The sequence below is a fragment of the Phacochoerus africanus genome, chromosome 9 (assembly GCF_016906955.1).
Source record: "Phacochoerus africanus isolate WHEZ1 chromosome 9, ROS_Pafr_v1, whole genome shotgun sequence".
NCBI classification, from domain to species: Eukaryota; Metazoa; Chordata; class Mammalia; order Artiodactyla; family Suidae; genus Phacochoerus; species Phacochoerus africanus.
The window spans coordinates 115832737-115969333 of NC_062552.1; the positions used below are offsets into that span (position 1 = coordinate 115832737).

Genomic DNA, 136597 nt, shown 5'->3' on the forward strand with positions numbered 1-136597 from the left:
TGATCCGAGCCATGTCTGACCTACACCACGGCTCACGGCAAGGCCGGATCTTTCAACACCAGATCCTTTAACCCACTGAGTGGGGCCGAGAATCGAACCTGCATCCTCATGGATACTAGTCGAGTTCTTAACCCTCTGAGCCATGATGGGAGCTCCTAATATTTTTTTTTTCTTTTTGTGTTCTAAACTTTGAACTCTGATAACCACGTGACCTATCTAACCAGTGTAGAAATGCTTCTACGAGTGGACGCAATAATGATCCCTTTGAACTGGAAACCAAGACTGCTGTGTAGCCATTTTCAGTTCAGGGTGTATTAGGAAAACAGGCAAAAGAGAGGATAATCAATCTTGCTGAGGAAAACAGAGATGCTATAACATAATGAGGACCACAATTAACTGGGTGGATCCTAAACCACAAATTTCTACTGCCAAGGATAACCACAGATAAAGACGAATGGAAACTAACTTACAGAGTAACAGGTATCTATTACTGCCTAAGGGCAGGTTTACCAAACGCTCAGATCCTCCAGGAATGAAGACATTTTGTTCTTCCGGGCAAGAGATCCTAATCAGGTGAGAAGCTCTTTAAAGGCAAGGGAGCACAGGAAACGTGGGGCGGAAAGATAGATCTAAAGTCAGCTTTGATATTCGTTTTTTGTTTTTGTTTTTGTTTTGTGTTTTTAGGGCCACACCCGTGGCATACAGAGGTTCCCAAGTTAGGGGCCCAATCAGAGCGGTAGCTGCCAGCCTACACCACAGTCACAGCAACGCCAGATCCAAGGCCTGTGTGTGAACTACACCACTGCTTACAGGAACACCAGATCCTCAATCCACTGAGCGAGGCCAGGGATCGAACCTACGTCCTCATGGATGCTAGTCAGATTAATTTCTGCTGAGCCACAAAGGGAACTCAACCTTTAATATTTGTTACAGAAACAAGGGTCACACATTGGGGGATGGTGGGACGCACTGGGGGTTTGGGATGGAAATGCTATAAAATTTGGGTGTGATGATTGTTGTATATCTATAAATGTAATAAAATTCTTTAAGTAATTAAAAAAAAAGAAACAAGGGTCACTTTTCTTGTCTTTTGCCAAAGTGTAATAATTACCATCATTTCCTTCTTTTTAATAAGAAATTAAGAGAAATTGATAGTACCTGGAGATTCTGCACTCCAAGAACAGTGGTTCTATGATCTTACCTCTGAACGCCATCATTAGCTATGACTTTGGATTGTCTTTTTGGGGGGGGAACAGGTGGTTGCATGTAGAATGAATTGTCTTATCAGGAGCATCTTTGAACACACAGGAAAATAGATACCATGCATGGCGTGCACCTACATGCTCAAAAGGCCAAAAGGTGATGTGTACAGACCACAGGATAGAGTCTTAGGTTCAATAACTTTCCCAAGGTCACACAGCTAAGGTGGTGATGGAGCTAGATAAACACCAGGCTGCAAGATGTTAAAAGCAGGAGCAACTAAGTGTGGGTTACATGGGAGCCCTCTGTACTCCCATCACAACTTCTCTGTAAATCTTAAACTATTCTAAAAAAAAGTTTATTAAAAAAAGAAGCACAGGTCATTAGACTCTGGAGCTTACATTTTTGACTTCAGTGCCATGTTTTATCTCCAGTGCCCTGGCCCAAGTTATGCTCTGAGGGATTGACAAACTCCTGTTTCCTAGCCCCCCAGAATGGTTCTCATTCCTTCTCATGGTCAAGAACAAGATGCCATAACAGAGTTTTGCCTTGATTATATGACTTTCTGCAGTATCCTTCCAAGAAATTCCACCCCCACTTTTTTGGGCTGTGCCTGCGGCATGTGGAAGTTCCAGGCCAGCGATCAAACCCATGCCACAGCAGAGAACCAAGCTATTGCAGTGACAATGCAGATCCTTAACCTGCTGTGCCACAAGGGAAGTCCTAAATTCCCTTTTCATTATAATCAGACAGAATCATGTTCTATTACTTGTAACTTAACAACAGCTTAATACTGAGCGTTTTCACAGAGCGAGGCACTGTTCTATTTACTTTACATGGTGTTAATTAATACATTTGACCTTCACGACAGCCCTATCAGGTATTAAGAGTATCCCTGGGAGTTCCCGTCGTGACGCAGTGGTTAACGAATCCGACTAGGAAGCATGAGGTTGCAGGTTCGGTCCCTGGCCTTGCTCAGTGGGTTAACGATCCGGCGTTGCCTTGAGCTGTGGTGTAGGTTGCAGACGCGGCTCGGATCCCGCGTTGCTGTGGCTCTGGCGTAGGCCGGTGGCTATAGCTCCGATTCGACCCCTAGCCTGGGAACCTCCATATGCCGCAGAAGCAGCCCAAAGTAATAGCAAAAAAAAAAAAAAAAAAAAAAAGAGTATTCCTAGCTTACTGGTGAAAACCCTCAGGCAAAAAGAAGTTAAGTAACATGCTCAGGTCACACATTTAGGAAATAGAAAATTTTGGATGTTTGGCTCCTGTGTGTGATCATTGGATTTACCTTGCCCACTCTCCCCTCAAAAGAACTTCCATGATACACAGGAATGGCCATGGATTACAGCTCTCAGAACCCAGCTCTTCTGGACTGGACCCTAGCTTCTCCCTGTGCTGTGAGAGCAGCCTGCAGCTCCTCCTGAGCTTTTCCAGCACAGGGTAACTGTCTGATCTCCTGCCACCTGCTGATTACTTGGGAACAGGTGCTCTGAGAGCACACAGAGGTGCCTCCTATGGAATTCTGCAGGTTGCAGGTAGGTTTGTACACCAATACCTCGCCCAGACCCCACGTTCTTCCAACCCTGTGGTGCGGTCACATTTTCTTCTCTTTAAGTGCTACCCTCTGGTTTCAAAGTTGTCTCAAGAACCCCAGGTAGCTTCATCTTTAATTCCCACGAGGCTCTGAAAGCACTCGTGGAGTTGTGCCTCCTTTAGTACTTAATTGCCCCGGCCGGACAGCATTTGGCTCATATTCCACGCTGAGAAGTGCAAAGCTCAGCAGGGGCTGCAGTCAATAAAAGCTGAAAAATACAGAAAACCCATTCCACGCAGAGATGGTGATCATTTTGTATTTTTCTGAAAACCTCACGGAAAATCCTCTACGTAAGTGTTGACATAAGAAATGGTCTATGTATACTTCAAAAATAAGAACAATTCAATGGTATTTTATCTAGTTTTTACATTAACAGTGAAATACAGTTTTCTAGGAATTGTCTAAGGAAACTAGGAAATAAAGAGAAAATGATGGCAATCATTTGTTCACTATTCAGCTTTTCATCTCTGACCAGCTAGGTGGCACTGACACCTAAGTTCACACTGTCTGTTTTAGACAGTTGTTGGTATGGGTGGCTGTTATGTATTTGGAACATAAATGCTATAAAAATTAATCCCCCCAGCACGACAGCTGCTGCAACAGCAATAAGTGTGTGTCCAGGAAATGGCAGAGGTGCTTCATCGACATAAATCTGCAACAGAAAAAGCAAATTCTTTGAGCTTTCTGAACCCAGCAATTCAAAAGGCCAAACTTAATGTGATTCCCACAGTGGTGGAGACGCTATTACTCTTTTAGTAAAATTCTGTCCAGACCGAGATATTTAGCATCCACAGAGCTTAGAAATAGTCTCCTGACAATCCGACAGGTAACAATGTGCACGTGATACATAGGGAATAAGAATTCTATTTCTTACCCTCTGCCTTTATCTTGTGTCTTTAATGGCAGAGGTGGGCAGATAGACCACTCACATGATGGGCAAATCTTCTGTGTTGGGTTACAGAGGGATGGGCCATGTACTGTGGGGATGTGGTTCGGAAGTGCCTAGCTGCTTAGGGGAATCAGGGAACGTGCATCCTGAGCTGATCTTGAAGAATAAGAGAAGGGAAGAAGGTACATTCAAGGTAGAGGGAATAAGCCCACGCTCTTACAAACTAGCATCTCTTTAGAAAATCCTCTGATCAAGGCCTGACACTGGGAAATTTCTGCATATTCAAAATGTTTCCTCTGCCTGAATGGATAGTTAATAACAGCAAGTTCCTAGAGAAGAGACAGGATTGTTCATAGAGAGGCACAGAGTCATTTTTCTCTCTGAGACTAGAGGCAAGGATGGGTACCACTTATGTTCACAGCAGCAGTGGGGGCACACGGAGAGTAAGATGGTTTGAGCTTATGGTTTCCCTGTGAAGCAGGGAGCAAGGCAATCCTTTAAGGTAGGAGAAAGCAGAGATGAATGGAAATAGGACAACGGGAATGTGGAGACATGCCAGAATAAGATCGAGGGTCGATAAGCTGCCTTAGGGTATAACTCAAGTTAGAAGTATCATCACCCTGCCAGTGGCCCAAGGATGTGTCTGTTCTTGAGGAAACAGTCCCTTAAACTATCATGTCCCTTACAATTTCTCTGAGTCATTCCTTCTATTCCACTTTCAATATGGTTATTGTGAGTTTTATCACCTCACTTTATATAAATAAGCTCCTGTAATAGCTTCCTTTTCATGAAGTCAATCATGTCGACATAATAACACAGATGAATCTTTGGAAAACACCAGTCTGTCTATAAAACACTTGAGAGAGAGAGCGAGAGAGAGTGAGAGAGAGAGAGAGAGAGAGAGAGAGAGAAGAGAGCAAGCGATTGCTTTATCTGCAACTAGAAGAATCTTGACTGTAAAGAGCTGGTACCAGAAATAGGATATTGTAAGCAACAGAATTTAAAAGGTGGGTCTGGCCCAGTGGAATGGCAAGCAGTGAGAAACTGTGCTTTTGCCAATCTGGGAAGATAATTATCCTCAAGGCAATGGACCAGCTGGTTTAACTATGTCCTGTTGTACTTGGAGGCCCAGACTATGTGCCCAATGCTATGGGAATTATTAGGGTTTTGATGGGAAAATAGTACCTTCTGAAGGTGATATACTGCTTGTTGTTTTCAGTATGGTGCTACAACGTAACAAAAATCTTTCTTTTAAAGGTGGCCTGTCAAAGCAAGTTGGAAAATTTTTAAGAAAGATCTAGTCTGTTTGTGGCCAATAAGAGAGAAAATTGTGTGCCACATGTACTTTCAAATATGGATTTTCTTTTCTCTGCTAAAATTAGGAAGAGCTGGTGGAAACCATCCATGACAATCATAATCCGATTTTTCTCTCTCTCTGCTCTGCTTCCTCAGTGTTGAATAAATCCTTCCATACTCCCAACAGTCCTTATGTTGGGACTGACTGTAGCTCCTGGGACTGCAAGCTTCCTTGTTCAATGTCGTCAAGAAAGAGCAAATCCACATCCACTGGCCCATGCCACAGTCACAAGCAACGCGGGATCCGAACCTCGTCTGCTACCTGCACTACACTCATGGCAATGCCAGATCCTTAACCCACTGACCGGGGTCAGTGGTTGAACCTGTGTCCTCATGGATACTATGTCAGATTCGTTTCCACTGAACCACGATGGGAATCGTTTTTCAAATTGTTTTTCATTTATATGTAGTGTATTTTCAAATTCAAGGATTCTTTTCTCTGCAATATCCATTTCGCTATTGAGTCCACCCAGCGATTTAAAAATTTTAAGCATTTGTATTTTCAGTTCTAAAATTTCCAACTTTTTTTTATAGTTTCTATTTTTCTATGGAGACTTCCTTCTTTTCCCTTACCATTCATTCCAAAAGTGTTTGCCTTTATCTAGAGCAGACTTCTAAGAGCTGGTTTAAAATATAAGTCTGATAATTCCATTTGCTGTCTTTTGTTCATTGTCTTTTCTCTTCAGAATTGCTTATATTTACTTAATTCTTGGTATGTTGAATAATTTTGGATTGTATCCTGAACATTTAAGATATTATGCTGTGAGACTCTGGGTCTTGCTAACAATTTTCTGGGAAAATGTTGTATTTTTTGTTGGCAGTCAGTCACACTGGTTGAGCTCAGATCACAAAATTAGGCTTTACTTTCTCTGGGCAATGGTGCCAATGTCAGTTCTATTTTCAAAAAAAAGTCTCAGCTCTTCTATTGTGTCTTCCTGGGTCCTTTGCCACTCATGGGTTATTCTGACTTACGTGGTATTTATATGGCAGTTTTATTTTGAAGCTTTTGCTAAGCTTCTTTGGGTGGGTTCTGCTCAGTTCTACATGTACTTGTCCTAGAGCATATTCAGAATTAGGAATCTCCTTCTCCAGTGCTCTTCTTTTAGGGATTTCTCCCACATTCTCTACCCCAGGGGCCCTTTTTCCTAGTCCTCTGGGAAGAAGCCTGGGATTCATTAGCATTTTAGCCCCCTGAACTATTGTGCTATTCCATGAAATGGGGGACGACCTTAGGACAAAGAGGTAAGAAAAAAAAGAGAGGAAAAATAATGAGGAATTTTTTCTCAGGCTCCTCACATGACAGGTGCTTCTTTCCCTAGATCCTCTATCTAGTGGGATGGGTTTTCTCTCAGGGTCTTAGGTGACTACTCTGCTGCCATGGCCGCCCACAACTGCAGTTGTGCAGATCCATTACTGAGGCAGGGCCAGGATAGAAAAAGGAAAAAGAGAGAGTGCGAGATTTTGTTTTTGATAATGTAGTCTCAGTATTTGACAATGAGTCAGCCGTTAATCAATTTAATCAAATCCCCTAGAGGCAGCAGATATCATTATATGAATACGCAAAAATGAGTCACTGCACGTCCTAGGGTGATTTCGGGAGACTGAGTTTGGTTTCCAAATCTTTTGGATCGTGAAAGCTTTTGGCATATTTAAGACTCTACTGTTACAATGCAAATGGAAGATAATATGAGGAACTAAAATGTTACAGGCATAGGTCTCTGTGGGGCCATGGGGGGTGGGATCAGAAAACCAAGCTAGATATGGAAGGTGGCGAGGGAACACAAACAAATACAGGCACTTATTAAATTTTTCTCAACATCGATTCGCCCTGCACCCTATCAATAACTTCATCATTGCTGAAAATGCCATCACCCTTCTCCAGGATCCTCCATCTTCAGGCCTTGTCCATTACACATCCTGCCATTGTTTCTCTTCAGTGTCTCTCGGATGGATGCCTGCTGTATTATTTCCCCAGCCATCACCCCACTAGATACCACTGGATATCTGTCCCTTCACTATACCTGAAATTCTTCAACTAAGTTACAAAACGTGACCCCTGGAACGACAGACACTCTGAAGTGAAAGAGCTCAGAGCCCTGCAGAAAAAACACACCAGGCATTAGCAACATTGACACGTAAATTCCTTTGAGTAAAAATATTCACTGGGGCCACTTTTCCGAAGATGCGGCATAGAAAAATTTCAATCTCCTTCCTAAGGTCCTTGGGCATATACTTCATGTATCAAAGTAAAGCTGGAGGGAGAAGGATGAGAGTTTGAAACACAGGAATTCCATAGCTGACATATATTTTTTTGAATGAAGAAACAGAAACACACAACCCAACATGGCCTTGATGAGTACTTTGGGCTAATCCACACAGTCATGGTTTTGCTGTGACCCCTAACTTTTATTGGCTTTCACAACAATTACCTAGATCATCTCAACTTGATATGTTCTTTATGGGCAGCTGGAACCAGAAGATGTGCATCCGTGCATATCCAGGTGAACACTGGGTCCACTTCTCCTCTAACTTTGGAAACACCTTTCCTGTTTCACCTTGATGATCTATTAGTGCTGCCTTTCAGCTCAAAAAAATGATAAGTTACTGTGAAGTTCAACGTTCAGATATCTTTAGAAATAATAGCATCAAGGGAAATGGAGAAAAAATAAACTCTAAATATTTCAAAGATGCTATTTACACCATGCATGGATATTTGTACTTTAAAACTCAAACCAGATATACAGGCTTTATCTAAACTCAAAGCAGGAAAAAGAAAAATGCGGTCAACTTACTTTTACACTTAAGTTGAGGCCTAAAGGATTATACACTGGAGCATGAAGAATCAGTCCTAAGTAGTCTTTCAGTTTTTTCACATTTTCTGGCACAGATTGTTCTAAAATTACACAAAGTATATTTTAGGCACATGTATGCTATTTTCTTATTCTGTATATTGTATGTAAGTTTCTTACATACATTAAGGTACAATGAAAGATTCCACTCCATAACATGGCTAAGTTATTCCATACTTTTAGTTCTCCTTGACTCTGTGGAAAATATATTTAGGGGAAATTAGGCCTGCCATCTTCTTAGGGGCATCGTCAAGAAGGACGAGACCTCTGACCACCTTAAGTCAGGCTGACTTTTCTTTCCCGGCACAGGCTCATGACTAATCCTGACCTGCATATGCTTTAAGTCTTTGGCGATGAGATAATTTCGGGACCACGTTAGTGATTTGTAAATTATTTCCAGTAAAGTAGAAGAGAAATTCCCCAATAAGATCCCTTAAATCTTTTCCAAAAGAAGTAATCAGTGACTCCTGCCTTTTTTATAATTCTTTCTCAAACCAGGTATGTAGCGTGAAGGTTAGGAATTGCAGTGGTGTGATGGTACATGGGATCTAAAGGGAAAAAAAAGCTCTGAATGTCGTAGCATTTGCCAATTTTCAGGGTGTGAATATCCTTTTTAAAAAAATTTAAAAATTGAAGTACAGCTGATTTACAATGTTGTGTTTCTGTTGTACAGCCAAGTAATTTGGACACACACACACACACACACACACTCTCTCTCTCTCTCTTTCTCTCTATATAGAGAGAATGTGTGTGTACATGTATATATGTGTGTGTGTATATATACACACACACACACGCATATATAGTCTTTCTCATATTCCTTTCCATTATGGTTTATAATAGGATATTGAATATAGTTCCCTGTTGCTATACAGTAGGACCTTGTTGTTTACGTATTTTATATGTAGTAGTTTGTATCTGTTAATTCCAAACTCCTAATTTATTCCTCCCTCACCCCTTTTTTCCCTTGGACAACTATAATTTTGTTTTCTGTGAGTCCATTTCTGTTTTGTGAATAAGTTCATTTGTGTCATATTTTATTTTAATTAAATTAATTAATTTTTAGGGCTGCACCTGTGGCATATGGAGGTTCCCAGGCTAGGGGTCGAATCAGAGCCGCAGCTGCTGACCTACACCACAGCCACAGCAACATGGGATCCAAGATGTATCTGCGACCCACACCATGGCTTAAGGCAACATTGGATCCCTAACTCACTGAGAGAGACCAGGGACCAAACCTGCATTCTCATGGATACTAGTTGGGTTCATTTTCCACTAAGCTACAATGGGAACTCCTTATGTCATACTTTAGATTCCACACATAAATGACATCATATTTGTCTTTTTCTTACTTCACTTAGTGCAATAATCTTTAGGTCGATCCCTGATACTACAAATGGCATTATTTCTTTTTTTATGGCTGAGTAGTATTCCATTTGTGTATATACAACATCTTCTTTAGCCATTCATTTGTTGGTGTACAGTTAGCTTGCTTCCAAGTCTTGACTATTGTAAAGAGTGCTCCTATGAACATTGAGGTGCATGTATTTTTTAAATTAATAGTTTTCTCTGGATATGTGCCCAGTAGTGGGATTGCTGGATCAGATGGCAACTCCATTTAAAAATTTTTAAGGAACCTCTGTACTATTTTCCATAGTGACTGTGCCAATTTACATTCCCAATAGCTGTGTAGGAGGGTTCCCTTTTCTCCACACAGAGTGTGAATATCTTCACCATGGCTAATTTCAAGCAACCATTGTTTTAACAACCAGTACTCGAAATGCTTGAGTATTTAAAAATTGATGCTCAAAAACAACAGCCTCTAGCACACCACAGAAAATGGGAATGTTATGTAAAGCAAAATATTTACTAATTTTCTTTGTTGGATTTTTCATTTCAAAAAAAAATGCCTATGTTGGTCAGAGTAAGACTCACTGAATACCAAATATCTAGCTGTTTGGTAACACTTGGAAATTTCCTTTCATTCTATTGACCTATGGATCTATTGATCTATCTACCTATCGATCTTCTTAAAGGTATGCATTCATGAACAAACACAAATGTACAACAAGAGATTGTAAATGTGAGGTAAAATTGAATTGTGCAGACCATTTTTTAGTTCTGCATCTTTCAATTACTTTATCATAAAATAGTTAAGAAACTTTTCTGGTATTAGAAGGAAGATCCTAGAGATAACTTGACAACACCTCTTATATCCTCCTCTATAACATTGCAGAAGCAATGGAAGGAGACACCAGACCAATGTGCAGCTCAAATTCAATCAGCCACATTATGCTGCTAACCTCCTGAGTCCAGGTCAATGGAAGTGATGATAAAATAAGTGTGAGACAACAGAAGTGGAGTGAACAGCAATAGGACAACCAATTCAGCTTCTTTTCCAAAGAACTCCTGGATATTTTTTGTGTAAACAGGTTTTGTAACCCACTTATCTAGGTCATAACAAGAGTACTTATAAGCTATCATAATTGCAGAAGAAAGCAAACCCTACTTAGTTTCCAGTTTTCCCTGTTATTTACTTCAGCCACAGTAACCAGGTATGGTGTTTCCACTGGGATATATCCATCTTCATTGTAAATTTTCAAAGAAATTGGATATTGTGTAACTGGAAACTTAAAACGGGGAACCTAAAATGCAAATTACAAAAATGAATGTAAATTTGGAGACTTCAGTACATGAATGTCTTTTCCTGGTAAAGAATAAATAGATGTAATCCCAAGGATTTGGCTATTCTAAATGAAATGTGTTTCTTAGGGTTTCCTGCCTTCTCAGTGCATGAAAAAAAGAAAAAATCTGTCTTAACAGCAGAATCAATGTGAACTGCAAAAGTAATATGCCAACGTTGTGGAAACAAAACTCATACATTTTACTGGCCTTTTTTTCCCACAGGAATTTGCTATGATAGCATTCAAACTTTTTTGATTAACCCATCTCCCCTAAGGTACTGCATGAGAGGGACCCTGCCCAAATCCCTTTCACCATTCTCCCTGCCAGTCATGATATTTCAGCCACACTCCTTAAACTTAGGTTCTGGAGTTCAAATCTAGCTCCAGCACATATTAATGATGTGCTCTTTGGAAAATTACCAGGCTTCTCTGGGCCTTAAATGAAATGACACAAGTCATGGAGAAGCCTCAGAGCAGTACATGATGGATAGTAAATGCCCAAGAAATATTGGAATTCAGCAAGGGTGGGGTTGTAAAGAATGGCAGAGCAACTCTCATAATGTATTGAATGCTGACCCTGTGTCCAATATTATGTCAAGCAATTGTATCTATATATAAAATTACAGATGTTCCTACTGTACTTTTAATTAGATCTGCTCGAAAATTATACCAAATGCACACAAACATTATCACCGTATGCCTCTGAATGCTTTGAGACTAACAGGAAGCATTTGACACAGAACCCACTCTATTTATTTATTTACTTATTTAGTCTCTTTAGGGTCACACCCATAGCATGTGGAAGTTCCCAGGCTACGGGTTGAATTGGAGCTGTAGCTGCCAGTCTATGCCTCAGCCACAGCAACACTGGATCTTTAAGCCACCAAGCGAGGCCAGGGATCGAACCTGTGTACTCATGGATTCTATCCGGGTTCATTACCACTGAGCCACAACAGGAACGTCTCTCTTATTTTTATTTTTTTAAATGCAGGCATTTATTATAATTATGTATTGTCCTCAAATGATTTTCTAAGTGAGAACAAGAAAGTAGATTTTTCTTTAGCAATGGAAAACACTGTCTTAAAGGGTTTTTTACCCTTTAAGCAAGTATAGCAAAATTTTCTAGATTTACACATTGTCTTATTATAGTGTTTTAAAAAATTGTTATTGGAGTACAGTTGACTTTCAATGTCGTGTTAGTTTCAGGTGTACAGAAAGTAAATCGGTTATACATATATCCATTCTTTCTCAGATTCTTTTCCCATAGAGGTTATTATAGAACACCGGGTAGATTTCCCTGTGCTATACAGGAGGTCCTTGTTAGTTATCTATTTTAGATATAGTACTGTATATATCTTAATCCCAAACTCCTAATTTTCCCTCCCTGCAAGTTTTCCCCTTTGGTAACCATAAATTGGATTTAAAAATCTGAGTCTGTTTGTTTTGTAAATAAGTGGGGTTTTTTTTTTCATCATTTTCTATTAGATTCCACATATAAATGATATCATATGATACTTGTCTTTCTATCAAAAACAATGGTTCAATGCCACGACTAGTTGGCAAAGTCTTAACCCTGTGCGTGCTGTCAGGCCCAAGGGCCTCTTCCATCCTTGTCAAGGGGACTGCTCACCTCTCATTGCAAACAATGCCAGAACCCACTCTCTTAATCAACATATTTTACTGTCTTCTATTTTGCCGCTACTACCTTGAGCTTCAAGTTCTATATTTCCAGAACCTGATACCACATTGGATACTTAAGACTTTTTTTTTTTTCTTTTTACGGCCGCACCTGCGGCATATGCAAGTTCCTGGGCCAGGGGTCGAATTGGAGCTGTAGCTGCCTGGCTATGCCACAGCCATAGCAACACTGGATCCAAGTTGCATCTGTGCCCTGAGCTGTAACTTGTGGCAACACGGGATCCTTAACCCACTGAGCGAGGCCAGGGATCGAACCCACATCCTCACCAACACTATGTCAGGTTTTGAACCCACTGAGCCACAACAGGAACTCCTCAATCAACATTCACCATCATCTAGTGGAGCATTTGACAATTGTTTTCATATAGGCAATGCATATGTGTGTGTGTATACCTTCATAAGAACCTGTGACATGATCAGGTCTGTGCAGGTATTATTCTGTTTAACAGATGGACTTCATTAAAGTGTCTTGGGGCATTTAAATTCAGAACTAAAAAGATCTATGTCATTAAATAAGACATTAATTCTATGTCTTAGCTTTCATGTTTAACCAAAATGCACATTTCAAAATCTTATTAATATGAAAGTACTCTGTCTTCAAGAAATTAAAAATTATCTTACCTTTTCTCTGCAATCTGAGAACCCAACAGCATATGAAAACTTCTGATTATTTGTGCAATTACACTCCTCTCGAGTAGATGCATTAGCACACTGTTTGAATTTACCAGATTTCTGCAAATAGAATTAAAATGGGTTAACATGCTTTTGTGTGTGTGTGGCAAGACTTCTGCAAACTGAGTCAACGCATGATAAATATTTGTTCCCTGAATGAATAAAATCCCCAAAAAGTTAAAAGGGGAAAAATCCATTAAGAATAAAGTATGACATTTCTGAATTTTGTCTTCTAGTTTGATAATCAACCCAAATTTCACTCAGCTGCTTGTCCCTTTACCTCAAGGCAGATTAACATACTCGGGATCCAGAAAGCCTGTCACTCTGAATGCAGCCCATCGGGACCCCCGTCTGTTTGTCGTTCATTTTCACTTGATCACTCTTACTAGAGATTGGTTTATTCCTTTTTTTTCAAAGAGCTAGCTTTGGATTTTGATAATCAGCTCTATTTCCAAAAGCATTATTCTTCCTTCTGCTTTTTTAAAGATCGTCACTCTCTTCCTCATTGCTTCTTTTTTTCTTTTTATTGAGATAAAAATTGCCATTTTAACCATTTTCCACTGTACAATGCAGTGGGGGTCTCAGTACATTCACCATTGTGTTCCATCATCACCACTGCCTAATTTCAGAACACACCAATTTGCTCTTTAGTTGGGTTCACTCAGCTGTTCTAGTCACTCTACTGAGCTCTCTGTTTCACGGTTTACACTTTTAATTTCTGACATTTCTCTGTGTGTGTCTGATGTTGGTCTCCAATTTTTTTTCATGGTTGCACTAGTTCCTTGAATTGTTCGGAAATAATTACTACACTTATTCTAAAATCTGCTCGTGCTTATGATACCGTTTTCAGAGGCATCAGTTTTTTAGTTGTTGAGATTAATGCTTCTTTTTTTTTTTATGGAGGAAGTTTTCGTCAAATGTTTGACATTTTACAGTTGTCTGCTCATCCTGGGAGACTCTAACTGCAAACTATGCATCTGGAATGATGTTCATACATAATTGTCCAGTAAGGGGACCATGTCAGTGTAACAAGAAGTCGTAGTGTTGGGTAAGATGCACTTTCCCCCCAGCTTTTATATTTTGAGGGGATCAGAGGTAGAGTTACATAAATTTTGAGTTGTCTGCCTCACTAGACGATGCTATTTAATTTGTATGAGTTTTGTCAGCCTGTTCTCTCCCATTAAAGATCCACAAAGATGTCACTTTCGCCTTATTCACTGTTGCATCCTCAAAGAATATCTGTGCGGTGTCCGATAACTCTGGAAATGCTGAAAGTAACGTCTGTTGAATGTATAACAGGTGCCCCCCATCACCTGTTATTTACTTCGGTGTAAATTAGATTCATTTCCTATTTAACTCCCAAGAAAACCCAGAAGAAGAAGAAAGAGAAAAAAAAAAAAAACCTAAAGATTTCCATGTAAATATGTTAAACTCATATTTTAAGAGAGGAGGCTGGCTTCAAGTAAAATATCAGAGTTTATCTTTGGGAGAAATTGGAATTGAAGAAGAACTCAATATTTGAGTTGCAAATTGCCTGGAGCAGAGCTTCATACTCCAAAATGCAAGATTCAATAACAAGTCAACCTCGTGCTGTGTGTGGGCGTGTGTATGTGCGTAATCATACGGGTTTAAATATGTATTATTTGTTTGTTCAACAATTTTTTTTTTGTCTTTTTAGGGCCACACTCGTGGCATATGGAGGTTCCCAAGCTAGGGGTCTATTTGGAGCTGCAGCCTCTGGCCTATGCCACAGCCACAGCAACGCCAGATCCGAGCAGTGTCTGTGACCTACACCACAGCTCATGGCAATGCTGGATCCTTAACCCACTGAGCAAGGCCAGGGATGGAATGTACAACCTCACGGTTCCTAGTCGGATTTGTTTCCACTGCACCATGACGGGAACTCCTGTTCAACAATTTTTAAGCACTCCTTATATCTGGCACTTTTCTGGGTACTAAAGATGTAGTAGGGAATAAAATAGATTAAAAAACCCCAATAACCCTACATTATGCAGCTTACCTTCTTATGAAATATAATAAATAAACGGGTAAAATATGTACAACTGTAATAAGTGCAATGAAGCAAAATAAGGCAGGGAAGGGGGTCGGAGTGGGTATCAGTGGAGGTGGGGTTGCAATCCTAAATAGAGTGGGCGAGAAAGGACTTACTGCCGCGGTGACATTTAAGCAAAACCCGAAAGAAAGTGATGGACTGCACCATGCAACATCTGGCAGAAGTGGATTCTAGAAAGGAACTTTTTGAAACCTCAAAAGCCCTGAGGTGGAACTATGTCTTGTATATTTGAAGAACAGCAAGGAGGCCAAGGTGGCCAGAGCAGACTGACCTGGGGAGATCGGGTCAGATGTAAAGTCAAGGCTAAACCACAGAGGACCTTATAAACCATTGTAAAAATTTGGCTTTTCCTCTGAATGAGACGGGAAGATGATGAAGGGTTTTGAGCAAAAAAAACCCAACCATTTTCTGTCTTTGTGTGCACGTATATGTCCATGAGTTGACTGCAATGCCGGCTTGTCCATAGGTATATGCAGGTAGGTGCATTTGTCTGGATTTCCCAGGTATCTATAGGGTTTCCTTGAGAAGCCACCCCATGATGTACTTTTCTTCTGAACCTACTGGTTTCTCTCTATTCTCTCTACCTGGTTCACCCCAACCCCAGAGAGGCGAGTGCGGCTGGGGTTGGGTTTTTTCCTAGGCAGATCCTCAGCAGGAGTTCAAATGAGGCCATGTTACTGCAAACACTCTTCTTTCCTTTTGAACATCATTCCTTCCCCAGGGATGGAGATGTGAGATGGGTCAGAGGCCTTTCTCATTAAAAAACAAAACAAAACAAAACAAAAAAAGCTTTCACCCTTTCTATGCCCTTTGAAATCCAAATGGGAGTCAGGGAGAGGTTAAGGAGAAGGAGTCCATTTCGATTTCTTGGTCCCAAGACCATATTCAGGAATAGCAGTAAGAGAAGAAAGAGATAAAGTCACAGGAGGAAGAAGAGGAGTAGCAGTAGGAGTAACAACAATAACAACAACAAGAACAAGTGATGCTGTATCAGGGTGGATTATGCTAAATGCATCTTCTCATTTAATCCCTGCAGCTCGGACTTTACATCTATAATTTTACTGAATGATTTCTCGAATTCAAATAAATACTAGCTTATTTGCAGGAAAAAATATTTACCTTTGACTTGTGAAATAGATTTCTTGGTATAGGTTGGCTAGGATCTGCATGATAAAAATTATCTGTGAGTGGAATAGCAATTCCCATATTAGAGGGAGGCCTGTAGTTTACCTGAAAATGATTAAACAAAGATAGTGTAAAATTCATTACTATTTACTAAAGTTTTTAATTTAAAAATCTTGATTTTTTTCCAGAAAAACCCTCACAACAAATATTTCACTTTTAGCTTCTGACATTTAAGTAAAGTTCTCTTCCCTCAGCACTCTCTCAACCCAAGGTAATATCACTTGGACCTTGTAAATAGGTGAAAAGCATATTAGCACCTAAAATAGCCATCATAAAGTCAGTGGAATAAGGTTTAAACACCTTATAGAGAGCCTTAGTGACATACTTAATAAATAATTCATCGAGTTTGGTTATTTGTTTCTTGTCACAAAGAAAGTTATAAGTAATGTTAACAAAAATATATATATATATGTGTGTGTGTGTGTGTATATATATATAGCATAAAATGTTGATATTAATAATGATGAGACCAAGTTACCAAGAAAAAAATTATTTTGGGAGGTTTTCACATTTTAGAAATAAACAGTATCACATCTTCAAAAATGACACTCAGACAGAATACTAACTCAGGTAGTTAGTGTAGGAGCATGGGCTCCCATACATTCTTTGATATGGATATTGATTAACCTTTGCAAGGGCTCCAGGGACTAACACCTCCACAGGCCTTGTTTTGTTATAGGAAATGCGCATTCCCCGCAGGCTTTGTTTACTCTAGGGAAATGTGAATCTCCAGCCCACTCCTCAACTGATGAAAAGGAATGAGAAGAATGGTGACTTAATCTAAGGAAAGAAAAGGCCAAAAAAAAACCATAAACCTGTTGGACATTCCCAACCCTAAAAGCCCTATTGGACAAGGACTGATATAGGTAATTGAACAAGGCCAATGGGAGAAAACCACACCTTTCTGGACCCCACGTTGGTACCCCCACATCTTTAAGGAATAAAAACTCCTAAAGAATAATAGAGAAAGGGGGCTCTTCTTCTCCCCACTCCCAGCTGTCCTGGGAGCTATTTGCTTTTCTTTAATAAAGACTTTGCTTGCTTGCTGCCTGTGTGTTCACGAAGTTATTCTTTGGCTACCGTGAAGAAGAACCCAGATTCCGGTATCATCTTTCCAGTATCAACATGAGGATTGAAACATAACTAGAATGTTTTGAGCATTTCAGCAAAAAAATGGTAAGAAAGTGACCAGTCAATCACACAAAATAATATATCACCGGTACCCTTCAAACAATGTGCTTAGGTTTCTTACTGGCAAAACTTTGATCATATTAAAACCCTGACTGTCCACATGAACTCCACTGTTCCAGTCTTCCAATGAAATAAATTCACTAGGGATGTGATGCATAGACTTGAGATAACTACAGCTGCTTTTCAAGGTTGGCACGATTGTTGTAACAAAGCACTCAGTCGACGCTCCCCAGACAATAAATGCCAGTGAAGTTGAACCCTGGAAAAATCCAAGTAAATGCAGATTATTTAAAGTAACTGCTACTGGCTGAATTGTGTCTACTCCAAATTCATATGTTGAAGTCCTGCCCCAGTATCTCAGAAGGTGATTGTCTTGGGAGATAAGGTCTTTAAAGAGGTAATTGAGTTGAGATTATTAGCGTTGGCCCTAGGCCATTAAGATGGGCATCATATAACAAGAGGAAATTTGAACACAGACACACACAGAGGGAAGAACTGGTGAGGACACAGGGAGGAGAGAGCCATCTGCACACCAAGGAGAGAGGCCTTAGAAGAAGCCAACCCTGCCAACACATTGATCTTGGACTTCCAGCCTCTAGAGCTGTGAGAAAATAAATTTCTATTGTTTAAGCCACTCGGTCCATGGAATTTTGCTAAGGCTGTATCCGTTTGTGTTAGCAAATGAATATATTAACTAATAATATTAGTTTGTATTAGCATACTAATACTGTAGCAACTAAAGAATACAGAAAATGAAAAAAAAATAGAAAAAGAATGATAATATAAAATAGAAATAAGAGTCACATAAGTTTGACCACAACAATCAGTTTGAGACTAAATCTTAACAGAAGACAAATTCTTTTCCAGGAGGAAATACATTCCAATCTAATTGACTGTGAGTGACATCTGGAAAGGAGCAAGGATCAAGAAAAACTTATTAAATAAACACCGATATTGAATGTAGTTGGATGTAAATCCAACTTAGATTGGCAAGGCTTCCCTCATTCACTGATGAGCACCTGGACATTTGCTTGGGTAATAAGAATAAAATAATTTCCATTGGTATACCTTTTGAGAAGTTATTCATTTAGCAATTACTGTATTTCACAAAGATATGTTTTTTGGTGGCAATTTATTTACAATAAACCTACTTGAACCAGACCAGTGAAGGAACCCAGGCTGCAATGGTGAAAGCACTGAGTCCTAACCACTAGACCACCAGGCAACTCCCCAGAGCTCACTCTTTAAACCTCTATCACATACAGCCTTTTTATAATGCCCAAAATATTAACAGTGCTTAGTCATCCTTGATAGATAAGATTATACGTATTTTTTTCCTTCTTTTTCTTAACTGTATTCTCAATTTCCTATAATCAATAGTTTTTTTGTTTTGTTTTGTTTTGGTTTTGGTTTTTTTTTTTTTGGTGTTTTTAGGGCTGCACCTGTGGCATAAGGAAATTCCCAGGCTAGGGGCCAAATCAGAACTGACGCTGCTGGCTTATACCATAGCCACAGCAACGCCAGATCTGAGCCAAGTCTGTGACCTACACTGCAGCTCACAGCAACGCCAGATCCTTAACCCACTGAGTGAGGCCAGGGATTGAAGCTACAACCTCATGGATACTAGTTGGGTTCACTCCTGCTGAGCCACGATGGGAATTCCAACAGACATTTTTTTTTCTTTTCTTTTTTTTTTGCTTTTTAGAGCCACATCAATGGCATATGGAGGTTCCCAGGGGAGGGGCCCAATTGAATCTATAGCTGCTGGCCTACACCACAGCCATGGCAACATCAGATCCGCGCCGCGTCTGTGACCTACACCACAGCTCACAGCAATGCTGGATCCTTAACCCACTGAGCGAGGCCAGGGATTGAAGCCACAACCTCAACGTTCCTAGTTGGATTTGTTTCCGCTAGGCCATGCCAGGAATGCCAAGATTTTTTTAAATTAAAGAAAGCCTTACTTGTCGTAAAGTTTTGCTAGCTGCAGAAATTTCCATTAGATAACTATCAGTATCATCAAAATAGCCTTTAGCTTTAACTTCCAACAAATTTGGGTTTCCCACAATTACTTTCAACAGTGGTATTTCAAGGGTTCGAACACCTACGGAAACAAAGACAAGAGTTAACATGAAATCATGAAAATTTCAAGCAATTTCATAATGGTTGGCTGATCAGGATTCTAGGACATCTACAGAATCTATTATGAAGGCTGCGTAACAAGCTACAAATATCGTTAGGGATTTATAGAGAGGTAACTTTAATAGTTCTAAGAAAGATTTCAGTTCGCAGATGTTTTCACAGAACTCTTGCTCCCCTCCCCCATGCCTCAGGCAGGTTTCCACATGCATATAAAGGCCACTTGGATAGGCCCGGTCACACTGAGTTGGACAGCTCAGTGGAGAAACTGAGAAGGTGTGCTCAATTTCAAGAGCTGTCAAGTCAGCTGCTGCCAAGAGAAAAGGCCCAGGCAGATACGCAGTACGTTATCAGGCCAATTTCTGCCTGTAGGCCTCTTGTTTGCAAGCTCTGCACCGGGGAAAATTTAGCGTAAAGAGTGAGGTCAGAAAGACCATGTGATCTAACTGCCATCTCTACCAGTGAGTAAGTCAGAGCTGAGAAGCAGGCAACCACTTGCCTGAAGTCTCAGCCTTAGCGGTTTCCCTTAAGCCAACACCTGGCCAGTGCTTCCAAACTATAACTGGGAATTGCGTTAAAATGCCAATGCTGACTTAGCAGGTCTGAGGAGGGGCCTGAGAGTCCACATTCTGTCCCCTTCACAGCTTCATGGAGGTCTGCGTACTTAAACTCTGTGAAATGCTTACCATAATTAGTTACTTAATACAGCCACCACCTCACATAGTGTGTGGGGAGGGGCCGGGCGGGGGGAACACGTAAATCGACTCTTTCAGCAAATTTCAAGTATACAATACAGTGTTATTAACTATAGCAACCATGCTAAGTGTTATATCCCCAGGACGTATTTCTACTGTACCTGGAAGTTTGTATTCTTGGACTAATACTGGCCTGTTTTCTCCAGCCCCCAGCCCCAGGGAACCAGCATTCTACTCTCTTTGAGTCAGACTTTTGTTCTTCGATTCCACCTAGGACTGGGATCACACACTATTTCTTTTTCTTTTTTTTTCTTTTTTGTCTTTTCTAGGGCCGCACCTGTGGTATGTGGAAGTTCCCAGGCTAGGGGTCCAATCGGAGCTGTAGCTGCCGGCCTACACCACAGCCACAGCAATGCCAGATCCTTAACCCACTGAGCGAAGCCAGGGATTGAACCTGCGACCTCATGGTTCCTAGTTGGATTCATTAACCACTGAGCCACGATGGGAACTCTTTCTATCTAGTTTATTTCACTTATAGTATAAAGTCTTCCAGATTCCTCCATGTTGCTGCAAATTGCAGGATATTCTTTTTAATGGCTGAATGATATTTCATTGTGTGTGTGTGTGTATATATATATATATATATATATATATACACATAGTATAATATATATGGTATACTGTATATATAACATGTATGGTATATTGTATAAGTGTGTCTATCTATACACATATAGATTACTTTTTCTTTATCCAGTCATCTGTTGATGGACACTCACGTTTCCATGTGCTGGCTATTGTGAGCCATGCTACAGTGAAAGTGGGAGTACAGATATTTCTTCAAAATACTGATTTTGGTTCCTTCAGAAAAACACCGAGAAGTGGGATTGCTGGATCATATAGTAGTTCTATCTTTTTTTTTTTTTTTTTTTTTTTTTGTGGCAAACAAAATTTCCCAGGCCAGGGATCAAACCTGATTTGTCACAGTAGTGACAAAACTGAATCCTTAAACAGTAGGCCAACAGGCAACTCCAGTAGTTCCATTTTTAGCTTTTTTTGAGAAATTTCCACTGTTTTTCATTGTGATTGAACCAATTTATACTCCTACCAGCAGCACCCAAAGTCTCCCTTTGCTCCATAACAACAGCACTTATTATCTCTTTTCTTTTTGATAATAACCATTCTAACAGTGTGAGGTGATATCTCACTGTGTTTTGATTCGCGTTTCCCTAATGATTAGTGATGCTGAACACTTTTTCATGTACCCTTTGGTCATCTGTATGTCTTCTTTGGAAAAATGTCTGTTCGGGTCCTTTCCACATTTTGAGTGGGATTATTTGTTTGCTTTGAGTTGCATAAGTTCCTTTTATATTGCAGATGTTAACCCCTTATCAGATATATGGCTTGCAATATTTTCTCCCATTCCATATGTTGCCTCTTCATTTTTTTTTTTTTTGGTTTCCATTACTATGAAAAGCTTTTTTAGTTTGATTCAGTCCTATTTGTTTAGTTTTGCTTTTGTTGCCTTTGCTTTTGGTGTCATATCCAAATAAATAAATAAATAAATAAATAATTGCCAAGACAAATGTCAAGGGGCTTTTCCCTTATGTTTTTCTTTCCAGGAATTTTACGGTTTTAGGTCTTACATTTTAGATGTTTAATCCATTTTGAGTTCGTTTCTTTGGCACATGGCTGTCCAGCTTTCCCAACACTATTTATTAAAAAAAACCTATCCTTTTCTCCATAGGCTCCTTTGTCAAGAATGAGTGGACTGTGTGTGTATGGGTTTATTTCTGGGCTCTCCATTCTGTTCCATTGGTCTATGTGCTGTTTTTATACCTTCACTGTAATGTTTTTATTAATGTAGTTTTGGAATATAGTTTGAAATTTGGAGGTACGATTCCTCCAGCTTTGTTCTTTCCCAAGACAGCTTTGGCTACTCAAGGTCTTTAATGTGATAACAGTACATTAACAGGATGAAAGGTAAAAATTATCTCAGATGCAGAAAAAGCTTTTGACAAAATCCAACATCCATTCATGAATAAAATTCTCAACAAATTATAGAAGGAATTTACTTCAACACAATGTAGGCCATGTATGACAACAAAATGTACATAAAGTTGAAACCATAAAATTAAAATTCTAAAATTACTTGAAAGAAATATGGACAGTTAGCCACTTAATCAATAAGGAAATCTTTTAAGGGTTTTAGAAAGTTTTTCAGAATATTTAGGCCATAATATTGATGGAAATTGAAATAAAATCTCCATCTTTTTTCCAAAGGCTATAGTTTTCATTTTTGTAAGTTGTTATTTGGTTCAGTTTTTCAAATAAGCCCTTTTAAAAAAATAGTATTTGTCCTTTCATTATGCTTCATATATCTTCTTCGAACTCTAAAATTTTTAGGAGTTCCCATCATGGCTCAGTGGCTAATGAATCTGACTAGGAACCATGAGGTTGCAGGTTCAATCCCTGGCCTTGCTCAGTGGGTTAAGGGTCTGGCATTGCCATGAGCTGTGGTGTAGGTCACAGAGGTGGCTCGGATCTGGCTCTGCTGTGGCTCTGGCGTAGGCTGGTGGGTAGATCTCCGATTAGACCCTTAGCCTGGGAACCTCCATATGCCGCGGGAGTGGCCCTAGAAAAGGCAAAAAGACTAAAATAAAATAAAATTTTTACATTTTATATTTTACAATTATGATATTGTAGTGTCTTTGTTTTCTGTTCTTATCATCTCAAGATTAAATTTTCTGTTCCCTATGCTTGTTGACTCTCTCTTATGTTGGATCATTTCCTGACATGGTTTTAAAATGCTTTTTCTCAATTCATGTTCAATGAAGATTGATTTTTCCATGGAATCCCATATTACCTGGCTTACAAAATTTTTCCTATGGAAGGCTTTGTGCTTTTTGATGCTGGGGCGCAGGAATTCTAATTATTTCTCAGCTTAGGATTCTCGTACTTGCTGGATAGTCTCTGGTGTTACACAGTCTTGCAGCATGGATCTTTTCCAGGAAAGTCTTTGAGTCCCATGGAGATGATAATCCCCCATCTGCCTCTTTGGGTTGTTGGGTAGTGTTTCCCTAATCCCCTCTTCACAGCTTGATGGTTCTGGACTTACTTCATGTTCGCAGTTCCAACTTCCTACCACAAGGTGGAAACACCCAAAGCTCTACACCTCCTACCAATGCTTGGACATTGAAAACCATGCCACTGCCTACATGGTCTGTGTCTGAGCCTCACCACCATCCAGGAGCCACATATCAGCTAATTTCTTCAATTTTGAGTTTCTTCATTTCTGGAAACATATTTTCTTCTCTTTCCCTCTTTCCCATCTTTTCCTCCTCATTTTCTAGCTAAGATACTTACTAAAAATTTTGTTTTACTTTTTTCCAGTATGCCACTTCCCTCTTATCTTTAGTAAGTTTGATACTACTTTCATAATAATACTGGAAAAATGGGGAAAAGTATAGAATCATATTTGAAAGTCATTTTTGGCTTAAACACTTGAAATGATTATAACAGTATCGAGGAAATTATAAGGTTTTCTTTTCAGAGGACAGCAAAAATAGACTAAAATCCTGCGCACATTTGGGTTGGTGATTTCACCTCATTTTCCTCACTTGTAAAATAATGATTATTATCAAGCCTTCATTGTAAACATGAAATTTTAAAACATATTAAAAAGTCTTTAAAGGAGTTGCCATTGTGGCTCAGTGGTAATGAACCCAACTAATAAACCATGAGGATGCGAGTTTGACTCCTGGCCTTGCTCAGTGGGTTAAGGATCCTGCATTGCTGTGGCTGTGGTGTAGGTCAGCAGCTACAGCTCTGATCTGGCCCTTAGCCTGTGAACTTCCATGTGCCGCAAATGCGGCCCTAAAAAGCAAAAAAAAAAAAAAAAAAAAAAATTCACTTAATATCGAGCTTCAGAAGCGCTTAATAATTAGACGCTAACACTGTTACTGGTATTAGGCACCAGCTGTTATTACAATGCCACCTACTACGGAAAACAAAGAGAAAGGAAATGAAGAGTATAACTGACATTCAAGAAAAGCAATGACACCTCCTTTGGATGCTTCCCAATAAAACTAAACTTACTTTTTGTATTAGGTATGACCTTAATTTTAAAAGAATGAGATTTCCCCAGGTCAATATATTTCAGGACGTTGAGGGACAGTGAGCCATCTTGTTGCTGAAACCAGTAATTACACGGTTTTGAATATATCTTCCATGTTCGGCCATTCCTTTGCCCAAAGTTGTACAAGAACCAGGAGTCTTTCAGAAAGGTCATATTGTTGGGTACTCTTCCAGGCATAGTAGCAATAGCTAAAGCATTCTCATTATCTAAAATCCTTGTGATCAGGAAGCTGCTGTAACCAGGAATCACCACAGTCTTCTCTATATCTGAATCTTGAAATGAGGAAGTATCACCTGAAGCTAAAACAGGAATGATTGGATATAAAGTAAAATAGCCAAGTCTCTTCAAGCAATACTTGTAGACATAACTGATGCATACAGTATTTGAGTATTTTATTATTTTATTTTATTTTATTTTTTAGGGCTGCACTGGTGGCATAAGGAAATTTCCAGACTAGGGGTCAAATCAGAGCTGCAGCTGTCGGCCTACACCACAGCCACAGCAATGGGGTATCTGAGCCACATCTGCAACCTACACCACAGCTCACAGCAACACTGGCTCCTTAACCCACCGAGCAAGAGCAGGGATTGAATCCATGTACTCATGGATACTAGTTGGATTCATTTCCACTGCACCACAATAGGAACTCCCTCTTTTATTTTATTTTATTTTATTTTATTTTATTTTATTTTATTTTATTTTATTTTATTTATTTTTGCTTTTTAGGGCCGCACCCAAAGCATATTAGGGGTTTCCAGGTTAGGGGTCAAATCAGAGCTACAGCTGCTGGTTTATGCCACAGCAACACCAGATCCGAGCCCTGTCTGCAACCTACACCACAGCTCACAGTAATGCTGGATCCTTAACCCACTGAGCAAGGCCTGGGATCAAACCTGCAACCTCATGGTTCCTAGTTAGATATGTTTCTGCTGCACTGCAATGGAAACTCCTCTCTCATTTATTTTAGTATTCTATTTTTCTGTTCTAACAAAACTAAGGGACAGCAAATTGACTGAGCACATGCTACTTCCTCAGTTGTGTTGGAATGAATTGTTCAATGATTTGGAATGATTTGGGAACTCCCTTTATTTATTTTTGTATTAATGTAGAGTTGATTTACAACATGCCAAAATTAGCTATTTCTATTTTTTTTTCTTCTTCTTCTTTTTGGCTGCACTTGTAGCTCCTGGGCCAGGGATCGAATCTGAGCAACAGCTGCAATGCCAGATCATTAACCCACTGTGCCAGGCTGGGATCAAACCCATGTTGTCTCAGAGACAATGCTGGCTTCTTAACCAGCTGCACCACTTTGAGAACTCCTGAGTTTTTAAAGTATGATTTTAATTTAATTAATTAATTTATTTATATATTTTTGCCATTTCTTGGGCCGCTCCCGCGGCATATGGATGTTCCCAGGCTAGGGGTCTAATTGGAGCTGTAGCTGCCAGCCTACACCAGGGCCACAGCAACGTGGGATCCAAGCCGCGTCTGCGACCTACACCACAGCTCATGGCAATGCCAGATCCTTAACCCACTGAGCAAGGGCAGGGACCGAACCAGCAACCTCATGGTTCCTAGTCGGATTCGTTAACCACTGTGCCACGACGGGAACCCCTAAAGTATGATTTTAACTAGATTTTAGGTAATAATTCAAATTATTTTGTAGAGAGTGTATCACATATATGCCAACCACAACCTATACTTTAACCTTTCCTGTGAAACTAGTTCTATAAAATTTTTGGCAGGGGGAGTTCCCATTGTGGCTCAGCGGTAACGAACCTGACTGGTATCCATGAGGATGGATGTTCAATCCCTGGCCTTGCTCATGGGTTAAGGATCTGGCATTGCTCTGAGTGTGGTGTAGGTTGCAGACATGGCTCAGATCTGGTGTTGCTGTGAGCTATGGTATAGGCTGGTTGCTAAAGCTCTGATTCAACCCCTAGCCTGAGAACTTCCATATGCTGTGGGTATGGCCCTAAAGAGACAAAAAAAAAAACAAACAAACAAAAAAAAACCTCAGCAGAAAAAAAAAAAAATGACCAGAGCCATAGCAACGCCAGATCCAAGCTGCATCTGTGACCTACACCACAACTCATGGCAATGCCGTAGCCTTAACCCATTGAGCAAGGCCAGGGATCGAACCTGCAACCTCACAGTTCCTAGTCAGATTTGTTTCCGCTGGAACTCCTGATAATTTAAATTTAAATGCTTAAAGTTTGAATGCTCTAAAGCACTACATTTTCCCCCCCTAACATTTATGTTTTTGATGTCACAATCTACATATTTTTATTTTGTGTATCTCTTAACTACTTATTATAGTTATTTTTATTACCTTTGTCTCTAACTTTCATATGAGCTGTATAAGTGATTAACTACAATCTTTAAAATATTACTTTGAATTTTACTATATATTTACCTCTATCAATGCAAATTACACTTTCATATGTTTTCCTATTACTGATTAGCTCTCTTTTGTTTCAGCTTAAAGAAATTCCTATAACATTTCTTGTAAGGCCAGTCTAGGATGATAAACTCCTTTAGCTTTTGCTTGTCTGGAAAACTCTCTCTCTCCTTCAATTCTGAATGACAACTTTGTTAGGTAGATATTCTTGGTAGGCAATTTTGTTTCTTTAAGCACTTTATCATGCCGCTCCCTTCTGACCTGCAAAGCTTCTGCTGAAAATCTGCTGATATTCTTATGGAGGTTCTACTGTACCATAAATCAGAAAAGTAATAAGTTGCTTTTCTCTCGCTACTTTTAAGATTCTCTTCTTGTCTACTTTTGACATTAAAAGGATCATACACCGTGATCAAGTGGTATTCCAGGGATGCAAGTATTTTTCACTATCTGCAACTCAATATGATACACCACATAAGCAAATTGAAGAATAAAAACCATAGGATATGCATTTCTCTAATAATTAGTGACGTTGAGCATTTTTTCATGTGCCTGTTGGCCATCTGTATATCTTCTTTGGAGAAATGTCTATTCAGGTCTTTTGCCCATACCTCCTCACACCTGGCAGAATGGCCATCATTAACAAGTCAACAGGAGTTCCGTCGTGGCGCAGTGGTTAATGAATCCGACTAGGAAGCATGAGGTTGCGGGTTTGGTCCCTGCCCTTGCTCAGTGGGTTAACGATCCGGCGTTGCCGTGAGCTGTGGAGTAGGTTGCAGACGCGGCTCGGATCCCGCGTTGCTGTGGCTCTGGTGTAGGCTAGTGGCTACAGCTCCGATTCACCCCCTAGCCTGGGAACCTCCATATGCCGTGGGAGCGGCCCCAAAGAAATAGCAAAAAGACAAAAAAAAAAAAAGTCAACAAATAACAAATGCTGGAGTGGGTGTGGAGAAAAGGGTACCCTCCTACACTGTTTGGGAGGAATGCATAAATTGGCATGATCACTATGGAAAACAGTATAGAGGTACCTCAGAAAACTAAATATAGAACTACCATATGATCCAGCAATTTCACTCTTGGGCATATATCTGACAAAAATTTCCTTGAAAAAGATACATGCACCCCTATATTCATTGCAGCACTATTCACAATAGTCGAGACATGGAAACAACCTAAATGCCCATTGACAGATGAATGAATTAAGAAGATGTGGTAAATATACACAATGGAATACTACACAGCCATAAAAAAGAACAAAGTAATGCCATTTGCAACAATATGGATGGAACTAGAGATTCACCCTAGGTGAGGCAAGTCAGAAAGAGAAAGACAAATACCATATGATATCACTTATATCTGGAATCTAATACATAGCACAAATGAACCTTTCCACAGAAAAGAATATCATGGACATGGGGAAAAGACTTGTGGTTGCCAAGAGGAAGGAGAGGGAGTGGGATGGACTGACAGTCTGGGGTTAATAGATGCAAACTATTGTATTTGGAGTGGATAAGCAATGAGATCCTGATATATAGCACAGGGAACTATATGGTCACCTGTGATGGAACATGATGGAGGATAATGTGAGAAAAATAATATATATGTATCTGCGTGTGTGTGAGACAGAGAGAGAGACTGGGTCACTTTGCTGTATAGGAAATTGACAGAACGCTGTAAACCAACTATAATGGAAAAAATAAAAATTAAAAAAGAAAAAACTCATAGGATTACATCAGTAGATGCAGAAAAAGTTTTTGATAAAATTCAACATCCATTTATGATAAAAACTCTCCAGAAAATGGACACAGAGGAAACATACCTCAACGTAATAAAGGCCATATATGACAAACTCACAGCTAATATCATACTCAATGGTGAAAAGCTGAAAGCAATTCCTCTAAGATCAGGAATCAAGGATGTCCAATCTCATCACTTATATTCAAAACAGTTTTGGAAGTCCTAGCCACAGCAATCAGAGAAGAAAAGGAAATAAAAGGAATCCAAACTGAAGAAGTAAAACTGTCACTGTTTGCAGATGGCATGATACTACACATAAATCCTAAAGATCCTACTGGGAAACTACTGCAGCTCATCAATAAATCCAGTAAATTTGCAGGATACAAAATTAATATATAGAAATCAGTTGCATTTCTATATACCACCAATAACAAAAGATCAGAAAGAGAAATTAAGGAAACAATCCATTTACCATCATATCAAAAAGCATAAAATATCTAGGAATAAACATACCTAAGGAGGCAAAAAATCTATTATAAGGCACTGATGAAAGAAGTTGAAGGTATCATAGATGGAAAGATATACTGTGTTCTTGGATTGGAAGTGTCAATATTATTAAAATGACCACCCTACCCAAAGCAATCTATAGACTCAGTGCAATCCCCATCAAATTACCAATGGCATTTTTCAAAGAATGAGAAAATTTAAAAAAATTTGTGGAAACACAAAATATCCTGAATATCCAAAGCAATCTTGAGAAAGAAAAATGGAGCTGGAGGAATCAGGCTCTCTGACTTCAGACTATACAACAAAGCTACAGTCATCAAAATGGTATGGCACTGGCACAAAAGCAGACATATAAATCAATGGAACAGGATAGAAAACCCAGAAATAAACCCATGCACTTATGGGCAATTAATCTATTACAAAGGAAGCAAGAACATACAATGGACATTTTAATTATAATGTGTCTTTGTGTGGGTCTCTCTGAATTCATCTTATTTTAGAACTCTATAGGATTTCCCTAGGTTAGGGAAGTTTTCAGTCACTACTTCCTCAAATAATTTTCCTGCTCCTTTCTCTTTCTCTCTATTCTCCTTCTAACTGCTCAAATTTATTTTTTCTGGAGGTCTTTCCTGAACTCCAGACTTGTCTTTCTATATATCCACTTTATTTGTCCACTTAGATGGAATAACAAGAACCTTACATTGAATATGATATCTCCCACAATTATTGCAATAGCCTCTTCACTGATTTATCTGCTTTTCCTCTTGCCCTCTCTCCATCACCTGCCCAGTCTATTCTCAACAGAGCAGTGAAGGTGGTCTTGCTAAAATGTAAGTTTAATCATATCACTTTCTGCTTAAAACACTCCAGTGGCTTGCCATTTGCTCAGACTGAAAAACAAACAAACAAACAAACTACAAATCCTTATAATAAACTATGGTAACTTTTTTTTTTCAGGTCCACACCCATGGCATATGGAAATTCCCAGGCTAAGGGTCGAATCATAGCTGCAGTTGCCAGCCTACACCACAGCCACAGAAATGCCAAATCTGAGCTATGTCTATGACCTACACCACAGTTCACCTCAATGCTGAATCCCTATCCCACTGAGTGGGGTCAGGGATCGAACCCATGTCCTCATGGGTACTAGTCAGGTTTGTTACTGCTGAGCCACAAGGGGAACTCCTAACTATGCTAACTTTTGTTATGTATTATCATATAATCCTTTGAAACAGAAACATCCCACATAAGAATGATTCAAAATTATTTCATTATGTAGGGTAAAATCTGCATGGACCTCCCTATCTTCTCTCATGTCTCCTGAGCACTGTTGAAGACAAAATAACATCATAGACATTAATGACAGGTATTACTATTGATGAAATATCAATGAAGTGATAGCCAGATTTTATTATATTAGAAGTAAAGAATTCCTTGAGGAATCTAAGTATATGTAGACATCTGCAGATTATCAATTGGACTCAATTCTGAAATCTACTCTTCTATTAAAAACATGAACACTCTTCCCAAAAGATAATTTTTCATTTTTCCCTGCCATCAGAGATGTATTATTATACTTACATTGTAATTGAAGACTAAGTTTATAGAAGAAATTTCCAGCTTGATTAATGGAAAGGGAACTAGACAAACAAGAGCTTTCATGTACTGCCTCTATTCCAAAAGGGTCTATCATTTCTGCAATAACTGAGGACAAAAATCCTTTAGGGGTGTCATGGTACAATATCTCTCTTATGTAAGCTGTTCCAGTTTTCCTAAAAAAATAAACCAACAAACATCAAGCTACTCAGATAAAACAGTGGCTTAAATGAGCAAGTTTATGAATATATAATTTGTAAATAAAATATACCACAACTGGCTAACAAATGAGTATTTGAGTAACATTTGTTCAACCTCATTAGCACTCAATGAAATGTCATTTACAGCAACGGGATATAATTTTTCAACTACCAATTAGCAAAGATTTTTAAAAGACAGTGTTTAATTATGGTTAGAACTGAGTAGAGATAGGCACTCATCCACTATTAATGGGACAGTCAACCAGTGTAAGATTCCTGGAAAGCAATTTGACATTATGTGCTAAGAGTTCTAACACTAGAGTTCCCCCTGTGGCTTAGTGTGTTAAGAACACAGCATGGGCTCCATGAGGATGTGGTGTGATCCCTGGCCTCCCTCAGTGGGTTAAGAATCCTTAAGCTGAGGCATGGGTCACAGAGGTGGCTCGGATCTGGTGTAGGCTGGCAGCTGCAGTTCCAATTCCATCTCTAGCTTGGGAACTTCCATATGCCATGGGTGTGACCTTGAAAAAAAAAAAAAAGACCTCTGACGTTATTTTTTCCCCCTTCTGATTCCATATGATAGGGCTCTGTCCCAAGGAAATAACTTGGAACACAGGGAGGAAGAAAAGCCTTCTAGACAAAGATGTTCATTACAGCATTATGATAAAAGAGATCAAAAACGCCAAGAATATGGAGTTCCCGCTGTGGTGCAGTAGGTTAAGAGTCCGACTGCAGAAGCTCAGGTCACTGCAGAGGCACGAGTTTGATCCCCAGCCCAGTGCAGTGTGTTCAAGGATCTGGCATTGCCATAGCTGTGGTCTAGGTCAAAGCCCCAGCTCAGATTCACTCCTTGACCTGGGAACTTCCATATGCTGTGGGTGTGGCCATTAAAAAAACCCCCAACAATAGGAAAACTAAGTAAATGGTAATATCTGATCTATTTAGACAAAATGCATCTATTAAAATGCTACTTACAAAGAGTTTTTAATTACATTAGTAAAGTTGTCATATTACAACATCTAAATGAAAGAAGCATGGTGAAAAATGTTGAAATGCATATTGAAAAGGATAAATCAGTAATTCATTAAAGTATAAACAGTTGTGATTTCAACTGTCTTCTTTATATTTGCCTGTTTTTTAGGAAATTTTTGCAATGAGCATTGCTTTATAATCAAGAAAAACAATCTGTGTTTAAAATGTTAAGCTAGGATATCTACACGCAAAAAAATAAATCTGGACAAAGACCTTACATCCTTCACAAAAATTAACTCAGAGTGAATTATACAGATTTAAACATAAAATGCAAAACTCTAAAACTCCTAGAAGAGAACATAGGAGAAATCTAGATGAACCTGGGTATGGTGGTGACTTTTTAGATATAACACTAACAGTACAATCTGTGAAAGAAAAAAATCAACAAGCTATACTTCATTGAAATTAAAAACTTCTGCTCTGTAACAGACATCATCCAGAGAATTGGAAGACAAGCCATGGACTGGTGAAGACATATCTGACAAAGGACTGTTATCTAATATAAACTGTAGGAGAGGAATAAAACCTCTTTTTCCTCTCTCCTCCTTGGTTCTGTGCCTGGGACCCTAGCAATTAAACTAACAGAAGATAGGTTGACAATAGGAAACTAACTGTTTATTAGTGTGTGTCATTCTCATACTGGGAAGAGACATCAGTGATGAGTAACCCAAAATGGTGGTTAGAACCAGGGCTCACCAAGCATCTTAAAAAAGAACAATAGGTAGTGTCTGTTGTGGCACAGAAGAAACAAATCCGACTAGTATCCATGAGGATGTGGATTTGATCCCTGGCCTCGCTCAGTGAGTTGGGGATCTGGTGTTGCTGTGAGCTGTGGTGTAGGTCACAGATGCGGCTCTGATCCCCTGAGTGGCTGTGGCTGTGGCTCTGGCGGCAGCTGCAGCTCTAATTCGATCCCTAGCCTGGGAACTTCCATATGCTGTGGGTGTGACCCTAAAAAGATAATAAATAAATAAATAAATAAATAAATAAATTTGTGGAGAAGTGCTAAGGTTTTTAGGGGTGTGGTAGAGTGTGAAAGAGCAAATATATGAGAGAAACTATTGGAAGATAAATGTTGTTTTTAGTAATGCTTGTTAGGCGGATCCCTCTCAGACCCAGGAATTTCCAAATGGCGCAGGTGTGGCCCTAAAAAGAAAAAGAGTGAGGGAGCTGTGTGTAGAGAAGGGGTACATGGGAGCTCTCTGTACTTTATGCTCAATTTCATTGTGAACCTAAGCTACTCTAAAAAATAATTTTTTTTACCATATTAAAAAAAATTAACTTTGCCTCTGAAGTCACTGACCAATAGCCAGGCAGATTCCCCAATCACCAAAGCTGTCTCCTCACTTCTCCCACCAACAGAGAAGTAAATGAGTCTTTCGTATTCAAGTGTCTAAGATTGACCTTGGGGGCCATCAAACTCCACTCTTCCAGGAGAGGTTAGATGTCACCTTTTTTAAAAAAATTTTATTGGAGTATAGTTGACTTACGATGTTGTATTCGTTTCAGGTTACACTTTGCAAAGTGAACACCGGAAAGTTTTTTTCCCAGATGAGTTATTACAAACTATTGAGTAGATTCCCCTGAGCTATACAGTAGGCTCCCATTAATCATCTATTCTCTACAGTAGTTGTTATTCCCATCCTCCCAATTCCCCCCATCAACAGTTTCCGCTATGGTAACCCTATGGATTGGTTTTAAAATCCATGAGTCTGTTTCTGTTTATAAACAAGCTCCTCTGTATCACTTTTTTTATACATTCCACATATAAGTGATATTGTATGCTATTTATTTCTGTCTTACTTCACTCAGTATGCTCATCTCTAGGTCCATCCATGTTGCTGCAAGTGGCATTATTTCATTCTTTTTATGGTTGAATAATATTCCATTGTATAATACCACATCGTCTTTATCTATTCCTCTGTTGATGGACATTTAGGTTGCTTCCATGTCTTGGCTATTGTAAATAATGCTGCAGTGAACATTGGGGTACATGTATCTTTTCAAATTATGGTTTTCTCTGGATATATGCCCAGGAGGGGGATTGCTGGATCATATGGTAGTTCTATGGAATTTTAAGGAATGCCATCTTGTCCTCCGCAGTGGTTGTACCAATTTACATTCCCACCAACAGTGTAGGAGGGTTGCCTTTTCTCCACACTGTCTCCAGCACTGTTTGTAGACTTTTTGATGATGCCCAGTTTGGCTGGTGTGAAGTGCTACTTTTGATTTGCATTTCTCTAATAAGTAGCAATGTTGAGCATCTTTTCATGTGTGTGTGTGTGTTTTAACCATGTCTTCTTTGGAGAAATGTCTTTTTAGGTCTTCTGCAAATTTTTTGATTGGGTTATATATTTTTTTGATATAAAGCTGCATGAGATATTATATATTTTTAGGAGATTAATTCCTTATAATGCTTGGTTTGCGAATATTTTCTCCATTCTGTGGGTTGTCTTTTTTTCATGGTTTCCTTTGCTGTGCAAAAGTTTTTAAGTTTAATTAGGTCTTGTTGGTTTGTTTTTGTTTTTATTTTCATTACTCTAGAAGGTGGATTAAACAAAATACTGCTATGATTTATGTCATAGAGTGTTCTGCTATGTTTTCCTTTAGGAGTTTTATAGTATCTGGCCTTACATTTAGGTCCTTAGTCCATTTTTTTATACAGTGTTAGAGAGTGTTTTAAGTTCATTCTTTCACATGTAGCTGTCCAGTTTTCCCAGCATCACTTATTGAAGAGACTACCTTTTCTCCTTTGTCGTAGATTAGTTGCCTGGGGTTTATTTCTGAGCTTTCTATCCTGTTCTATTGATCTCTGTTTCTGTTTTTGTGATAATACCATACTGTTTTGATGACCTGTAGCCTTGTAGTATAGTGTGAAATTACAGAGCATGATTCTTCCAGTTACATTTTTCTTTTTCAAGATTGCTTTGGCTATTCAGGGTCTTTTGTGTTTCCATGCAAATTTTAAAATATTTTGTTCCAGTTCTATGAAGAAGGTCTTTGGTAACTTGATAGGGATTGCTTGAATCTGTAGATGGTCTTAGATGGTATAGTCATTTTGACAATATTGATTCTTCCAATCCAAGAGCATAGTATATCTTTCCATCTATTTGTGCCATCTTTGATTACTTTCATCAGTATCTTATAATTTACAGAGTACAGGTCTTTGACTCTTTAGGTAGATGTGGAAGCAACTAAATGTCCTTTGACAGGGGAATGAATAAAGAAGATGTGGTACATATATAAAATGGAATATTACTTCAGCCATGAAAAGAACAGAATAATACTGTTTGCAGCAACATGGGTGGACCTAGAGATTATCATACTAAGTGAAGTAAGTCAGACAGAGAAAGACAAATATATGAGATCACCAATATGTGGAATCTAATAAAAAATGATACAAAAGAACTTATTCACAAAACAGAAATAGACTTAAATGTTTTGAAACCAAATGTAAGGTTACCAAAGGGGAAACATTGGGGGAAGGGATAAATTGGGAAGTTAGGATTGATATATACACACTACTATATATGGAATGGATGAGTAAGAAGGACCTACTGTATAGCACAAGGAAATCTATTCAGTACTCTGTAGTGAATTATATGAGAAAAGAGTCTGAAAAAGAATGGATACATGTATATGTATAACTGACTAACTTTGCTTTCTACCTGAAACTAGCGCAACATTATAAGTCAATGATGTATCAATAAATTTTTTAAAAATTTATCTCTTCTCAGAAAATCCAAAAGAACATGTAGAAAAATACTGGAATTGTCAAAAAAATTTAGCAACTTTGAAAAATGTAAGACTGCTACACAAAAGACATCTGCTTTTGCTTTCGATGCAAAAAGAAGCAACCCAACAAGAAACAAAACAGATAAATCACAGTTACCACTTTCCTTAAGCCATCAGAGAACTAAGGTCACAAGATAACCAACTGACCTGACATCCAGAGGAATAAGCCATTCCAAGAAAAGTCTGAACACAGGAACAGTCTCATTTATGGAAGAGCGTGGGAGGGAGAAATACAGCGCTGGCCACAAAGCAAGCAAGTAAGAAGTAGCTAAAATCATACAACAACAACAACAACAACAAACTGCCAAAGGCCAAGTATGTGCTGGCCTGAGAATTTGGAAATGCTGGGGCACCTTTCCAAAGGGAGTCTGCACCCACTTGCAAGCCCTTTCCTGTGGGCTTCCCTAGAAGCTCAGAAGAAAGACCAGGCAGGGAACAGACCAGAGTGCCCCTGCTGGCAGTGCAGGTGGCAAGGGAGTATGGGGTGAGGTCAATGGGGACGGAGAGGATGGGAGGAAACAGGCATGAAGCCTACTACTCACTTTCCTGAACCTTCTTTCATAAGAAGCAAAAGGCTTAAGCCACAGCGGGTAGGCATTAAACACTTGCACACAGGCCTCAAAAGAGGTGATCCATAGCTGGAGAGGGGGACCTGGAGGGTGCTGGCACTGAAGCCCTGGCTCCCCTCCTCCCTCCTTCACTCCCTCCCTCCTCCTTCTCCCCTATGCAGCAGAAGCTTTAAGCTACTGGGAGAATGGAAGCAAAGCCATCCATCACTGGGGCACAGGTGAAGACACATTATGGATAAGGGAAGGATAAACTAATAACTCTCTACCCTTATGGAGGGTCAGGAGGCTGTCTTGGGTCTAAAGTTCTAGGAGAACAGATAGTTATTTTACTGCAAGATCCAAGAATCTCCACCCAAGATCTAATTGCAGATATAAGGCAGAATTTGGACTGTGAGAAGCAATTTCTTTGAACAGGTTGTTTGCTTTTTTTTTTCTTCTCCTTAACAGAACTTGACAAGCTGAGTCTAACATTGAAAATACAAGAACAAAGGCCAAGAAAAACCAGGAGGGGGTGCTAGGCATACGGATTACCTAGTTAGAGAAATTGAGTCATGTGACCTAAGGAAGACAAAGATAGCAATGACATAGATGGAGACAGACTGACACACATGTGGAACCATAATATATCACAAGCGTGACACTGCAGATGAGGGGGAAAAAAGGGAGGGACTTATTTGCACAACTGGTTAGCCGTATTAAGAAAAGAGAAAGAAATCTGATTCCTACTTCACACGACACATCAACATCAATTCTAGATAGATTAAAAACTTAAAAGCACAAAGCAAAAGATTAAAACTACAAGGCAGAATAGGAGAATAGCTAAATAGAGTGCAGCGTAATCATATATGTCCATACAGATACGTACATCAATATCAAATAATTTTTAAAACATATGGGGTAATATTAACAGCATCAGGTCGTATGAAAAAGGCAGGTCATGGGAAAAGGTATGCATCACTCAGTAAAATATTGGCAAAACGAAACAATATATTTTGGTACATACATATGTTAAAGCTTTACAGCATCATTTAAAAAAAATGCTCACACAAAATTCAAGCTAAAGCTTATTTCTGGGGCAGCATGGTGCTGGAGGCTGGGGAGAGGCAGGGAGAAAAGCTGCCCAGAAGCAATGCTGGAAGGGGGAGGGGCCCCAGCAGAGTGGAAGCCTTGCAGAGGCTGGGAGGGGATGCAGAAAAGTTGTCCCCAGGTGGAAGGGTCACCGCCTTCAAAGGACTCTGGAGGTTTCCATCAGCAGACTCCTTATCCCACCTCCCTCTGATCACCCAAACTCCAGAAGCTACCAGGGAGGGAGGATATGAGTCCAAAAATAATAAGGAGAAACTCTCCTCCCCAAGCTCCAGGCTCTCCAGGCTGGGTCAGGTTCAAACAGAAGTTTCAAAAAACAGACTTAGAGAAGTTCCTGTTGTGGCTCAGTGGGGAATGAATCTAACTAGCATCCATGCATGAGGACGCAGGTTCAATCCCTGGCCTTGCTCAGTGGGTTAAGGATCCAGGGTTGCCGTGAGCTGTGGTGTAGGTCGCAGATGCGGCTTGGCTCCAGTGTTGCTGTGGCTGTGGTGTAGGCCCAGCAGCAACAGCTTTGATTCCACCCCTAGCCTGGGAACCTCCCATGAGGTTCTAAAAAGACCAAATAAATAAATTAATTAATTAAAAAACTTAGATAAGACTTTGAAGTTTCTTAAAACACTGACAGGGATGGAGTCACGTGGTAACTGGCTGACTTAAGAGTGTTTAAGGCCAGGAAAGATTCAGTTACTCTCTAAGAGAAAAGCGATGAGACTTGCCTGATACTTTACCTAGAGGCAGAAAGGAAATAGGTCCACAGGGGGGATCTGAGAAGGAAGGAGGAAAACTAAAGCTATCTAGCTGATTCAGTAAACAGATTACACATAATCAGTCTGGTTACTCACCTCATTAAAAGCCTCAACGGCTTCTCCTTCCCTGAAAATAACATCCACATTCCTCACCGGGACTCAAAAGGCCCCACCTGACCTGGTCTTGAAGGACTTTTCTCCTTGGGTCCTGACACTGAAGTCACTCTGGCTTTTCCTTTGGTGTCTCAAACACACATCAGATCCTTTGGCCTGGGGCCTTTTCCACACAGTTCGCTCAGGCTGGAACCTTTCCCCCACCCCACTCCTTCCTTCAGTCTCATTTTTCTGATCTCATCGTAAGCATCATGGCCTCCTCTGAGAAGCCTTCCAAGATCCTTCAAACAAAGCCTCAGCTCCCAGGAAATCACTCTCTGTTGCAGACTTGGGTCAGCCTGTCATTACACAACTGTCTATGTCCAGTGACAGCCCAAGGCCTGTACAATAGACATATTTCAACCTGGTGGAAGAAGGCCCACTCCTTTGGAGATGGGCGAGTTTCTGGTAATCTGAAACTGTTCCTATTTTGGTTGATATATTTTGGGGGTTGGTTATAGAATTCATATTATCTTTCAAAGAAAAGCTTTTAGGGAGTTCCTGTCGTGGCTCAGTGGTTAACGAATCTGACTAGGAACCATGAGGTTGCAGGTTTGATCCCTGGCCTTGCTCAGTGGGTTAAGGATCCGGCGTTGCCGTGAGCTGTGGTGTAGGCTGCAGATGCAGCTCGGTTCCTGTGTTGCTGTGGCTCTGGCACAGGCCAGTGGCTATAGCTCTGATTAGACCCTTAGCCTGGGAACTCCATATGCCACAGGAGCAGCCCTAGAAAAGGCAAAAAGACAATAAATAAATAAATAAATAAAAATAAAAAAAGCTTTTGGGCCTAAAGGTAGCTTTAAGAGTCATTGGCTCTGGCCAATGTCTCTGAAGTAAGAGTTCTTGGGAACTCTGCATACCCTGACACACAGTCTTTTTGCAGGATGGCCTCTCCGTTAAATGTGCTTGTCTTTAGGATACACACACAACTGCCATGTGAGTGAGCTCCGTGGACCCAGTGCGGCTCAGGGGCTGTTGATACTCAAGATGACAAACACTCCTTTCTTTGTGCTGATATACCTTGCCCCGTGTTTCTAAAACTGCGACTTTGTACCAAGGCACATTGGAGTCCATAGATGTACTTGGCCTTCTGAGATGTCAGAAAGAGACTCTCTTTGACTAAGAAAATTATTCCCAAAAGGTAGGCTCAAAATTTAGAATTTAGACCATCTAAGTAAAAATATGACGTTAATCAGTACCTACCTGGAGTGTATCACTTTTCCAAAGTGAATCTCGTTGAATTTCTTGGTGTAGATACTTCCCTGAGGTTCATTCTCAGGCACATATGCATAAAAGATCATTTCATTTAAGGTGATATGCTGCGGAGCAAGGGCTGTCTCAAAGCCCATGTCAGGAGCCTGGAATATGAAAAAAGAAAAGATTATATTTAAATGTAAAATGTAAAAATGAAACATTGTATTTAAATGTAAACAATTTAATTTTTTTTTTTTTTTTTGCTTTTTAGGGTCACACTCGTGGCCTATGGAAGTTCTCATGCTTGGGGTTGAATCAGAGCTGTAGCCACCAGCCTACAAAACAGTCACTGCCACACAGGATCTGAGCCGTGTCTGCAACCTACACCACAGCTCACAATAATGCTGGATCCTGAACCCACTGAGCGAGGCCAGAGATCGAACCCACGTCCTCATGGATACTAGTCGAATTTGTTTCTGCTGTGCCGCAACGGGAACTCCCAAATGATTTTCTATTTCCATCACGGCAAAGGGTGAATAACAACTTTGCTTCCAGTTTACATAAAAACACAGTTTTGTTTATCAACAGGAGGAGTATTTCAACACATTCTGCCTAAATATCCATGCACGGGCTCAAGGGAACACACATTTTTCTGTTGAGGAGGGAAAGAAATGCCGAGGACAGAAACTCAGTTGACATTTCCTGTGCAGAGGGTTGCAGTGAAGACTCGAGTGTCTTGGCTTGTGTTCAGGGGGAGGAGTCTGCACGTGCACATTCTAGAACTTGGCTCCTATTTGGCGTTTTCTGTAAGGAAGGGGCTAGGAGCACCTCTCATCCACTTGAGAGCTGCTCCCCCAACCTCATCTCAGGCTGGTGACTATGCACAGCTGCAGTCTGAGTCCCCAACGCTAGTGGCACAGTCCCTGCTCACTTCTGCTCCGCAAGGCTTTCCCTTGCCACTGTCAACACCTTTGGCCCAGAATCCAGACCTGAAGTTCTTCCTCTCAACACATCCTTCTCTGATCCTGACCTTGTCCAGCTTGGGAACTTGTATGGGTGAGAAGACAGGTGGGGACCAGTCCCAATGGGGTGTGGGAGTTGACCTTGTGGCTTGTGACATGAGGATGGGGTGGGAGATAATGCAGGCTGGTTGGGGGCACAGCCATCGGATAGTGCCTTCAAGATCCATTTTCTGTCATGGCTTTTCCCCTGGTCTCAAATTTGGGAGCCCACCGAGAAGGGGAGAAAGTGGGAAACAGATGCCAGGAGAATACATGTGGGACTGAACAGATGGCTTAAGGACTCTTGAAAATGATTGTCAATGCTTTCAGAATTGTGCACGACAGTCTAGCCTGGGAGCGGCAAGAACATCCCATAAGAACAACATACAAGTCCAGGGAAAGGCAGCACAGTGACTAAAGAACAGGCCCTGGAACCTGCTGCCTGATTCCATTAACTAGTGGTCTGTGTGATTTGGGGTGAATTATTTAGCCTTCCTGTGCCTCACTTTCCTTATAGGTAAAATGAAGATAAATAACTGCTATAAAGATTAAGTGCTCAGGACATTGCTTGGCCTGTTGTCAGAGACACAGAAGGTCTAGGGGTTATTTGCATCCAGAGAGGATGCATGTAGTTTGTTTTGAGAGAAGGAGGTGATCATATGGAGCATGATCTCCTTGAAATCACTCACCTTGGGTATAAAAACCCCTATTGGCTTCATTTTTATTTATATGGCTGCACCTGCGGCACATGGAAGTTCCTGGGCCAGGAGTGGAATTGAAGCTGCAGCCTTTGGCCTATGCCACAGCCATGGCAACACTGGATCTGAGCTGCATCTGATACCTATGCCACAGCTTGCAGCAATGCTGGATCCTTAACCAACAGAGCAAGGCCAGGGATTGAACCTGCATCCTCATGGAAACTATGTTGGTTCTTAACCCTGTGAGCCACAGTGGGAAGTTCCCATCATTGGCTTTTCATTTTAATAATAATTTAACCTTTCACATGAAAAAACTAAGACATTTTCTTTCTTTCTTCTTTCTTTCTTTTCTTTCTTTCTTTCTTTCTTTCTTTCTTTCTTTCTTTCTTTCTTTCTTTCTTTCTTTTCTTCTTCTTTTCTTTCTTCTTCTTCCTTCTTCTCTTCTTTCCTTCCTTCCTGTCCTTCCTTCCTCTTCCTTCCTTCCTTCCTTCCTTCCTTCCTTCCCTTCCTTCCTTCCTTCCTTCCTTTCCTTTCCTTTCTTGCTTGGCTTGCTTGGTTGCTTGCTTGCTTTTTAGGGCTACATCTGCAGCATATGGACGTTCCCAGGCTAGGGGATGAATTGGGAGCTGTGGCTTCTGGCCTAAGCCATAGTCACAGCAATGCAAGATCTTTAACTCACTGAGCGGGGCCAGGAATCAAACCCACATCCTCATGGATACTTAGTCGGGTTCAGAACTCACTGAGCCCGACTCACAATGGGAAATCCAAGACATTTCCCAACACTTGTGAAGTTAGTGAAGCAAATTGAGGTAACTGCTATTTTGGTTAGTGCTACACTCCTGATCATGTGGCTTGATTTTAAGTCTATGCAGATTCACACAACAGAATGGCAAACAAATACACCGGGAGTCATGTGATGGCATCTTATTGTCCCTAAAAAGCTCCACTTTACTGTCTACAAATATCTCAGACAGACAGGGAAGTTATAACATCATCTTCTGGACCACAGTCTTGGCCTGGTAATTTCTATTAACACTAGAGTCATCTTTCATTCTAATTCTTTTAAGCCAAAGGGCGGGTTTTATTAAATCCCACTTTAAAAAAAATCTGTCCAATTCTTTGCTGATGTATTGATGAGAATTAATTATCACAATTTTGTGTCCTATAATGAGTTCATAGGTATATGTACCTTCACAAATGGCACATTATCCATTGAAATTATTAGGAAAATCTAATTATGATATCATTTGTGAAGTAGATGATGACTTCTTTCTCTGTTAGCATTAGAAAAGGGAGAAGCAAGGGGACAGGGTTAATAGGAAAGAAGAAAGGTAAAACAGTGGGGAAAAAAAGATCTCATGTTTCTTAAAGGTCAATCTTGAGAGGTGGAGTGTCAAACCCACCATGAGCTTGGGTTGGATCTAACTTAGCATATCTGGTGGATTGCTGTGAAGACACTTACATGAAAATATCCTGGGAGCTCCATTGTGGCTCAGCAGAAATGAACCCAACGAGTATCCATGAGGATACAGGTTTGATCCCTGGCCTTGCTCAGTGGGTTAAGGATCCAGCATCGCCACTAGCTGTGGCGTGGTTTACAGACATGGCTTGAATCTGGTGTTGCTGTGGCTGTAGTGTAGGCCACCAGCTGCAGCTCTGATTTGACCCTGAGCCTGGGAATTTCCATATGCCACAGCTGTGGCCCTAAAGAGAAAAAATAAATAAATAAATAAATAAATAAATAAATAAATAAATATTTTTTAAAAAGCAAAAGCAAAAGAAAAGATCCTGGGGAGAGTTAAATCTATATAACCCTGTATGAGACCTGACAGATTTTGGAGATCTTCCCTTATATATGGAGGTTTTCCCTTTAGTTAAGTAGAGCAAAGAGCATAAATAAGAGTTTGTCACAAGGAAAATATTTTCCCATTTTCCCATATCTCTGTATATAGAATATGGCATCTTTTCTTAAAACAAGGCAAATTGTTTTAATGCATGGTATCACTGACCTGTCCAAAAATACCTTTAGAATTTCCAAAGGCACCAAATGACCCACTAGCTTCAAAATGATCTGGAGTCAGTTTATGTATGAATCCCATGTGGTCATAGTATAATGTGAAAATCTGATCAGAGATGGATCCGATTTCAGTATATCTTCCTAATCCTATTAGGAAAGAAACAGTCTCTCAATAGTGATATTATACAATTAGAGAACTTTTAAACTATATATTACAAAAACTTCATTTAAACTAAGAGGTAGGGCAGTGGAATATGACTCAGCTATAAAAAAGAATGAAATAAGGCCATTTGTAGCAACATGGGTGGACCTAGAGATTATCATACTCAGTGAAGTAAATCAGGTAGAGAAAGCCAAATATCATAGGATATCACTTATATGCAGAACCTAAAAAATGATACAAATGAACTTTTTACAAGACAGAAATAGACTCACAGATACAGAAAAAAAAAAAACTTATGGTTACCAAAGGAGAAAGAGGGAGGGATAAATTAGGAGTTTGAGATTAAAATATACATACTACTATATACATAAAATAGACAAGTAACAGGACCCACTGTAGAGCACAAGGAACTATACTCAATATCTTGTAATAACCTATAGTGGAAAAGACTCTAAAAAAGAATATACATAAAATGAATCACTTTGTCGTACACCCAAAACTACCACAACATTGTACATCAACTATATTTCAATAAAAAATTTAAAAACTAAACTAAGAGGTGAGAGAAGGGCTCTGAGGTTCCAGAATTAGCAAAATACATGCTGGTCTTTGGTGAGTCTCTGGAAAGTCTTTTTCAGGCTCCATTTCAGTTGCAGAACCTGTTTGCTGACATAGGTGAAGGACAGACAGAGCGAGGAGACGTTTATGAATTCTAGACAAAAAAACGTTAGCTCCTCCTAGCAGTGGTTCTCTTCCTAATATTGAAATCAGACTCCTGAATAGGCAGAAGGCAGTGAGAAAATAACCCTCCAGAAGGCACGGGGAATTATCAGAAGAGACCCCTGGGTCATTAGTTAGACTAGGATTAATATGTTAAACCAAATTTGGTGTCTTGCATTTCTCTTGTATCTTAGGCCACTTCTCACCGCTAGACAAACCTATCTCCTCCATCCATCCATCCATCCATCCATCCATCCATTCATCCATCCATCCACCCATCCATCCATCGATTTATTTGAGGAACTTAGCTCATGCAATTATGGAGGCTGAGAAGTGCTATGTGATCTGTTGTCTATAAGATGGAGAATCAAAGGCCTAAGACCAGGGGAGCTGAAGGTGGAGTTCCCAATGAGATCCCAAAGGCCTGAGAACTGGGGCGGGGGTGGGGGGTATTGATATAATCCCAGTTCCAGGACAGGAGACAACCAGAGTCCCAGGTCAAGCAGGCTAGTAGGAAGCAAAAAGGATGAATTCCTCTTTCTTCCACCTTTTCATTCTACTGAGGCCTCAAGGGACTGGATGATGCTCACCCACCCTGGGAAGGGCCGTCTACTTTACTGAGTCCATGGATTCAAACGCTAACCTCATCCAAAACACCTTCTCAGACACACTCAGAAATGTTTTATTTGGACACCCCCTTGGCCCAGTCAAGTGGAAATATAAAAGTAACCATTAGAATTGCTAAGATCCAATATGCCATATTTCATCTATACATGTAAGATACACTTTTTCACATTTTTACACCTAGGAAATGAAGATGTTTTATAATTGATGTGTCTTACAACCATTGTCCACTAGGTGACAGTAACACCATAGTTGTCAATCGGTTACACATGCATGTACTTTGTCTCCACTCTATATTGTCATCACTTGGAGTTTCCTGAAACACTAGTATGATACATGTTGAGGTTTTGTTTTGTTTTGTTTTGTTTTTCGTTTTGGCCACATCCATGGCATGTGGAAGTTCCCAGGCCAGGGATCAAACCCTCACCACAGTTGACCAGATCCTTAAACCTCTGTGCCATCCAGGAACTTCCAATACGTACTGAGTTTTAATGTTGCTTAAAATGCCTTAAAATATTACATTATAATTTGGCATTGAGACAAAATTACTGTAGGTGTAACAAGAGAGGAAAATAAATCAGGGCGTATGTATCGCTGGAAGCACTGCCACAAAGCCACATTTTCTTGCAGAACAACCACAAAGCATTTTATAGGACCTAAGGAAGGAAGAAAACCACAAGCACAAATTGCACTATGTTTTACTACTGAGAAAAATGTGAAATGTTTGTCTTATCACACAGCAAGCTGGGGAAATAATGTCAGTGTTATCCAGGCATCACCGCAACCACTGTTAAAACACCATGTCGAAGTTCAAATGCAAGAGTTTTTCTTTCTTTGTGTTAATAGAATAAAGCGCATTTTACAATCAATGAGTCTCAGGTCTGATGAAATATAGTGTTTACAACATTCTTCTGTTGGTTTTACACTTCGGCAACAGTTGAGTTCGCTCCAAATTCTTAGGTAATATTCTTTTTTTTTTTTGATTTTTGTCTTTTCTAGGGATACACCCATGGCATATGGACCTTCCCAGGCTAGGGGTCTAACTGGAGCTGTAACTGCCAGACTGCACCACAGCCACAGCAATGCTAGATCCCAGCCGAGTCTGTGACCTACACCACAGCTCACAGCAACGCCGGATCTTTGGCCCACCCAGCGAGGCCAGGGATTGAACCCGCAAACTCAAGGTTCCTGGGTGGATTTGTTAACCACTGAGCCACGATGGGAACTCCAGAATTCTTGGGGAATATTCTTTACAAGAATATGTGACATTCATTGTTGCAGCAGAAAAGTCCAGTGCTGACTTGATTTTGTTATGCCTTTAAAATGATTCACATTTTCTAGCTCAAATAATTCAGAAGTGTTTTTGCTTCCATTATTGGTTTTTATTTAGTTTAAAAAATTGACCTCCTTGCAGTCACTATGCAAAACAGTATGGGGGGGGGGTTCCTCAAAAAACTGAAACAACATCAACAAAACTAACTAAAAATAGAACTACCACATGATCCAGCAATTCTATTCCTGGATATATATCCAGAAAAAAAGAAAACACTAAATCAAAAAGATACATGCCCCCAAAGTTCGTAGCATTATTTATAATAGCCAAAATACAGAAGCAACCCAAATGCCCATCTACAGACAAATGGATAAAGAGAAAGGATTCTATATACAACAGAATATTACTCAGCCATAAAGAAGAATGAAATTCTGCCATTTATGGCAATGTCGATGGACTTAGAGAATACAATGCTTAGTGAAATAAATCAGAGAAAGACAAATACTGTATGACAACACTTACATGTGAATCTAAAAAATAATACAAATGAATGTATATGCAAAACAGAAGCAGACTCACAGATACTAAAAACAAACTAATGGTTACCAAAGGCGAGAGGGAATAGGAGAAAGGCAATTCTCCTTAATAATCCAATAATCCAATCTCTTATAGGATTAAGAGATACAAACTACTAGGTATAAAACAGATAAGCAATAAGGATATATTGTATAGCTCAAGAAATTATAACCATTATCTTGTAATAAATTATTTTAATGGAGTATAAGCTGTGAAAATACTGAATCACTATGCTGTACCTCTGAAACATAATATAAATCAACTATACTTTGATAAAGATTTTTTAAAAATTAACATCTTATTATCAATTTTGGTTTCCTTTATTCATCCATTCATTTATATTAGAGCTACGACGTGCCAGTAAGTGTAGAGAAAACAGAGAAACACAGAGCCACAACTTCTGTTCATCACTGGAAATTCCTATAATTTTCAGTTTCTCAATCTTCAACATTTATATTTGTCATTTTTTATTCCTTCTACTCATTTATTAATTCTCCATGTTTCCACAGTTTATACCTATAACTTATCATTGTTTATAATTTATATCACCAGTTTAGTTTAGTTTTCTTAGGTGTTAACAATTATTTTTACTGTTTCCGAAGTAATCTTGCTTAGTCTGTTTTGATGTTTGCTTCATATTATGTGCTATTTATTTTTTATTGGCCCCTTCCTCCAGATCTATTCCCAGACTTTCTCTTCCCTGTTCAGTACACTGAAAGGCTGACTCCTGTGAATTGTAATACTTGTGCTGTTTCCAGCTGGCTTCTGTTTGGGTTTGGCCAACAAATGGCATTAACACGAGATAAGAACAAGGGAAGGAGAAATCAATCTCTCTCTCTCTACCTGCATTACTCCTTTAGCCAAAGGAACTGTATGGCCTTCTTCCATTGCTAGTCTCTGAATATTTTAATATTTCTCTTGGTCCCTCTAACTAGTCCACCATTCTACAAATAGGCTCTACAGGGGACACATTTGAGTGGGATTATGTTTCCTGCCAGTATGATTACTGGTACAGTATTTTTGCCAGCACTGTCCCTAGAAAACAGAATATCAAGGCAGGATTCTGAAACTGAGCTGCTCATCTATATTTTTTGTCTTTTTTTTGGGGGGGGGGCACACCCATAGCATGTGTAAATTCCCAGGCTAAGGGTAGAAGTGGAGATGCAGCTGCTGGCCTCCACCACAGCCACAGCCACGCCAGAACTTAACCCACTGAGTGAGGCCAGGGATCGAACCCGCGTCCTCATGGATACTAGTCGGCTGAGCCACAGTGAGAACTCCTGCTCACCTACTTGATGCATGCAGAGATGGCTTCTGCTAGATATTGTGACACTGGCAATCCATACCAAGCGAGGGCAACAATTCCTCCAAGCTAATAGCATGGGATGGAGGAGGCCTATGGAGAGCAAGACTTTAGGTGACCAGATGGGGTGGCTTTCTTTGATTACTATAACAATCGTGGTTTTTACAAAGATTATGGAGTAGGATGATTTATGGATGTATTTGGGAGCTTACCAAAAAAAAAGTATGACTTTGAATATCCAACCTAGGGCTAGAGCAGAGAACCTGAGAGCTGTATGTGGAAAAAGAATGTAACCTCACATCACACACAAAATTAGAAATTGTACATAGATCTAGGCAAGAAATCTGAAACAATTAATCTAGAAGAAAACAGGAGGATATCTGCATAAGTTTGGGATAGGCAAAGATTTCTTGAACAGGATATAAGAAGCACTAATCAAAAAGGATTGAGAAACTGAACTTTTAAAAATAAAAATTTGATTCATCAAAATAGACCATGAAGTGGATAAAAATAATCCACCTGTTGGGAAAAGATGTTACCAAGTCATATTTCCAAGTGGACTAAATGGACTAAAAAGGACTCCTATCCATAATACATTAAAACTCACAGAAAAAGTCAATCCAATGGAGTTCCCGCCGTGGCTCAGTGGTTAATGAATCTGACTAGCATCCATGAGGTTGCAGGTTCGATCCCTGGCCTCGTTCAGTGGGTTAAGGATCCAGCATTGCCATGAGCTGTGGTGTAGGTCACAGACATGGCTTGGATCCCACATTGCTGTGGCTCTGGCATAGGCCAGCAGCTACAGCTCCGATTCGACTTCTAGCCTGGGAACCTCCATATGCTGTGGGAGTGGCCCTAGAAAAGGCAAAAAGACCAAAAAAACAAAAACAAAAACAAAACAAACAAACAAAAAAAAAGGAAAAAAAGAAAAAGTCAACCCAATAAAAAAAACATGATTAAAAAGACTCAAAGAGATAATTCACAAGCAAGATATTAAAATTGGTCAATGAACACATGAAAATGTGCTCAACATTATTACTCACACAAACTAAATCTTCAAGGAGATACCAGTAGATTCTCACCATAATGGCTTACTATTTAAAAGACTAACAATCCCAAGTGTTGGCCGGAAGAGATAACAACTGACATTCCTCCTTTTATTCCTGGTGAGACTCCAAATCTCATTTTCTACATAATTTAGGAGACCAGTGCTTTTGAAAGAATTGCTAGTTTATGTTTGGGGGAACACAATGTATAATGACATAATTTTTCGACAACAGTTGAAACAACAATAGCTGGAGACTTCAACACCTCACTCGCAGTTATAGGTAGAACACCAGACAGAAGACAGGTAAGCATATCAAGTACTTACACAGTGCAGTAAGCCAACTTGACCTAATAGGCAGATACAGAACATTCTACCCATCAGCAGTACATACACTTCTCAAGTGCATATGGTACCTCTTCCAGGATAGACCATGTGTTATGCCACAAATTAAGTTTCAACAGATTTAAAAAGATAAATATCAAAGTATCTTTTTTGACCACAAGGAGATAAGGTTAAAAATCAATGACAAAGAAAACTGGAAAATTCAAAAAATTGTGAAAACTAAACAAAGCACATTTAAACCCATCAATCCACCAAAGTAGAAATCACAAGGGAAATTGTAAAATATTTAAAAACAAATGAAAATGAAAACACAACATACCAAAATCTATAGGATGAAATGAAAGTAGGGCTAAGGGGGAAGTTTACTGAAATAAATATTTATATTAAAAAATAAGGAAGAAATGAGTAAAGGGAGGCAAAAAGGACAAACTTCTAATTATAAAATAAATAAGTCATGGAGATGTACCAGAATAACTTGGAGATACTGCAAATTTATTTCTAGACCACCACAATAAATACTGTAATAAAGCAAGTCATGTGAATTTTTTGTTTTCCAAGTGTACATTAAAGTCATATTTATGCTAGACTGTTGTCTATTAAAGGTTCAATAGCATTATGTCTTAAAAGCAAAGTACATAACTTGATTTAAATTTTTAGTATTTTATCACTAAAAATGCTAACCATTATCTGACAACAGAGGGTCACCAAAAACCTTTGATTTGTTAAAAAAAAAAAAAAGCAATATCTAGGAAGTGTAATAAAATGAAGCACAATAAAATGACATATGCCTGTAAAGTACAGTATGGTGACTTAATGTTATATATCTGAAAGTTGCTCAAATAAAAATCATAAAAAATAAAAAAATTTAAAAAATTGATTGGTAACAAGTACCTACAGTGTAGCTCCCAGAAATGTATTTGATACTCTGTATTAGCCTGTACGGGAGAAGAATCTGAAAAAGAATGGATATATATGTATGGCTGATTCACTTTGCTATACATCTCAAACTATCCCAACATTGTAAATGACCTACACTCCAATAAATTTATTTTTAAAAAATTAAAAAAGAAAGTTGCTGAGAGAGTAGACCCTAAAATTCCCTTCACAAGAAAAAAAATTTGTAACTATTTATAGTGATGGATGTCAACTAGACTTACTGTGATCATTTCACAATGTACACAAATATTATTTCATTATGTTGTACACCTGAAACTAATATAATGTTATACATCAATTATGCCTCAACTAAAATTAATTAAAACAAAACAAAAACCAAGAGATTTCTCAAATCAACAATTTAATTTTAAAACTTAAGGAACTAGAAAATAAAGAACAAGGTAAACTAAAAGCTAGCAGAAGGAAGGAAGTAATAAAGATTAGGGCAGAGAAAACAGAATAGAGAATAGAAAAACAATAGAGAAAAAGTTGGTTCTTTGAAAAGATCAATAAACCTTTACCTAGATGAAATGAGAAAAAAGAAGTAATTTAGTAATTTGATATTAAAATCAGAAATGAAATTAGGGACATTACTACTACTTCTAGGGAAGTAGAAAGGATTATAAAAGAGTACTATAAACAGCTGTATAACAACAAATTACATAAGCTAGATAACAGGAAAAAATTCCTAGAAACTACAAGACTAAATCATGAAGAAACTAGAAAATCTTCAATAGACCAAAAACTAGTGAGGAGACTGAATTAGTAATAAAAATTACCTCAACAAAGAATGCCCTGGAGCTGATGGCTTTACTGGCGAACTTTACAAAACATTTAAAGAAGTAATACTGATCCTCCTCAAACTTTTCCAAAAAATTGAAAAGGAGGGAACATTTCTGGACTCATTTCATGAGGTCAGTGTTATCCTGATACCAAAGTCAAGGACATCTGCAAAAAAATAAAGCGATAGACCAATATCCTCGATGAATACTGATACAAAAATCCTCAACAAAATACTAACAAACTGAATTCAACTAGCACATTAAAAGGAGTATACACCAGGATTAAGTATGGTTTATTCCTGGAAACCAAAGATAGTTCAATATCTGGAAACTGATCAATGTAATATACTACATTAACAGAATGAAAGGGAAAAAAAGTCACAACACCATCTCAACTGATACAAAACATCTGGCAAAATTCAACATATTTTCATGATAAAAACACTTAATAGACTAGACATAGAAGAAAACTACCTGAACATAATGAAAATCATATGAGGAACCTACAGTGAACATCATACTCAATGGTGAAAGACTTAAAGCTTTTGTCCAAGATCAGGAACAAGGTTAAGGAAGCCCACTCTTATCATTTCTAGTCAATATGGTACTAGAAGTTCTAGCCATAGCAAATAGTCAAAAAAAAAAAAAAAAAAGAAAGAAATAAGAGGGAGTTCCCTTTGCGGCACAGTAGAAATGAATCTGACTAGTATCCCTGAGGATGAGGGTTTGAGCCCTGGCCTTGCTTAGTGGGTTGGGGATCCAGCATTGCTGTGAGCTGTGTGTAGGTCACAGATATGGCTCGGATCCTGCACTGGCATAGGCTGGCAGCTATAGATCCGATCTGACCCCTAGCCTGGGAACTTCCATATGCCACAGGTGTGCCATAAAAAAGCAAAAAAAAAAAAAAAGGCAGGGTCTCCAAGATATATCTATATATCCATGTTTGTAGCAACACCATTCACAACAGCTAAAACATGGAGGCAACTCAAGTGTCTACTGATGGCTAAATGGATAAGCAAACCATTATATATACCATGTAACTGATATTATTCAGCTTTAAAAATAAAGAAAATTCTGGAGTTCCCATCATGGTGCAGTGGTTAACGAATCCAACTAGGAACCATGAGGTTGTGGGTTCGATCCCTGGCCTTGCTCAGTGGGTTAAGGATCCGGCGTTGCCCTGAGCTGTGGTGTAGGTCACAGATGCGGCTCGGATCCCGCGTTGCTGTGGCTCTGGGGTAGGCCAGCGGCTACAGCTCCAATTAGACCCCTAGCCTGGGAACCTCCATGTGCCGCGGGAGCAGCCCAAGAAATGGCAAAAAGAAGAAAAAGAAAGAAAGAAAGAAAGAAAGAAAGAAAGAAAGAAAGAAAGGAAGGAAGGAAGGAAGGAAGGAAGGAAGGAAGGAAGGAAGGAAGGAAGGAAGGAAGGAAGGAAGGAAGGAAGGAAGAAAGGAAGGAAGGAAGGAAGAAAGGAAGGAAGAAAATTCTGACATATGCTACTACAAGGGTGAACCTTGAGGATATTATGCTAACTGAAATAATCTAGTCACAAAAGGACAATACTATGTGATTCTATTTATTTTTTTTAATTAAAATTTTTTTTTGTCTTTTTGTCTTTTTAGGGCTGCACCTATGGCATATGGAGGTTCCCAGGCTAGGGGTCTAAATGGAGCTGTAGCCTCCAGCCTATGCCATAGCCATAGCAAAGGGGATCCAAGCTGCATCTGTGACCTACAGCACAGCTCATGGCAACACCGGATCCTTAACCCACTGAGCGAGGCCAGGGATCAAACCCATGTCCTTATGGATGCTAGTCGAGTTCGTTAACCACTGAGCCATGATAGGAACTCTTATATGATTCCATTTATATCAAGTACCAAGGTAGTCTAAATCATTGAGACAGATAGCAAAATGGGCATTATGAGGGGCTGTGAGGAGAAGGGGAGTGGGGATTTATTGTTTATAGAATGCAGAGTTTCAAGATGAAAAGAGTTATGAAGATGGATGATAGTGACGGTGGCAGAATATTTGTGCATATTTAATACTAATGAACTCTACATTTAAAAATTGTTTAGGGAGTTCCCGTTGTGGCGCAGTGGTTAACGAATCTGACTAGGAGCCATGAGGTTGTGGGTTCCATCCCTGGCCTTGCTTAGTGGGTTAAGGATCTGGCACTGCCACGAGGTGTGGTGTAAGTCGCAGATGCGGCTCTGATCCCTCCTTGCTGTGTCTCTGGCGTAGGCTGGCGGCTACAGCTCCGATTCGATCCCTAGCCTGGGAACCTCCATATGCCGCGGGAGTGGCCCTAGAAAAGGCAAAAAGACTAAATAAATAAATAAATATTGTTTAGATGGTAAATTCTGTTATGTTTATTTTATAACAACAAAAGTTTAAAAAAATCCATCACCCCCATAGGCCTGAGACTTTAGGATTGTGATTAATACAGCAATTCATCTTCTAATCCCTGGCTCACGTTCAGAACTTATACCAATAAAAGTGAATTCCTCACCTGCCTTTGTGGAGTAAACCTTCCCACTTTGGGAAACAAAAGTAATATCCGAAGTATAAAAACTATGATAAACATTCTTTATGATGTCATCATGAAAGTCAGCTAATAATTCAAAAGTGTTGCCACCATCAACTGAAAGCCATACCTAAGGGAATAAAGAGCCACTATGTAAAAGCCAGCAATTACCTATCAGCCTGGTCTTCCTATATGAGAAAAGTCACATAGCATGATTTTTCCCATATTCCCACATCCATCAAACACACACACACGTACCTACTCACCTGCTTAGTCAACCCTCTATTTCCTTCGTAGAATTTGTGTGACAGTACATGTGGCAGTCTTCGGTTCTAGACAGTGTGTACATCATGAATGTACAAAAGAACAAAGTTATTCCATTATCTCCCAACTAGGTCCTCCTTGTTCATAAAAGGATCAAGTGTTGGGTGCCTTTGGATATGGTGGACAGCAATTACCAGTATTGAAATGAGACTTCTGTGCTGAATTCCTTTATTACTTCTAATAAGATTTTTCTTTGTAGAATCTTTAGAGTTCTCCACATTATCACAATTACTACAACTTTTAAAAAATATTAGTATCTGATAGTGCAAATCTTTCCCCCTTATTCTTCCTCAGAAGTGTCTTAGTTACTCTTAGTCTTCTGTTTTTCCATGTATACTTTTTTTTGCATTCCCTAAATTTTTTTTTTACTGAGGTATAATTGACATTATATACTTTAGAGTCAAACTCCACAAAAAAATGATGGGATTTTTATATAGTTGTATTAGATCTACAGATTAAGGAAGAATTGATAAGTCATTTTCTTATCCATAAGCATGTTTATGTCCATGTCTTCATAAAGTTTTTAATGTCCTTCAGTAAAGTTGATAATTTTCTTGGATATCTTTTCTTAGATTTCTTCTTAGGTACTTCACAGTTTTTGTGTGTTTCTGTTTTGTTTTGGCTACTGTAAGCAATGTTTCAAATTATGTTTTCAAATGTATTGTTGATTGTGTGCAGAAATGAAATCGACTTTACCTCCCACCTTGTTTGACTCTTCCGTTTTACTATTTGGTATGTATCTTTTGGATTTTCTTCATGGACAAATATCTTTAAAGAGAGTTTACTTTTAAATATTCATGCCTTTGATTTCTTAATTTTTCTTTGTCATCTTGCATTCCCCACCTGTACACTTTTTTGCTTGTTAACAGTTTCTTGGTAGAACTCCAACTGTAGCTAAATACAACCCCCTGACTGTTCCACTATGTCTATACCCCCACCATTGAAAACATGTAATAATGCTCAACTGGAGCACATGCTGAATTCATGAGTACAAAGCTCAAGCAACCATACTTCATTCTCTCAGTCAGTTCATTTTCCCATCCTCCTAGGCAATTATTTTACTCCTTTCTCTCTTTTCCCAACCTCTCAACATTCCTCCTCCGTCTTCACTCATAAATAATAACTTTGATTTTTGTTGAGAAAATAGAAGACAAATTCCCACAATTTCCATTACCATAGCTACCCACCTACCAGCTTTTGAACCCCCAAGCATTCCTTCCTCCTTTTACTATAGAACACTTATCTGTGCTCCTAAGGCCAACCTTTCCACTGGCTCATAGAGCTCATCTCCTTTCACCTCTTTAGAAATGTCACTTTAGCAATTTCTTCTCTCTCCTCCCTGCATCATCAATTTTTTCCTCTCCACCAAGTAATTCCCAAAGCACATACCATAATCCCTCCTCTTTTTTTTTTTTTCTTGTCTTTTCTAGGGCCACTTTCCGCAGCATATGGAGGTTCCCAGGCTAGGGGTCGAATCGCAGCCGTAGCCACCGGCCTACGCCAGAGCCACAGCAACGCAGGATCTGAGCTGCATCAGCAACCTACACCACAGCTCAGGGCAACGCCGGGTCCTTAACCCACTGAGCAAGGCCAGGGGTGGAACCCACAACCTCATGGTTCCTAGTCGGATTCGTTAACCACTGCGCCACAACGGGAACTCCCCATATCCCTCCTCTTCTTGACATTCTTCCTCCTTCAAACATTTCCCTCCTCTACTTTTCAGCCAAACTTTGCAAAATGCATGTTTGCATTTCCTGTCACTAATTCCTCAGTTCTCTCCTCTCTTCATGAGGCTTTCCACCTCCCCGACCGTCAGAGCGACCCTGCTCTTTACTTGAGGTGTAACCACTCAGCGTAGACCAAGCGAATCATTCACACCCACACTAGAGGGCGAGCTTTCATGGCACACACCTGATTACCATAGGCATACAGAAAATGGCTTCGTGGGTGGAACACCATTCCAACAGGAGAAGAGAATGACGAAGGAAATGAGAAAAGGGGAAATTTTTGTATTAATCTTGGTTTGTTGTTTCTAAAGACCCTCACAGAGGCAGTGGTATTTTTCTAGGAAGAGATAAACAAAGCATGAACAAATCATAAGAATTTTTCCATCAACAGTACTAGAATGTGCTATAATTTTAGAGTTTTCCTGTTACCTGTATTTTGACTAAGTTGGGGACACAACCGTTAACACCATGTAGAATTGGAAGGATTAGTTACTACGGATAGCTTTTTACTTTGCTTCCCCCTACGAGATACATCCATCTTATAGATGTTGCACGTGAAGTTAAGGAGTTTAAATTATTTGTCCAAGGTTTTATAAGAAATGTCCTGGGGAGATGTGTCATAGAGGCATTACTGAACTCGACAGATTCTAACACCCGTGCTCGTAACTATGATGCCAAGTGACTTTTTAAAAGTGTGGATGCCACACTCCAGCTGACCTCACTCCCAATCTGTCAGATGATGGTTTTGAAGGGGATCAGACTATGTACCCTAAGATACGGCACTCTGGTATACCAATTATTTTAAGCTGAAGATATCTGAGGTGCAGCAGATGCAGAAAAAAAGCCTTCCCTTGTCTGACTAAAAGCAGCAGTGTTGGCATATAAGGCTGCCATTAATTCCTCTTCAGAGCAGATCTACTCCCAGAAGGGGCGAATGCGAACGAAAACCTACTCCAAGTCCCTTCTCCAGGGAGTTTTACTGTCCTGAAGGAGGCGGAAAGACCACTCATACTTGTATAAACAAATATTATCACAAACTTTCATATCCCCTTTGTTCTTCTGTAAACACATTATCTCTCCATTTGTTTTCCCTTAAGTGCCTTTCTCACTCAACACCCCCAAACTATTAAGATGGTATATAACCTCCAGCTTTGAACTACCTTTTTGAATTATTCATCACCAACTTTCATCCACATGTATGTATACTGCCACGCATAAATAAACTGTTTTCTTTTCTCCTGTTTATCTGTTCTTTTTTGCCAGCTTAATTTGCAGGGCCCCCTAAACTGAACATTAGAGTGTAAGGAAATATTACTTTTGTCTCCCCTGAAATCATGAGAGTAGGGCTAGTTCCACCTTTTGCTCATTTAAACTAACCATTTTATGAGACTTACATTCATATAGACCAAGCTCAGCTTATATACTCCTGGAGAATAAGCAAGGAAGAATCACTGAACAAACAGGACTATATTTTCTGTTTTCATCAAACTGAATGACAATTAGAGGTAAGAAATCCCCAAAGTATCAAACTATATTATTAACCATAAATAATTTTGCTGTAGCCAATTTTACCAAGTTCTACTGCCAAAGATAACAGGAACTTGGAAATAAGGTTTGCTACGTAAATGTGCATTATTGCAGTGTCAAGGGTAATCACTTCCGGGCTGAGGCCTACCTGGTTCTGGAAGAGGTAGATGCCAGAACTTTGTTCTTGGTCAATAAGAAATGTTATCACAGTTGAAGGGATAGTTTTCATTCTTTTTGAAATGGAAGGTAAGCAAGGTAGCCATTCAAGAAATGGTTCTTTGCTATAAAAACAAGAGCTTGCCTGCACAGAAGAGAAATGAAAAGTCAATGCCGTTTTTGAACTATAAAAGTCCTACTGAGGTCTTGCAGGCTATAAACTAATGAAGCATTGCAGTGTCAGGACTGACCACAAACAATAATGATACATCTTTAATGTCTATGCTTCTCTTCTGGGAGATATGAGTCCAGAAAACATTGCAAACCATCCCTTTCTTGCATGAATTGCTTTTCTGGAGCCACTGTGTGAATCTAGATTCAACACGAGTAGGTAATTACCTTTAAATCCAAGCAGAAGCACAACTGGGAGCAAAGAGTGATTGTTAAGCTTTTTGGTCTGCAGAATGGCCATTTCTTAGATTAATTACAGTTCATTAATGAAGCCATGCACCGTAAAATTTCTTAGCTTTTAAAATATTTAATACCATACCTCACTTAGGGTCCTGTTTCTCTCAAAGGTGATGGTAATATAATCGACTATAAAATATAAAGGTATAGGAATTATAAGCAGCATCTATATTTTTAAATGTATCATTAAGTATGCTCAAATATGATTTTCTTGCACATATAACAGGGTATGCCTATTAGTTTAAATTAATTTTTCCCACCAGTTTTAGGCCATTAACTTATATAAAACAAACATATTTTTAGATTTTATTCTATTTTTATTTCATTTTATCTAATCTACATATGTTATCTATGTCGAAAAAAACACATTAATAGTTCTTTAAAATTTACCTTCAAAATGTTCTCTGTTAGCAAAACATCTTTCATTATACCACAGTTTTCCTTTGATATAGTCAACCTACATAAATAAAAATATCATTCAGGCAATATATAGACTGAAGATACACAATAGAAAAACCTGTTAGAAATTTTCAAGGTTTGATAACTCAGGAATGTGGGACAAATAAAGAGAGAAAAACTGTAAGTCAACAAAATAAAAGGTCATAGAGGAGTGCCCGTTGTGGCTCAGCAGAAATGAATCTGACTAGCATCCATGAGGCTGCAGGTTTGATCCCTTGCCTTGCTCAGTGGGTTAAGGATCCGGCATTGCTGTGAGCTGTGGTGTTGGTCACAGATGTGGTTTGGATCCTGAGTTGCTGTGGCTGTGGTGCAGGCTGGCAGCTGTAGCTCCGATTCGACCCCTAACCTGGCAACCTCCATATGCCATGGGTACAGCCCTAAAAAGACAAAAAAAAAAAGTCATAGAAAGAGGACAGGAAATAAGAATATACTTTTTGAACAAAACACAAAAAAGAAATAAAAAGAAGAGAAATTTCACATGATCAGCATCTGTTAGTAGAACATGTTGTGATCTATGGACCGTCTTTCTGAGGCTACCAGGAGATGTTGGTCTTTCATCACAGTTAAAATGGGCCAATATTTATTCTTCTTCAGCTGAAGGCTTGAGGAATCTTCCCAGAATCCTGATAGCAGCAATAAGCAGTAAGAACAAAGCCACAAAAATATAGCTTTTGAAAAATTGGTCCTAAGAGAGAAGCTTCCAAGAATATGAGGCTGAACATGTGTGTTAGATAAGAATTACATGCAAGAGTTTGAGAGGTCTTTGTTATAGGAAGATTCCCTCAAATTATTGTGGAGCCAAAAGGAAGACCTTCCTACATTTTAAAAGACCAGTAATAAAACCTATGATCTGTGCATTAAAATGTTCTAGAATAGATTGTGTTGATGGATGCTCAACCCTGTGAATACACTAAAGGCCACTGAATTGTACACTTTACATGGGTGAATTTTATGCCATGTAAATTATATTTCAATAAAACTGCTAAACAAAAAAAGCCTTTTAAAAATGGAATGGGAGTTCCCATTGTGGTGCAACGGAAACGAATCCAACTAGCATCCATGAGGATGCAGGTTCCATCCTTGGTCTCACTCAGTGCATCGGGGATCTGGCGTTGCCATGAGCTGTGGTGTAGGCTGGTGGTTATAGCTCCGACTCGACCTCTAGCCTGGGAACTTCATATGCCGCAGGTGCAGCCCTAAAAAGAAAAAAAAGGAATGGACAATAAGTCATTTGAATTTTAATCTAAGGAATTATATTGAATGAACCTTTTGAGGTTTCATACAAATCTTCAGGTTTTCAGGATACCATAATTATCATAATATGTGGGCAATTAATATAGACTTATTCCTTTTTTCTCTTTAGATTACTTCTTCCCTCCCCGCCTCAACCTGGAATAAAACTGGTAATAGTTCAGTGAATATCCTTGGGGGTAATTTAATCCGATCAGGCTGACTTCATTCCAATGATGAACTCATGTCCCAGGCCTGATATAGAGTCACAAAGATGGGTCGGGAATGAACACATGATCCAAGTGAGGTTAACAGCTGGCCCTGAGACTTGCTGGAGCCCCTGGGAAAGACGTACTTTATCCCTGAGGGGATTGCTAAACTGATTGCACATACACCTGGTGGCTACTCTTACTGACAACTGCAGAAAACCCACCGAAAAGGAAGCTAATATAGAGGAAATCAGACCCAAATGTTGAAAAGACAGAGTCCGACAGACATCTGTTTGGCACTAAATCCAGTCCTGTCTGGAAGCCAGGTGCATTCGTCCCTTGAATTCTCTGTTTCACGAGCCAATAACTTTCCCTTCTTTGCACAAATCAGTTTTAGTTTGGTTTCTGTCATTTGCCTTCTGACTATCTGTTTGGGGAGAGAATCAAGTTTTTCGTTTGTTTTGTTTTGAAGGTTTTACTTGGATACATGAAACAGCCTGAGGTTTTTCTTACTAATGCTATTTTTTTCTGACCAGCCCACGGCACGCAGAAGTTCCTAGGCCAGGCATCAAACCTGCTCCACAGCAGTGACCCCAGCCACTGTTGTGACAACACTGGATCCTTAACCCACTGAGCCACAAGGAACTCCTTGTCATGTTATTTAATCACTTCACCTCTAAGAGGTAGATATTGTCATGCCATTTTATTTATTTATTTATTTATTTATTTATTTATTTATTTATTTATTTATTTTTGGTCCTTTTGTCATTTCTTGGGCCGCTCTCGCGGCACATGGAGGTTCCCAGTCTAGGGGTCTAATACGAGCTGTAGCCACCGGCCTACACCAGAGCCACAGCAATGCGGGATCTGAGCCAAGTCTGCAACCTACACCACAGCTCACGGCAACGCCAGATCCCTAACCCACTGAGCAAGGTCAGGAACCGAACCCACAACCTCATGGTTCTTAGTCGGATTCATTAACCACTGAGCCACGATGAGAACTCCTTGTTATGCCATTTTAAAATGAAGAAATTGAGGTCCAGTAAGGTATATGACTGTTCAGAGTTCCATGCTGCATGGCTACTAAGCTCCTGCAAGACTGGACTCCTGTCTGTCTTCATTTATTCACTCATGGATTCAGCAAATATTTACTGAGATGGCCTAACTGCAAGGTACAGTAGTAACAATAGCAAATACAATAGTCCTTGACATGAAATCTACAGTCTGGCAAGGCTACTCGAGGGGGCTCAACAGACAGAATGCAGACAAATGACAGGAACTAGTGTTGAGAGCTCTGAGACTGCACAGGAAAGTCACAGAGGAGTTCTTGAAGAGGAGCAGGAATTCTCGAAGAGAAAGGAAAGGGAGAAGGGGAGGGTGCACCTAAGGTGAAATATCTCCAGCAAAGGATCTGAGGTGGGAGAAACGATGGCTCATTTCTGGGAAGGCGAATGTTTCCTGTGCCTTGGGGTGAGGGGCAGGCTCGACAAGGCTGAAGAAGGTGAGGGAGGCTCTGACTAGGAAAGACTCTGCATGTCTCCCAAGAGCTTGAATCCCATCCTTAAGGAAGTGACCCCAAATCCCTGCTCTTTCCACTAAACACATTTTGGTGGATAATTGACAGATGTTGCCTCTTGTCAAGTTCCCAGTTGAGGGCCTTTCTACCTCCGTCTGACATATTTGTTGAAATCATTTCTTCAAATCATTGGAGTTTCTGCTTATATGCAGTTGGAGAGGCTTATTTTCCCTTCACTCTCCTTTCTCATTCCTGCTTTAAGTTCAACAAGCCCTTGTGCGATCGACAATCAGATTCTGCGTGTGTTTATGGACTTGTTTATGGTCGAGCTCCCTCAGTAGAATGGGAAGCTACATATACATCAGCTTGTCTGGTTCAGGAGGGAATCCTCTCTTGTCTAAACAAATATATGCTAAACACGTATTTGTCTAAACAAATAGATGCTTGTTTCGGCTCAACAAATAGAATGCTAATGGCTGAATAAGTGCATAAGTGAAATGAACAAGTGAATGAATGAATCATCAAGTATTAACTTCTTCAACTACCTGGCTCGACAGCCACGTGCATCCCATTTTGAAGATCCTTCCTTCAACCATTATAAAAGAGGTCTTCCCCAAAGGCAAATCCTTATACTTGTAAGAATAAGCTCACTTTTTCCCCTTTCTTCCCCTGCCACATGACCTCACTGTCTTTGGAACACTTCTGTTTCCCCTCTCCTTCATCCCTACCCAACCCCCCTGATTTTGCTCAGATATTTTAGCTCAAGAGGATGTAGGTTAATAACTTTGTAGATGGTAATAAACAAAAACAAAAAGTCAAAACCCTCTATGCAGGGTAATTTGTGATTGTCTTTTGATATTGCAGAAGCATTCCCTCCTTGATGTGCCAATTCGAGTTCTAGGAATGTATTGCACTGATAGACCTGGATGTGTACGAAGCTGCTAGGCACAAATTATGAATGGCAGCATTGTTTGTAATCCAAAAGCAAAAAAATTAAAAACACCCAAATATCTATCAATAGGAGACAAGTTAGGGAAACTCTAGTTCAGTCCATACAATGGAAGACTTACCTCAAAAAGAAAAAAGAGAGAGAAAGGCAGGCTCAGGTCTGGTGAAAAGGTCAGACAGGTTTTCTGCTGAGCTTAGAGCTTCCATTTCTAGTTCTATTGCTGTTTCTGGCATCCCATTCCTTCGCAGGAGTCTCTGCGTGATAAGCTGTCCTGACTTAGCTAAGAAAATTTCTTTTCTTCGTCCTCATTCTTGAATGATATAGTTTATCTAGGTTTGGGAGTCCCTCTGTTCTTTATAATGTAAATCAGTTTTGCCTACGTGGCTTTCCCAGTTCTCTGCTTGGCATTTCCTCCACTTAACACAGCAAGAAGTCAAGAAAGTCAAAAGCTTCTTTGGCTTCCTGAGAAATAAATGCCTCTGTCCTTTAGACAGGGTGAATGAGCATGTGTGTGTGTGTGTGTGTGTGTGTGTGTGTGTGTGTGTGTGTGTGTGTGTATGCCCACAGGCCTGTATGAGGACAGAATGGAGAGGAGATACAGAAAAAGGCTAGAAATACTCACAATTCCATCATGCTTTCCACACTAAAGTGTGTGTATATGTTGATGAAACTAACTTAGTTGAATCACAAAACTTGACATTGTAGCAGAGAAGGGAGATAAATGATGGAATAAAATCCACTCTTCCCCCCAAAAAGCCAGAATCAGAGCTGTGGAATCAGAGCATGTTAAGTTAGAAAGAGTACCCCTTTCTCCAGGTAGACACAGACCTGCACATGGGGGAGGAGGGGTGTAGATGGGTTGGGGAGTAAAGTGTTAGCCAGACTTCGGCCCCTACTGTCTTTTCAACTGGGTGCCCTTGTGCACAACACACTGAACAACCACAGCAACCCCAGACAGAGGGGGTGGGAGCTGCCTCTGAAATGAAGAGGGCATTTCCTCCTTTGAAACGGAAGGGGAAGGCATTGCTTAATGGTCAGTGGAAATACAGTTTGTAAGTTCACACTGCAAATAACATTACAGTATCAGAGATAATCTATATTATGAATTCTTGTCTTGCTGCTCATCCCTTAGGTCATCAAGGAAACATCTCTTTGGAAATTGAAAGCTTCTTACCCTTTCGAAACCACAAAACTCTGCCCTTGAAAACTAGAAGAAAGAAAAAAAAGAGGAATCTTAATTTTCCCTTGCACATCAGAAGGCATAACAAAACACAGCAATTTCAATTACGCGAAAGGAAATGATTTTTTTTTTTTTTTACATCCTGCAGTTTGGAGTGTTGAACCCTAAAGTCAGCTTCTTAGGTTTTTTACACAGTATCGTGGAGATTTCCCTCTCAGTCTTTTTGCCTTGTTTCACCAATGGATTAATTTATTCATACTCTGACTTAATGCCAGAATGCCTTTGAGATCAAAACGCCACCTTTTAATTATTTATTTATTTATTTATATTTTTATTTTGTTTAGGGCCTCACCCACGGCATATGGAAGTTCCCAGGCTAAGGGTCGAATGAGAGCTGCACCTGCCACATCCTTAACCCACTGAGCGAGGCAAGGGATGGAACCCTCATCCTCATGGATCCTAGTCGGATTCCTTAACCACTGAGCCACGAAGGGAGCTCCCCCTTTTAATGATTTCAATGGAGGAGTTCAGTGCGTAGGAAGAAACCACGTCTACCACCAGCGGGGGTTCAGGAGGCGAGCCTTTCTCCCGCTATTTCCCCCACGGCCACGGCCACTCTGTCTTCTGCCCAGCCCAGTGCAGCCCTGGATCAGGCCCTGAGGAGGCACAGCTCCTGCCTAAGTCCCTGTGCTTTGACCTTAGGTCACTGTTCCTGGTGGTTTCAGCTCTCTTCTTTAGCAACCACATGATAGGCACATGAAAGGCCAGATCTATGAGTTGTTTGAGCAACAGATGATACTTTCTTAGAGATAGTGAGAAAGAAAGAAGGCTGTTAATATTTGTATACCTGAAAAAAGTAATAATAACCATGTATAAGAAATACCTACTTCTCAACCAATGCCATTACCGTTTTGTACACTTCCCCAATCTTTTCTCCTGCTGTTCCTAAGTTGTTGTCGTTACTTTTCCTATTTCTGTTTAGGTAACTTTGAGAGGTATTTATTAACATATTTAAGAATTCATTTCCCCTCTCTTCATCCTAAAACTTACTTTCAATTTGTTACTGTGCAATACTATATTTAGCTTTATGTACCTTAAAGCATTTGGGGAGTATACATAACTATAAATACATACAGAGAGCATTTTCTACATGTACGTATTAGAAACTCCCTAGAAAACTGTACAGCCATAAAACCAGCCCCATTTCCAAATGATACAGTCAACACCATAAGGCAAAGGAAACAGTTACTATATTATACTTTTCCATTTCTCCAGAGGAGGAAGCGTTTCAATTCTAAGATCTATCACACATAACTCAAGTATCCAATATTTCAACTTTATTTCACAGAAGATATTTAAGATTAACCATTAGTTACAGAGCCATTCACCTACCGGTAAGACAGAGGATGATGGATAGCGAAGATCTCCACTTATAAAAAGGCCCAAAGAGGTGAGGATAACTAAAAAATGATTTGCTAGAACCATATCCACCACTGAAAGCTCTGTGTGCTCTGAAGGAAGAAATCACACCACAGGTTCAAAAGTAAGGAAAAAGTGACGTCCTCATGAAGAGTCATCAAGTGCTGATATAAAGGAGATGCTGAAGATGAAGGCACTGTTAGTGGAATTACCTTCTCCAACTTGGGAGTAGATCATGTCTGTCAGGTTATACCACGTGGTATCATTATAATTCCAAAATCCAGAAAAGCTGAGGCCTATGTAAACACCTACCATGGAGAGAAAAGAGAAACAAAGCAAGACAATTTTGCAAAGCGAGTGGCTCACTCCTACGGTGCAGGGTCTTTAGGGGACAGAGCCTGCATCTGCCCCCCTGCCAGCCCATTCCCCACCCCTGTCTCAACTCCCCTTCCTCAGTTTGAATCTCACTTCCCCAAGCATTGGAAAGATAAGAGAACTTTGGGTTACACATGGGAGTTCAGCCAACCATCTAAGTATTAAGGATTTTGTTTTGTATTGAAGGGGATCAGAATATGCCACCAATCCAGAGAGTCCTGTGATCAATCTTGATCTGCCCCAAATATCAAAGACACAGCTGCGAGTGAAAGGGAAAGGCAGTGAGGCAGAGTGTTTGAGGAGTGGAAGAGGTGTGACAAGGTCATTTTGCAGAGTGGGGAAATAAACATTCCAGGGAAGAGAGAGAGGATTTCAGAGTGGCACTGAGTGCCGGATGGAGACTCGAGATCATGAATTTACCGTGAGACCAGCTGGTGGAATTTTAAAGTGAGACCAGTTGGTGTGCAGTTTTTTTCTAGTAATATTTTGCTATTCCAGTGGAGTAGAGGGGGGTTTAATGAGATCTGGGACTGTGCAGGCAAGGAAGAGAAGGGTAAGGAAGTTTCTGACATGTCTGTAAGGAGGGACTATGAAAATTACGGTGAAGAAAGAGAAAAGTAAGAATGCTGGGTAGTGAAAAAAGTGGTGGAGACAAGATATGGGAGTCTCCATGCAATCAGAGAAATGCCAGAGAGTGAGGCCGGGGGTGGAATAGGTGGTTACAGGCAGGGTGTGAGATGCTTATAGTGGTGATTTTGGAAATAGTCACATCGTCAGAGACAGCAAGGTCAAGAAAATGACCATAGACGTAAGCTGGGGGAAAGACGGTTGGAGGAGAGGAAGCCCTGAAAGCATGAGTCATCCATAAGGGTGATGAAATCACCGAAAATAGTGACAAAAAAGAAGGTGGTGAGGAAGGCAGGGTGCAGAGGTTAAACACATCAGTGAGGATGAGTGACGGGAAGGTCATCAAAGGATGGGAACCAAGGAGAGTTAGCAGAGTTCCTGTTGTGGCGCAGCGGAAACGAATCCGACTAGGAACCGAGAGGTTGCCAGTTCGATCCCTGACCTTGCTCAGTGGGTCAAGGATCCAGCATTGCCGTGAGCTGCGGTGTAGGTCGCAGACGTGGCTCAGATCTGGCGTTGCCATGGCTGTGATGTAGGCTGGCAGCTGCATCTGATTCAACCCCTAGCCTGGGAACCTCCACATGCCATGGGTACAGCACTAAAAAGTAAAAAAAAAAAAAAAAAGAGGAAAAGTTCTGAGTTCAAAGGAAGTGGGTATTTTGAGGGAGAAGACAAGAATAATTATTAAGATGTAGCTCTAAGGAATAAGGACAATGACCCCTTGAGACTCAGACTTGTGACATGCGAGAGGGCTGCAGGGAAAAGAATGTTCACTGGGAATAGCCAGAATATTATCATTATTATTTTTATTATTATTATTGCCATTGCTTTTTAGGGTCACGCTCGTGACTTATGGAGGTTCCCAGGCTAGGGGTCTCATGGCTCCGCTGGATCCTTAACCCACTGAGCGAGGCCAGGGATTGAACCCACAACTTCGTGGTTCCTAATTGGATTCGTTTCTGCTGCACCACACTGGTAACTCTGCCAGATTATTCTTTATGGCAAGAAAGTTAAGGGACCAATTAGAGAAACAATTAGTAATATGGGGAGAGTTTGGTGATGACAGACCACAAATTCCAATGAGTGGATTTGGCTGGATGGAGAGGGACAGGAGTTTGGGTGAAATTAAAGAAAGTCCAGAACAGTACGTGGGGTAGAGTGACCATAAGTGACCTGGAGATTTTGGTGGCCAGCTGGGGAAAAGGTGGTTTCACCTAAAAACAAGTGTTCAAACTGCTTCTTCTCTTGGGACATTGAGGTGGTCTCAAGAGCGAGACCCCAAGGAGTTGAGACTGCCCTTTTTCTCCTTGACTCCCAGGTGTGTGGCAGGATGCAGAGATTGGCTCCTTTCCTGTGACTCACACAAGTAAGGCAGGTTTGGACAGAGAGGAGGAGGGGCTCTAGCCTGGCATCCATGAAACAAAGCTGGAAAAGGAGCTGGGTTTCCATTTGGTTGACAGAGAGGAGAAAGAGACACAATTTCTAATTAACCTGATTCAGCACAAGCAGGCATGAAAGCTAGAGATAACTAAGAGCCTGCAAGCCATTAGGAATTCTAAGAACTTTGGGGCAAGGCTATCTGTCCATTCCTATACCAATGCATACTGTTTGAATCTATTACTTTATAAGAAGTCATGGTAGGGCAACCTTTCATTCTTTTTATTCTTCTTTAAAATTATGTCTGTTTTCGTGTTGCTTCAGTCTCCCATGTGAATTTTGGGATTGGCTTGTCAATTTACACACACACACACACACACACACTGCTATTAATTTTTCTTGGACTTGTAGCACATTGATGATAAATTTGGAGAGAATTCACAACCTTACAGTAACAGAAGTTCCTGTGCATGAACATAAAATATATATTTGTCTTTTTTTAACGCTTTCATTAAGGTGTTATAATTTCTACACAACAGGCCTTGCAACTCTTTGACTGTTTGTTTCTAGGTGCCTATTGGTGTTCATTACTTTCTGAATAGGATTTTTAAATTATCATCTTTAATTGGTTTTGGTGGAGTGGTTTTTATATATTGCTATGATGTCCTTTGATGCTGCAGCACTCCTGCATTTTTTCTGATGGTTTGTCTATTGATTCTTTTGTGTTTTTATAGATACACGTATCATCTATGAGTAACAACATTTTGTTTCTTATCTTTTAAATCTTTTGTTTCTTTTTTCCCCTTTGTATTCATTGAATTTGAGGACAAGGAGATCATACTTGATCTAATAAAAACAACTAGAATTAGATGCTTAGTAACTGAAATGTGTAAGGATGCCACTCAGTATTACAGCAGTGATGGAAAAGCCCATACATAACAAAATAATGTGAACCTTTAGAACAACTTTACGTATTTACACACGGCAAGAATGGCAGATGGACTGGAAATGCGATGAATGGTCTTTGGGGGGAAGGAGCATGTTGAGGGAGGGTAGACTGTCAAGGAAATTTGGAGAGACTCTAAAGTCACTAGTAACATGCCAAAAACTCACAGAGAAAAAACAGCTTATCGCTCTAGCAAGTAGACAAGGGGAAGTGACGAAGAATAAACTCTTAGGTGTTTTCAGGTAACATTTTCACTCCCTTATGCCTATGTGTTTAACTCGCACTGCCAGTTAAACATCACTGCTATAAAATACAAAGCACCACCTCCAACTTTGAAAAAAGCCACAAACTTACCATCAAGAGTTGAACCCATAATGAAGCCAAGTAAGGCCACATCATTGGCACAAGGGCATTTCGTCACTTTGAGATCTACCACATGTGGGTATACTTTACTGATGTTGTTTCTTGTCATCATAGTCCCAAGTTTCCACTGAAGAATAGGTTCTGTGTATACACAATGAAATACTACTCAGCCATAAAAAGAATGAAATAATGCCGTTTGCAGCTGCAGGGATGGACCTAGGGATTAGCATACTAAACGAAGTCAGACAAAGACAAATATCGTGGTTATTGCTTATATGCGGAATCTAATTTTTTTAAAACATGATACAAATGAACTCATTTACACAGTGAAACAGACTCGCAAATTTCGAAAACAAATTTATGGTTACCAAAGGGGAGGGAGGGATAAATTAAGAGTCTGGGATTAACATATACATGCTGCTATATGTAAGACAAACAACAAGGACCTACTGTATAGCACAGGGAACCCTGCCCGATATTCTGTAATAACCTATATGGGAAAAGAATCTGAAAAAGAGTGCACATATATATATGTATACTTTAACTGAATCACTTTGCTGTATACCTGACACTAACACAATACTGGAAATCAATATTCCAATAAATTTTTAAAAAATAGGTCACTTCTTATTTTCTAGAGTAAGAGGAATGAGATCTAATTCCCTTGCAGGGGGCCTGGCAAGATCATATTGCAGAAGAGCATGTGGAATGGGAGGTACTGCTTTGAACATCTTCGTCTTTATTTTTTTTTTTTTAGGGGCGCTCCCACGGCATATGGAGGTTCCTAGGCTAGGGGTCGATTCAGAGCTGTAGCCACTGGCCTACGCCAGAGCCACAGCAATGCGGGATCCGAGCTGTATCTGCCACCTACACCACAGCTCATGGCAACGCCGGATCCTTAACCCACTGAGCAAGGCCAGGGATCAAACCTGCAACCTCATGGTTCCTAGTAGGGTTCATTAACCATTGAGCAACCAAGATGAATGGGAGGATTTTGTTCTTCTGAAAAAAATGAGAAAAGAGAATACAAAAAGTAAGCCAGGACAGTTTGACAGAGTACTGCTAAATTTCAAAAATAATCAAAGGACTTTTAAGAAGAGAGATTCATTCACGCGTAGCTGTTTACATTTTGGCAGTGTGACTCTCCTCCATCTCTTCACCAAATTTTCGATAAAATCTGCTGCAAACCAGACTTTATGCGATATATATTTCACTTTGTGCAAAGCGAGAAACTAAGTTTCCATTTAGGTTGACATAGTGTAGCACACAGACCCCACACAAGGGTGGCCAAGAAAGGAAAGAGACACAATTTATAACCAAATTAATTCACTCTGAAATTCAAAGAGATCTGGGGCAAGGCAGCTACCTTTCCAGGACACAGCGTGTGTATACAGACAATTAATGACCAGATCTTAGAAGACAGGGAGATTTGAGCTTACATCTGGGACATTGTAATTCTGTTCTTGATTTATACGGGTCTATTTCCTTCATTTTATCAAAATATATCACATGTATTTGTTTTTTCTCTTACGGATGAACATTTACATTGTTTTTGGTTTTTTTCTGATTACAAATAACGTTGCATTAGATAGACTTGTATGTGTCTCTCGGCATATATGCAGCTTTCAATCTTTGCGTATCAGAATTGCCTAGGAATTTTTTTATGATGGTTTTTATTTTTTTCATTATAGCTGATTTATAGTGTTCTGTCAATTTTCTGTTGCACAGCAAGGGCACCCAGTCACACATACATGTATACATTCTTTTTTCTCACAGTATCATGCTCCATCACAAGTGACCAGACATAGTTCCCAGCGCTACACAGTAGGATCCCATTGCTTATCCATTCCAAAGCCTAGAGTTTGCATCTATTAACCTCATATTCCCTGTCCCTCCTACTCCCTCCCTTCTCCCTTGGCAACCACAAGTCTGACCCCACCTGAAGATGATCAGAGTTTAATCGGTATACGGTGGGGTCAAGAGATCATTACTTTTTTTTTCCCTTCCAGTTCTGTGACATAACTGGCACACAGCATCATATAAGTTTAAGGTGTCCAGCAGAATGATTTGACTTACACACATGATTACCTGCACAATATGTTTAATGAATATTCATCACCTCATATAGATACAAAATAAAGGAAAAGGCAAAAAATAGGATTTACTATCTTAATGAATTTCATAGTTAACATAGAGCAGTGTTAATTCTATCAGTCATGCTGTGCATTACATTCCTAGTCCTGATTTTTCTTATAGCTGGAAGTTTGTACCTTTTAACTACTTTCATCCAGTTCTCTCTTCCCCTACCCTTCCGCCTCTGTTAACAATAAATCTGAACTCTTTGGCTCTGAGTTTGTTTTTCGAAGTATAATTGACCTACAGCATGTTAGTTCCTCAAGCATAACATAGTGATTTGATATTTCTACATATGATGAAATGATCCTCACTATAAGTCTAACATGTCACCATTCAAATATATTACATTATTTTGGACTATGTTCCCCATTTTGTACATTTCATCCCCATGACTCATTAATTTTGCAACTGGAAGTTTGTACCTGTTAATTTCCCTCACCTATTTCACTCATCCCCCTATCCACCTCCATTCTGGCAACCACCTATTTGTTCTCTAGATCTTTGACTTTGTTTCTTTTTTGACCTGTCTGTTCATTTGTTTTGTTTCTTAGATTCCACATATAAGTGAAATCATATAGTATGTGTCTCTCCCTGTCTGACTTATTTTGCCTAGCATAATCCCCTCTAGATTAATCCATGTTTTTGTAAATGGCAAGATTTCGTTCTTTTTCATGGCCGAGTAATATTCCATTGTATATGTATACACCACATCTTCTTTATCCAGTCATCTATTGATGGGCATTTAGTTGCTTCCATTCTTGGCTATTATAAATAAATAAGGCCATAATAAACATAGGGGTGCATATATCTTTTCAGATAGTGTTTTCATTTTCTTTGGAAAAATACCCAGAAGTGGAATTGCTGGAACACATGGTAGCTCCATTTTTAATTTCTTAAGGCATATGGAAGTTCCTGGGCTAGGGGTTGAATTGGAGCTCCAGCTGCCAGCCTACATTACAACCACAGCAACAGGGGATCCGAGCTGCATCTGTGACCTACACTGCAGCTTGCAGCAATGTTGGATTCTTAACCCACTGAGCAAGGCTAGGGATAAACCTGCATCTTCATGGACAGTATATCAGGTTCTTAATCCACTGAGCCACAATGGGAACTCCTATTATCTTTTTATAATATTCATTCTGATAGATGTGAAGTGATATCTCATTGTGGTTTTGATTTATATTTCTCTGATGATTGATGATGTTGTGCATCTTTTCATGTACTTTTTGGTTATCTCTATGTCTTTGGAAAATTTTCTATTCAGGTCCTCTGCTCATTTTTTAAAAGTCAAGGTTTTTCTTTTTATGTTGAATTGTACGAGTTCTTTGTATATTTTGTTTTTATTTATTGTTTTATTATTTTTAATAGTTATATCCCCAATACATTTTTTCTACTGTACAGCATGGTGACCCAGTTATACATACATGTACACATTCTATTTTTGCACATCATGCTCCATCATAAGTGACCAGACATAGTTCCCAGTGCTACACAGCAGGATCTCATTGCTAATCCATTCCAAAGGCTATAGTCTGCATCTATTAACCCCAAGCACCCCATCCATCCCACTCCCTCCCCCTCGGCAACCACAAGTCTATTCTCCAAGTCCACAATTTTCTTTTCTGTGGAAAGGTTCATTTGTGCCTTATATTAGATTCCAGATATAAGTGATATCATATCATATCGTATTTGTCTCTCTCTTTCTGACTTACTTCACTCAGTATAAGAGTCTCTAGTTCCATCCTTGTTGCTGCAAATGGCATTATTTTGTTCTTTTTATGGCTGAGTAGTATTCCACTGTGTATATATACCACATCTTCCTAATCTAATCGTCTGTCGATGGACATTTGGGTTGTTTCCATGATTTTATATTTTGGATATTAACCCCTTAGATATATGATTTGCAAATATCTTCTCCCATTCAGTAGAGTGCCTTTTCATTTTGTGGATAGTTTCCTTCACTGTGTGAAAGCCTTTTAGTTTGATGTATTCCCATTTGTTTTTTTGCTTTTGTTTCCTTGGTGTGAAGAAATAGATCTAAAAAAATATTGGTAAGACTGATGTCAAAAAGTGTACTGCCTATGTTTTTCCTAGGAGTTTTTTAGTTTCAGGTCTTACACTTAAGTCTTTAATCCATTTTGAGTTTATTTTTCTGTATATGGTGTGAAAAAATAGCCTAGTTTGATTATTTTGCCTGTAGCTTTCCAGTTTTCTAAACACCAATTACTGTAGAAACTGTCTTTTCCTCCATTAAATATTCTTGCCTCCTTTGTCATAGATTCACTGGCCATAGAAATGTGGGTTCATTTCTGGGCTCCCTATTCTGTTCCATTGATCTATGTATCTGTTTTTGTGCCAGCACCACACAATTTTGATTATTGTAGCTTTCTAGCACAACTTGAAATCAAGGAACATAACACCTGTAGCTTTGTTATTCTTTCTGAAGGTTGTTTTGGCTATTCAGGTTCTTTTGTGTTTCGATAAAAATTTTTAAATTATTTGTTCTAGTTCTGTGAAAAATGTCATTGGTGTTTTGATAAATATTGCCTTGAGCGGTATGGCCATTTTAACAATGTTAATTCTTGTTTTCTTAACAATTCAGCCAATGATTGGAGCATTTAGTCCATTTACATTTAAAGTAAAATTATTGATAGGTACATGCTTGTTGTCATTTTGTTCATTGTTTTCTGGCATTTTGTTTTTTGGTTTTTGTTTTTTGTTCTTTTCTCTTGTTCTTCTCTTCTTTTGCTCTCTTCCCTTGTGATTGATGACTATCTTTAGTATTATGTTTGCAGTCATTTCTCTCTTTTGTTTACCCATTACAAGTTTTTGGTTTGTGGTTACCATAGAACAACCTATGTACGTGATTATTTACATGCTAAATACATCATTATTTTAAGTTGATGATTTCCTAAGTGGGTCTGCACCAGGCTCCTTTCAACTTCCTGCCTCTGTGTAGGGCAGTGTACACACATTAGGAACAGATTCTCTGTTTCCACACACAACCCCCAGTGGCCTTCAAAGCCCAGCATTCTGGGATCTTGTCTTCTCAGTGCAGGACCTCTGGTCTAGGAAGCTGGATGTGGGGCTTGGAACTCTTGCTCCTTAAGAAGGACACCGCTCCAATTGTTTTAATTCTCCCATTTGTGGGTTGCCTACCTGGGGGTGTTCATCTTGGCTATGCTGTGTCTCTACCCTTCTCACTCGTCTCATTGTGGTTCTTTCTTTATGTGCTTAGTTGTGGAAAATCTTTTCTGCTAGTCTTCTGGTCATTCTTATAGATAATTGCTCTGTAAACAGTTGTAATTTTGGAATGTCTGCAGAAGGAGGTGAGTTCAGGGTCTTCCTACTTCACCGTCTTGGCCCTGAATCATCACTACTTTCCCTTCCTTCCTTCCTGTCTATAGGTCTTCCTTCCTTTCCTTCCTTTCTTCCTTCCCTTTCCTCCCTTTGGCTGCTCCTGCAGCATATGAAAGCTCCTGGAAGTTCCTATGCCATAGCTGCGGCGATGCCAGATCCCTAACCCACCAGGCCCAGGATCAAACCCTTGCCTCTGTAGCAACCTGAGCTGCTGCAGTCAGATCCTTGACCCTCTCACCACAGTGAGAACTCCATCATGACTAGGTTTCTTAAAGCTACCCAGATGATTCTTTCCATAAGATAAAATATTTATTTATTTTTACTCTGCATTCTACATGGCACCATATCAAAGTGGGAGCCAAACAATAAAAGTAAAAATGGGAGGTGAGGATAAATACAAAATCCAAGACTAAGGGATTTTTTCCCTATATTATATAGCACTATAGGTGATCCCAAAATTGGGCTATATATAAGATCACTGAAAAAGAAAAGCCTAGTCAGTCCTATTCTTCAGTGCTCATAAGCTTAAAACAATCAATTTTTTATGAAAAAATACAAATGCTCTAAGACTGAGCAAGAAGTTTTGCTTAGTGATCCTCACAAAGTAGACTGTGAGACAGTAAATAGCATCTTCTAAAACAACTTTATAGACGACGCAAAAACTAACTTTACAGAGCCATTGTTTATGATGACCACCCAATATAGTTACAGAAAAAAAACTTTCCACATTTTTATAGTACACTATGCAGATCTCTATAAATAATTACACATGCATATTTAACTCTATGTCTGCCTCATCAGATTGCCAGCCCCTCAAGGGTCAGGATCATCCTTATTTATTTATCTCTAGCACTTAGCACAGAGTCTAGCAAACAGTAGGCTATATGATTTGTTGAAAGACTATTACAAATTCCACTTTACTTTTATCTACTGGCATTTACCTCGAACCCTATCCAATAGCGTTCCTTCAGTATTATAAATATTTAATCCGTGTTGTAAAGTGATCCTGACTAACCATTCTTCTACAGCTGCAATATCTGTTTGAAAACAAAAGGCAAACAATCAGCAATTTTTTTGTCACATTGGCAAAATTGAAGGCTATATGAACATTACCAACAACAGTGATCTTTCATTTCCCAATCATTCTGATTGCATTTCTATGTTTTCCCATGATTTTCCTACAAATACTTGATCATAAAATAAGAAAAAAGAATTATGAAGTGATCTTATCACCACAGCAATGAATCCAGATAATAAGACTGTAGAGTATAATTTTTCTCTGAAAGTAATCATAGCTTGATAAGAAGCAAATTGTGACACTTCAGGTGAAGTGGTATATTATTTGAAAGTAGACCATGATTAGTTAAAATATATAGTATAAACTCTAGGGCCAACACTTAGAGAAATTGAAATAATAATAAGCCAATAGTTGAGATAAAACAGAATCATAAAAAATAATATGAAGACAGAGAAAGAAAAGTAAAACAGAAGAGATGGGACAGCTAGAAAACAACCTAATAGCAGATTTTAATAAAATCATACTAACAACTACATTAAATGTAAGTAGCCTAAAATACTAATTAAAAGCAGATTTCCAGATTAGATACAAAAATCAAGACTGAACAATATGCTAACTCTAAGAAACCTGCTTTAACTATAAAAACATAAATCAGTTAAAAGTTAAAGAATGTGTGGTCCTGGGTATGCCATGGGCGATGAACTCAGCCTGGGAGCTGCTGCAGCAGTTGCACCCAGGAGCTCTAACCAGGATACTCATGAAGAAGATGCCTGACCCAAACACCTTAGCTGCAAAAGCTCTCATGTCCACCCAGGCCTAGGGTGGATCTGTGCACCACCTTCGGTGGCTGCTGAAGCAGCTTGGTCATGATGCAGATCAAGTGCTATTCATGCTTCTTGTTGTTACCGCTCTCTATCAAGCAGTTCTTGGATTTGGGGAAAGATAATGGTATGAGGAAACGTGATATACTTGTCTACAAAAGGAGCTTCCTGCACAACTGGAGAACACAATGAGAGCAGTCAATCTTCTGATGGATAACTTAAGTGGACTTTAGCATGACTGGTTCAAAGGTGGTATATGCATATCTTTCTTGAACTTTTATTTTTGATTTTTTTTTTTTATGGCCGCCCCTGTGGCACATGGAAGTTCCTAGGCTAAGGGTCAAAGTGGAGCTACAAATGTGGGCCTACACCACAGCAACACTAGATCCAAGCCTCACCTGTGACCCACGGTGTAGCTTGTGGAAACACCAGATTCTCAACCCACTGAGTGAGGCCACGGGTGATATGGACACTATGTCAGGTTCTTAACCCACTGAGCCAAAACAGGAACTCTGTTCTCTTGAACTTTAAAAATACGAAAAAAAGAGCCCTGAGAATCCACAGGTCTTGGAAAATTTTCTACAAGTCTCGACAAAAATCAGAAAAGAAACAATGATGCGGTTCCCATATGGTTACATGAAGTGATTGAATATCAGGGAAAGTATGACTCCATTAGCAGTCATATCGAATATTTTCTGGATTGGTTTTATACCAACTCTAACTCTTCACACATGCATACATATTTTTTTTTCTTTTTATGGCTGCACCTATAGCATATGGAAGTTCCTCGGCCAGGGATTGAATCAGAACTGTGGCTGTGTTCTTTGCCACAGCCATGGCAACATCAGATCTGAACCACATCTGTGACCTACCCCACAACCTGGCGGCAATACCAGATCCTTAACCCACTGAGCAAGGCCAGGGATCGAACCTGCACCCTCACAGAGACAATGCTGGGTCCTTAACCCGCTGGGCCATAATGAGGACTCCCTCACATGCATATTAACAAGCACACACTTCTGTTTCATGATGATATTACTCCTGCTTATCCTAAACCCACAGGAAATACTAGCCCCATTTGTAATGTCATTCACTTAGTGAAAGATGTATATGAAACAGCCAAAGACGGTGTGAATAGCATTAACTGGTAGTTCCGGAGCTGGAAGTTGAAGAGTTTCAAGGCCAAACTGATTCAGGTAGTATCTATGCCTTCACATCTAGTTCACATGCTATTGAAGAACTCAGTGAGAACAACAATAGAACTGCATGAAGAGTTACAGAAAGGAGGGCTATCTGGGTGTTAAACCCCTCTTTACTTTGGGTTAAGAAGATGTATCCATTAGATTAGTGACCAAGGTGATGGTGTCCCATTCTGAAAAATAGCCCCATAGTTATTCCAGTGCTTGAATGTCTGTTTTCTCTATATCAGCTGGACATTTTTCATGAAGTCCTTCCTAAAGCTATTCCAGTTCTTCCATTGAACTAGTAACTTGAGTCATTTTTCATTGTACCTTGTTACAATGTGGTTAGTGCCTGACATAAAAGGCACAGCCTCCCTACGGGTCTTGCAGCTTCATACCCTCCACTTCCTTATTATAGAATCGAGTATCTATAGTCTCTACAGATTCTGAATTTCTTCAGCAAATACCTACTCTTGCTCTTTGTTACCAAGTATCATGCTTGTTCCAGACCATCACATAGGGCCCAAGGTATCTGGAAGTTAAAGACATTAGTTGAGTCGGTCCTTTTTTGTTGTTTTTTTGTCTTTTTAGGGCTGCCACTGCATCATATGGAGGTTCCCAGCCCAGGGGCTGAATCAAAGCTGTAGCCGCTGGCCTACACCACAGCCACAGCAATGCCAGATCCGAGCCACATCTGCGACCTACACCACAGCTCACAGTAACGCCAGATCCTCAACCCACTGAGTGAGGCCAGGGATTGAACCTGCACCCTCATGGATACTAATCAGATTCATTTCTGCTGAGCCACCATGGGAACTCCATTTGAGTCTGTCTTGATCATTCAGTAGGCTGAGGTCCTTCCTCCTTTATATGCACCTCTCCTGCACTCTCTAGCTTCGATTTATGCCTTCCTCCATCTCATTATAGTCTCACTGTGAGGCAGCTGTACTTCTGTATTAGACCTTACTTGTTACTCCACTGATTTTATTTTAAAATTCTTTTATATACTTCTATTCTGTTGATTACTGTATTCTTAAAGTTGTCCTGGGGAAATAAAAGGGGGAAAAGATGAAAAAAATATGTCATGCAAATACTAATCAAAAGAAAGCTGTGCTGGCTATTTCAATACCTGACAAAAGAGATATCAGATCAAGATAATATCAGGAATAAAGAGGGGCAGTACATATGATAAAGGATCAATGTACTAAAAAGTTACCCTAAATGTGTACATGCCTAACAGGGCTTCGACATACATGAATCAAAAGCTGACAAAGCTGAAAAGATAAATAAGCCAATCCACAAGGATAGTTGAATATTTTGACACTCCTCTCTAAGTAGTTGACAAAATCAGTGAGGATATAGAAAATCTGGATAACACTATCAACCAACTGACCAATCAACATTTATAGAACACTCCTGCTAAAAACAACAGCAAAGTAAATATTTTTTTCAAGTGCACATGAAAGATTCACCAAAAAGGCCATAAAAACCTTTATTATACAAACTATCATACAAAATATGTTCTCAGAACAGAATGGAATTAATCTAGAAAAATCAACAATAGAAAGATATCTGGAAAATTCCCAGATATATGGACATTTTACAACACACTTCTAAATAATGACAAGTCATTGGGAATTAGGAAATATTTTGAACTGCAAGAAAATGAAAACATACCAAAATTTATGAGATACAGATAGAGCAGCGCTAAACAGAAATGTGGAGGAGTAAAATATTTACATTAAAAAAAAGAAAGATCTCCAATCAATTATCTAGGGCAGGGACTGAAAGATAGTAACGGTCTTATAAAGTGTCAAATAATAAATATTTGGGGCTTTGTGGGCCATATGGTCTCTGTCTTAACACTTCAACTGCTATGATAGCATGAAAGCAGCTATAGAAAACATAAACACATGAGCATGGCTGTGTTCCAAAAAAAACTTATTTACAAAAACAGGCAGTAGACCAGATTTGGCCTGCAAACTGTAGTTTGCCAACCTCTGATCTAAAGGTTCCCAACTTAAGAAACTAGGGGAAAAAAAAAAAAAAAAAGGAGCAAAGAAACCCAAAGCAAGTAGGATGAAAGAGTGAAATCAATGAAACAAAGAACAGAAAAACAATACTCGTAATCAGTGCAATCAAAAGATGCTTCTTTGAAAGGATCAATAAAATTGATGAACTGCTGCCAGAATACTCACGAAAGAAATAAAGATGCAAATAACTCATGCTAGAGATGAATAGGCCACCTAACTACAGACCCTTTATGGTTAATAAAAGACTGTCACGAAAATTCTCCTGTCATGAATTCAACAATTTAGATGAAATGGACAAGTTCCTTGAAAGACACAAACTGCCAAAAATGCACTTCAAAAAAAAAAAAAAAAAACCTTGCATATATATTCCCATATCTATTAAGAAAATTAAATTTGTAGTTTAAATGCTTCTCCCAAAGAAAACTCCATGCCCAGAAATCTTCAGGTGAATCTTGCCAAACATTCAGCGAAAAAACGATCCCAATTCTAGAAAAATCCTTCCCATAATATAGGAGGGAACTCTGTCCAACTCTTATTATTTCCCTTTTTTAGAAGTGAGCTTTATTTTCAGTGCAATTTAGAGCTAAAAGCCTGCATACTTACTTTGTCCTCTGATCAGGTTTATCTACCAATCAGGATTTCAAAAACCACAACATGCAATCAAACGCCTGTGGGATTCTGGGCAGTGCCCACCTGCGTTTCATTTTGGCAATTAAACCAGGACTGCTTTCAAAGAAGCTGCTGTGCAAAACGCTGTATTTCCTAGAATAAGGTTCATTGTTTTTCTGCCTTAAATTCACCCACTTGAAAAGCAGACTCAGAAAACCAAGCTTTCAGAACTCAGTCCCAATATCACTACATAAATGTCTTTCATTCTAGCAACTGTACAATTAATGGCCACGAAAATTCCTTTATTTAACAGAGGGCTTCAAGACAAGGCAAAATTTCTCATAACACCCTTGTCTGCTCTTGCCACTGTCTTCTGTTGGAATCAGTAATACTTCAGCCTTAAAGTCCTGGGGACCGCCTCAGCTGCCAAGCAGAGCAGGATTCCACTGGGGGGGAATGTGGACAGGGGGCCCCTTGCTGGTCCCAGTACCGCTGTCAAGCCCAGAAAGAATGAACTTGCTCCTTACTCATAAACACCGTCCAATGAGGAGGTTACCATAAAAAGTAGAAGACCAACTTTCTGCCCAGATGCCTGGATTAAAACAATTTCTTATTTTTTTAATTTTTAAAAAATTTTTAAAAAATCTGTATGATTCAACCCAAAAGATGATTATGAAAAAGAAAATCAAGATATAGAAACAAGTTTCTATTGAAAGCTTGATAGAAGATGGATTCCAATGCGATAAAAAAATATCCTCGGTATGCTCTTTGTCTATGGAGAATACAAGGTTATCAGCCTCTTATAAAAGCCCTCCTGAAACTCCCAGTAGACAGCATTTCAAGGCAGAGAGCAAAGTGAAAATGCCTCTGAAAGGAAAACAGTGATGCGTCTGGGAAACCACGTGCATCTTAGCCAACATTTTCCCACCTACCACGAGCTTGGGTATTCTGGTAAGGTCACCGACTTTCCAGTCAAAAACACTCCTGAAGTCCTTGGGAACGAAGGGACGGAGACCCGGCATCTGGGCAGGTGTGTTCCTGGTTCCATATCTGGGACTCAAGAGCCAACAGCAGGATTCTGTCGGACTCATGAAAAGTTCCCCAGGGTAATGAGATTCCGACGTTTCTAAGGCTCAGTAAGAGCATAAGGCTGGTATCACCTGTGCTGGGTTCCCTCTGCTCCTTCCCAAAGCCCTGAGTGCCCTTTCTTTTCAGCTTCAAGTTGAGCACTGCCCCCAGCGGTCATCAGCAGCATCCGGAACAGCTGAGCAACTCAATTTATAAATACAGCATTACCAGACACCAAAAAGAGATAAAGACATTACAAGAAAATAAAACTCCAGGCTGATAACCCCAAGAACGCACTGGCCAAAAGAGTCCAGCAATACCTAAAAAAGAGAATACATCATAATGAAGAGCTGTTAATCCTAGGATTGCAAGGCTGCTTCAGAATTCAAAAATGAATCAGTGGAATTCTCTGTATCAAGGGACAAGGAAGAAAATCCTTATAATCATCTCAACAGAGGCAGAAAGAGCATTTAACAAAATTCAAAACCAATTCATGAACTCAGCAAATTAGGAAGAAAAAAGAATTTCCTTAACCTGATAAAGGTCATCTCCAAAATACCTACAGATAACATCATACCTAATGATGAAAGGCTGAATATTTTCTCCCTAAAGTTGGAAAGAAGGCGGAGATGTCCTTTCTTACTATTCCTACTCAACATTGTACTGGCAGTCCTACCAGTACTATAAGGCCAAAATAAATATTTAAATAAATAAATACATATTAAAATAGAAGAAATAAAATTATCTCTATTTCTAGATGGATGATTATCCATATAGAAAAATCTCAAAAGATTACTAGAACCAATAAGTGAATTTAACAAGGTTGCAAGATATAAGGTCAATCTACAAAAATCATATTATCAATGAACAATTATAAATTAAAATATTAAAAAATAAATTCTTTTTTTTTTCTTTTTAGGGCCGCACCTGTAGCATATGGAAGTTCCCAGGCTAGGGGTGGAATCAGAGCAAGTTGCCGGCCTACGCCACAGCCACAGCAATGTGGGATCTGAGCCGTATCTTCGACCTACACCACAGCTCACAGCAATGCTGGATCCCTGACCCACTGAGTAAGGCCAGGGATCGAACCCACATCCTCGTGGATAATAGTCAGATTTGTTTCTGCTGTGCCACAATGGGAACTCAAAAAAACAACTATTTAAAATAACACCAAACTCATGAAATACTTAGAAATAAATTTTTAAAAGTAAATGAAAGATCTCTATGCTGAAAACCACAAAAGCCTAATGAAATAAATCAAAGGAGCTGTCAATAAATGGAGAGGTATACTATGTCCATGACTGGAAGACTCAATATTGTTAGGATGTCAACTTTCCCTAAACTAACCTATATATTCAATGCAATCCTAAAACAAACAAAAAAATTACAGCAGAATTTTTTTTCAGAACTAAACAAGTTGATCTTAAAATTTACATGCAGCATCAAAAGAACTAAAAGAATGAGAAAAAGGTCAAAGTTGAAGAGTTAGTATTATTAGTTATAAGCTTATTATTTATAAAGCTAAAGTAATCGAGACAGTGTGGTATTGGTTAAGAATACAGAACCTGAAATGCAAATTAATGGAGGCAAAATAGCTTTTACAACAATGGTGCTGTAATAATTGGATATTCATATTCCACCTAAATTAACCTCAATCTATATAACATAAAAATTCACTCAAATTCACTCATAGACATAAAACCTAGAACCATGCACTTCTAGAATTAAATATAGGAGAACTTTTACGAACTTGAGTTAGGCAAAAGTTTCATAGGTATGATGCCAAAAATATACTCCATAAAATAAAAAACTGACAAATTAGACTTCATCAAAATGGAAAACTCTGATCTACAAAGGACATTCTTAAGAGATGAAAAATACAAGCCATAGACTGGGAGAAAATATTTATAAAGCATATATCTGAGAAAGGAGTGGTATCCAGATAACATAATAAACTTGCAAAAGATTTGAATAATTGACCAAATGGCAAATAAGCACACACACACAAAAAGATCTTCAATGCCATTAGCTATTAGGGAAATACAAATTCAAACCATACTTAAATGCCATTATACACCTATTGGAATAGCTAAAATTAAAATCATATATATTAATAATATAAATATACTTTATATTAATATACATATTATATAAATATTCACATTTGTACATGTGCGCCTATATTCAAACACATACACACCCTTAAATATACTAAGGGCTGACGTGGATCCAGATAACCTAGTGGAGATAAGACCCAATGACACAGCTACTTTGGAAAATAGTTTAATTTCTTATAAACTTAACTCTTACCATGTAACACAGTAATCCTATTAGCCAAATGCAACAAAGATTTGTGTTCACAGAAGGATATGTATGAAAATTCCTTTAGTGGCTTTATTCATAATTGCCCAAAAGTGAAAAAACCCAAATGCCCTGCAACAAAGTTAACTGTGTATATCTATACAGTGGAATACTACCCCGTAAGAACATGTAAGAAACTACACCATAGATGTATCTCAAATAAATTATGCCAAGTGAAAGTAGTATACAGCTGCTCAAAAGGCTACATATTTGATAATTCCATTTATATTCCATTGATTCTTCAATAGACAAAATGACAGGAAGAGTAACTGATCTGTGGTTGCTGGGGCCCAGGAGATGGAGAGTTGACTAAAGCTGGAGTAATTTTGTTAGATAATGGAACTGTTCTAAATCACGATTAGTGATTATGCAATTGTATACATCTGCGAAAACTTAAAGAGCTAGGCAGTAAAAAGGGTATATTTTACTCAATGTAAATTATACCTTATTTTAAAGTGAAAAAAAAAAAAAGAACACATGATGAAGCAGAAATCAAGGAGGGACTCTTTTTTACCCACAACAGCTCTACAACTTCAAACTGCCTTCACCACTTTTTAGCGATCACCAAATCTCCATATGGCTCCACAGGCCTCAGTTAAATCATTCAAAAATGGAGATAGTAATAGTACCTAATACATAGTAAGTAACAAAAGAATTAAGACGGGTAACGTGTTTAGAGTTGTGCTGAAAATATAAGAATTTGATACATGCCACCTGTAAATTCTATCACTGTGATGATTATTTTGTGGCTTTTTCTGTTGATGTTATCTAAACTACTCTTCCCAAGACTTTACAGACATAGTGTTCAAATTCATGGCATGGCACCAAATAATACATTAATAGGGAGGAAAAGGTGAATGAGCTAACATGATCTCCTTTCCCCAAACAAGCGCTTCCTTGATTTCTAGTATATTACTAATATTAGACCATCTTCTTTTATCCCATTATGAATTCAAATGTGGAAACCAGTGTGCAAAAAAGGAAAAATCAATATGGATTTACAGAAAATATAGATAAGAGAAAACAGGGTGAAAGTATTCCCTGGGTTCTTGATGGTTCTCCATTTATTACTTCTAGTTCCTTCCTATAACCTGGCTGCATTTTTGTCTTTGGTTTCCATAACAAAAATACATTTAGTCTTTTTCCTTAAGTGAAGTTGAAATGGTTTTTGTTTCTTGTACCTATCTCAATAAACTAACATAACATTTATAATTTTTAAACTATGGGAATGTATCTCGTGCCTGAAGTTCTACTAGCTTAGTCTAATAGCTCAATACTCACAACTTCTAGAATCTGACTTTCTTCCTTTTTCCTTCTGGGCATTTATTTATAGTAGCATACAAACTAGATTGATGCAATTGCACTTAATAGTAGACTTGATGGTAAAATAATATATTACATATTACATTTTAAAATTAATGATTTTATTTCATTAAAATTAATTGGTACCTGAATTTCTCAATATTATAATTTTCAAGTTCTAGAAAATGAATTTAAATAAATGCTATGTATGTCAGAACCATCTATCTATAATTGCCAGATAAAAATACAGGAAGCCCAACTAAATCTGAATTTCAGATGAATCACTACATAGTTTTTAGTAAGTACATATGTCCCCCAAACCACAGGAGACATTAACATGGGAAAACAAATCATTTTTAAAATAATAAATGGTTTTTATTTGATAAATTTGGCAATATAGACCCATGAGTAAAAGAATTCAGATCACTCTTACCTGTATTTTTGGTAATGTTTTCTCTGGGAATATCAATCAACCAGTAAACCCGATCACTGAACTTGAATAAAGAAGACATCAGAAAACAGTGTTTTACAATGTTAATAGCAACACTTGTTTTGGCATAGTCTGCCTTATATTTTAAAAACAAAAATACTCAATGCATATATCATTTATCCAGCAATTTCACTCTTAGGAATTTACACTACATTATCCTCACATTGTGTGAAATGAAATGTGTTCAAAGACATTTTTCCTCATGATTTGTGATGATAGAAGATTGGAAATAACCAGTCACCAGTTATGTATAAGAATATAGCCACAAAATGGAATATTACATAGCCAAGTTCAGATACCACAAAGCTGAAGCTTTACTGGCTTAATGTGTCAGAGGACAGAGCCTGGTGTGAACAGAAAATTTAAGAATTTAAGAGGAAAATCTCAGGAGCAAGGGAAGAGCAGAAATGATGATCTAAGAATTAAATGTAAACTCCTCCCAAATCCCTGAGCAACACACATGCAGGGGAGAACTTCAGAAGACCGTGTTTAAAAAAACAGCAGTGGAAGCTAAAAGAACAAAGCAGAGGTATCAGCTACTGAAGCCATAGGTTAAGACCATTTGCAATTTATACCAAGGCAATGATTTGCCTTTTAGACCACTGGCAAAAACAACAGGAAATTCTCGTAAAAACATAGTGGAATCCAGAGTTGTTATAGCTTATTATCCTCAATGTCCAGTTTCAACCAAAAATGACAAGACAGGAAAAGAAACAGAAACATGTAAGTGATATTCAGGGAAAAAAGATAAACCATAAACTAACTCAGAATCAGTTCAGACACAGAAAAAGAATCTATTACAAATATGTAAGTGGATTTAAAGAAAATATGTTAATGAGGGAATGGATAGGAAATACAGTATTAAAATGAACAATATAACAATAAAATCAAATGGAAACAATGAGTTTGAAAAATATAACTGAAATAAAATATTTACTAGATGGGTGCAATAGATTGGGGAATGGCAAAAGAAAGAATATGTGAAATTAGATATATAACAATTGATATTATCCAATCTGGAAAAGGGGGAAATGATTAAAGAAAAATAAATATAGCTATAAAGATCTGTGAGTAAATATCATGTTTCAAAATGTGCATAACTAGGGTACCAGGCAGGAAAAGAGACAGAGAAAGGAGCAGAGAAGTTTTTTTGGAGAAATAGTGGCTGAGGACTTCCAAATTTGGTAAACTTATAATTTAAGTAGCTCAGAGAACCTCAATCAGGGTAAACACAAAGAGAACATCTTAAAAACACCCAGAGAAACATGAGATATCTGCCCGGAGTTAAGTGAAACATGACACATTACATATACGTTACATTACAAACTAACGGCTGACTTACTCAGAAACAATGGTTTCCAGTGACATATTCAAAATTGTAATGACATATTCAAAATGCTGAAAGTAAAGTCGCTCAGAAACTCTATATCTGACAAAACAATCATTAAAAAATTAAGGTGACCACTAAAAAACTACTAGAATTTATAAATGAATTCAGCAAAGTTTCAGTATATAAGATCAATATACAAAAGTTAATTGTGGAGTTCCTGCAGTAGCACAGCAGGTTAAGGATCTAGTGTTATCTATGCAGTAGTGTGGGTTCAATCCCCAGCCTGGCACAGTGGATCAAGGATCCAGTGTTGCCACAGCTGTGATGTAGGCTACAACTGCGGTTTAGATTTGACCCCTGGCCTGGGAACTTTCATATCCCATAGTGCAGCCAAAAAAAGAAAAAGAAATTAACTCTACTTTTGCAAAGATATCTCTATAAATGTAAGAAAGCAGTTCTCTTTACAACAGCATCAAAAAGAATAAAATATTAGAAATCAACAAAAGAGGTACAAAACTTGTCCTCTAAAATATATGACTGTTGAAAAAAATTAAAGAAAATCCAAAGAAATGGAAAGACACCTCACATTCAAGGACCAGAAGATTGCTAACATGGCAATAGTCCCCAAATTGATTTACAGATCCAATACAATCCCTGTCAGAATCATAGCTGGTTTCTTTGTAAAAATTGAAAAGCTTATCCTAAAATTCATATGGAAACCAGTGAAATGTATAAGGAGACTAGCAGAAATAATCTTGAAAAAAGAAGAAGTTGGAGGGCTCATGCTTCTCAACTTCAAAACTTACTACAAAGCAGCAGTATCAAAACAACATGGTACTGGGAGTTCCCATGTGGCACAGCAAGTTAAGGATCTGGTATGGTTACTGCAGCAGCTGATGGTGCTGCTGTGGCATGGGTTTGATCCCTGGCCTGGGAACTTCCACATGTTATGGGCACATCCAAACAAACAACAAAAAACCAAAACCAAAAACAAAACAACAACAACAAAAACCATGGTACTGGCTTAAGGGCAAGTATATAAATCAATGCAATAGATTTGAGAAGCCAGAAGTAAACCCTCACATTTAGAGTTGATTGATTTTCAACAAAAGTGCCAAAACCATTCATTAGGGGAAGTACTTTCGACAAATGGCGCTAGGATATCCATATGCAAAATAATATCCATATGACCCCCTGGCCCCACCACACACAAAAAATGAACTCAAAACACCTAAATGCACAATTCAAAGCAATGAACATCTTAGAGGAAAATGTAGGGGTAGATCTCCATTATTTTGGATTATGCAATGGTTTCCTACATGTGGCATCAGAAGAATAAGTGACAAAAGAAAAGATTAGATACATTAGATGTCAAAAATTTTTTTGCGTCAAAAGACACTATCATAAAAGTGAAAAATCAACCCATAAAATGGAAGAAAATATGTACAATCATATGTCTGATAAGGGGCTTGAATTGAAAATATATAAAGAATTTTTACCAGTCAAAAATAAAAAGACAATCCAATTTAAAATGGTCAAAGAATTTATATAGATAGCTCCACAAAGAAGATATTCAAGTGGCCAATAAATACATGAAAAGATACTCGACATCATTAATCATCAAGGCAAATACAAATCAAAACATAACGAGATGGCACTTCACATCCACTGGGATGGCTATAACAAAGCAAAACAAAACAAAACCAGATAATAACAAGCCTTGGTGAAAATATGGACATCTGACCGTAATAGACTGATGGTGGGAATGTAAGAGGACAACGACTTTGGAAAATGGTCTGGCAGTTCCTCAAAAACTTAGACGCAGAGTTACCTTATGACCTAGAAATTTGGGTATATTCGTATATATACTATAAATGGTATATACACAAATTGTATACATAACATTTCCTAGGTATATACACAAGAGAAATACAAAAAAGTATTTCCACACACAAGCTTGTACACAAAAGTTCATGGTAGCATTACTCACAATAGCCAAAAAGAGGAAACAACCCAAATGTCCATCAACTGACGAATGGATAAACGATGGTATCAATACGATGGAATATTATTTGGTAATAAAAAGAAATGAAGTACTGATACATACCTAGATGAACCTTAAAAACATCATGCTAACTGAAAGAAGCCAGTCACAAAAGACTATATAGTATATGATTTCATTTACATGAAATGTTCAGAATAAGCAAATCTATAGACACATAAAGTCGATTAGTGGTTGCTTAGGACTAGGAGGTGAAGGGTGGAACAGGGAGTGACTGCCGATGGTATGGACTCTCGTTTGTGGGTGACGAAAGGGTTCTAATATTAGATAGTAGGGATGGTTGCACCTCTATGGATATAAGAAAAATAATTTAATTGTGTGCTTTACTTTAAACAGGGAAATTGTATGGTATTTAAATTACATCTTAGTGAAGCTGTTACGCCCCCCCAAAAAAAGGTGAAATAAAGACATTTTCAAGGAGAAAAACCTCCCAGAGAATTAAGTGCCAGCAGACCTGCACTGTAAAAAATGTTAAAATAATATGGAAGGGATATGACACAAAGTGGCAATTTACACCTACAGAAAAAAATGGAAAGCAGTGGAAATAGTAACTATGTGAATAAACGGTAAATGCTACATATGTCTTTTCTTTTCCTCTTAATTTTTTAACCAATATGACTGTTTAATATAAAAAGTATAACAATGTACTGTTGGGTTTAAACCATATATAGATGTAATACTATCAGACTAAACATTAAAAAAAAATGTGCTATGGAAAAAATTTAAAAATTATTTTTAAAAAATTAAAATTAAATTTAAAGAAAACAATGGAATACTACTCAGCTATAAAAAAGAACAAAATAATGCCATTTGCAGCAACATGGATGGAACCAGAGACTATCATACCATGTGAAGTCAGTCAGAAAGAGAAAGACAAATATCATATGATTTCACTTATATCTGGAATCTAGTACAGGGCACAAATGAACCTTTCCACAGAAAAGAAAATCATGGACATGGAGAACAGACTTATGGTTGCCAAGGGGGGTAGAGTAGGAGGGACTGGGAATTGGGGTTAATAAATGCAAACTATAGCCTTTGGAATGGATAAGCAATGGGATCCTGCCATGTAGCACTGGGAACAATGTCTGGTCACTTGTGATGGAGCATGATAATGTGAGAAAAAAGAATGTATATGTGTATGTGTGACTGGGTCCCCTTGCTGTACAGCAGAAAATTAACAGAACACTGTAAGTCAGCTATAATGGAAAAAATAAAAAATTATAAAAAAATAAATTAAAAAAAAACACGCGCTAAAAGGAAGAGTATTCTTGTTAATAACATTTCACAGAATAAAGTAAAATGCAATTACCAAAGTTAAATTAAAGTGGAAGATGCCTGTATATGTACTATTTATGATTCCCAAGCTGGGAGCAAGTCCTCCTGATGTGAACACGCTTAGAAATTCCCTTGAAGTAAGCTCACTTTCAGACTGGAAAAAACACTGGATTTTCTTTAGAAACAAGAAGAAAAAAAAGTCATGACAATTTGACGGAGAGAAGCATATTTTACAATAATTTCAAAGTAAGGAAAAAAGTGGAGAGAAATATATGAAAAGTAGGTAATGCTATAGATTACTGTCTTTAGTAATTTCAGCCTTTAATCTGGAAAAAATTACTTTGAAAGTCACTTTCAGAACTCAGTAACCTATTATGTTAGTGTCATCATAGATTTCAATCCATTCTGTAATAACATTTTCTGTCATAGAAGTAGTCATAAATTACATTTAATAAACAGAATCAAAGCTACATCCATGTAGAAATTCCTATATTTTAGTAAAATCATTATATTGTATCTAAATTAAAAAGAAGCAAATGTATAAAGCAAAACTCATTTTATTTCATTTTTAGTGACTATTTCCCAGTTTTAAGAAGGTATATGAAAATGTAACAATCACAAATGGTGGGTTTCCCTGAAAACCCATAGAAATAATAAAAGCTTTATTTCATTTAGTTCTCACAGTTGTTAAGATCACTTTGGGCAAGTTACTTATATGAATTTCAGTTTTCCCATCTATAAAACATTCATTCCAAAGGTATTTACTGAGCCTTTTCCATGACTCAGGCAGTGTAATAGATACTGGGAAAACAGAAGTGCATAAAGTAGGCAAAGACCCTGACCTAATAGAACTTATATTCTTAAGGGGATTGGTGGAGAATAAACTCAAACCCTTTTCGTCATATCCCTCCTCTATAATTTATTGCTCTATGTTAAGATGGTATGTAACCTCCAAATTCTAACCACCTTTTTTTTTTGTCTTTTTGCTATTTCTTGGGCCGCTCCTGCGGCATATGGAGGTTCCCAGGCTAGGGGTCTAATCGGAGCTGTGGCCGCCAGCCTACGCCAGAGCCACAGCAACGCAGGATCTGAGCCGCGTCTGCAACCTACACCACAGCTCACGGCAACGCCGGATCATTAACCCACTGAGCAAGGGCAGGGACTGAACCCGAAACCTCATGGTTCCTAGTCGGATTCGTTAACCACTGCGCCACGACGGGAACTCCTAGCCACCCTTTTGAGTTGCTCAGTGCTGAGTTCTCCCATGGGCATGTGCATCACATGTGTAAATAAACTGTTTTTATCTCCTGTTTAATCTCTCTTCTGCCAGTTTATTTTACAGGCTCCAGCCACTGAACCTAAGAGGGCAGGTTCAGGATTCCCCGACAGAACTTATTTTATAGAAGACTAAATGTCATAATGAATACAAAACACTTTGAAAAATGCCTGACACACATAAACACTCTACAAATGTTAGCTGTTATTTCTACTAATACCTCTTCTAGAACGACCACATCACAACTATCCAAAAAGTAGGTTATAATTCCCTTTCAAAGGGACAAAAATGGGGATCAGAGAGGTTGGGTAAACTGCCCTATGGCACACAGACCATATATGGCAGAACCAAATTTTGATCCTGGCTCTGCAGGTCTCTTCCTCTAGAGCCCATTCTTTTCCCATAATATTTAATTAAAAATAGGAAAGACATATTTGACTCAAAGGGCATGCACTTCACAACAGCTGTAAATAAAAAACTAAATATATGTCTGGCACATCAAGAAGAAACTAGAAACTAAGTCAAAGCAGACTTTAGGATAAATGCATTTGTCCTCATGGGGTGTTTGTTTTTGTCATATTTATCATAGATTTTAGACAATCTGTACAAGTTTTAACTTACGTTATTGTTAGCATTTGCTGCATGTCTATCTCAAGTGGTACATTTTACTTTGTTGTGTGTTTAAAAAAAAAACTGCCATTATTTGAATTAAAGGAATTAAATCACTCCTTATCCCAAATGACAACATCAGTGCGGTACTTGTTATAAAAAAGAAAGATTCTTTCTCAAAGTCATGTGAGGTAACATTATTTTTCTAATAGGCTACATCTGTCAAACTTTAAATGGACAAATCAATGCATTAACAATGAAGATCAGAAGTTCTTTCGTGGTGCAGTGGGTTAAGGATCCAGCATTGTTACTGCTATGGCTCAGGTTGCTGCTGTGGTGCAGCTTCAGTCCCTGGCTCATGAACATTCACTGGCTAAAAAACAAAAACAAACAAAACTATGAAGATCATTATAGCCAATCTTTTAAAAGAGGGAAGGAGGCATCTTTGGGGGAAAAAAAACAAAAACAAAAACAAAAACAGCAAACCACCAAGGCTGTTCAATGGCTAAATGAAATATTTTACCTGATCCAAGTGGAAACAAATAGAACGGATAGAAAGGATTATTATTTATATCTAATTTCACCTCCCCAAGTTTGAAAATAGTAGGAAGTATTTGAAAAGAGTACGGTGCTACTGGTTTCACATGTGGACCTAAAAGGAATATGAGAGGGTGTAACAATGCTATTAATGGACCTTACCAAATCATCAGAGAAAAGATACAACTTGATTATTTCATTCTTTTGGGGGAAACCTTGGCTAGCACAAGCAAAGCGATTCTCCATATCACCTAAACAAGGCAAAAAATACATACACATTTTAGGTCTGACGAAGAATTTCCATTAAAAGAACCATATTTTTTAAACTGAGGAAATCTTTTTAAAAGAATAAGAATTATGATTTGTATGTTTTAAATTCGCATTACTCTAGATAAAATTAAAAATTTACACTTTTTTTTTTCATTTTAAAGATACCCTGTCAGGACATTTAAAAGGGAGGTTAGATTGAACACTGAAATAAAATATAAGACATGCTAAGTTATGATACACATTTTCAGAGGAGGCTAAAAACCAGTTCTTAACTCTTAAACTCCTCAACCTTGGTGAACATATAGAAAGAGACAGACATTGGAGACTGGAGAATTAATTGTTCTGATACAGAGTTACTGTTATGAAGGTGACTCCTCTACCAAAAAGAAGGGGTAGTTGGGAAGATCTCACCTCGTTATCTTGATCTAAAGAGAGTGTTGTGTAGAAAGCATAGTGTTGGATCACGTGATTTTATCCATTTTCCAATCTCCTTTTGACTGCCGAATTTAATTCATTACATTTAAAGTAATTACTGATAAGGAGAAACTGACTTCTGTTATTTTGCCCATTTCTGCATTACTGTCTTCTTTCGCATCCAGTTGAATTTTTGTAGTGAAATATGTAAATTCTTTTCATGTATATTCTTAAGCTATCCTTCCTGCATAGCTATTTTCTCAATAATCTCATTACGCACCTTATCGAGAACATGCCTACTCCTCCCCTCCCCAACTCATCCCCATCTTTGCTGTCTAACCACTCCCAATATCTACTCAAATTCCTCACCCCCCACCAGCCACTCATGTGGCCATGCAAATATCATATGGTATCATTGATATGTGGTATAATAAAAAATAATACAAAAGAACTTATTTATAAAACAGAAACAGACTCAAAGATTTCAAAAACAAACTTATGGTTACCAGAGGGGAAAAGGTAGGAGGAGGAATGGATTGGGAGGTTGGGATTGGCATATACACACTATATACAAAACCAATTTATAACAAGGACCTACTATGTAGCTTGGGGAAGTCTATTCAATACTCTGTGATAGCCTATTTGGGGAAAGAATCTGAAAAAGAATGGATGTATACATATATGTATATGTATGGCTGATTTACTTTACTGTACACCTAAAACTAACATAACACCGTAAGTCACCTATAATCTAATAAAATTTATAAGTGAAAAAACAATATGAAAGAACTTATAAAACAGAAACAAACCCACAGATTTTGAAATCAAACGTACTGTTACCAAAGGGGAAACCATGGGGGGAGGGATAAACTAGGGGGATGGGTATCATATATATGCTACTATATATATAAAATAGATAACTAAATAATGACCTACTGTGTGCATGTATGTGTGTGTATATATATATGGATATATATCTGAGATTCGCTTTACTGTATACCTGAAACAAATACAATATTGTAAGTCAACTATATTCCAATAATTTAAAAATAAAATAAAAGAATTCCTGCGGTGGCTCAGTGGAAACAAACCTGACTAGTATCCATAAGGATGCAGGTTCAATCCCTGGCCCCACTGAGTGGGTTAAGGTTCAGGCACTGCTGTGGGCTATGGTGTAGGTCGCAGATGTGGCCCGGATCTGGCATTGCTGCAGTTGTGGCATAGGCCAGCTGCTAGAGCTCTGATTCAACCCCTAGCCTGGGAACTTCCATATGCTGCACCTGCAGCCCTAAAAATAATAATAATAATAAAATAATAAAATAAAATAAAGCAAAAATATACAAATATTGGAGAACCAAGTTTAACACTTTGTGGGTTTTTTTTTTTTTCTTCCTTTACTGATGCAGTGGCAGGACTAAAAGATTGACTCGACAACTGAAGAAATCATCCATGACTGATGTAAATCGATGTAACGGCTATCATGGTCTTCCCTCTGTTGCCCCAGCCTCCCGCCTCTTCCCCCATCAATCCACTGTACATAATGCTGCCATAGTAATCTTCCCAGGTTATAGTTACGACATGTTACTTTCCTACCCAGTCATTTTAAGTGACTTCCTAATGAATATAGACTAAAGCCCAAATTCCTTAGCCTGGCATTCAAATGCTTCTATAATAAAAGCCAGTTTCCTATCTTTCCAAAAATTTTACTTCTATTCCTTTTTTCAAGTCAAACTGAGCTATTTACTGCTTCCCTCACATTCTGTGGTTTCCCACCTCCAAGACTTTTCTCATGACTTACTTTGATGTCTCAGGATACTCTTGCCCATACAGGTGTAGACAAATATTACCTGGTATTACCCCCAAATATTGGGGGACCTATATGGCTTGCTACCTTTCATACAGTGCCTTCTCTGACACTCTAGCCCCTACCCCAGTTGAGACTAAACTCTCTGTTCTCTGAAATCTCATAAATTTGCTGGTGACTCTCCAATCTTACACTCATACTTGTGTAATATTTCTAGCAGACTATAGGAACTGGAACTAGTTCATCCCAGAACTCACCCAAATCTATGACACACCCATGTGTAAAAGAGAACCTGAGTCTCTCTCTCCATCCACTCAGCCAAAAAAAAAAATCTTTTTTTGAGCATCTACTATGTTCTAGTAGATCCAGTTCAGGATACTATAGAATCGACACAATCTGCACAAATGGAGGTGGATTTGTCTTATTCCTTTTACAAAGTTTTCCACCATGAAAGTCCTATTGGCCAATTTAATAATCCATGCATTAATTTCAGAAAATTATCAGTCTACCAGCCTTATAATTTAGTTTACAACTCATATGATGTACAATTATTCATGGAGGAAAAAAATCAAAACGACCTATCCAAATAAGAAAGTTTTTGCAAATGTTACATTCTCCTCAAATTTTAAATACTCTATGACTTATAAGTAATGAAATACTATAACAAAAGCCAAGTCCCAATATTCATAACTTAGTAACAGCAGATTCACAATGATGTTATTAGAAACCTCTGGACCAGAGTACAATAGATAATACCTGGGAAAAATTGGAAGATAAGGTAAAGAAAAAGTACCAACAGAAAAACATTTTAGCTGTTAGTGAGGAAGGGATATAAAGGGGAGCACCTGAAAAGATTTTTTCTATTTTAGAGAATAAGAAAGTCTGAAACTTACCTTTGTTATATGTTATTCCTGATGAAAAATCAAACATGTTCAAAAGTAAAATCATAACATATAAAAATAGCAATTCCATCTGTTGGAGGGAATAAGAATTATATCCATTCAATTACTCTGAACATATTTTTGAGTTCCTTTTGCTATCAACACCTGCATATTAAAGAAATCATCTCTTCCTTTAAATTAAAAATATTTCTCATTACATGACAAAATTGGACAACATAACAGCTAACTAAATTTAATATTTACTCTCTTATTGGTGTTAAAGATATGTATAAATATAATTATTGCAAACTAAAGAGCTGTGGCTCAGGTGTTCTGCAATGTAGGTAACAGTCAGAGAGGCATGATCAACTCTACAGCTGCATAACACACAACCTGACTCAATAAAGACCCTGAGGACCACACCTTGACCTGAGAACATGAATGCACTGCTCTTGGAAGAGACAATCCTCGTGGGCCCTGAGCATTCCTGCACATCCTTGTCATGTGCCAAGAATGCAAGGCCCCGACTGCTCCTTTTCTCAGAGTTGTGTTTGCAGCAAGCAACCCTGAGGGGTGAGGGAGGATCTCCTCTGGACAAGCACAGGCTTGGTTCCATGGTCAATATCCCAAATCCAGCATTGTTCTCCTGTAATGCACACTGCTATGTATCTTAGCAAGCATTGCCCTCCCCCCCAAACTCATACATTGAAGATCCATCAAATGTATATGTTGAAGTCCTAACCCCCCCATACATTAGAATGCACTCCGTTATATTTAGAGACAGGGTCTTTACAGAAGTAATTAAGTTAAAATGAGACCACTAGGTGAGGGGCTCATCGGACTGGTGTCTTTATAAGAAGGGGAAATTTAGACCACGTGCGCTCAGAGGCAAGACAACATGAAGACCCAGGGGGAAGACTACCGTCCACAAGGCAAGGAAAGAGGCCTGGAACAGATCCCCCCTTGTGACTCTCAGAGGGAACCCACTTTGCTAACATCTTGATCTTGAAACCAAGCAGGACCCTATAGGACCCTCTTGTTTATATGAGCCCTTTTGGGGGTCTGTGCCCCACCACCTGACGCTGGAAATAAAAAGGCTTTGCTTCAGATTTCCCCTTCATCTCAAAAGGCTGGCTCAGGAGTTAATGACTGGAACATGTGAACACAGAATAACAAAGAAGGGCTGTTGGGCCAGGAAACCGGTAACGATTTAAACCATAGACTGGCCACACAGCAGTCACAGGACCTCTAGTTCTTCCACGAAAGTCATAGGTAACAGTGCCTGATGCACCTCCCTAAGTTGTTTTTAAGGAAACCAGACTCCCACCAGATGCAAACAGCTGACCCCAAGCATAGAGACCTCAGGCCACTTGGGATCAGAGGGTTGATGATGCTGCCTGTTCAAACAGCACGCTTACCTCACCACCAATCAGAAGAATGTTTCCGGACGGCTCAGGCACTCTGCAACCCACACCTTTAAAACCCTTCCCAGAAAGCCATCGGGGAGTTTGTGTATGTCTTGGCGCCCTGCAATCAACTTGTTGTACTTTCCTTCACCACAACCTCGTATCAGCACATTGGCTTTGCTGTTCACCAGAGGAACAGACCCAAAGCCAGGTTCAGTAACAATCTCGGCTTCTAACCTCCCAAACTGTGAGACAACAAACTTCTGTTGTTTAAACCACTCAGTGTGTGGTGCTTGCTTACAGCAGCCTTAGTCAATGAACACAGCACTCATTATGGACACCTACTCCATGGGACTGGGGTGGATACTGGGGCACCGGGATTAGCATCATGCTGACATTGACTATTGCTTTTGCTGTGAGTGGAAAGCCTGACACTTCTGACCTGGGAGTCATGTCCTCTGCAAGCATCCATGATGCAGTAGCAGACTGACAGTAGCCAGCTGTGGGAAGAGTGCACACCAGATCCTCTGGGGTTCCCGACAACTGCTGAGTAAATTAAATTTAACTGATGGTTTTCCTTCCCAAAGTGCTTGATTCAATACATTTAACTGACAATAGAAAGCTTGAATATTTGTTGGACTTTGCATTCCTTACCTTTATTACACGGTTAGGGGAGAATTGTTTGCTTTTTGTTTGGTTTTTATTTTTGTTTTTTGTCTTGGCTGGGACCACAGCATGCGGAAGTTCCCAGGCTAGAGATCAAAACAAGCCACAGTGGTAACAATGCTGAATCCTTAACCACTAGGCCACCAGGAAACTCCTTGTTTTTTGTTTTTTTTTTAAGTGCATTTTTGGTTTTTTAAGTGCATCTGAGAAAACAACTTATTTTCCTAAGGTAAGAGGAAATAAATTGCCCATCCAAATTACATCAGCATGGTGCTATACTCAATTTATTTTTGGTGTAAGAATGAATTTAACATTAAATGGAGAAGTTCCTAGAGCCAAACTGAATCTAGTGCCCTTACCAGGAAAATCTGGTATTTTTTGCTGAACGTCCAAATTAAATGACATAACACCCTTATCAGAAACTATCAGTCTTCCTCTTCAGTATTATATTCCCAGACCCTGTCTGGATGACCCTTACTGAGTTATCTTCAAAGCTGTTCCAGTTCAGTTCTCTCAAGCAAATATGAGAAGAGCTCTAATTTCATTTGAGGTTTTATTTGTCTTTGACCCAAGGACTAAAAACTTACTTTGAAAGGCTTTTAAATGCTTCCATTAAGAAAAGGAAACCTGGAATTCCTGTTGTGGCTCAGTGGTTAACAAATCCGACTAGAAACCTTGAGGTTTTGGGTTCGATCCTTGGCCTTGCTCAGTGGGTTAAGGATCCGGCGTTGCCGTGAGCTGTGGTGTAGGTCGCAGATGCGGCTTGAATCCTGCACTGCTGTGGCTGTGGCATAGGCCAGCAGCTACAGCTCTGATTAGACCCCTAGCCTGGGAACCTCCATATGCCACGGGTGCCACCCAAGAAAAGGCAAAAAGACAAAAAAAAGAGAGAGAGAGAGAGAGAAGAAACCTAAGAGATCATATTTAAGAGAGAGACAGCCATGGAACCATCTCTGGACTCTTTACAGCTTTGTGTTTATTTCATGTTCTCTTATTCTAATAATTCAGCCCATATATACATATAAAGATGCCACAACATGAAAATATAAGAACTTCTTGAAGATACTAAGTACAGGAGTAGATGTGACCTCTCACCAAAACTGCTCAATGTGCTCACCGTAATTCTGTAACACATGTACATTAGTCTCATTCTTCTCATCTTTCGATGTGACAATTTTTCTCAGTTTGATGCTACCTTTTTTCAGCAATCCTTTCATGGTTAGAGAAAAACCACAGACTTTGGCCTAAGATCAGCTTTGTCCATTGAGACATTTGATCTTTGAAAAGTTACTTAACTTCTTGGAGTTCACTTTCTATTCAGTAAAATAGGGATAACACATCACAGGGTTGTTGGGCGAATTCAAAGAATAATATAGTTAAAACATCCTCTAACAGCTACTTACAGTGAATAAACCTTTGGTAAATATTAGCTCTGAACACATACCTTTACACACTGAAGCAACTTCGTCCTCATCACCCTCTCTTAATCACGTTTAGCAGTCAAATTATCTCCACTTACACCACTCCCATTTAATGCTTATGAGTTTCATGTAACAGTCAGATATAGGTCACCTATCTGGGCATTTTCAATTCTCTGGCACCAAATACACATTGAGACTTGTCCCAAAGGAGGAACCTACCTCCCACTCCATCCTGTTTGCCTGCAGTTTCTCTATCATGGAATAGTGATTACTCTGTAAATTTGTACTGCAGTAGGGTCTTATTTCTTACTGTAATTCCCTCTTAATGGGGTGCCCAAGGAATTCCACTTTTTTAACACTCCCCCAGGCTTTCTTCCATATAGGTAGAGAGAGAAGACCCAAAATTAAGTGCTGAGTTTTCACAGTTTACTGGTTTAGTAGTCCACTCAACTTTGGTAACAGCCAAACAGCTGCTCCCATGTATAGAAGCATGCTTAGAAATTCTAAAGGGCAGGCAGTTAGAATTTCCAATCAACTGCCTCTCAGCGTACCAAAGGTCATTTTCTTTAGAAATCTATGAGATGTGGAGTTTTTCCAAACTTACCATCTTTCACACAACATCCATCCAGGAAGGTTCGGAAACCTACATGTGACTATCTACAAAACACTTCAATCCTCATGGGATTATTTCATGCCTGAGCGAAAACATAGATGCTAAAAGTCACACCAACTACCTTCAGTGAAGTTTAAGGCAATCTGTCAAAGAGAGATTTATAAGCGTGTCCTAAAGGAAGAGTGGGGAAAAAAAAATAGAGAAGCTAAACAAGATAAGTGAATATACAAAGCCCAAAGATAGGAATGAACTATTTAGGCACAGGAATCAATAAGATCAAATGTATGCCAGTCTGTTCTTCATTCTTTTGTACATGTCCTAAGTGGAGTTGATTATACCTGCTCAGACTGCCTTTGACTAGTGAGGTGAGACTGAAATTTTCTGACTTAGCATCCAGACAAGACACAAAGGTCACGGAGGCTAACGAATGATTTTTAAGGGATGATAAAACCTGCTTTACATTTGTGGTTTCTTTCAGAATTCCCTTCGCAGGGCCATGTTGACTCTGTTCAGAGCTTATGGCATGAAAGAAAGCTGGCATCTGGGTGATCTCTTCCTGGAAGAGCTCCTGAAAGAAATACGTTTTTCTTACCTTTTCTGGTGACTTCAAAAAAGACAGTTTCTCGGTAACCTGAAACAATGTGCAGAACTCAACAAAGTATCTCCCTTAATGAAGACTGGCTTCCTCCCCTCTGAGAGTAAGGCTCTTCTTTCAGTCAGTTACTGTGGGATTACACTTTGATACAGTGAAAAACTCCCATAGCAGAGCTTTTACCTGTAACAGTGGAATGAAAACGCTCTTCCTCCTGGAAGACAAGTCAGTCACTAGGCATCTGCTTAGGAGATTTCAGGAAAAGGAAAGGAGCTGATTGGAAGAAAGATGACTTTGATTTTTTTCTGTTATTTTTCTCTGACTATAAAAGTGCTCATTATGCAAATCTTAAAAAATACAAACAGGTATAGGGAAATTAATTACTCATAAACCAATAACCAAATATAACTACTGTTAACATTTTGACCTATACATATAATCTGTTCCCTACACATTTATGTATTTCATGTAGACTCTTTCTATATGTAGCTTCAGTATACAGTATATAGTCTTGGTTATTCTGACTTTTTCTCATGTAATTCAATTTTTTTTCAAAAGTTTTCACAACCACTTAGTAAAATAACTATAATTAGGGAGTCCCTGTCATGGCTCAGTGGGTTAAGGACCTGACATTGACTCTGTGACAATGTGGGTTCAATACCTGGCCTCACTCAGTAAGCAAAGGATTTGGTACTGCCACAAACTGTGACATAGGCCCAAGCTGCTGCTCCAGTTTGACCCCTAGCCCAAGAACTTCCATATGCCACAGGTTGCAGCTGTAATAATAATAATAATAATAATAATAGTAATAATAACTACAATTTATTTAAACATGTTATTCAGCTATTTACAGTGTTTCCTATTATAAACAGCATAGTAGCAAATAATCCAGGACAAAAATATTTCCCTGCATTTAAAAATATCATCTAGAATAAAAATATATTTAAGATTCTTGATACATGTTGGAAATTGCTTTCCAGAAAATCTGGCATTGAGAATTAGATATAATCTATAATACTTTGATAGGTAAAAATGTGTCTCACTAATTTATTTTTAAAAATACTGGTGCAATTGAATATTTAAAATATGCTTGTTAGCCATTTTGTCTTCTATTAAATTATCCAGATATATCCTCCTGACCACTTTCTACTGGAACTTTAGTGTTTTGCTTGTGAAATGGTAAAAGAATCCCTTGCAATATTTACTGTGACTATTAAATCCAATTTGTCACTTAATTTGGTTTACAATGGGCTTTGATGTACAGTAATTCAAATCTGATGCAATCAAATTTATCAGTATTTTCCTTTTCAGTTTGTTTCTATTGCCCTATGGTTTCAAAGTCCACCCCCCCATCCAGAGACATATTTTCTCATCCTTTTTATAAAGTTAAAAAATTTAAAGACTCAAAAGATTCAAAGAATAAAATAACAGGGACATTTGGTCACCCCAGATTAACATTACCCCCAATTAAAAAAAAATTTAGGAGTTCCCGCCGTGGTGCAGCAGAAATGAATCCAACTAGTATCCATGATGATGCAGATCAGGGATAAGAGTCAATTATATTGTAATTTCTGTGTATGGTGACAGATGGTAAACGCACATATCATGGTGATCATTTTGTAACATATAGAAATATTGAATCACTGTGTTGTGCACCTAGAACTAAGATGATGTTGTAAGTCAATTACAGTTCAATTTTTTAAAATATGTAGGTACTAGGGAAAATGCATCAAAATGCTAATGATGGTTCTCTCTGGGGGTGGGTTATGGATGATCGTTGATTTTTACCTTATGCTTTTATGTATTTCTAGTTGTCTGCAATGAACATATATTGCTTGTAAATTTAGAAAGAAAACAATAAATGTCACTATAAAATTTTTTTTAAATAAAAGTTTTAAAAAAGAAAGCACTGAGAAATCAAATTTCATTAAAAGTGAAGTGTTCTGCTTTGTGAAAGGCATTGTCAAGAGACTAAAAACAGAGTGGGAGAAAATATTTCCAAAAGATGTATCTGATAAATACCATTATCTAAAATATATCAAGAACTCTTAAAACTCAATAACAAGAAAACAACCTGATTAAAAAATGGGCCTGGAGTTCCTGTCGTGGCTTAGTGGTTAACCAATCCGACTAGGAACCATGAGGTTGGGGGTTCGATCCCTGGCCTTGCTCAGTGGGTTAAGGATCCAGCGTTGCCATGAGCTGTGGTGTAGATCGCAGACGCGGCTGGCATCCTTTGTTGCTGTGGCTCTGGTATAGGCCGGCAGCTACAGCTCTGATTAGACCCCTAGCCTGGGAACCTCCATATGCTGCGGGAGTGGCCCTAGAAAAGGCAAAAAAAAAAAAAAAAAGCCAAAGATCTTTATAGGCGTCTCATCAAAGAAAATACACAGAGGGAAAATAAACATACGAAAACATGTTCCACATTGGATGTCATCACGGAAATGCAAGACAAAACAACAATGAGATACCATTACACACCTACTAGAATAACTAAAATCTGGAATACTGACAACATCAGTGCTGGCAAGCACATAAAGCAAGAGGAACTCTCATTCATTGCTGGTGGGAATGCAAAATCATACATCCACTGCGAAGAGTTTGGTGGTTTGTTTTTTTTAATAAAACTAAACATACTTTTATCATACGATCCAGCAATTACACTCCTTCATAAGGAGTGTACCCTAAGGAGTTGAAAACTTAATATTTATTTCACGTAAATACCTGCACACAAATGTGTAGAGCAGCTTTATTCATAATTGCCAAAACTTGGAAGCAACCAAGATGTCCTTCAGCTGGTAACTGGACAAATGAACTGTGGTATATCCAGACCACGGAATGTTATTCAGCACTAAAAAGAAATGAGCTTTCACATGGAGAAAACTTAAATGTACTGAAGAGTTTAAAAAAAAAAAAAGCCAATCTGAAAAAGCGAATTACTTTATGATTCCATCTATACAACATACTTGAAAAGGCAAAACATGGAGACAATAAAAATATCAGTCGTTGACAAGAGTTGGGAGGAAGAGGTGAAGAGGCAGAGCACAGAGGATTCTGGCGACAGTGAAAATACCAGAATCATGGATACATGTCATTATACATTTGTCTAAACATATAGAACAAGAGAGATCCCTAAGTCAAATTATGGACTGTGGGTGATGATGACATGTTAATATAAGTTCATCAATTGCAACAAACTGTACTACTCTCATGGAGGATTTTGAAAATAGAGAAGGCTATGCATGAGTCAGGGCAGGAAGTATATGGGAAACTCCTGTACCTTCCTCTCCACTTTGCTGTAAATTTAAAATTGCTCTGAAAAAATCTTCTAAAAAAATTGAAATAAATAAATGAAAGGAAAGAATCATATGGGGGAAAAAGAGACATGGATATTCTTGCTCCTCACCCGAAGGTTTGTCCAAAATAAAAAGTGACGTTTCAAAATGAATACAAATAGCAGGAAATATCCATACAAAACTATTAGAAGATAGAAATGTGAATTAAAACATAAGAATATTCTCCTTACCAAAAACAAAAAACAAACAGAAAAACTATGCAACAGAGATAATTAACAAAACACTGTAGCCTGAATTAAAACGTTAAAACAAGGATTTGCACATTGAAACAAAATTTAACTTAAATAATAAGTTCAAAATAAATCAGACTAGAAACAGAGAAAAAATAGGAATATGCGAAATGAGTTGACTAAATTCAAGAAATGAAAGAAAAAGGCAAAATAATCTCAGAAATTAAAGTTTCAAGGGGTGTGAGGAAAAATAGTATTGATCAGAAATGTAGTAAGGATATAGAGAAAAGGAATGAAAACTATCAAGAGCACAAAATGGAACAAAGAAAATGGTAAAGACATTGGAGAAAAAGTAGTAAATTATAGACAACGAGCAAAGAAAATCTAACATTTTCTCAGAGCAAAAGAAAGACATAAGTATATAGACTGAAAGGAGCCACAGAATGCCAGCACAAAAAAAAAAAGAAAGAAAGAAAGAAAGAAAGAAAGAAAGAAAGAAAGAAAGAAAGAAAGAAAGAAAGAAAGAAGAAAGAAACAGGATCATATCTGGACACTCTCATGAAATTTCAGGACACAGAAATTTCCACTAAAGAGACAAGAATCATACTGGCCTAAGTCCTATCAGCAATACCAGATGATAGAAGAAAATGGACGAAAATCAATCAACATCATACACCACATTAACAAAAGAAAAGTCAAAAATCATATGATCATCTCAATAGACGCAGAAAAAGCATTTGACAAAGTCCAACATCCATTCATGATCAAGACCCTCGCCAAAGTGGTATAGAGGGAACATTCCTGAACATACTCAAAGCCATTTATGATAAACCCACAGCAAATATAACCCTCAATGGGGAAAAACGGAAAGCCTTCTCACTCAAATCTGGAACAAGACAGGGATGCCCACTCTCACCACTGTTCTTCAACATCATTTTGGAAGTCCTAGCCACAGCAATTAGACAAACAAAAGAAATAAAAGGCATCCATATAGGAAGAGAAGAGATAAAACTGTCACTGTATGCAGATGACATGATACTACACATAGAAAGGACTCAACCCAAAAACTACTTGAACTGATTCATAAATTCAGCAAAGTAGCAGGATATAAGATTAACATGCAGAAGTCAGTTGCATTTCTGTATACCAGCAATGAAATATTAGAAAAGGAATACAAAAATACGATACCTTTTAAAATTGCACCTCACAAAATCAAATACCTCAGAATACACCTGACCAAGGAGGTAAAGGACCTATATGCCGAGAACTATAAAACTTTCATCAAAGAAATCAAAGAAGATGGAAAGAAATGGAAAGATATTCCATGTTCCTGGATTGGAAAAATCAATATTGTAAAAATGGCCATACTACCCAAAGCAATCTACAGATTCAATGCAATCCCTATCAAATTACCCATGACATTTTTCACAGAACTAGAACAAACAATCCAAACATTTATATGGAACAACAAAAGACCCAGAATCGCCAAAGCAATCCTGAGAAACAAAAACCAAGCAGGAGGCATAACTCTCCCAGACTTCAAGAAATATTACAAAGCCACAGTCATCAAAACAGTGTGGTACTGGTATCAAAACAGATAGACAGACCAATGGAACCGAATAGAGAATCCGGAAATACACCCTGACACCTATGGTCAATTAATCTTTGACAAGGGAGGCAAGAACATCAAATGGGAAAAAGAAAGTCTATTCAGCAAGCATTGCTGGGAAACCTGGATAGCTGCATGCAAAGCAATGAAACTAGAACACACCCTCACACCATGCACCAAAATACACTCAAAATGGCTGAAAGACTTAAATATAAGACAGGACACCATCAAACTCATAGAAGAAAACATAGGCAAAACACTCTCTGACATCAACATCATGAATATTTTCTCAGGTCAGTCTCCCAAAGCAATAGAAATTAGGGCAAAAATAAACCCATGGGACCTCATCAAACTGAAAAGCTTTTGCACAGCAAAGGAAACCCAAAAGAAAACAAAAAGACAACTTTCAGAATGGGAGAAAATAGTTTCAGATGATGCAACCAACAAGGGCTTAATCTCCAGACTATATAAGCAACTTATACAACCCAACAGCAAAAAAGCCAATCAATCAATGGAAAAATGGGCAAAAGACCTGAATAGACATTTCTTCAAGGAAGATATACAGATGGCCAGCGAACACATGAAAAAATGCTCAACATCGCTGATTATAAGAGAAATGCAAATCAAAACTACCATGAGATATCACCTCACACCAGTCAGAATGGCCATCATTAATAAATCCACAAATAACAAGTGCTGGAGGGGGTGTGGAGAAAAGGGAACCCTCCTGCACTGTTGGTGGGAATGTAAACTGGTACAGCCACTATGGAGAACAGTTTGGAGATACCTTAGAAATCTATACATCGAACTTCCATGTGACCCCGCAATCCCACTCTTGGGCATATATCCGGACAAAACTCTACTTAAAAGAGACACATGCACCCGCATGTTCATTGCAGCACTATTCACAATAGCCAGGACATGGAAACAACCCAAATGTCCATCGACAGATGATTGGATTTGGAAGATGTGGTATATATACACAATGGAATACTCCTCAGCCATAAAAAAGAATGACATAATGCCATTTGCAGCAACATGGACGGAACTAGAGAATCTCATACTAGTGAAATGAGCCAGAAAGACAAAGACAAATACCACATGATATCACTTATAACTGGAATCTAATATCCAGTACAAATGAACATCTCCACAGAAAAGAAAATCATGGACTTGGAGAAAAGACTTGTGGCTGCCTGATGGAAGAGGGAGGGAATGGGAGGGATCGGGAGCTTGGGATTATCAGACACAACTTAGAATAGATTTACAAGGAGATCCTGATGAGTAGCCTTGAGAACTATGTCTAGATACTCATGTTGCAACAGAACAAAGGGTGGGGGAAAAATGTAAATGTAATGTATACATGTAAGGATAACTTGATCCCCTTGCTGTACAGTGGGGAAATAAAATAAAAAAGAAAATGGAGCAATGCCTTCAAGGTCTACAGGAAAAATAAATGATTTTTCAACCTAATGTGCATCAAAAGATGAATGAACAAAGAAGGTGTGATGTGTGTGTATGCAATGGACCATTATTCAGCCACGAGGAGTAAGGATATCCTGCCCCTGGCAACAACTTGGACAGCCTTGAGGACATTATGCTGAGTGAGATCAGTCAGACAGAAAAAGACAAATGCTGTGTGATATCACTTATACGTGGCATCTAAAAAAGCCAAAAACTCATAAAAACAGGGTAAAAAGGTGATTATCAGGGAATCAGGTGAGGGAAGGCATAAGACAGATGTTAAGGGTACAAATTTGCAATAAGTAGTAATAAGTCCTAGAGATCTAGTGCACAGTACAATATTGTATTATGATCATTAAACTTGCTAAGACAGTAGATCTTAATTATTCCAGCCACTTAAAAAATGTTAATTATGTGACATGATGGAGATGCTAATTATCACTGTGATGGCCACCGTATTACTATATATAAATGCATCGACTCAGCATATTGTACACCTTAACTTTATGCAATGTCATGGCAGTTATATTTCAATTAAATTTTTTTTAAAACATCTATTCCATCACTCTTTAAAATAATAATTTTTTACTTTGGGGAATTTCCCCTCTCTCTTTAGTCTGGTGGGACTGCTAAATAAGATCCCAAGTCTTTCCATAGCTGAATGGAATAATTAAGATCTAGTCTCTTAGCAAGCACAAGCATATGCCTCAAGCCAGGACAAACAGGTGCTCCTTTCCTGGACCAGAAATCATGAGCAGAAGGACAAAAAGACTGAAGATGATAGGAGTCCATTCTGGAGGCAGGGTCCAAAGAAGACTGATAAGCACTTTTTGTATACCTCTCTCTGGAGCTGCTTAATCTTTATCTTTTCTAAGTCTGGTTCATCAGGCTTCGAGTCAGTGAGCACCCCCTCATCCTTCAGATAAATACCTTTCTGTTTAAGTTACAAGTGTATTTACACTGTAGTATCTAATTAATACAACCAGGACTCAGGAGTCTATATCCCATGAACTATTCTCAGAAAGTTGCTTAAGGAGATACCCAAGCACAACAAACGACATGGCATCCAGAAAGAATCTGATACAGTCTCAGAAAATAGTGAAAGATGAGTCCTGGGATGACAAGTGGGCAGCACGCCTCAAGTGTAAGCAGTCCCGACTGGAACAGGATGACAGAGGGCTCCTGCTGGGGGGGAAAAAAAGGAAAGAAAGAAACCCCATGCAGTAGGAAGTATGACTGAATAGACAGAAAAACTTGAAGATATTAAAGGTATATTATTCTTTTCTTAACAGCAAAATGAAAGAGGACTAGAAACTATTGAAAAAACAAAATGCTCTATAGTAATGTTCCAAATCGTAACAAAAGATGACACGTCTTAAAGCTGGTGTGCTTTACTTTTCTGGGTTTTTAAAATCAAAATTATATACGCTCGTGGTTTAAAGAGCCAAGTAGTTCTACAATGCTTCTTGCAAATAAACAAACAAAGCCTCAGCAGTTCCTTGCGTCTTCCACCACATTTTCCCCACCCAGAGACAAGTACTTTCAATCTTTTTTTCTTTGGCTTTGCTTTGCTTTGGTTTGAGGCATTATCTGTTGCCTTTCCACTCTGCAAGTGGAGAATTTGGTTTTTTACTCCTCCATTCCCTCAACAGATAGGTACTCTTTGCACTCCTCTATTACCCAACAATCTTTGGGTCTGTTCACCTAGTTTTCCTTCCACTTCTATTTCCCGTCTATTTGTCTTTTTGTTAATTTGCTAACAGTTTTTTTTTTCTCAATTCTGTCTTCCAAAGCCTTCATAATAATTTTTTTTTTCTTTTCGGGGACACACCTGCAGCATATGGAAGTTCCCGGGCAAGAGGTTGAGTAGGACCTGCAGCTGCAGGCCTATGCCACAGCCACGCCAGATCCAAGCTGCATCTGTGACCTATGCTATAGCTTATGGCAATGCTGGATCCTTAACCCACTGAGGGAGGCCAGGGATTGAACCCACATCCTTAGGAACACTGTGCTGGGTTTTTAACCCACAGCGCCACAACAGAAACTCCTATATTAATTTTTTTTTAACAATTTCTATAGTACTTTTATTTTCTTCTAATAATTCTGTTTTATTTTCAGAATGTCCCTTTTCATATACTCTATTCTTATTTATGCAATATTACCTCTTTTCTGAAACTATTAATAACACGGTGGGGTTTTTTTTTAAATCTCTTTGCAGTTTGATTCCTCCAAGTCATTTTTTCTGGTCTCAGTCTTTCAATTTGGAGACTTTTTCCAACATTTTTCAGGATCGTTGGTTGTCTTCTTAGGGTTAAAATCAGGCACTAAGGACCTTATTTGAAGCTCTGGATCCAAGAGAATGGTCTCTCAACTGTGAAAAGGGACAAGAAACAGGAGTATGTTCTAGAGAAGTTGTTTCATTTGGGAACAATCTCAACATTTTCCAGTCTTTTCTCTTTGGCATCTCAAATCTCCCCAGGTCTTCCCATTTCCTTTCTAGAGAACAGGCCTGGCTGCTAGCATTCTAGGGTGTCAGTATGTAGGATTTAAGCATTCCTTTCCCCTTGTTTTCAGTATGGTCCCCTCTTTCTAAAATATGCTTAATTTCCATGAGTCCAGTGACCCTCTGCTCTGCTCTCTCCCAAGAATAAACCTCCAGCCACTGTCTGGGTGGGAAAGGGCAACTGCTAGGCTGCAGAGTATTGAGGAGGATCTAAAAATTTCTTCCATGCATATTCAAACAATCTCACATCTAGCCCCATTTTTCATTTCCACTTCAAGGGTGTTTTGTTGCTACTGAGTCCTAAGCCCTTTGGGGGTTCTGCAATACAAACCCCATTGCTCCCAATCTTTCCCCCATAATAGTTTAGAATTTAGCTTTCTTAGGTCTGCTGATTCATTTACCACTTATCCATCTGCTTTCTAGCATCCTAAAGCTTGTTCCTACGTCACTTTTCCAGTCCTCTCTGTTCCTATGGGTTTATGCCACTTTAGAAATCCCTTTAGTGTCTAATTTGGTAGGAGTGGGAGTAAATATGCATGTTCACAACCTGTAAACAGCAATCCTAAATGTGTCATGAATTTAAACAATTAATGGAGGGTGATAAAAAAGAAATACTTGATTTTGATGCTAGGCACATTTTTTTTTTAAATTTGGATATAATTAACACATTAGTTTTAGGTATATAATATAATTTGATATTTGTGTATACTGTATTATGGAATGATGACCACAATAAGTTTAGTTAACATCCATCTAGAAACATGCTATTGTTCATGGCCTAGAGGAAATGACATCAGACCCATGATATAGGAAATGATTGGTATTTAAACAATCACTGTAGCTGACATAACCTGAGGTGACCTGCAAAGATCCAAGTTTTTGTATAGTCCCCTCTCCCTGAGCGGAGGTAGGACCTGTGATTTGCTTCTAACTCACAGGACACGGCAAAAGTAATGAGATGTTGCTCCTCTGACTTGGTTACATTATATGACAACGGTGATGGGATGTCACTCCTGTGATGATGGCTCATTATTAGGAGGACAGAGCAGGCTGGAAGGATCCTCCTGCTGGCTTTGAAGAAGCAAATAGCCATGCTGGGAGCTGCTTATGGAGAGGGCCACGCAGCAGGGAACTGCAGGGTGGCCTCTGCTAGTGAGAAGCACAGGCCCTCAATTATACAACCAAGAGGAAAGACATTCTGCAGGAATCTGAGCTAAGAAGCAAATTCTTCCCCAGTGGAGCCTCCAGATGAAAATTCAGCCAGCCAACACCTTGATCACAACTCGGTGAGATTCTAAACAGAGAGGCAGCTAACCTGTGTCTGGACTCCTGACCCACGGAACTATGTGGCAACTATGTGTTGTTTTAGGTGACTGAGTCTGCGGTGCTTTGCTACACAGTAATGGAGAACCAGTACAGATCACAAGAACAGTGTCATTGATCTGCAAGTAGAGACAGCTACCCAACCATGCCAGGTTCTCATAACGCTAATTCAACAGGTGAAGAAGGGATGACTGATCCTGACTACCAATGGGAAGCCGGGTTGGTGCTACACAAGGCAAGTGAGCAAGGGTACGTATGGCTTACAGGAGAGTTCCCCAGGGCATCTTTTGGCAGCTTCATGTCCTGTCATTAGTCAATGGAAAACTACAACAACCCAGTTTGGGCAAGACGGCTAACAGGACAGACCCTTCAGAAATGAAAATAGGGTCGCCCCACCAGGCAAAAAACTACAGTTGGCTGAGATGCTTGCTGAGGACAAAGGAAATATGGAATGAGCAGAAGAAGGTTGTTAAAATGCCAGCGATGACCATGTGGCAAATTACAGGAAAAAAAGGTGATAATGGTCATGATTATTTCCCCCTTATTTTAATATGTTTGTGCATATATAATATATATACCCAAATATGTTTGTGACTTTCCCTCTCTCGTCCCCTTATCATCCAGCATGTGTTACTCATAGTGAATTCCATGGCTCAGTGTTTAAGTTACAGGATAGCCAAGGAGAAGAGCGCAGTCACTGAAGGACTTTGTGTCCTCTTCTGGAGGAAAGGTTAGCCTGGCTCAGTTGTGCACAGCAGAATTGTACCATGTGAGGCAGAAATATAACTCTGTTATTGTCTTGATTTGGACATTACGTATGAGTTAAGCAGATGTGTATGAGAGCCAAGTTGACAAGGGGTAGACTGACGGCTCTGCGATGTGTCAGCTTGGCTACATTCCCCAGAATTTTCCTTCTTGCATGTTTCTAGTTAGGCTGGGCTACAGGGGATATTTTTTCAAGAGTTAGAGAACAAACAGAAGGCAATAGCCATTTTGCTGAATCCCTGTACCTTCTCCCAGTTATTCAATCAATCACTAATCTAGGTGCTGCTGAGAAGGGATTTTGCAGGTAGAAAGACCCTAATCAAAATTAATGAAATGGGAGATTACCCTGGATTGACAAGATTTAATCAAAATTCAGAGGCTTCATTCAAGCTTTGGTTTGTGCTCATGGGTTCCAGAATGCTTATGAATTCCCTCTAATTGCCTGCCCTACAGACTCCAGGCTTGCTTGGCCAGCCACTACATTTGCATAAGCCACTTTCTCATAACAAACAAACTAGTGTGTGTGTGCCACACACACACGCACACATATTCATATAATACAGATGACAGACAGACAGACAAATACAGACAGACAGTCTCCTGGTTTTCTTCTTGGGCTGCACTCTGATGCAGTCATAATAATGTAAATGCTACTGACTGGTTTCCATCATTTAAACTGAACTTGTTGAAAAGCATAGGTTGGCAAATCAAGAAAGAGAGGAATTATATTTTTTAAAATTATAAGGGGTCATCATTAGAAGAACACAAAAACTATTAGAAGAGATGCTTCTGAAGAGGGGCTAGAAGTGACTGAAGCCTGAAATGACCGCTTTTCATCATTACTTCTTCAGCACTGCTTTGTTATCACATTTATATATATTCAAACAGAGAAACCTATATATATATATATATATATATATATCTCCCATTATGGCTCAGTGGTAACAAACCCCACTAGTATCCAAGGGGATGCGGGTTCAATCCCTGGCCTTGCTCAGTAGGTTAAGGATCCAGCTTTGGCATGAGCTGTAGCGTAGGTTGCAAATGCGGCTCGGCTCCTGCCTTGCTGTGGCTGGGGTGTAGGCTGGCCCTGCAGCTCCAATTTGACCCCTAGCCTGGGAACTTCCATATGCCGCGGGTGTGGCCTTAAAAAGACCAAAAAAAAAAAAAGAAGAAGAAGAAGAAAGAAGAAGAAACCAGCACATGGACAGCTTTTAAATATGTATGACTGAGTCACTTTGGCTATACAACAGAAATTGACAGAACATTGTAAATCAACTATACTTTAAAAAAAATTTTTTTTTTAAATATACAATCCTCCTTCCTACTGGAGACGATATAGATTAGTAACAAGTAGGGGCCCTGCAGTTAGAATTCCCAGACTTGTATCCTGTGGTCTTCATTAACTGTGTTAACTTTGGAAAGGTTACTTACCCTCAGACCCTCAGTTTCCTTCTCTGAAAAATGGGGATAATAATACTGTTTATCTCACACAGCATGTGTGTGCGTGTTCACACACACGTTGGCTTTTCCTTATAAAGCAGCTTACTATATACCCTGTAGTGTGCTATACTTTTGAACCTAACACTACATCTTCAAGCTTTTTTTCTTACACCTGCCCCATTCCTTTTTAATGGCTGCCTCTTAGTCCCCTTTGTGGATGTACCATAATTTATATAACCAACCTCTTATGGACGGACATGGCAGTGGTTTCCAATCTTGTTCTATTACAAAGAATATTCGCATCCATGTGTAAATATAGCTATAAAATAAATTTCTGGGAATGAAATTGGTGGCTTAAAGGAAAAATGCTTCTAAACTTTTGCTATTATCAAATTGCCCATCACTGCTGATGGAGAAACTAAAGTACACTTTTACCACCAGCCCGTGAGCACCAGTGGCTCCACGCCCTTACCAACCACATGCTGTGATGTCACGGAAAATACCATATTGTCATGGCATCTGCGTTTCTCATAGTATATACTTTGTTTTTCCTGAGGTTTTGCCCATTTTTCTGGAATGTTGATCTTTTCCTTATTGATTTCTAAGCATGCGTTTGTGTTAAGGAAATTAGCCCTTTGTTGTGAGGTGAATTGCAAAAGATTTCTCCCATCTGTCCTTTGTCTTTTGACTTTTTTATGGTGACAGGATTTATTTTTTTGTAGTTAAATACATGCATTTTCTCTTTTATCTTGTGGCCATTTATGGCTTCGTTTTTTCACATCAGTTCTTTGATTCATCTGGAAGTCATTTCGGTATCATCTGTGAAGTAAAGATCCAAACTATTGTATTTTCAAATGGCGACTCAGTTGTCCCAACACCATCTACTGAATAAACCCTCTTTTCTCCACTGTTTTGAAGTAAGGCCTTTATTTAATTGTTGTGTGTATTTTGGATCCGTTTCTGGGTGTTCTGGTCTATTCCTTTGAATTGCTGATGTATTCATGTACCAGCATCTCATTGTTTTCCTTATGGCAGAATAAGTTTTTGTATTTAGTACAGTGAGTGCTTTTTCATCAATCTTTTCTTTTCAGAACCTTTCTGGTAACTGTGACTTCTTCATTATTCCACATGATTTTTTTTTTCCAGTTCCAAACAAAAAACAAAACCCCAAACACTCTAGTCAGATTAATTTAAGGAAAATCAGTATTATGATGGGGCTGAATGTTCCTACCTAAATGTGGCCATACTTTGACATTTCTTTAGAGCTTCCTTTTCTTTTCCATGTGGTTTTACAATTTTCTTCCTATAAATTTTGCATGTTTTGGAGTTCTCATGGTGGCTCAGCGGGTTAAGAATACAACTAGTATCCCCGAGGATGCAGGTTCAGTGCCTGGCCTCACTCAGTGGGTTAAGCATCAGGCATTGCCACAAGCTGTGGTGGAGGTAGAAGACGTGGCTCAGATCTGGCATTGCCTTGGTGCAGGGCAGCAGCTGCAGCTCCAATTCAACCCATGGCCTGGGAACCTTCATATGCCACTGATGCAGCCCTTAAAGACAAAAATTAAAAATAAAAAATTCTGCATGTTTCCTGCCAAGTCTATTCCTTTCTTTTAATCTTTTTCAAACATATGCAATGGGATCATTTCTACCATCACTTTTTCTAACTAGTTGTAGTTGAAGATACTAAGTTCTACTTCCATGCTTTTTGTCTCTATTCCTCACTGAATTATTCTAGCACCTTAGACTCTCAGTTGATTTCAGGGCTCCGGAAATGTTGATATAATCTCCTTTGTCTTAAAAAAAAAGAGTATTGTTTACTCTTTTACTCTTTATTTCTTTTTCTTTTTTTCTCTTTTTCCCTCTTTTTAGGGCTGCACCTGTGACACATGGAAGTTTCTGGGGTAGGTGTCGAATACGCCACAGCCATAGCAATGCAGGATGCAAGCCTCATCTAGGACCTACACCACAGCTCACGGCAACGCCAGATCCTTCACCCACTGAGGCCGGGGATCAAACTCACACTCCTCATGGATATACTATTTGGGTTTTTAACCTGATGAGCTACTGTGGGAACTCCCTGGTTACTCGTTATTTCTGCTTCGGTCTAATTGCAATGGCCAGTACCTTCAGAACAAAGATAATTATGATGACTCAATCCTTATCTCATTTCCGACTTTAATGGGAGCGCTTAGAGTGTTTCTTCATTAAGTATGATGCATCCCACCTTTAGTCTAGAGCAGCTTATGGTTTTTCAATTCTATAGTTGCTAATCTTTTAAGATGATTTGATTTCAATGGGCTCATTTCAGCTCAGGTCATTATACCCTAGCATACTGATTTTAAATCTAGACTCTCAGAGTGGGAAAGGTCTTTGCAGAGAGTGAGCAGCTATGTGGGATGATGGTGGCCTTACAAGATTTCTGAAAGTAGCCATAAGCACACATGACTATAAACTTTGAGAACTGGAAAAAAGAAAAAAGGTATCAGGGTGAAGGAGTGAAACAGAGAATTCTAGTAAAAGAAAAATGGAACCAGCTTTGCCAATGGAGCAACATTCCTTGGATCCTGAGGCTGATATTCAGATCAAAACAAGTTGGCTATTAGGGGAATTACTGGGCAATATATTTCTAGTAATATCTAGAGGGTTTCAGTTTAATCTTCAACTCTTATAAAGAAGAACTGAAAGGAGCTGGAGGAGAGGATGGATTACCTGCAAAAAAGTAAAAAGACAATTCATTTTTATTTAGCGATAAATAAGACCAGAAAGCAAAGGAAAAATTCATTCAAATGCTAAGGAAAATAACTGTCAACCTATAATTGTGTGCTCAGCAAAACTATCCTTCAAGAATAAGAGTAAAATAAAGCCATTTACATATAAAAATAGAGAGCATTTACCATCAAGAGTTCCACACTAAGTACTTCAAGAAAGAAAATGAGCCCAGAAAGATGATCAGAAGTACAGAAGGAATGATGATAAAAAGGGAACTGTGAAAAGAAAAATGTAGTGTTCTTGGATGGAACTAACTCTGCTTTTGAATGAGGAGTCAACTAAAAGGACATTGTTTGACCCATGGAATTGCTGAGAAGGCTCACAGGAGCCAAGACCACAGCCAAATATCACACCATAGAAGAGTCCATGATCACATTTTTTGATTTTGTAACCAAAACACCGAAAGCCTGCAGCTCACTGCACCACCTCCACTGACTGAACACTGGGCACCAGCTCTGAAAATAGGATGTTGCTGAGATTCTCCATGTCCCTGCTTCTTTTCATTGCAAGCTCCAGATGCAAAGTCCATGTGAGTGGCCCTGATGGGTCAAACCCAGGTCACGTGCCTGGACCCAAACCGCAAGGAAGGCTGAGATACCAACTATGTGGCATTTTGGGTTCCCTTTCCCACCAAGGCTCCTGTGTAAGGACTTCCCAAACACAGGAAGAGGGGGTGCTGAGCAACACATCTGACAAGGTCAACTGTGGGCAGAAAGAAAAGGAATCAAATTAGATCATTGTAACAACAACAACAAAAACCCAACAGGATAAAACTAAAACTAAGGCAGCATGTTTTAGTTAAGATTTTTTAAAAGTAACTAAAATTGTAGCGAGTAGAATCAGAGACATGATTCAAACAAAATATTTTATCAGAAAAATCACAGCTGAAGGACCCCTGAAAGTGAAAAACCCCAGGCAGACATCCATAGAGTGGAGAAGTTCCAGGGAACATCCTTCTGCCTGTGCCAAAGTATTATGCCTCCAAGAAAAGCAGGGGTAAATTATCCGTGGGACAGCACCAGCGTCTCAGCCAAGTCACAGATGATCACTCCCATCACCTGACATTGCCTGGCTCAACTCTCAATCCACCTCCCTAAGGTCTTCAAAGAAGACAGTACCCAGGGCTCCCAAGAACACAGGCCCAGAAATACATCAGGATATTGGAAGCCAACAGGGAGCCGGTGATTTGGAATAAGGCAGATGGGTCAGTGGTGGGGTGCACACAAGCAACAGAAACTCAAAGCAGCAAGTCGGAATTCAGGCAAGAGGATGGAAGAATATGGTTATCCAAGACCAAGATTGCTTTAAAAGGTGAGAGGGAGCACAGAACTAAAGGTGGTGAAAAGCAGGTATGGCAGTGCACTGAAGAGTAGGCAGATGCAGTAGAAAAACCTAAGAAATTAACAGACAGCGAGAAAAGCTGGATGTGGGACAAGCGCTGTCATATAACAAACACTGCAAAGTAATAGTGAAATGTCATGTGGTAAGACACTGATATTTTTACAGAGAGAGAGAAAAAACTACTTATGTGGCTGTTTGTGCTAATTTTCAATTTTTTTCATAATCGCTTGATTTATTCATTCAAATATATTCACTAAATATATATAGGCCAAGGAGTTCCCTGGTGGCATAGTGGTTAGGATTTGGCCCTTTCACTGCTGCAGCCTGGGTTCAGTCCCCTGGTCTGGGAACTGAGATCCCATATCAAGCTGCTAGATACTGTGGCCAAAAAAATTATAGGCTGGTATGATATTGACATGCCCTGAATTCGTGGAATAGTCCAGAGAAGGATAAAGATAAAAATTAGTAAATGAGTAAATAAATTAGTAAGAGATCAGGAGTAGAATGGTGCTATGATAGAGAATAGGGAGTAAGGGGATTGCACCATTGAAGGACTGCCTCTTTGAGATGACACCTAAACTACAAAACGAGAAGGAGGCCTCCATGTGGAGAACTGTGTGCCTAAGGGCTTGAGTGGAGAGCGAAGGAGCAGAATGGGAGCTCCTGATGGTTCATTCCCACAAATGACTCAATAGGAATGCAACTGTGATAAAAGATGTGTGTGATGAAAGTACTAGGAGAAACACGAAACCAATCTTCTTGGCATAGTGAGGGCTTTCTAGAATCTCAAATTTTGCATTTTCTTTTCTATATATCATTTTATATATCAATTGGATGACTCTATATAACTGACTACTGTTGAACTTTCCTTACCGTTCCAAGGCTGAATACAAAGAATGATTCACAGTATTCCTTTCTCTTCACATGAACCAAAAGCACCGGACATAGTCTGTCATCTGAATATGTGTTCCTGGTTCCCCTTCATCTCTCTAACCTTTTCACATTGGGAACCTCAGTGCTCAGTCCCCGATAGTCTGTCTGTCTAGACTCATTCCCTTGGCAAGCCTATCCAGGCTTTTAGCTTTAAATATCATGTATGCCAATGACTCCAAGATTTACATTTCCAGTCCAGGCCTTGTTTCTGAACTTCTAACCAGTATCCAGTTGCCCTCTTGAATCACTTTCCAGAGAGCTCCCATTTCAAAGTTAACGTGATCAAAGTAGAGTTTTTCACCCTGTCCTGCTACACCATTCCCAAAAAGCTTCCCTTTCCTACATCTCTATCTCATCACCTACCCGGTCACAAAGTCAAAAACCTGGGAATCACCCACAGTCCTCTCTCTTGTCCTTCCACCCTGTTGGCCGACTTGTCCAGAGGATGTGCCTCCAAAACTGACCTTAACTCTGTCCACTCCTTTCCACTTCTAATACTGTCACCCTACCCAAAGTTCTCAAACAGACTGTTACCTTGGTTTCCTGATTTCACTGTTGCCATTCTAAACCATTCACCATATCAGAGCAACAGTTATTTTTTAAAACCTAAATCAGTAGCTTCCCATAAAATGAGAATTCCCGACCATACCCAAGGAGGTCATTTACTATGATCTTGCCCCTATTGTTTTTTTTTTGGGGGGGGGGATTTCTGGCAGCATCCACAGCACGCAGACGTTCCTGGGCCAGGGATTGAACCCATGCCACAGCAGCTACCCGAATTGCTGCAATGACAACACCAGATCCCTAACCCACTGTGCCCCAAGAAAACTCCACCTGCTTTGTCTTGTACTCCAAATCCCTTTCATACCACCTTCACTCCCTCCCCTCAATCACCATGCTCCAGCCACCCAAATTAGCCCTCTCTCAATTCCTCTCTCACATCAAGCTCTTCCCTGAACTTTCCACATTCTGCTTCCACCTAGAAGGCTCTTCCCCTAGGTCTTCACAAGATTTACTTTCTCTGTCCATATCTCAGGTCTTTTGATCACAATCGTAATCCAAAGTACACAACATTTCCCTTAAATCTTTTTTCTTTGTAGTACTTATGTCAGTTTCAGGCAAATTATACATTACACAGCATGGGTTAAAGACAGACTTTATAAGGGGCAGAGAAAACTTACAGGCAAAAGGCCAGGACTAATGAGAAGAAAAGAAATGGGAAATTCACCCTCTTCTTACAGGAACCATCATACTCCTAGGTCTTGCTTCTAGTAGAAGGACAATGAGCCCCCTGCTATTCTCCCTGTTTATAGAGCCTTGATTTTAGAGGACGGCACGAACTACCTGGTGCCAGGCAGTTTGAGTTTGGCAGCCAGAAGGCTGTTTACTGGAGTTGACTAAGAATGCCAGGTTCCCTTCTAAGCTGCAATCACTTCCATCTTCTATGGGGAAGACAAAGCCACTAGTCCCGTAAGAATTGGGCACAGCCCTTTATACTGGGAGAATAGGAGCCACTGGTTCTCAATGTCCAGGAAACCCAGGATGGGAACTCAAAGTTATTTTCAGACCAAGATCCCCCTACAAAACTAAAAGCTTTATATGAATGCAGGGACAAAATCTCTTTTGTCTCTCCTTGTATTCCTAGCACAGCGCTAGGACATCAATTAGGCACTCAATAAACACTTGTTGAGTAAATGGATGGATGGATAGAAGAGAGGGCAGAAAAAAAAAATAGGGCTGAGTTTAGAAAAATGCAGCCAAGACATGGCAAATTTCTAAGATACTACAAAACAAAAACCACAAACTCTAGCCTTGTAGAACTGATTCCAAGTTATTGAACACTTTCTCAAGTCGAATTTCTGATCAAACTAATTCCACGGAGATTAAGATGAGCCCTAGTGGAGAAGTAGGTCTGGAGTACAGTGGCAAGGGAAACGTGATTCAAGTGCAACTGCAGAGGTGCTGACTACGAGATGAGTCACACTTGGTTGAGCCAATCCAGCACAAGAAAAACTGAGCCTTTGAGTTCCCTGGTGGCTCAGGAGGCTAAAGACCTGGTATTGTCACTGCTGTGGAAAGGGTTCCAATCCTGGCCCTGGAACTTCTGCATGCTGCAAATGCAGCCAAAAAAGAAAAAAGAAAAACCAAACCTTCATATCAGATTGCTTCCTACGCTTCACACAGCCAAAGAGCAGAAATTTAATAAGCTCATATACATGTAGCAGATGATGTCAGCGCTGTACTCCCATCCACTGGGATTCATTAGCCTTTCCGGCACACGGCCTCCTGGAGGGGGGCGCTCACTCTCCGCAGCCAGCACCTGTGTCTCAGTCTGAAGGCTGCTCTTAGGCTGCCAAAGAGCACTTTGCCAGATAGCCTGAATTTCCTGGGAATTTACACCTCCTCTGGGGCCACCCTTAAGGCAGTGGTTCTCAACTGAGAGCAGTTCTGACCTCGAAAGGTCAAAATGTCTAGAGGTGGTTTTTGTGGTCATTAATGGGTAGGGAAGAAGGTTGGGATGCTACTGGCATCTGGCAAGTAGAAGCCAGGGATGCTGCTGGACATCCTACACTGCACAGGACAGATTCCCCACAACAAAGAACTAGCCCCCAAATGCCAACAGTGTCCAGGTCAAGAAACTCCACCTTAAGTGATGACGAGTTGGCAGGGAAGTATAAATCTTCAGTTCCCTTGTACCTGATTTAGATACTTCTGAGATGTAACCTACACTGTCTCCAGAGCTCTCCTCTAAGACTGAACTAAAATTACCTCCTTGGAAGGTTGTCTGCTATTGTATCCTTGTTTGCTTTCCGTCCCTTCCCTGTCCATTTCTCCACGGCCCAACCGACTTTTTCAGAGATTGGGAAAACAATCCGAAACAATATGTACAAGTGGATACGTAAGGATAACCACAACAGATTTTATGTATACCATATGGAGTAGGTTACTAAATGCTTGGCTCTGCCCTAACCAAACCCATGCAGTTGGACGAGCCCATAAACAGAGGGTCAGCGTATGTTAAATCCAAACCGAGAAAGCATGATCCGGTAGGAAAAGAGACTAAGTGAAAAGCTAGGAAACGCAAGGCATCTCTGTGACTAAGGAGTCATGAGATCTTAAGTCTATCACAGCTGCATGGAAAATACAAACTGGGAAATTGCTAAGGCCTTTTCTCGAATGTTTTGTTTCGGCTTAGAATAGTGGTTCTCCACCAGGGAGAAATGCCCTCTAGAGGACATTTGGCAATGTCTGGAGGCATTTTTGGCTGTCACATGTGGGGGCAGGGTGCTACTGGCATCCAGTGAGTAGAGGCCAGAGAAGCTGCTAAACCATCTATAATGTACAGGCAAGTCCTCTCAATGCCCCCCCCCACCGCCCCTGTCCAACCCCCCAACAAAGAATTATCAAGCTCCAGATGTCAAAGTACCAAGCAAGGCTGAGAAACCCTGTCTTGTAAATTATATACTAATTTAAGGCTTTCCTGATGGTTAGAATTTGTTAAACATGGCAATGTGTTATTGGATGAAACTATAGCATGGTCTCTAAATAACCCCTAAAAATAGCACAGACGATAGATGCTTTTCTGTATAAGATTTGGATGGGCTTCTTCAAAACAGATCTTGAAATGTTATGTGGCAGAATAAAGAAGCTAGAGACAGAGAAGAGCTGGGGTCTGAATCTTAGCAAGTTGGACATGGTCCTGAACAATCAATGCTCAGCCATGCATTGGGATTTAAATACTCTGTGAGCACATATCCCTCTCCCTACCGTCACCAAAGAAACCTCCCTCAAGTATCCACTGGATAAAACTTTGGGGGCTCAGTTTTCTCCTCTATACATTTTCCTAGAGTGAAAAAGTTTCCCTAAATCATATGCACATAAGAGTTAGAGACAACTATTTGACAGCTGCCTTATCTGAGTTGATAAAAAATTTAAGTGTACACCATATTTGCTTAAGAATCCGGGTCTATTCATATGACAGGTGGTACAATGCTGCCACACTTAACTTGAACTTCACATTCCTGTGGGTCCAAAGCTCTCACGCCCTTTTTAAACAAAGAGCTGGCAGTAAAATCCAACATACTGTGTAACTGGCCAATGTTCCATATTGCTCAGAAAACTCTACACTCCCAACAGGAAATGTCAGGAATGAAAGGGTTTCTCAGTTTCCTTATCAGATACGTGGTGGTCACAATAGGTAGGCTACAATGAAAACATTCATTCCTGGGTTGTTGATTTCTTTGGTAGAAGGAACACACAATTTTTGAAGTAGGTCTGACATAATGAATTCTTTCTTATCTTGATAATGATATATTGAAATGTGCATCAGAAAAACCTCTAAGGTGCTTAAAAAATTTTTGAACGATGAGCTTCCATCAATTGTAAGGTAGCATGACAGTTGTGATGGAGCCCAAAGTTTTCATTTGGCCCCAGAGATGGCTGGCCTGCACCCTGCCCTTCGCATAATTCTTGTTCACCAGAGTCTTGCTCCTTGCAAGGAGAGGCATATCAATGCCCCCATTAGAAGAGCCTAAATTCCATCTACCAAACAACATCGCAAGGCATTTTGACGGCCTGCTGTTGGTGGCCAAGCCAGTATCTGTTTAACAGAAATGCAGAGTTTTGACTTTTCTGATCCAAGGTCTCAAAGCCAAGTATTTACCTTTGATGATACAACTGGCCATGTTTTAGCAGCAAAGCAAACACTGAAAGCTGTGATTCACACTGCTTATAGTCACTAAAGGAAAAAATTTTAAACTAAATAGCAAAGATTGTTTTTACCCAAATTACCACAACTTTCATCTCATGTGGGCACTGTGTATATCATCGAAGAGAATGGAATTAGCATTTACTGAGATTCAACTCCAAATTTTCCAGTATGTTTAAGCAAAAGGTACTTATTCTTGAAGGGGGAGGGGCAATTTAGAGTACTATTTCAAATGGAGGCTATTTTACTGCCACTTGTGGTATTTAAGAAATAAGAATAAATTTAAAAACTAGGTTTTCTTGGAGTTCCCTTGTGGCACAGTGGGTTAAGAACCCAGAGTTGTCACTGTGGCTTGGGTTGCTGCTGTGGCGTAGGTTCGATCCCTGGGCCAGAACTTACACAGGTGAAAACCAAACTAAATTTTATTTCTTCACGGTTTGACTTGGCAATCTTTGCTTGGTGTAAAAACAACAAAAAGTCAAGGCAAATGACAAGCCAGAGTGAGATATATTTACTGTCCAGTCATGTCAAAACAGCTCCATTTCATTACTCAAAAAGAAGAAATAGAGAAGTGAACGGATGTAATTCAACTAGGTAGATCTCCAATTGGTTCAATATGATTAAATCAATGATCTCTAAAACATGCTTATTCGAGGAACAACTCCTAGTAGCAGGCAGTTGAGCAACATTTCTACCTTGGCTGCTTTAAGAACTTTTCCAGGAGTTCCCATCATGGTTCAGGGGTTAATGAACCCGATTAGTATTTATGAGGATGCGGATTCGATCCCTGGCCTTGCTCATTGGGTTAAAGATAGGTGTTGCCATGAGCTGTGGTGTAGGTCGAAGACGAGGCTCGGATTTGGAGTTGCTGTGGCTGTGGTGTAGGCCAGCAGCTACAGCTCTGATTTGACTCTAGCCTGGGAACCTTCATATGCTGTTGGTACGGCCCAAAAGACAAAAGCCAAAAAAAAAAAAAAAAGAACTTTATCATATAACAAAATGATTATTAAATTTTGATTTATATGAAGACATGGGCTTATTACTTGGATAATATTTGATATCTCAATATTTCCTCTTCTACAACTGAAATGGGCAGTAACTTACAAAATTATTATATATTCTAAAATGATTTGAGCCAATACATGGCATTTAACACATGACCTGGAGATGTAACAAGTACTTGATGTCTGTTGAGTCAAAGATCACTAGACTAGACACTGGGAAACAGGAATTCTTTCTTTTTTTTTTTTTCTCTTTTTGTCTTTTTGCCTTTTCTAGGGCCGCTTCCTGCAGCATATGTAGGGTCCCGGGCTAGGGGTCTAAGCGGAGCTGTAGCCGCTGGCCCACGCCAGAGCCATAGCAACGCTGGATCCGAGCCGCGTCTGCAACCTACACTACAGCTCACGGCAACGCCGGATCCTTAACCCACTGAGCAAGGCCAGGGATCGAACCCACAACCTCATGGTTCCTAGTAAGATTCGCTAACCACTGCACTGCAACAGGAACTCCAAGAAACATGAATTCTTGACACAGCTCTGTCACTAATTAGCTTAAACATCTATGCTCCTACTCTTTTGTTATGTTTATTTTGCCTCTAAGTTTCTAAGATTCTAAGATCAATCAAATGAGCTAAATAGCTATCAACATATTAAAATAGGAATAACAGTTTGGAAATGCACACCTCATGTCAAATGCTATTACTATAAAATAGGATTGAAAGAGGAGGAAGGAAATTGGCCAAGACTTAGTGGTTTTACTGAAAATTCAAAGAGTGATTAAGTGAAGTAAAATGAATGAAATCCTGGGTCACATTAATAGAAGTATAGCAGCCAGACCACAGAAGGGAATAATCTTTTTGCAAGTGCTATGAGCTGGTCAAATCACATACAGGACATTCAGTATAACTGCAAACCAGAAATGCCACAACTTTTCTTTCTTTTTTTGGCTGCACCCATGGTATACGGAAGTTTCTGGGCCAGGGATCAAATCTGAGCCACAGCTGTGACCTACACCACAGCTGTGGCAATGCCAGATCCTACACCCTGTGCCACCACAGAGACAACTCTGGATCCGTAACTATCTATGCCACAGCAGGAACTCCTGCCATTTCTTAATTTTATAAAATAAATTATTTCTAATGTTTCTTCACAAGCAAAAGTTGTATATAGCACTGACAGTATTAATTCAGGCATCCAGAGCCCTAAACTCAAACTTGGGTTAGAGTGAAAAGAGGCAAGGTGTGATGGTGAATTTTATGTGTCTGTGGATGAGATTAACATTTAAATTGGTGGACTTTGGGTAAAGCAAACTGCCCTCCCTAATGTGAGTGGGCTTCAGCCAGTCTGTTGAAGCCTGAGCAGAATGAAAAGACCAAGCCGTCTGAGCAAGAGGGAATTCTCCAGTAGAGTGCCTCAGACCTCATCTGCATCATCAGCTTTTCTGGGACTTCGCCTGCTGGCCTTCGGGCTGGAACTGCACCATCTGCTCTCCTGATCTTGAGCCTGCCTGCCCACACTGCAGATTTTGGATTTCCCAGCCTCCAAAATTGTGTGAGCCAATACCTTACAACTTATATGTGTGTGTATTTTTTAAATTATTGACTATATTAACTATATGATTATAGTTATATATATCTATATAGTTATAATTATTTATTACAATTATACTAATTTATAATAATAAATTATATCTACATATCCTATTGGTTCTGTTTCTCTAGAGAACCTTAAAACAAATTTTCCTGAGAAAATGATTCTAAGCTGAGACACTCATAATATGTAGAAATTAGGTAGGAGAACAGGGAAAGAAAGAGGAAGACACTGACTGAAGTATTTTAAGCCAAGGAAAAGAATGTGAGCATAGCCTCAAAAGATAAGAATGTATATGAGACACTCACATATAAATCGCAAGACCTAAGCTAATGATATCAGGTATAAAGAAGTTTATCAGTTTTCCTTTTATTCTGTAACCTGAAAAAAGGAGAAATAAGCCTTCCCAAGGAACATGGATTTACATATCATCAAATTACTTCTCTTTTTCTCAGGACAGACTATTTCAAGAGACTTCTGACAGGTAATTAATCTCTGTTAGTTACTATTAACTACTGCTATTTAACTTGAGCCAGATTTCATTCAGAAGATATCCAACCATCAATGGTCATTCTGTTACATCAGCTAAGCCCTTTCCCCGCAGCTTTCTCATAGACATGCATATGAGGCAGTATAGAAATACATGCTGAAGAAATTCAGTTAAAAATTTAAATGACTGGCACACAGATGTGATTATAAAACAGGAAAAAAAATACAGAAATACACTTTTCTCTGGAATCCATATATAACTAATACCCTGTACACAGAGCTGATTTGAAAGCTACATTTACTTGGATTAGTTTTAAGTCACTATCTACAGAAGACAAACCACTTCTCATGTGCTTATACTTTTCTTTGGGTGTGGATATTCACTTCTTCAAATGGGCAAGATTACACCTAGAACCAGCTGGCCTGATGACGGTACACGACGTTTTACTCTTGTTTTCTCTCCATGCCTGGAAACTAAGACATTGTAAGTGTTTGTTTCCTCATTATCATCCCACCTCTATGATGAAATTATTTGGAGTCTTCGCAGACACAGTCTTTTCCATAAATGTGAGCTTCTAGGTGTTTTTACAAGTACACTATAGTACCCCTCCTCCCTCCAAAAAATTACTGATGGTTTCTGCAATTGTGACCATATCCAAGAGATAGTAAACAGACAGGTTAATCTCACATTAAGTAAATTGCTTAGTTTAGCTCTAAGGATGTTCAACTTCTCTGGCAAATACCATATATTTGCAAAACGGGTGATGATCACCCTGCCATATTAAGAAGCGATGATAAGCTGCTTCCATCCACAAAAGGGATACAGAGAGCACTGAGGGAAGGCACTTCTTTTCTTAAAATTTAGGTAATGTTACGAACTAATGCTCTCATAACGAAGAAATTCTACTTCTGAAACTTGCAGAAAATAGTGTGACAGTACGGGAAATCTCAGTACGTCTTTAAAACATCATACCAGTATCAAACGACATTTCTTCAGCTCTACACCAAACTTGGGAGGAAAAAGCTGTTTCTCATCATTTTCCTAAGTCAGAAAAATGATAGAACACTGTCACTTTCAGATAAATAAACTAGGATGCCAAGTAGTTGCAAAAGTACACTGCTCACACTTTCTAAGGATCCTACATTAAAAATAGAAATCCTGCTAAGAGTGTGAAGAGCACACAAAACAGACAGCTGTCATATAACAACGATTTCCCTAAACCGTTGGAAAACAGACCATAATTTGGAAACTCTAGGCTTCAGGCATCCAGCTCCCCAAACGACATAGTGCTGGGATGCAGGTTCACAAGAGGAGGAGGAGGATCTCAGTTGTTCTTTCACTAGCGGGAGAGGAATCCTGCACTGATAAATTTCTTTGACCTTTCTTGTGCTGTGAAGCCTCCCCACCAGACACAAAATAAAACCTGTCTAGTTTTCTTAGCCTTTCAATGATAATGCCATATTTTCTTTCCTATCCTCATATAATGCTTAAAACTACCCCAGCGAATGCAATAATAAATGAATCCAGAAAGTTTCTCAAAAAAGAAAACTGTTTTTTAAAAGGAGGAGGTTGTTAACTGTGTCCAATGCTTTGAGCGCTATTGATAGAACAAAAACTACAAACCTAGAGACTTCATTTATATATCACCAAACATATTTATAGATTATTAAAGGGTGGGGGGGGGATTTCTGAAACCGTACTTCAGATGACTGAGTCTGTCTGGAAGACATCATAAAATATGTGGAGACCTCATAAACTAAATGAAAACTTGCCTGGTCAAAGACTAGGTAAATAGGTGGGGGTGATTAGAATAAATTACAGCAAAAGGGAACAATCAAAGAGGCAGAATGAACTGTGTGGACTCCATACTCTCCAGGAGAAAGACACTAAATATGGACAACAGACAGTCAGGATCTTCGGCAGCCTCCTGTCTAGGGCAGGATGTTAAGCCTGGACTATACCTCTGTCTACAAATCAACTCCCCTCTGCTTCGATTTCATGATCTCCAAACAATTTGTCTGGCTGCTAAGCTTCAATTCTATGGGTGCTGTGACACAAAACAGAGGTTGATTTTGAAAGCAGTCATCAATTTTTCTGTCATTGGAAGGGACTCTCCTCCCTTTATAAATTAATAAACTGCTATTATAGTTTCCACATCAGACTTTGTTTGGAAAGTTTCGTTTGCTAAGCCAATTCCCCTCATTTATTAGTGTTCGGAGAGAACAGAAATTGAAGCCTCGAAAACCTGTGGGCCCAGACACTGCACTCTGGGAACTCACTCGTGTGGAGCTGTCGCGTCCTGAGCAGTCGTGGTCTCCCCAGGTTCTCTCCGCCTCCCTTCCCAAACAACAACCAAGTTTACCTACCATCTTAGGGCAAGCAACAGCAATCACACAAGGTTCTAAACAGAGTTATTGCCACTTTTCAAAGGAAGGGTTTGAGGAATTAAATCAATGTTTTCCAAATGGGGCTCAAAGATCCAGATTAATACCTTCCACCATCCTTTCAAAAATATTTTTTAGGAGTTCCTGGTGTGGCTTAGCGAGTTAAGGACCCGATGTTGTCTCTGTGAGGATGTGGATTTGATCCTTGGCCTCATGCTGTGGGTTAAGGATCCGGCTTCAATCTGAACTGTGCTGTAGGTCACAGATACGGCTCAGACCCTGTGTTGTTGTGGCTGTGGTGTAGGCCGGCAGCTGCAGCTCTGATTGGATCCCTAGCCTGGGAACTTCCATATGCCACAGGTGTGGCTATAAAAAGAAAAAAAAATTTTTTTAAGCATTTTTAAACATACCTAGTTTATTTACCTCACTCCTCAGCCATGAAAAATACACGATAATGTTAATAAAAAGGAGTTCCCATGATGGCTGGTACAGGAGAAACGAATCCGACTAGGAACCAAGAGGTTGCAGGTTCGATCCCTGGCCTCGCTCCGTGGGTTAAATTAGGACCCAGCGTTGCCATGAGCTGTGGTGCAGGTTGCAGACGCGGCTTGGATCTGGCGTTGCTGTAGCTCTGGTGTAGGCCAGCAGCCACAGGTCCAATTAGACCCCTAGCCTGGGAACCTCCATATGCCACAGGTGCGGCCCTAAAAGGTCAAAAGACAAATATATACATATATATATACATATATATATATGGAACAAGTACTTGAGAAATTCAAAAGGATAAATCACACTTTAATATGTGAACTGCCCGAAGATAAAACTCCATAGCTTAGGATCAAGCAATGTTTCTTGGATATGACACCAAAGGCACAGCAACAAAAGTGCAAATAGAAAAGCTGAATTTCATAAACCCATAGAATGGGAGGATATATTTTCAAATCATATATCTGATAGGGTATTAACATCCAGAACATTTGGAGAACTCCTAAAACTCAACAACAGTAACAAACCCAGTTGAAACGAGGGCAAAGGATTCAAACAGACATTTCTCCAAAGACATACAAATAGTCAAGAGGGACGTGAAAAGATGCTTAACATCACTAATCATTAGGGGAATGCGAAACAACACTACAGTGAGAAGCTGCCTCCCACAGCCCAGGATGGCTATCATTAGAAAACCAAACGAAACCCAGAAAATTACAAGTGTGGTGAGGATTTGGAGAGGCGAACCTTTGCTGTTCCCGCCCTTTTGGTGGGAATGTAAAATGGTGCAGTGGCTGAGAAAATCATATGGTGGTGTCTTAAACTTAAAATAATTACCATATGATCCAGCAATTCCACTTCTGAGTATGTACACAAAAGAATCCAAAGCAGAGCCTCATATTGTGTATTTGTACACCCATATTTGTAGCAACATTATGCACAATAGCTAAAACATGAAAGCAACCCAAATGTCTATTTTTTGTTGTTGTTTTTGTCTTTTTTAGAGCCGCACCCGTGGCATATGGAGGTTCCCAGGCTAGGGGTCGAATCACAGCCACCAGCCTACGCCACAGCCACAGCCATGCCAGATCCGAGCCACATCTGCGACCTACACCACAGCTCATGGCAATGCTGGATTCTTAACCCACTGAGTGAGGCCAGGGATTGAACCTGCAACCTCATGGCTCCTAGTCGGGTTCATTTCTGCCGCATCAAAACAGGAATTCCCCAAGTGTCTATTTTTGGATGAATGGATAAGCAAAATGTCATATACATGCAGTGGACTATTATTCAGCCTTAGAAAGGAAGGAAATTATGCTACCACATGGATGAACCCTGAGGGCTAAGTGAAATAAACCAGCCACAAAAAGACAAATGCTATATGATTACATGTACATGAGAGACCTAGAACAGTCAAAATCATAGAGACATAGAGTAGAATGGTGGTTGCTGGTGGCTGGGGGAGGGAGGAATGAGGAGTTATTATTCAGTGGATATAAAGTTTGACTTTTGCAAGATGGAAAGAGTTATGGAGATGGTGATGATGGCTGCAGACATAAACTTTAATACTTCTGAACGATATACTTTAAACATGGTTAAGACAGGAAATTTTATGTTATGTCTACCTTGCCACAATTTTAAAAATTGGAAACAAAGCCCACAAAACTACATAGCCCAGGAGTTCTCGTCGTGGATCAGTGGGTTAAGAACCCGACTAGTATCCATGAGGACGGGGGTGCCATCCCCAGCCTCACTCAGTGGGTTAAGGATCTGGCGTTGCCATGAGCTGCAATGTTGGCCGCAGATGCAGCTTGGGATTTGGCATTGCTGGGGCTGTGGCACAGGCTGGCAGCTGCAGCTCTGATTCGACCCCTAGCCTGGAAACTTCCATATGCCACAGGAAAAGAAAAACAAAACAAAATGAAACAAAACAAAACTCTATATAGCCCAGTTACATGCATGAATTTACTATGGCCCACCCGCCTCAATAATTCTATAATAGGTATAACAAAATCACGTAGAGGATTTTTTTTCCCCAAGATTCACAACCTGGGTGCAAATTATTGCCACTATGACTCACTGTTGGTGATGAAGTGTGTCACACCCCCTAAGAAGAAAAAAAAAAAAGTTGACAACTATTATCTTGTTTCATATCATTAAGAAAAAAAAATTTTTTTTTAACTCTCTCAGCTTTCAGGAAGGAATCAGGAATAGGAACCCCTAGAGTATTTATTATTTATCATCTACAGAAACAGAATGCTAGCCACAGTGAGCAGCTCACGCCTGTTAGACCTGTACACTCTAAACCAAAAAACAATGACCTCATTCCAAACTTTTCCCTGTTTTGTTGTTTGTGCAACTTCCTTTGTCCTGGACTAGGAGAGGGAAAACGTTCTCTTTGTTATTTGTCAAGCTTAGTTTTTTCTGGACTGGGAAAAGGGGCAAACTTGACTGCCATCAAATCTGTCATAATGTTTCCACCACTCTTCTAACCCTGTTGGAATCATTTCCGCCCTTACTTTCAAGAAGACAGACGTCGTTGTTCTAATTCTGCAAGATAAAGGACATGTGTTGTGTGCATGGACACACACACACACTTCAAGGCAAATCCCCCCATTTAATGTGACTTCCTTGGTCCTTGATATCACCACTTTCCTGCACAAGCCAACTGTCTTTAGCCCACCCTCTCTTTTGCCTTGCTTCAAAATATTAAAAATATCTTTAAAAAGAAATTTAAAAATTTTAGAAAAGATTCAAATACTTTTTCAATATCCCAGAGAAGAAACTATACTTAGTCAATAATTTATAACATTTTAAGAAAATGTTTCTGATGTCTTTTGCTTTTCCTTCCTTTGTCTTCCAGTCATAAAAGATAGACAATAATTAGCATATGTGACTACACTGAGGCATTTAAGTATGGATACACACACACACACACACAGAAAATAAATGCAGAAAATTGAACATATTTTCTTTTTGGTCTTCTCAGATACTCTAAAAATAATCTCCTACAATACAAAGATGTCCATTGTCTTCTCTGACTAAAGTCAACAAAAACAAAATCATATTTATAACATCAACCTCATCGCTACTATCTTTTAAAGCCAGGAAAACACACACACGCAACCCAGATAAAAACTGATTTGCAAGCATGTTGTTCTTAAAATAACCACAATACTTCCCTCAGTTAAGAATTCTGAGGAGGTTCTTTTCAAATGGTCACTTGATATATGCGTATGTCCTGTTTCAGCTCAGAGCAGTTCAAAGAAAAAAAAAAACCTAGATAACTCATCAATATATTATGAATATGAATATTCGAGGTAAACTAAGACAGGAGGAAATTAAACAGTGACCAGCAGTATGTGGAAGAGTCACAGAAAAGGAAGACCAGGGACAGAGTTTCTCATCTTCTACTTGCTCATTTATTAACTGAAATCCATCATATTTGACTCAGAAATATTGTGTGTTCTGATATGTTCACTGTAATATGAGCTCTATGAGGGCAGAGTTTTGGTTTATTAGGTGTATTCCCAGCACCTAAAATAAGTGGCACAAGATAATTTCCCAATAACTATGTGTAGAATAAACATCCCTATGTTTCAGGTAGGTGGGCATCTATACTAGAGGACGCTTTCAAGTCTTTTCCAGACACAAGAGTCAATTATTTTATTATCATTGGCCAAATCGGTTTTCACCTTTTCTATGAAGAAAGCAAAAATGGAGCCTGAGTTTTGGCAAACAGCAGAGAAAGGGAAGAGGAGGAGGAAGGAGGGAAGAGAGGGATAGTGTAAGAATTTTGTATATGTTTCTCTGAAGGAAATCTGAATTATGACTAGTGCCTTATGTAAAAAAGAAAGAGTACAGGCATCTCACTGAGAGCTCACTATACAACTACTTTATTACGAATAGGAAAACATTACCACCTTCTTTATGCCCAGACTTACAATCTGTGAGGACATGTCCTCATTACTGAGATGTATATGGGGTTAGGCTTACTTATCTTACAGCCTCTTCCCTGAATCCCTTTCTTAAATTCTATCATGAAATGTCCCCTTGGAGTTCCCGTTGTGGCGCAGCAGTTAACGAATCTGACTAGGAACCATGAGGTTGTGGGTTTGATCCCTGGCCTTGCTCAGTGGGTTAAGGATTTGGCGTTGCCATGAGCTGTGGTGTAGGTTGCAGATGCGGCGTGGATGCCGCGTTGCTGTGGCTCTGGCGTAGGCCAGCAGCTGTAGCTCCCATTAGACCCCTAGTTAGGGAACCTCCATATGCCTCGGGAGCGGTCCAAGAAATGGCAAAAAGACAAATAAATAAAATAAATACATAAAATGTCCCCAAAATTCTCATTCAGTGCTTCCAAGATAGGAATCTTCCACTCATCTTCTTTTCTACGGAAGACTTATGAATCCTGTTTAGGTTGGTAAATAACTTAAACAGGTTTTTTACATCTTAACAGGCAATTTTTCAAAGCTGGACACACTCTAAATACCCTTCCTATTTTATACAGAATCAAACTTACCTGGTTCCCTGCCAAAAAAAAAAAAAATGCTTTAAATAATCTAATACAATTTTGTGCTTGGTAATGATACATAGTAAGCTGGTAACATGCAACAATAAGGTAAAATCTGATAAATACTCATCAACCCATGAAATTTAGCATTAATTGCTTTATAAATATGGCTCAGAATTTCAGAAATTAGATTTTTTAGGCAAGTATCCTAGGCTGTAACTCATAGTGTGAGGCTATCATATATCTCTTTTCTATAATTAAGTAATACATCAATGAATTTTAAAAGTAAATGTGCTAATATTGTATAATCCAGCATTATGTCTCTCAACAAGAAGATACTGGCCTTTAACTATCACTTTATTGTACAATAAAACATGACTCAATTTGTTCATTCATTTTTTCTGTTTATTCACTGCTATATCCATAACACCCAAAATACTGCCAGTCAGTTAAATGAATGAATAAACAAATATTTACTATGTATCCATTATGTGCCAGGTACTGTGCTAGCTGGAGGAACTGCAGCAAAAACATGACTCTGTTTTCACAGAAACTGCAGTATAGTAGAGACATTAAACAAAAATTATGCAATTATTTAATCAGCACTATGATGAAAACTATAAAGGAAGATTATATATGAAAATAGGATCTAACATTGCTGAAGATGTAAAAAAAAAAAAAGACTTTTTCTAAGGAATAGAAATTTAAATTAGCACCTAAAAAAGAATAAGATTGGCAAAGGAAAGAATAAAGAGGGACATTATTCCACACAGATGAAATGACATGTGCAAAGATCCTGAGGAAGCTAGGCATGTATTGTCTTCCAAGAACCAACACAGGATTAGAAAGCAGAGGGTGGACTATGCAGGGCCTTGGAGACCATGTGGAGCACTGTGGACTCCACACCAAGAACAATGGGAACTAAGGAGTGACAACCATATCTGCATTTTAAAAATACCACTCTAGCTGCTGGGTGGAGAATGGTTTAGAGGGAAACAAGGGAGACCAATTACGAGAGAGTACAGTACGACAGGTGGAAGATGATGGTGCCTTTGACCAGGTAAGTTACAGCAGAGGTGGAGAAGTGGGTGGATTCAAGATCTACCTATGATGTACCTTTCTGAATAAGGTGATTGACTCCTGGAGTTGAGAGAGGAATTCCGATGGGATTCCTAGTTTTCTAGGATAATCAACCAGGTGGATGAAAGTTCCTTTTACATAGATGGGGGACAATGGAGGCCAGATTTGTGGTAGGAATGGGAAATCAAAAACTAGATTTGGAAAATATTCAAGAAACAATATCCATATTAGTCAAGTGATACTGAAGTTCATTAGCAATATTTGTGCACAGGCATAAATCTGGCAGCCTTTAGCAAGTAGACAGCAACTTGCAGCCATGGGTACAGATGAGATTGCCCTAAGATACAGTGTAGAAGAAGATATTCTAGGACTGAGGATTAAAGAATGCCCGATTTCTAAAGTGCATGAAGATAAGCCAACAGAGAAGAAGAAGAAAGGCTAGAAAGGTAGTAAGACAAGAAGCAGAGCATGAAAGCTAAGAGAAGAAATGGTTTCAAGAAGGAAGAGATCCATTGTTAAGAAAACTGAGTAATAAAGAAAAAATAGCTGAAAACCACTTAACACTTCAGCATGAGGTTCAGTGGAGTCGAAGGGACGGAAGAAGAAAGAGAACAGGTTAAGAACAGAGCAGTTAGAAATTACCAATAAAGGGGAGACCAAATAAACCAGAGTCTAGAACAGAGTGGGAGGCCTAGGAATTTCTTAGAGGAAGGACATGGGCCTCAGAGAGGCCTGAAGTGTAGGTGACCTAATATACCAGGCTGAGAAACTATGCTCCTACTCATTAATTACACTTAATTTTTAATTACTACTCAGGAATTTGTTGGGATTGTTTTCTACCTGTTGCTAACACTAGATAAGCAACCAGAAATGAGGTTATGCTTGGCAATGAAGAGCCAGGTGAAAGAAGGGAAGTGAAGAATAAAAATTCCTGTGATCATGAAAACAGAGTTTTTGGGAATCTTCACTGGCCACATGTACTCATTCACAGGAGTATGGCCCAGGGGGAACTCAGGGGACCCGGGATGACAGATCTACAACAGGAGCACCCCGCACTGTCCCTGCTTTATATGACTTCTCCATAGGCTCTTTCATCTGTACAGAGACTTGATCCCCACAATTGTGTGTTAGGTTCTTTCCATTGAACACATCACCAACCTATTTTGAAGGAGTCATGCATGCACTAAGGAGCTCTGAATGATGATAGAAAGAATCCAGCAGAAGAGAGGCTCCAGGAACAGGAAAGAACAAACATAAAGAAAGGAAAGAGATTCCTGAAAAAGCAGAGTGGAGGATTCAGAATTCACAACAAACAACCGACTTTCTAACATAACAGAGGATGGATATGAGCAATTAGTAAGTTTGAGGATATGATGGTGGGGTGATGAAAGGATGCTTGTCTCTGCTCCTCGGCAAAGCATGAAATATGATCTTCTACTACAAAGAGTAAAGACAGGAGCAGGTGGGTTGGAGATTAGAAGAGGGTGGAAGGAGGTATAAAGTGTTTTTCACAGTGAGTCAGCTGATAAAAGGAGTGAACTAAGATTGCCAGTTAGGCAGAGTCGGTGACCATGAATTCATAATTCATAATACCAGTCTGCCTGGTTTGTGTGTTTCAGATCAGGGCTGTGCCAAACAGTTCCTAATTCCTTCAGCTTTATTTCTTTATTGACCCTCTAAAGTGTTTTTGTCCATACTTCAAATCCTGCTTTGTATTATAATTGGGCTTTATATTATTTTCTCTACAAAAATATTAAACCCCAGAGTAAAGACTGATGGATTATTCATCTTTGTATCCCTGAAAGCACCTATAATTTCTTTGCACGAAGTACTATTGAAATGGAGTTTTAATTAAAGAACAACCCCCCCCCCCCGCCCCCGGCTAAGAAGGCAGCTGCAAGCCTTTCCAGCTGTGCTCATCACTATGCCACCCTTCTTGTAATAATGTAACAACTGTGTGCTCTCTGTCCAAGCCAGCAGCCCTGCTAATCAGGTACCCAGCATTGCTTATCAGTTCTGCTTCTATAACTTTGCTGGCTCAGTTTCTTAGGGAGGAACACTGTCTGCTTGGGGATGGGGGAGGCCCGGGATGCTTACACGGGAAAATCAAGACCTTGTAGTGTGTAAAAGTTACTGAGAACAAAGACCTGGTGCTCAGACCCTGGAGGTGACTCCTCTGAGCCCGCGCCGCTGCTGAATAAACCTTGCTTTTCCATATCTCTGAGTGCTGTTTGTCTCCTTCCGTTGCCACGGTTTTTGCGGTTTCCACAACACTATATAGACATTTTTGTATTTAATTATTAACTATATATAGTGGCTCTTTTAAAAATTTAGTTATAGATTTAATCCATACATTGTATAATCAAAAAGATTAAAGATCCAGAAATTAAATTAAAAGACAATCCAGAGGCACCATCAAATATCAACCAAATTCACCTCTGTTAAAATAAATCTAGTCTTACAAGTGAAGGCAAATATATTTTATCTGCTTGCTCGAAAATTAAAGAGTGGTGACCCAGAAGACAAATTCCACAGCATGAGAAAGTGAAAATTATTATATTCTAAAATACATACCTCATTCAGTGACTTAGCCCAGCATGGAATCAAGATCTTTTAGCCATCTGAGAAGACACACAGCTCTTTCTTTCTAGACATCTACTGCTGTTATCAGAGTCCTATGGTTTAAAATAGTTATATAGTTGTTGTAGTTACATTATTTAGTTATTAATTTTAATATAGACATTTTAGAGATCAGACTTTCATACATGAAAAGGTTGAAAAATCTGTAACTACTAAGTTAAAAGAAAAATTCCTACTAGAAAATTACTCGAAATGTAGGCAGCTTTCATCTTCTGACAATTTACCCCCCATAAAATATAATCCAATTCTGTAGGGCTGTAT

The 136597-nt window shown here is 39.1% G+C and overlaps 1 protein-coding gene and 1 non-coding gene across 2 annotated transcripts; both read right to left on the bottom strand.

Annotated features, from left to right (window-relative positions):
- Positions 1 to 3264: 3264 nt before the first annotated feature.
- Positions 3265 to 95167, bottom strand: CATSPERB (cation channel sperm associated auxiliary subunit beta). The gene is made up of 26 exons (XM_047796398.1): positions 95089 to 95167; positions 91870 to 91958; positions 89320 to 89460; positions 84559 to 84619; positions 74674 to 74769; positions 68228 to 68377; positions 64761 to 64856; positions 64522 to 64640; positions 63124 to 63156; positions 57977 to 58043; positions 57669 to 57715; positions 57093 to 57263; positions 55620 to 55772; positions 53370 to 53514; positions 43086 to 43240; positions 39387 to 39541; positions 30588 to 30778; positions 24325 to 24657; positions 19357 to 19496; positions 17454 to 17651; positions 16136 to 16246; positions 12892 to 13002; positions 10398 to 10533; positions 7832 to 7932; positions 7061 to 7135; positions 3265 to 3446 (listed from the first exon to the last, which is right to left on the bottom strand). Exons 1-26 carry the CDS (start codon positions 95165 to 95167, stop codon positions 3270 to 3272), a joined length of 3330 nt encoding a protein of 1109 aa, XP_047652354.1. The 3' UTR covers positions 3265 to 3269.
- Positions 12100 to 12221, bottom strand: LOC125137057 (U6atac minor spliceosomal RNA). The gene has a single exon (XR_007137363.1). It is a non-coding gene; the product is annotated as a U6atac minor spliceosomal RNA (small nuclear RNA).
- Positions 95168 to 136597: the final 41430 nt, after the last annotated feature.

Excerpts from the sequence above, each read along its gene's own strand:
- CATSPERB (XM_047796398.1), bottom strand. The coding sequence starts at position 95,167 with ATGGAATTGCTATTTTTATATGTTATGATTTTACTTTTGAACATGTTT. Across the intron at positions 57,264-57,668 it reads GAAACAGGACCCTAAGTGAG|GCAAGCTCTTGTTTTTATAG; the intron begins GTATGGTATTAA and ends TCTTCTGTGCAG. Across the intron at positions 3,447-7,060 it reads ACTTAGTTGAAGAATTTCAG|ATTTATGTCGATGAAGCACC; the intron begins GTATAGTGAAGG and ends TTTCTGTTGCAG.